The 144,179-nt window shown below is 35.9% G+C and overlaps 1 protein-coding gene across 2 annotated transcripts; it reads left to right on the forward strand.

The window, feature by feature from the left end:
- The first annotated feature begins 30,334 nt into the window (after window positions 1-30,334).
- LOC123873271 (lachesin-like) lies at window positions 30,335-111,662 on the forward strand. Of its 2 annotated transcripts, none has more exons than XM_045918061.1 (9): window positions 30,335-30,561; window positions 64,599-64,716; window positions 98,977-99,080; window positions 101,587-101,772; window positions 102,925-103,117; window positions 107,114-107,242; window positions 109,115-109,234; window positions 109,933-110,103; window positions 110,493-111,660. In XM_045918061.1, exons 2-9 carry the CDS (start codon window positions 64,656-64,658, stop codon window positions 110,741-110,743), a joined length of 1,215 nt encoding a protein of 404 aa, XP_045774017.1. In that variant the 5' UTR covers window positions 30,335-30,561; window positions 64,599-64,655; the 3' UTR covers window positions 110,744-111,660. The 2 variants fall into 2 exon arrangements, with proteins under 2 accessions (XP_045774017.1, XP_045774025.1); XM_045918069.1 differs by having other exon boundaries at window positions 30,537-30,561; window positions 98,974-99,080; window positions 110,493-111,662.
- Window positions 111,663-144,179: the final 32,517 nt, after the last annotated feature.

Genomic DNA, 144,179 nt, shown 5'->3' on the forward strand with positions numbered 1-144,179 from the left:
TAGTGGAAACGATTTAACAATTACGTAATAGGATTATAATGTAGAGTAATTGTTGAACATGTTTGCAATATTGTATTAGACTAGCGACCAACCCGTGGCTTCGGTCTTATGGAAATTCCGAAAAAAATCTGACCGTTTTCCTTATCTAAATTATTATGAAATCTTTTCGCAAAATTTCAGTTTTCTTGATCCAAGAGTTTGGGCTGGGCGTTGATGACTAAGTCAGTGAGTGAGTTAGGACTTTTCTTTCTATAAAAGTATTTAGATTAGGATTAGAAAACATAAGATCTCAGCGCATCCTTTTCTACAGTTTTCGCTGAGACTTTTCTGACTATACTTTTTTATAAGTAGTTTTATAAGAAAAAAAACAACAAATGAAAATCTATTGTCTTATCGCCTTTAGCAATGGCGTCTAGTCAGCAGCTGAACGTCTGAATTTTAATTAATTTGTTTAAAAATTTAATTAGGTAGGTAGTTTAATATTTCCAATGAGGCTTTTGCAGACTAATTGGGCTCCGAACGAAAGCATTTGATATTTGTTTGCCTTTGATCTATAGATTTCGTAGAAAAGCTTGACCTGCTGCTTTAGTTGCTATGGAGTTTAGAGCGAGTAAACGCTTAAACTAAGTTGGCTTGTTTCGCACGGAGAGAGAGCTTAATATATTTAGTACTGTTAAAATTAATTCCATCCTAATTCTTTCAATTTCTAAGAAACCAATAAAGGTCAAAGGATGCTTTACATGTATATAATATTATAATGATGATATTGAACATAAGTTGAAAAGAAATTAATTATCCTCCCAAAAATATTACGTTTAGGAAAACGTTTTGTCGGTCGAAATAAAAGGTTTGTATAAGGATTTAAAAGTCATAATTCTGTTAAAAGTTCTCATTTAAAATTAAGGTCAGACACTGAGTACGAAATCTGAATCCTACGTCTTTATCTCTGTCTCGTTAAGGAGTGTTAAGTTCTTGTCTTTGAGCAATTTACTACAGCCGGTACGGATATTTTTCTTGAACACTCTTTATTATTTCATTTGAAAATGCATTTTTTTGGTTCTAATTAAACTTTACATTATAGTATGAAATAAATCGACTTCGCGACTTCATCCGCGTGAATTACACAAATTTAATATCCCTATTTCACCCCTTTAGGGGTTCTATTTTGAAAACCCCTTTCTTGGCGGATGGCTACGTTATAATAGCTATCTGCATGTCAAACAGCACAATTATTAGGCATCAGATCAGTCAGTCAGTCAGTCACCTTTTCCTTTGATATATTTAAGAAGATGTCGTCTGTCTGTCACGGCTTTACGGCCCATTTGTTTAACCGTTTATGACGAGATTTGGTACAGAAATATCTTGCATACCAGGAAATGATATAGGCTATTTTTTATCCCGGAAAATCAAAAAGTTTCCACGGGATTCCTAGAATCCCTAATCATAACGGGCAAAGTCGCAGGCATCATCTATTTGGTAAAGAGATGGCACTCAAACGGCCTACAACAGCGGACTCAAAGAAGCTGATGACGGTGGTGATAATATAAATGGATTCAAAGTTAGCACCCTCGAAATGCAGTATTTTAATTTTAAGTGGAAAATTCATATCATAAACCAGCCAGTAAACAAAATTATACCGCGACCTTTATACCTATAACGTACTTAATACTTTTAATCTTAAAATACCATCAAATTTATTTTCGTACCAAGCAATATTGTTACACTTTCATCAGCTATGAAAATAAATTAATTTCCCTTATAGCGAGCCTAATTACATTGTTATTTATGGTCGTAATATTTTTTGCTATATGAAACATTTAGTGCCTCCCTTGATGAGTTACCGGTAAAATGCGTTTCTACTCTACTTCAAGAATCAGGAATCTGTTGACTTCTGGATTTTTTTATGGGCGTTTATCAATAGTCACATCTGAACGTAGATGGCGACAACAATTTTTGTCAGCGCTTAGTGGTCAACTTGAATTTTAATTGATCAGTGATCAATTAAAATTTAAGTTGGAAGGAAATCTACACATCAATCTAATGGAATAAACAAAAAGTTTCAAGAACTCAAGAGGGCGGGCAGACTTAAGTCTGATAGGTTCCATTCTAAATAGTTTGACAAAATTAGACTTTACCCTTGCAGAAGCATAAACTTATTTGAAATGCAAGAAAAGAACGGAAAATAAGTCGCATCAATGATAAGTCATGATAGAATAATATCGTAACTAATATTCTTTACTAGCTGATGCCCGCGATTTCGCTCGTGTGGATATAGCTTTTTAAAAATCCCGTGCGAACTCTTTGATTTTCCGCAACAAAAATAGCCTATGTGTTAATCCATGGTATAATCTACCTCTTCTCTAAATTTCAGCTAAATCCGTCCAGAAGTTTTTACGTGAAAAAGCAACAAACATACACACATACATACCTACACACAAAGTTTTGCCTTTATAATATTAGAGTGATAATAATATTACTAATAGATATCACAAATGTCTCCTTGTGCTCATTTGATCTCAAGCACGGTGATCTTGTCTTATATGTTAATATTTGGATTAAAGAAATAATTGTCATACAATATAATACTGGCTTTCCCAACACGAGATGTTAATTTTATAGGTGAGGATCTCATAATAAAATTACTGTCACACGACGGGAGTAATTTACAAAATGACTTTATGTAAGGCTTATGAACCTAAAAGTTATAAGAGCACTTAATCATGTCAAGATTTCAACAGCCTCTTTAATTTTAATACTCCTTGTAAAGTTAATTAAGACGTTAAATTGTCTAACTGAGGACATTATATAAAATAATAATGGCCGGTGAGTCTTATGTTTATTATTTTAATCTTTTCCCCCAAAATTTACGATTTAATCATATTATTATTCATTTATATCTCGATATTATATAATATATTTCACATTATTTAACATTTAATTTGAATACAGGCGTGTTTAGACGAGTAAAAGAAAATTGTCAATGTGAGTGCAGTATTTTCATATTTTGTGTGTCTTCAACTGTTGGATGTCATTGCTGGACGTATAGGGATTTTCACGGTCTTGTGTTGTTTGGCTTCTTATACTTTGCTGCTTCGTTTGTTCACCACTGCTGCTAAGCCATGTTGTAATAGCTCTAACAGTTAGTCTGTAATGAATTATGATTGAATGTGGATAATGCCCGTGATTTCATTAACATGGATAGAAAAAACAAACCCGTGCGAACACATGTCTTCTATAACTTTATTCATCTTCCTTTGTCCTTCATGTCTTTTACTATGTATATCCATGCAAAATACCAGTGAAGTACGAGTCAAAATCGTACACGAAGGATCTCATACCATCGTAGGTACAAGAAATAAAACTTTTTAACTTTTTGTGATGTAACCACAAATTCATTATTTTCGGATATGGGTCAGTCAACGCCAAATATCCTATAGGTATTCCCTTGACCACTCCTGATAGACATGACAAACAGACAGACAGATAGGCAACGAAGTGATCCTATAAGGGTTCCTTTTTCTCTGGAGCTACGGAACTAAAAAGCTAAAAATCACGTTCGTTGCTTCGTTGCTATACTTAATTAAAAGACAAACCAACAAATAAACATAAATTCCAATTTATTATAATATGGGTAGTGATATTACATTAAGTAATTACTATAAGTAAAGCGACCTAAATTAAAACATTTGAAACAAAAATATGTATTACAACTTTCAAAGTAACCACGGATCTAAAAAGTAGGTACCTACACAACCAGTCTACCTACCTATTTTATCAGCTTATCTTGTCAGTCAACGACCTGCTTTAGTGGTTATGAGATAAGTAATTAATACAAAATCGATTAATTATTATTTACTATTAACGCTATTTGCTAGTAATTAACGCATATTTCAAGCGACTTAAGAAGTTAGGATGTTCGCCGCTGATTTTCTTTTTAATAATTTTATTGTTGATGTTTGATCAAGCTTTGAGGCTTTGAATTAATTAATTCGGGGCATTTTTTACCACAAAATATAATTTAAGAAGACGATTATTAAGTTGGTAGAAGTTCGTATGACTACGTATCTCGATGGCTGCTAAATAAATATAGTGATGTTAGGATTATTAATTGTGATATTGCTGGAACTGTTTACAATTATTCACAGCAGAATGTCCACGTTATTACCAACTGTCAAGACCATACAGATGACTGACGGCTCAGAGAAGTGTAAGATCGCAGCCAAATTAAATATTCCACAGCTTTGCTTGCAACACTTAACAACTAACATATAATGTAGTAACATATAATGTAATAATAGTTTTTTGTTCTCTATTATGCTTTGTTGTTACAACAACAAAGCATAATAGAGAACAAAAAACTGGCCAAATGCGAGTCAGACTCGCGTACTGAGGGTCTCGGGTATTTTTCCCATCATTTTGCACGATAAATCAAAAACTATTATACATAAAAATAAATAAAATCTGTTTTAGAATGTACAGGTAAAGCCCTTTCATATGACACCTCTCTTGTTAGAGTTATATTACTTTGAAAATTGAAACGCATTTTAATATTTTTTAGATGACCACAAATTCGCGGTTTTCAGATTTATTCCTGTACTTGTGCTATAAGACCTACCTACCTGCCAAATTTCATGATTCTAAGTCAACGGTAAGTACCCTATAGGTTTTCTTGACAGACACGATGGACGGACTGACGGACCGACGGACGGACGGACGGACGGACGGACGGACAGACAGACAACAAAGTTATCATATAAGGGTTCCGTTTTTTCTTTTGAGGTACGGAACCTTTGACTTTAGATTATGAATTTATAGGTTAGTTTTTTGACCAGCGTGGTGGACTATGGCCAAACGCTTCTCTTACTGAGAGGAGTGCTCAATAGTGAGCAAGGGATAGGTTGTCGAAGATGTTACCTTTATATGATAAATTACCCTTCTTTAACCATCTGAAACTCCAGTGGTATAAGAGCATATTAGCTTCCACGAAGTTGTGAACTTTGCAGGGTGAATCGAGGCGTAACTCGTAAGTCGGGAGGACATCTTATAAAAAGGAAGATACGGTCCGGAACAAACAAACATATTGCACTGTCTTCCTAAGGATAAACTTCATTGTGTAGCAGGTACCTACTTACATTGAACGCTGATGTATTGTGATGTACCGAGATAGTGACAATACATTCTTACATTGGGTATAGGACGGTAGATGACATAGGTAACTCAAAATTTAAAAAAAAACCCCGACACAAAAACCTCTATACGAAAACTAGAAAAGAGCTGATAACTTTCAAACGGCTGAACCGATTTTCTTCGATTATAGCTAAGAACACTCTCGATTAAGCCACCTTTCAAAGAAAAAAACTAAATTAAAATCGGTACATTCGTTTAGGAACTACGATGCCACAGACAGATACACAGATACACACGTCAAACTTATAACACCCCTCTTTTTGGGTCGGGGGTTAAAAACAAGACAAAACATATTGGCGACATAATCATAATCATCATTTGAATGGAATATATCATCTTTCGAGTTAACTTTTACAAGTGCTTTTGAATCCTCAAAATAATTTACCACTGGTTCGGAATGACGTTCTTACCTATATTTTGTAAATAATTAATAAACTGATTTCAAATGTATCATACATCATCATCAGCAGTAGTAGCACTAGCCTGTCGAAGTTCACTGTTGGATAATTCCCTAATTCCTCATCCAGCCACTTCCCGTCAGCCCCTTTATTATCATAGCGCTAGAAGGCGTCCCACACTACGCTTACTAATACGCGGTCTCCACTCTAGAACTTTTCGGCTCCAACAACTATATCGCTCCTATGACAAGCATAGCCTGACCATGCCACTTTATCCTTCTAATGGTTAATCGGTGCCGGCCTTAAAATAACCACCCGATGCCGGCCCGCCGAGACTACGTGTTGATTGAACACGTTTATTTTATCCACGTTTATGCCGTATCAGGTGAGATTGCAGTCAAGGGCTAACTTGTACCTAAATTAAAGGAAAAAAAAGTTTATCCTAAGACGTCTGGAAGAGCAGTTTAGGCTACTTAGAATCTCCTCGAAATCTTGCAGAATTTCTGCTTAAATAATTTAATTTACTATTCGCAATTGATATTCCTTGTATTATAATGCAATACTTACCTAAGTACCCAAATCACTTTAGAGCAAAAACAAATTTTGATAAAACTTAATATTATTTTTAAACAAAATAACATGTCTATTGTTACTTTTATATATTTTGCGGTAAAGCATAACAAATTTCCGGAAAAAGTTCAGTTATTCTAAACTACGTTTACCTACCCACAGTATTTTAGTGTTAAGCGAAACGAAGCGTTAACTTTTTTGTGAAAGCCATTTCAGTAAATGGTATTGTCCGTAGTTCGAAAGGTTTAATAGTAGTTATGTTTGCGCTAGTGGTCAAACAATGTGGAGTGTATACCGACGACAGCAAACATCGGAACAATGACAGAAATAATGGGTAGATAGGTAGTGTTACTTATAGGTATAGGTACCTACCTACCTAATGATTTTAGTGCTTTATTAAAATATATAGTGTTTCCATACTTATGGGTTGCCTGGAAGAGATCACTATAGTGATAAGGTCGCCCTTTGTTTGTAAATCTTTCCTGTCGTCTCTAGTTTTAAGTTTAGTTGATAATTTGTGGGAAGTTTTTTTAAATGTTTTTTTGTAATTTTGTTGAGCTGAATAAACTTTTATTTATTTATTTTATTTATTTATTTTATTCTTTGTCATAGTTTTAAGCAATAAAGTTGTTTAAATAAATAAAAATACTAAAGAATGAATACATAAAACCCAGATTACTTATAATTTTTTTCGAAAATCTTATTAAATTAAATGAATTATTAAAATAAATAGGAATAAAATATATAAATGTGCAATGCGCAATGTGTACAGATAATAAATTATTCTGAACGTGTTTTACACCTAAAAGCCATACTTACTGTAATGTTTTAATATCAAAATGCTTGGTTGTTGCTTGTATTTCCTTCATAGAGTTAAGGATCGCTATGAATTTTTGGATAGATATTGGTAAAGTGTGGAATTTGGCACAGACAAATTTTATCCTAGATAAAAGAGTCCTTCCTGCAGGATAACATAAATCCACTCCGTCTTCGTCTTATTTGTGTACAGACGAAGTTGTAGACAAAAGTTATACTAAATAATGATTTATTAAGAATGCAATCTCATATAAATAAATACTATCTTCTTTACCAATAATAGCTTTTTCTCCGTCCCCTTCGCTTCTGTCAAAGGGAATTGTGTCTGGGTCAATAAAAAATGCAATTATTATGCCAGCGATTGCTAACAGTGCAGTGCGGCTAACTCAACGCGGGACTACCCAGTTAGCAAGTATTAAACTCATAAATATTCATCCTGAACTTTTCCTAATTCCGTGGAATACAATTTATATAGTTAACTAGCTTTTGCCTGCAACTTCGTCCGCATGGGTTTAGGTTTTATTGAAACCCCACGGGAACCATTTCTTTCCCCGGAATAAAAAGATAAAGAATAAAAATTGAAGAAGAATCGGATCTAAGCCCTAAGGTTACACACACACACACAATTCGTGTGCAGATTTGGCTGAAATTTGGAATGGAGATAGACTATACCCTGGAATCAGACATAGGCTAGTTTTTATCCCGGAAAATCAATGAATTCCCACAGGATATTTATCTTATATCTAAGGAAGCGAAGTCGCGGGCATCAGCTAGTTTAAAATAAATATGAGTTTTGAGCTGTGGTTGTGACAACTGGATCGACTTGCACTGCAGCGTCATCTTCGCAAAAATTTTAATTTCGTTTCTTCAAAAGAAAAATGTAGCGATAAAAATTGCAATTATCAAAGCAATCGGTGTATGCAGTGGTCATAGTTCCCGGCAAGCTCGACCCGTGATTGCCCAGTTGCTAGGTATTAAACCCATAAATATTCATTAGGAAGTTTTCCTTATTTCACATACCTACAATTACCGAAGCGGACGTACCTGCTGGTTGGTCTACGGAAGGATTTATTTTACCAGCTTTCATCTTTTCCCTCGTGAACTTACCATTAGATTTTGATAAATGAAGTAAGACTCACTTCGTCTTAGCAATAGCGTGCAATTGTCAGAATAGTACTGATCTCATTATTTAAACCCAATGTACCTAACGAAATAAAAAAGTTAATTGGTTTTAATTTATTGAACGAAGATGGTATTTTTTAGCTTTCAGAAGATACTTGAAAAAAATAAGCGGAATATTTGCGAAATTACTTTAGGATCTCTCTGCATGAGAGCCTTAGGTTAACGCGGTTTAAATCTAGTGTTTTTTTATTCATATTCGCTCGTTTTGGTACACGTGCTTACACGCGTGTTATATTTCGCGCTTCAATATAACGAACGCACGTTCACGCGCTCAATTCGGAGTTTTCGCTAAGACCAATGGATCAGCAATATGGATTCCGATGGCACGAGCTTATACCTAAGTGCATCTAACTCGTATGAGATGCGTATGTGTCAAAAGGCTCGCGTACAAAAATCTAAAACTGCTCCTATACTAAAACGTTACTTCAAATCAGAGGCGTTGCTACTAAATAGCAATAAATTTTAATTATCTTTATATCATTTCTTTGTTAGAATCGGGTTTGTAAATTTTACAACCCCGATTCCAAGAAAGAAATCTTAAAATTAATCATTACAACTCACTTGATGTGAACTTTACTAATCATCTTCGTAACTCTTGAACGAATTCAAGGCCAATAAGTTGCGGTATCAGAGGCTCCGACTTAATTAATTACTTCAACATCTGACTTCAAAGTTTTGCTCAAATACCGAAGCGTTTTAAACAAATTGACTTTGAAATCCTCGATTTCTTGAGTATTTTATGATATTAATGCCAAAGAATATCTATCTTCCCTTTCTAATTCCTAAACTAATATTATTCTTAAAACTATAAACCACTAGATGACGCTCACGACTTCGTTCGCGTGGATTTAGCTTTTTCTATCCCGAGGGAACTCTTTGGTTTTTGGGAAAAAAAAGTTGGCTATGGCTGTCTCCAGGATTCAAGCTATCTCAGTACCAAATAACAACAAAGTCTGTTAAACAGATGGGCCAAGAAAACGTATCAGGCAGTTATGTCTATAGACATCAGGCATACAGACATACAGATGTTTTCCATCTGTACTCATACATAATATACAGACAGACAGATACACTTTTGCATTTACAATATTAAGTGCGAGACACGGTTCTAGGCTCGTATAAAACACTACGAATACAAAAATAATAGATAAATACTACTTTGAACTCTAGAAATAGATCTTATTTTTCTAACAAAATAACTTCCGTTAAAAGAAAATAGTGAGATTATAGGAAGTTGTTCTTAGTTTGGGATTCTTTCCCTAGTTGGTACGTGGCTTCCAAGTGAGATTTGTGCGTCTATTGGAAACTACTTCTTATTAAATGCCTATTAGAAAAAGGTCAACTCAGTGGTTCTGTATATTTGAAAAAAGCTAGCCTAATTATACGATAGTGACAGGTTGACACTAACAGGTTGGAAGTGTAAAATTCAAAAAATTCAAAATTCTAAATGTTTTTATTCAATTAAACTTTTACAAGTGCTTTTGAATCGTCAAAAAAATCTACCACTGGTTCGAAATGCCGTTCCTACCGAGAAGAACCAGCAAGAAACTCGGCGGTTGCTCTTTTCAAGTACATATTCAATTTACAATAAAATGTAGATGTACCTATTCATGCAACTGTCACGAAGTGTCAGCTACTGTACACGTGCATGTATGCATTGCGTGCACGCATTGTAGTGCGTGTATTTATTTCATCATATCATATCTGATACTCTGATAATAAATCTATTGTCATGTAATCCGAACAGATAATCGGCTGTTCTTCAAACATTAGGTAGATATATCTAATTAGAAGATAGTTTCAAGTACCACGATAGTTATAATATGTTTATCGATGTTCCACCCAGATACGATAGGTGGTGAAGAGAATAGATATAACAAGATGAAAATTAAAAAAAAAAGTTCATTATTGGTAACTTAGGTTGAAAGTTAATATTCGCTCAGTCTCATGCATGGTGAAAATAATTTTGATGTTACGAACTGTGTAACTCTGTTGAAAATCTATATTCATAAAGAAAAATATCGATATTGCGCTGTATATGTGTAGGTAATATGCACAGAAAACATAGATGTATTTCTATTGAGTTAAGATATGCCAACAGATAAAGTCAACTCTCTCGGTGCTCTGTACCTAACGCAAATTAATTAACTTGCACTAGATGCGTTCTCGACTGACAGCAAATATTGTGTCATCGGACAATGTAAACGTCCGTTCAGTCGTGAGCCATCCATACCCAATTGTCCGATAGTGAATTGTGGTGTAATTGAAACTTGTCACCGGACGTTTGAGGAACTTTACAACGCGTGAGAATCCCATCAGACTGACAATGCTGACAGCACATAAAAGGTTGATTTAGCCTCAAAAACATTTTATTTTCAACCCCCGACCCAAGAAGAGGGGTGTTATAAGTTTGACGTGTGTATCTGTGTATATGTCTGTGGCATCGTAGCTCCTAAACTAATGAATCGATTTTAATTTAGTTTTTTTGTTTGAAAGATGGCTTGATCGAGACTGTTGTTAGCTATCATCCAAGAAAATCGGTTTAGCCGTTTGAAAGTTATCAGCTCTTTTCTAATCTGTAACCTTCACTTGGCGGGGGTGTTATAAATTTTCAATTTACACTTGTCATCTAAGAGAGCACTATACAGCAGCGGAGATGAGCGAATAGAAGATTCAATTTCTGTCATTAGTGTATCTCTTCATCAATCCGGTTCTTAAAGACCTTAGCTAGCCACCGACTGCATTTGTTAGAAACTGGAAGCCTCACCATCAATAGGTTGAGCTCTGTGTTATACTGTACGTAGTAATTTCTTAACGCCTAACTCACTAAAAAGCGGCCGGCCTGTGGCTCAGTGGATCTTTCTTCAAGATCTTTGCTTCCTTTGAAGATAACCTATATCTTGAGGTACATTCCAGGTGGTTTTTATTAAGTTATTTCATGCCAGTAATACATTTTATTTATTGAAAACTCTGTAGGTATAACTACTTAGTAAATTAAAGATTGCCAATCAAACAAAAAATCAAAACTACCCGTTTTTTACCAAGCTGCATAGAACAGGGTGGAGCAAACTAGTAGAGAGAAGGTAGCTAGTAGTTACAACTCTGAAATTGAGAAATTGCATTTTACAGATAGGTGATGTAATAAATTATCTGGGCCCTATACTCTCCTCCGCTCTGCAGTTATTCAATTAGTAACGAACTGTCCGATGTCCCAATAAACAAAAGTTTTGTATATTTTACCGTATCATATAGAAAACATAATACCATATAGCAAGTTGTAACAGAAAAAATTACATATAAAACCTGTGCCATTATTTTAAAAAAAAATTACTATCCGTCGTCGTTTGTAAGCCTTGCTTCGAGAAGCAATGGATGCAATCACATCCCACATCATCAACCCATTGCTGGCTCACTACTGAGCACGGGTCTCCTCTTAGTAAGAGAGGGATTTGGCTATAGTCCACCACCAAATGCAAATCAGCAGACTATTTATCCAATATATTTAATTTATTCGGTATCAGATCCAAGTGTGTGTGTAGATTTTTATTCAGATAAATGATAGGCGGTAGCGTTTATACCTTATTAAAAAATATAAAAAGAGAAAGCTAAAGTTAGAAGTAAGACAGTACAAAGTTTAGCAAAATTATGCTCTTAGAACGTTAATTTTCATCATGTAGTGTAATTTTCATACGCATATTACTCCCGTGGGTGTTAACGTAATGGACAATTAGATACATTAAAATGTACCTTCTAACTAAAATTATTATATTAATTATTATTTCGTAACTAAAAATATTCTCTAAATTAAATTAGTATTCCCATTAATTTCTTTTAAAATACAATTATTATGAGTCCTACTTTTAATAAATTGTTCATGTCAATTTTATTGAGGGTAGGAATGAGTGATTTTCTAAATGAGGTCCTCCACAGTCAAACATTGTAAACCAGTGATTTGATTTTACAAGAGAACTGGGATGATTCTAACCCAACCTATTCCTTCTGTATGCTACCACTGAAAGTTGAAGGGAGTATACTGTAATTGAAACATGTCAGCGGATGCCATGACGTCGCTAGATGGATATCTTTGTGAGCGCGACCGATAGCAGATAGTATGTCCGTCAGTAGATGTCAGTCAGGGCACAATGCACATATCCATTCTGCCATGAGCCGTCCATACCCGATACTCCGATAGTAGTTCGCATTCAATTTCCGTTAGCGACGCGTTTCACCGGAATTTATTATTGGCCGAAATGAAAATAAATGCCGAAAGCATAAACTTCGTTCAAGTTTAATGCCTGAGTTTGATATTTAAATCCAGTTAAGTTGACAACCCTGTTAAGTCTCTGAATTAATATCATTCGAAAAGATATTGATTATTATTGGCTTGGAGATTTCACATCTGAAATAAAAAAAATGGATGAACTTGGATGAAACCCACTAGGCGTTTCATCCAAGTTTATCAAGTTTTCCATCCAACATACAGAATTTAATAGTACCTATTTTACCTACTATTTACGCTATTTACCTAATAAATTAGTGCTAGCAATGCTAAGCTGGAAGATTTCAATTCCTAACAATTTAATATTACAATATTTTATTCGTGTTGGATTTATTTTGGTAGTCATTCTAAAACAAAAAGTAGTAAGATTTGCAAATCTGTAATTATTTCCAATAAATGCGAGATAATTTGGATGACTCCTACATAATATCAAATGATTTCTACCTTTTACCGAAAGAAAAATATAAGATTTATCTGGATGATTAGTATAGAATTATTGCTTGAAAGTTTATTTTTGTGATAAAGACAGCACTAGTCATAACTCCCAGCGCTATTTATATTCAGGATACGATTCTGTGAGAGGAACAAATTTTTAAAATTGAATCTTGGAATACGAGCAGTCTGTGATACAGACACTACCAAAGCAGGCACTCCTGAATAAGAATGTGGACGAACGCCCTATTTCTAAAATAAGACAGTTTTTTGCAATATGAATGAAATAAATGTTAAATTTTTTAACTAACATTTAAGTTGGAAATTCTACAAAGTGAACTTTAGAAACTTTTTAACATAAAACCAGGCTTAAAGAAATTAAAAAACTTATTTCTCGTGGCCCGTAAAAAGGATTACCTATTTTGAACAATAAAATAAATAAATGAGACAAAATAATTAATACAAGGTGTAAATTAAAAATTTGTAACACCCCCGACAAGTGAAGGTTAGCGAAACTAGAAAAGAGCTGATAACTTTCAAACGGCTGAACCGATTTTCTTGGGTTATAGCTAAGAACACTGTCAATCAAGCCACCTTTCAAACAAAAAAATTTAAATTAAAATCGGTTCATTAGTTTAGGAGCTACGATGCCACAGACAGATTCACAGTTACACAGATACACACGTGAAACTTATAACACCCCTATTTTTGGATCGGGGGTTAAAAACTGAGCGTAAAATAAAAAGCCCAAATTCTTTGTCGTGTATTTAGTTATGAATATTCTCACTAGAGAATATCTTATGTGTTAAATTTAGTTCACAAAGAGTAATTAAAGAGGCCGTTGAAAGCTTGACGTGACGAAGTGTTCTTATAACTTGTACTTAAGTTCATAACCTTACTTGCATGAATATTGACACCCGCTTTTAGAGGGAAATGTGATTAAATTCGTTGACAAAACATTTTTACTAGAATTAAGATAAAAATAAAATAAAATAATTTTGTAAAATGACTAGAGTCCGTTTAAAAGCCTCAATTATAGGTCAAAGGTCAGGAAAATATAAAAGTTCAAACCCCACCGTTTCACTATTATCGTGCTTACTTACTAGGACAAGTTTTACTCTACGATGGAGGCATCTTTAAAAAAATGTTACAAGAGTCCTTACTCGCTAAGATAAACTTATTCTAACTTAAAACCAAGTTCACCAAAAGAATAGGTAGTTTTCGGTATAGAATAATCCTATAAATTATTAAAAAATCCATTGAGATAGGCGAACTCGATTCAAACGCCAATATCACTAACCAGAATCCACTGAGCAAGCAAATCTTTGCATTCAGTGGAAGATATGGAACGTCTAGCCGAGGTTTATTGACGTCAGTTTATATAAGTAGAAGATTTCGAGTTTTTAGGTCACAAAATATTTGAGTTCCTTTGATTTTATATTGGAATCATTTATTGGGTAAGTTATTATGTCTATTTACCTAAACCAAAAACAGACAATTTGAGTTGTTTGGATAGTTGGTGAAGTGAAAGAAAATTAATTGCAAGAAATAATCTATTTTTTTAAGCAAGTAGAAGTGGCAGTGAAAAAAATTTGTGAGTCATAGAACTGATAGCTGCTGGGTCAAAAGCGTCCTGGAGTGGAGATAGCGTACCGGTAAGGCACAGCGTGGGGTGACATTACAACTTAATGGAGCTCAAGAAGGAAGCTGGAAGCGGGTGGATGAGGAAGGCGGAGGACCTAACCTAACCTATGTCGACGTAAGGGTGTAAGCTATGTCTTTGATGAACGGACCTTCCTATGAACATCATTTGATGCATAAGATGACAGCTGATGGTGGTTAAATAATATTTTTCTCCCCATTGAACTATATACCCCGACAGGCTGTACAAACTGCATTAGTGCAACAAGAGTATACTTACCTACTATGGTAGAGATGGGCATTATACTTAGCTTTAGATCATTTTCATTTCATGAATTAACTGAATTGGTTAATTGATTGTGGTGATTTTTCACTTGCTATCTGTAAAATGGTCCATCTCTAGTATATAGAATAATTAATTTAGTCGGAATGCCCTCTTCCTATTCACCTGTTACTGCTGCTTGCCCATGAATGATTAACCGGCAGTATCGTTTATATATTTTTATGGACACCGCGTATTGAAATCAATTAAAACCCAATTTCTCAAAGTAAAATGTTAGAATTTCATACAATATTTTCACTCCATTACACGTAGATACTCGTAGATTGCCTTGGCGAAACGCCTCAAACAGTAACGTGATTTCCCAAATCGGACAGCTCTTCGTGTTGAGTGCTCTTCAAACGTAGAGTCAGTTATAGGCAGGGTTACCATTTTACCTAATATATTAAATTTTACCTCAGAAGGGTGGTAGGGCTTAAATATTTTATTAAATAGAATAGGTAAGAATTGTATTTCTTTTGCTCCCACTTCCAACTAAACGTAAGAATTAAGCTTATTGTTAACTACAAAATTATTAAAATCACATTTAGTAGAACACGTGAAATTACAACCTTTCTTTTCAGAATTTTATTTGTAAGAGTGGCAGGTTTTAAATAAATATGAACCTTACTGCAAAAGAGCGAGAGGCCATTCTCCAACCAGATGATTAGAATTAATAATTGTCTGAGTCAACCCATTGTTGTAAATATAAGTTCTATAGGGTCCATTTCCAACCACATCAAAATGTAAAATATCAGGGACAATTTTACTTATTTACTCGTTGTTATCATGCTAAAAATACGATACCTGGCAATGAAACAACTCCAAAAAGAAATTTCCATAGCAAAAACATTTCAAATGGCATTATGTTGGCATAAATAACTTAGGTACTAGGTACGAAAGAGGTTAGTAAATTGTAAAACATAGGGAAAATGCTCGTAACAAGAATAAAAACACACATTTCCTCAAATAAACCGTGAATAACTGCCAAGCTGAACAACTATAAAAGGAATGCCAAGTGAATGAGTCTTCAAAATGCCTTTTTGTATAAGGCTACGAATTTCATCTTCATTACGTCAAGCGGAAGCCTTTTGCATATTTATTAATATCTTATTCAAGTAAGAAGTCTAATTTAGCACATTTTGTGACGTCAATTGCCGTTACTAAAATTACAAAATTTACCTAAGTAGGTACCTTTCTTATAGTTTATGCATAAACAGTTTTTTTCATTTTTGACTTAAATATTATTTATTTATTTATTCAAAGGTACACACAACAGGTTGTAACTAAAAATGGTCCAAACATAAAAACAAAAGATCCTAATCTAAGTGACAACCCCTAATAGGTGTACACAGCAATGCTATACCTAAATAAAATATACATTACACAAGATACACACAGAATTTTTAAACTTGTAATATTACAAGTCAATATTACAAGTTTAACTTAATTTGAAACTACCCTTTGAGTGAACATATTTGTGTTGTGCACATTAAAAAAAAGAAATCGATCTATTACAATATTTAAAGCAAAACATGATTCTTATCATTGTCGTCGTTTCAACCAATAGATGTCCACTGGTAGGACGTACAGAAATTTTCCCTCTCCACGGTCATGTTAACTTAAAGTGCTGAAATGGAAGGTTCTTATAGAAATCCCAAATGTTGATATTGCATTAAATTATCAATAGACTCATAATTTAATTTTATTCAAAAGAGGTTTCCAATAAACTGGCAAAATGCCTATGATATGACAACCCTCGTAAAAGGCATCTCTACTGCGCACTTAGCTGCCGCCCCTTGAAAGCGTGATACCCACACTTATGTATCGGAGTATGAAATCATAACTATCGAGGAAATACGGTTGGATGGATATTGGGAGCTGTTTATTTTCTCAGCAATAATAATAATAGTTTGTTTTGCTATTGGCAATATTTTATTTAAGTCGCCACAAACGGTACAATGGAATTCTAGTAGCATTGGTTACTCAAACAGCCGCCACCTTTTTCTTAACTTCCAATAAAGAATAAGGTTCTTAGATTATTACTTTTAAAATTTGTTGGCATACTTAGTTTGTGCGATTTTTTTAGATTGCAAAGGAAACCTTCTATATCGAAATATCTAAACATTGAGAACTATTGATAGTGAGTTTAAAAGTAATACTTTATCATCACAAAGATCTGAGTTAATTTTTTGACAAACATGAACAATTTTTAGTTTTATGTTTAACCCCCGACTCAAAAAGAGGGGTGTTATAAGTTTGACGTGTGTATCTGTGTATCTGTGTATCTGTCTGTGGCATCGTAGCGCCTAAAAGAATGAACCGATTTTATTTTAGTTTTTATTTTTATTTGAAAGGTGGCTTGATCGAGAGTGTTCTTAGCTATAATCCAAGAAAATTGGTTCAGCCGTTTAAAAGTTATCAGCTCTTTTCTAGTTTTCTTGTAACTTTGTAACAGACCGTTAGGTTCATAATATTATGTCAATTGACAAATGACTAGCTGTGAAGATGGACGTTGCCTAGATACATAATTATTTATTTGAAAATGATGTTTTGGAAAACTCAAATACTTTGTCGGGGGTGTTATAAATTTTTAATTTACACTTGTGTTTTATAAGCAAATCGCTTCCTGTGTTTTAAAATAGCTTATTTTACGTAGCCTTGCCTATACAGGCATTACTTTACACAGGGAATATTAAGCAGGTACTTTGCGTAGAGTGCACTACCGTAAAGATGTATGATACAGCGTATACTCGTGACATAATGATACAAGTCACTATAACTCTATCGTAACACTCATTTACCACGGAGGGTTAAAATAGAGGCAAGAAAAAGACTTCTGAGAGTATATTTACTGTACCACAACCAAGAGAAAAGCTGATTTATGTTTGGAATAAGAGGAAAAAGGCTACAAAATAAAGTTTTAATAAACCTGTTCAGGGACGAGACGTAGGTACCTACTACTTTAGGGCATTCAGACGGCTCTGCAATTATAATAATTATCATAATCTCAACTAAAATTAGTGCTATGTTCTGGAGATTGCGAATCTAAAGATTTTGCAGACACCGCATAGCTAAATCAAATCTAGAAAGGATTAATAAAATAAAACTACTATGGTTCTGAACCAATAGTATAAAGTTATGTTAGTATTAAGTTATGTGGGAGATAAATAAATAATCAATCACTATTTGCCATCTACGCGAAAGAAATCGCGGGATTGTAAATAATGTCTGTAAGAATTGCTTGCACGCTGTCAATTTAGAAAAATAAACTTCAAATAACTGCAGCAGGATGGCGTTATATTTAATATACATATAGAAATATTAATTAGACTTGGGCGCGTTTGGAACCCTCATAGCTTCTGTTAAGTTAATGTAAACTACATCACTGTTTGACAATCAGAAAGTGTACCCAATTTGAATAAATGACTTTGACTTTGTCACAAAAATATTTACTCACTAGATCATGCCCGCGTATCAGTAGCTGTCCGCTTGGGATTGAGTTTTTTGAAAATCTTGGGGGAACTCTGATTATCTGGGATGAAAAGTGACCTATATCCATGTCTAAAAGCTATAAAAATAAGATATACCAAATAGATAATGCCCACGAATTCATCCTCATAGATTTAAGTTTTTAGAAACTCCATGGGAACTCTGTAATTTTTCGGGGCAAACAGAAGCGTCCGTCCGTCCTCGAGATGCAAACTGTACGAAATTTCAAACAAATAGGCCGTGCAAAGCTTTTGTATGACTAATATTTGTATGGATTTACATACTAACATTAAAAAAGTCTTAGAGCAAATAACACTCTACAATAATATAGAATTTCTCGAAAAGACGCTAAACCACAATAAAGTATTGCGAAAAGTGGCAAGAAAATTCGTGTAAAGGAAGATAGCAAATCGTATGCCGCGGAAGTCCCGCTTGTCTGGAAAGCCCGATTAGATTGAAAGAGCCTTTTTCAGGTGCCCGTATTTCTACGTGTTGTAATATATCAAATTGTTATTCCTAGTACGATTTCACACAAAGCTGATTATTTTTTTCTGAACTAGCTTTTCAAAATTTGGTGAGGAAAAAGTACCTTACCTTAATTCAGTTTAGTAAGTAAAGTACCTAAACTATTTAGTGCAGTTAACATGACTGACAGTCAACGTGCAGTGACTGGACACCTGTTATGTCAAACTGCACTAAAACCAAAACCACACCTAAACGTACTCAAAGTACTTTTTAGGTCGGCTTGTACCTAGTTCTAGTTCTGCCCGTTTGTACCTATAGATGGACCTTTAAGTGTAAGTTTAGTGTAAGTTTTTACAAAAAATTTACACAATGACCAATCACGTGTCTGTAGTAAATATCGACACAGTCAAGATAATGTGGTGGTGCACCAACTATGGAAGAGGTATGGCAGTGGTCAGTTTCTCCGCGGATTTGTGCCTAAACACTTAATTGCTTGGCTACTGCCTTGCCTATCGACAATCAGCTGCAAAGTGCAAACAACTGGGAATCAAACCTTGAAATCAAAATCCTAAATAAAAAGACACTCACACCAAATATGCCATGAAAGCCAATAATTTCTTGTATTATTCAAAAACGTTAACAAGGATATCTTAATTTAAAAATCTCAAATAAAAGAGACGAAACTAAAAGCTTTACTAACTTTATAGATTGAAAAGTTTAAAAAGTAAAATATATATATCTTCTTTTTATAACATAGTAGCTGCTAATTAACACGTTCACTGCGTCAAAAATAACAATGACTTTCAGCTGGTGCGGTGGCAGTCCAAAAAAGCCCCCACTTGACTTTCTTAATGTGCGTGGCAGGTCCTTTCGACCCGACAGCTCTTAGAGGTATTAAAGCTCTATTATCTTAGCCAACCCAGAAAGTATATATATTTTTTTAATAGTTTTGAAATCGTGATGAATCACTTGACTTTACATTGACCTGGTGCCTGGATTCTCTAAACAGAAAATGAGAAATTAGCAATCGAAAATGTCAGGTCGACAAGGCCTGATCCCGCACCCAACTGTAATTTTTATAGTGATGGGATAGTGAAAAAAAATAAAATATCGAGTCATTAATTATATTTAATCTTATAAGCACTAAGCCAAACATAGTAGATAATAAAAACAAAACAAAATTCTTTTTATATTACGTATTTAACGGGTTCTTACCACGATATTATTCGTAACCAAGTTATCATGGTGCTTGTAACAGGACCAAAACCATGAATATCTCTGTGAAAACCCGCTAAATAATAACAGTTACTTAATTGTAAAAATAATTGGAAAGTAACAAAACAAGTACAATAGTTATTTGTTCAACAAGATAGCAAAATTCATTTTTGCTTCGGGTACCTAGATTGAACCCCGAGCGGGCGAAGGATTCTATAATAGAATCACGAGCGTAGCAAGTGATTCTAAGTTAGAATCCTGAGTGTAGCGAGGGGTTCAAAGGCACAAGAAACAAAAAATTTGCTATCGTGTGATACATACAACTTTTCACTTCAATAGCGAAAAAATACAAGATGTAAGGAAAATAATTATTTATTGAAACACTAAGAAATTTTTACATTCTTGTTAGTATATTACGTGTTTATATGATAAAACCAGTTTCTGAGTACGTATTCACACCTTTAGCAAATTTCCAATCGTTAAATAATTCAAAGGCTTTCAAGTATTTTTCACGTAACTTTTCCGGAAGAAAGTTTAATTCAGCGTTAGACACTGATTCCTTTAATAACTGATGGTGTTAAATTATCACTAGAATCACTCATATTATTATTATTTCTAAAATCAGGGTAATCATATTTTTTTTCTTTTGGGGAAAATTTTTTCATCACTTTCACTTTCGTCGTCGATAGTATTTTGACGTTTATAATTTGCTCGGATAATTTTATTTTCCAAAATTGTTTTGCTGGTGGATGGCTTCTTGGTTTGTTCTTGTTTTTGGAATATTTTTCTGTATTTAATTTTAGGCTCTTTATAATCGTCTATATTGGTATCACTATTGCTGATTTCTAGCGATATTTTTTTTCACTATGCGCCATTTTAATAATCTGAACTTGACGAGCGTGGATCCTCCTCCCGTGACTGCACAACACTAGTGGCGGCTCAACGCGTACGCATCTGCACAGTGCGGCAACAGGTCGCTACCGGTCACCCACCGAAACAGGCCCGCCCCCGCACTGAGGTAACTTTTTTAAAGTCCTGTGCGGCGGAGGTCGAAAAGGACCTGCCGCGTAAATAAACTGCCTATATTACTACATTTCTTGTCACAATTCGAAAACTATATTTGTCTCTGTCGTGCTCGTAAAAATGCCCATAAAACGTGTCCCGCACAGGCGAGAAAGACCTGTTTTTTCCGTCCGCACAGTGATTTGGCACAGCACCAGGCCGATTGTGGGTGATCCGCAGTGAACGTGAAAAATAATAAATACGTTTAAAATTTATTTTTCATACAAAATTCACATAGCCAAGGCTGGTGGTCCCAATCAGCGTGAATTCTTGGCCACGATTCACCCTATTCATTATAACATTTTTCTCTTCAATTAAGTGCTTCATTATCGGCCTGTAACTAAGTGGCGCTCTCTATAAAAGGCTAATTTGGCGCTCGTCGGTAATTTCCTTGATGACATTGGTCTCTCTGATGAGCCGGTGATCCCAGTGTCACGACAAATAGCCGGTAATACACTTAGAGGGAGGACGAGGACGCCTAATAGCGCGGGGCGTAACGTGATTCGCTAGTGCTCTATTACCTTAATGCTCCACAAGAGTTCGCCCAACAAAGGAAGGATCTTAATATAATATCGGCGAGAAGCACGTACGTATGTGTAGCGATGTGTAGAGAATTGGAATTTGAATTCGGCAAACCGTTGGGTACTTTGTATATTTATCAAAGCTTTTAAGGTAACCAACGTGAATAGCTATTAAAAAAGTAAACTACCTTTCAGGTGAGATGATAGTGAGAGATTATCTTTAATGTGCCATACACGAGAGTGATGTTTAATAGCTAACGTGATAAATGGAGTATCTAGTAAATAAAGTAGATACTAATCTATACTAGCACATAACTTAAAAGTGTCCTATTACGTTCCATTATAATTTTATTTGTAAAAACATTTTCTTTTTAAAATCATGAAAGATTAGTCTTTATAGAATAGAATATATTTTATTCAAGTAAACTTTTACAAGTGCTTTTGAATCGTCAAAATAATTTACCACTGGTCCGGAATGCCGTTCCTACCGAAAAAAACAAGCAAGAAACTCGGCGGTTGCTCTCTTCAGTTGTTTAATTTACAATAAAATGCCATATAATTGGAAAAAGAGATCGGAACCCCTTATTCGTTATTTTTTGATTTTATTTAATACTACTAATTAATCAAAATATCTATCAAGGATCAAGATTTGATTTTGATTTGAGATCGCAGAACGCAGTAAATAGCCTAGCATTATTCAAATTCAGAACATCATTTCCATATCTTCTGTTCAAGTGCACTCCACAGGGCCGTCAATCAACAGTATAGTATGCCTGATATTGACAGGAACATTGTACTATGAATATAATACTATGTAACAGCTTATGGACTAACATATCTCATGACTTGCCAGCATTTACGAGTACATTCGTGTCAAAATTCCCTCATAGTATTTTTATAATTACTTCTTCCAAACAATCTATTTGTACTTTCGTTTTTTCTTATGATTGTACATCGCGGTGGTCATTTCGGGGATGTTTTAATTTTTTTATCTAACCTAAGGCGCAACATACACCTGCAGTGTGGAATGAAACCAAGGCGAACATTTTTTTTGATGACAACTTTAGCTTCACTTTATTTACTTTTACAAAGGTATAAGCGATCCAATCGAAGACTTCGCTATGCTATAGTTACTAAAGTGGAGTTTAACTTTGTATCAAATGTACTTCTAAATATATAACAAGTGTAAATTAAAAATTTATAACACCTCCGTCAAGTGAAGGTTACAGTAACTAGAAAAGAGCTGATAACTTCCAAACGGCTGAACCGATTTTCTTGGATTATAGCTAAAAACACTCTCAATCAAGCCACCTTTCAAAGAATAAAAAACTGAATTAAAATCGGTTCATTAGTTTAGGAGCTATGATGCCACAGACAGATACACAAATACACACGTCAAACTTATAACACCTCTCTTTTTGAGTCGGGGGTTAAAAAGGAAAAGCTGACGGGCTTACTGATTGACTGATCTGTCAACGCACAGCTCAAACTAGTGGAAGGATCGGGCTGTTTGGCATGCAGATAGCTATTGTGACGTAGACATCCGCTAAGAAAAATTGTTTGCAATCCCTAAGGGGGACGGGGGACCCACGCGAAGTCGCGGGCATAAGATAGTTTTCTAATAAGAATAAAATGCCTTTATGATGAATGAAGCCATAGACACAAGATAGATGCTTATAATAATGAAAGATAAGAATTAGTAATCTCGTCCAAGCGAACAACGAGTATTGTGCTCAGGAACTATTTATGCTGTAATGCGCCAAGCAAATGGGTTAATGAAGAACAAAATGACGTCATCCATCTTAGTTGGATTCCTCTTAACTCCACGCCGTGCCTTCCCGCCCTTTATTCCCTTCATTATTATTTTTTTTTCATTTCGTGTGAGAAAACCACCGTGATTTACTGTATTGTTGGGTCTACTTAACCTCACTGTCATAACTCAAACGCTTTCTTCATTTTATGTTAAGTTTATACATTCATTGTTATAACAAAATTATGCAGCTCAGACTAGAATATTCGTCGAACGCTGACATTTTTCTTGATACAAGTGAAAAATATTATTTTATAAAATAAATTGAAAAAGAAAAACATGAATAACTGAAGAACAGAGAGAATTACTTGAATCCACAGTCTGCTGCACTATACTATCGATGATAAGAGGTTTATGTAAAAATTGTTCGTACAATACTTATTCTTTCATGTCATGTGAATACACTTATGCTTTGTAAGTATGAATGCAAAAGATAGGGTCCGTCTATTATTATTATTGGTTATAAAATCTCATCATAAAATTTAATACGCATAAATTAATAAATATAAATGTAAGATAGAAAAATTCTTTCATTCCAGATATAAAATAATAGCCGATGCCCGCGACTTCGCCCGCGTGGATTTAGCTTTTTCGAAATCCCGTGGGAACTCTTTGATTTTCCGGGATAAAAAGTAGCCTATGTGCTAATCCAGGATATTATCTATCTTCATTCCAAATTTCAGCCAAATCCGTCCAGTAGTTTTTGCGTGAAGGAGTAACAAACATACACACACACACACACACACACACACACACACATACAAACTTTCGCCTTTATAATATTAGTGTGATGTGATAAAACAACAGCACAGTAACAGATATTTAAATTGAACAAAAGCCTAAATAATGGACCGCCAAATTATGTTCAACAATTTATATCTTAATTACAAGACGGGATCCTGAGGCCGGGTTGCAATGTTTAAGAAATCTTATACCTTAAGGGGCTAAAATATTACTATTAATTTGCTACTAAAAATAAAGAAAGTCGACAAAAGTGTTACATATTTCTCTCCTTCATATCCCCTACCCCTTTTCATAAATCTCGTAATGGTAGGAGTTCAAAATAAAAATCAAAATTATTTATTCAAAATAGGTACTATTTTACACCTTTTGCTTGTCCAATTTTTATATTTGAAATATGATATAGTGGTGATAATTAATTACGTAAACTTAAAACAACAGCTACGAGGGTTCCAAACGCGCCCAAGTCTGAGAAGAGCCCACAAAAAACTCAGCCGGGTAAAATTGGAAACACATTATTGTGTGAAAATTTTCCAATCTCTACCTATTACAGCCCGCTGACAGACGGAACGGGTGGACGGACGAACAAACGGACCGGCAGTAGAGTTTTAATAACAGGGTCTCGTTGGCCCCTTTACCAAGTACGGACCCGTTAATACGGACCCCTAAAAAGTGATAATAGACTTCACGCCTCAGACTACTTACTTACATTTTCTTAGCTCCAAGGGCGTATTGTTTGACATAGAGAATATTAAGCAGGCACTTTACCTAGAGTGCACTGCCGTGACGATGTAAAATATTGCTTAGACCTATGTATGATACAGTATAACACCACCGACTGTCAATTATTAAAATCAAAGTGAATTGTCAAAATTAGTACAACATTGGGTATCAATTAGTGGTATTGGTAGCAAAAACTAATTGCAGCCTGCAAATTATTTATTCAAAATGACCCGTTGAGTCCGTAACTGCGTAGTACCTAGTATCGTTAAAAACATTGTAACTATAATAATATTATGAGTTATGACATAATAATATTTAACAATAATAAACCTATTTTTCTTACTTTCGCACTATACTTAATGCGCGGGCGCATTTGGAACCCTTGTAGCTTTAGTTTTAAGTTTACCTAATTAATTATCATCATAACATTTTACAAATTTAACAACTGACCAACAAAATGTACCTACCCAATATGAATGAGTGATTTGACTTTTACTTTATACATAGTTTAATATTGTACAGTCAGCACCGTCCACAGTCGCCTGTACCTACTAGCGGGTACAAGCCTAGCTTTGTTGCTGACTGTACTTCATCTATAGTTGGTAGGTACATTACGGCTTAGATTATAGATGATTTTGTTCCTTTAATTTAGTCTTGAATTAATGAAACTTTTCTATTGGTTTACTCGTTAGTTAGTAGATTGTAATTTTACTAGCGTACCTACTGCGTCCAGTACGTTAAGATGATAATAAAATATTAGTACAATATAAGTTTTTGGTAGCTGCACAGTATCTGTAGACTAGCTGACGCCCGCGACTTCGTCCGCGTGGATTTAGGGTTTTCGAAATCCCGTGGGAACTCTTTGATTTTCCGGGATAAAAAGTAGCCTATGTGCTAATCCAGGATATTATCTATCTCCATTCCGAATTTCAGCCAAATCCGTCCAGTAGTTTTTGCGTGAAGGAGTAACAAACATACACACACACACACACACACACACACACACATACAAACTTTCGGCTTTATAATATTAGTGTGATATAATAAACTTACTCAAATGGTACTATGGATAAGGTATAATCTCATAGAGATTCAAAGATCCTATTAAAAATTCTGACTAAAAAGACCCTAATAGAATCAGTGACCCAAAATATGTGATTGTGATTATTATGACTACTTCTCAGCTTAAATTCTACTGTATATCTTGCTAATTAAAAACCATTAATTTTACATCTAAATAAGAAAGAATCACAATTGAGAGTTAAAAAACAAATATTCCTCTCACGATCCTAACTAAACAGATTTGAAGTCATGCTGTCGCGTCGCTCCGTCCATGCGGATATTCCTACAAAGAACTTCCATTAACCGGCTAAAATGAAATATTTTACCCTTAACACCTTTCATTTGAATGCTAAACCTCACCTTTTAGCCGGTTATTTATTGCTCTCTGCCATAATATCTACATCGGATATTATTTTCGTGGGCATACGATACAAAATAGGCAGACGTTTTTGAAATTTATATATATTTTTATTACTTAAGCTTTTCGGCATAGTTTAACAAGATAAGGTGTTTCATGATCACTTTACCATATTATTATATTGTTAACCACTATACCTTATTCATTCAATTTGTCAAACATGCTAACTTTCTTCCTCTTGATTCATGCAGGATTATCTTGCCTAATCGCTGTTTTGACAGTTTTCCTCGGTTAAATCTAATCTGGGAATTAAAAAATTTGCCTTATTGTTATGAATATCAGGCTAACTAAGTATATAACTAATTTATTGGCTAAAATACCTACCTTGGCTTACGTTGATTTCAAATTAATTCGCGAAAAATTATTACTCCCATAAATCCTTGAATATCATTAAAATACCAACTACCAATACAAATATTTGCAAACAGAAAGGTATAAAGGGCTTACAACTGAGGCTTAGCATTGAAATGAAAGGTGCTAAAGTGAAATATGTCCGTTTTTCCGGTTAATGGAAGTTTTTTTTGGTACGACTGACCGCATGACTTAAAATCATTGTACTTAATGGCTACCAACCGATATCGGTAACTATCTCCTTTGAAAATATTACAATAAGTGTGAATATGAATATTCCCGCATGGATTCGTTGGTTGAAAAATACGGTAATATTTTTACAGCCCAAGGGTGCTAAAAGTCTACAAATTTTTAGTCTTAATAACGTTCAAATAAGTGTTTTGTATTTTGTTTGTGTTACGAGCAAATGAATTGTAAAACATTTTTACTTAGTATTTATAGCTCAATCAAATACTTGGGATCAAGAAAGTCATTTAACGAAACTGATGGGCGAAATTGCGAAAATCTTTCTACCCACCAAAGATTTTTTTTAATAAAGCAGTGCAATAAAAACTGGAAGAAACGGAAACATTCGCGAAGTAATTATTTGATAATAAAGTTAGGGAACAAAAAGTTGATTCATATTAAGTAGGTATTGAAATTTATAGTGGTTTTCAGATTTCACTGCTATATTTTCTGAATCTTCTTGCTATGACGTGTAGATATTATAAATTGTAGCTGTTGAGAAGGCCTATAACGTATGTATTGAACTACTGTGGTTGATTTTGATGACTAGTTGACGTTAGTCATGGAAATAGTCAAAACAATACCAATTATAAAGATTATACCAATATGGGGGATGTGAGCAACCTTAGGTAGTTCTTATTCTAAGAGCCAGACACAACAAGAAAATAATATAAGTCTAGAAAAAGATCCGCAGACTTTGCATCGTTTGGTTTTCTTTAGTATATGGTTCATGAAAATATCATTAGAAGAGTTGATTCTCGTCTGATACGTTAAAACAAACTATAAAATTTTCAAATCGAATGCACTTTAAAATGTCCTCATAACAACTTGTAAAAGTAAAAGGATGAAGTCCGCAAACTTCGATCATGAGAAGCAATATCGAACTCCCAAGTACCGATTCACAATATCTACTTATTATATTCCTTTTTATTCTTGTCTTTGGATCTGAACATTTATTACTGTCTTATTGCTTGTGGAGTGCCGGGGGCGGTGCGGGGGCGGTGCGGGGGCGGTGCGGGGGCAGTGTCAACAAGGGGTTATTATGTTGAGACTGGCGAAAATTGAACGAGAAAAGACTGCGCAATGGTGCCAAAAGCTAACGTTTACTTTGTAAACAAATTTCGCAAATTGTTGTTTAGCGCTATTGATGTTATTATTTTAGTCACAAGTAACTTCATTTATCCGAGTTTATTCCACTTTACTCGAGTTATTGGCACCTTTACAGGTGTTTATGAAAGTTAAACTCCAAGGTCCATGTCTGAAAGTGTAAACTGTAAGGCACCAAGGTGAGCGTACTCGGAATTAAATATTAGTGATGACTGATGAGACATCTGTTAACATATCGTCAACACGAAGTCCATTTGACACAATGTGTCAATTTTAATTTCCGGGACGCTCCGTTGGGCGCTTCGAATTTACTCAAAAAATAACTGTTATTTTGTATGGCATACCTCTTCCAGTGTACTTATTTATGTCCATTTAAGTTTTTTTTTTCATATTTACATACTTACTAGCGCTTGGCTGCAATCAGACCTGCTAGCAAGTAATAATACTGCTTAAGATGGAGCGTGCTTGCCTAGAAGTTGCCTTAGATCATTCTTGACTCGAAGGTACCCATATTAAAAGTGGAAGGGAAAACTGATGCACGAAGGGCGTTCCATATTCTAGCGGTACGGATTAGAAACGTGAGTGATGTGGGCTGACTGGATATTTTTGTGTATCACAAGCGCATGTTACCTTCAGGCGGGTTGAGCTACCACATTTTCACTTTAAGTTTGCCAGAAGTAAAATATTGAAATAATATAGCGCTGTAATAATATGATAAGCAAGCAACAATAAACGGATAGAGATACGACTTATTTGTTGGGTTTAAAAGCGTCGGAGCAAAAAAGTATTTCCGATGTTATGGCATAATGCGTATAAAGGTACATTTGGAGGGGATTTATGAAGCAGGCCTCGGTTGGTTTATGATGACAATGCCGCCGCGCTGAGCGCCGGGAGCGCCACCTCATTTCCTCACCGAAAGTTATAAAAACATATTGAAAATGAGATTCTCGCGGAGAAGGACCTAGCGAATGTTATCTTGTTTGTGATTTGCCTGTTTTTATGCATGCTCGCGGAGAGTAATCGTATTTCAGAGGAAAAAGCTTTGGAACAAAAATTGGTACGCGAATTACGAATCCTTTCATATTTTTCCATTTTCATTCCTTGACTATGAAGTGTCCTTAGTAATTCGATGACTTTTGAGTTAATATATAAAAAATATTTATAGCATTATAGCAATCGGGGTATGAGGCGGGGGGACGCCCCGCACACCTGCACGTCACCCGCGCTCACAGCAGCGGGTAGCCATCTCAACCTGTCGCGCACTATAAGTTAGTGTTAGTACTTGAAACGAGGAGACGAGCTTTAATTAACATACTTACCCACTTAGGCCGCAATTACACTTGTAAGTTTTACTCACGCAAGTAACTTACGTAATTAATTGACAACAATTGATTTACTAAGGTAAATGATCTACAAGTGTTTTACGTTAGTAAAATCCTAAGTTTATTTAGGTAATCTACTTACGCGATTAAAACTTACAGGTGTATCCGCGGCCTTAACTTAATTATAATTCACACTAAAAGTAATAATATTTAAATTAAACTTCAATTCACGTAAAATTGTGCACGGTTTTATGCAATCAGCACCCTGTCAGAAAATTGCTTTAAAACTTAATATTGGTAAAATTAATGAAAAGGGCTTCACAATTATTGAAAACAATTTAAAAAAAAAGCAAAACTTCCTAATAAGTATTGAAAGAGTCACGAACCCTTATGTGTGGCCTAAACCCTTCTATTTCTGAGAGGAGACCCATGCTCAGTAGTAGGCCGGCGATGAGTTGAGATGGCGATGGTTATGATTGAAGAAATTTAACTATTTTAGACATGAATGAGATAACAGCTTAAAAAAAATATGTAGATGATGAATGCTACATTTATTTGGTTTGTAGAAATTAAAATACATTTTTTTTCCATTCCATTAGCCTGCATGCGTCCATTTTTGGGCATAGGCCTTCACAAGAATGCCCTGCCAACCACGGTCCTCCGTCTTCCTCATCCAACCGCTTTCCGCCATCTTCTTCAGGTCATCGGGCTATGCACCGCCGTGTTCGTGGTAACTTTTCGTAATTAAAGTTGATCTTATGCTTATAATAAAACATAAAACAATGTGAGTACTTTACAAACACATTTTAGCTACTTTAAAATACACTTGCGTAATTCATATAGGGCGAGAGCTGTTGCAGCCAGTTGTAAAGCATCCGGAAAACAAAGGTCCCGTAACGCGAGCGTCACTCGTGAGAGCTCACAAGTTGCTGTTATCTGTTGAGGGCCCTGTGTACAGGGAAAGATTGTCTTGTCAAGAGCTCAGTGCGACGCGCCCCGCGGATCCGGGCGGACGCTACGACGTAGCACATCACCCGTACCTCGTAGCACTCGTAGCACGCGTAGCGGTCGCGAAAAGTTTTGAGGCTACATGCTTTTCACCTATGAGATGAATAATTACGATATTTGAATCCTGATTAGGTTCGATAAAGTTTTAACTGACAAGATAATTAAGTGCATGCATTGGAAATGCTTATTATGTGGACTTTTTGAGTGAAAAATTTGTAAGTAGTTTTTTTAAAGTTTATTTGTATATCAACTTTCTATTATTTTAAGTTTCTATAATTTGTTTATTATTTTCTTTCTGTCGTATTTAATTAAGTATAATTAATATAAATTTTATATACACCCTGATAATTTGGTAAGGTTTATGAGTATGAAATTACAATGCTTATCCAGATAGTCTGTTTAATATACATAAATAAATTTTTTTTCCATAATATACTCGTAGTAACAAAATTTCAAAAATAGTGACCTAGTATTTGATATGCTTGTACTCTCAATATGTATTCTCAAAACATTATCCTATTCGGCCATTTTATTTCTATCCATAATGATCATTTGGTAAGTCTTGGCCATAGTTTTTCATTTTTTTAGGATTTTGAAAACAGTAAACGATAGTGGATGAAATAAAATGAAAAAAAGTATTTCATTAATTTATTTTCCTACTTTTGCTTTCTTTTTACTTGAGTTCTGCATAAAGTAACCGCACTTAGCCAACAAGGCCTAAGCCCTTCTCAATACTTCTCATTCTTCTCGAGCCGTTCTCGATAGTGAGCCAGCAATGGTTTGAGATAAATGTCATTCTTAGGATAGTAAGATTGTTGCGGTGAACTCCCAGGATCTTCCTTCATACAACTCGACTAAGAAGACAACTTCAATCACCATATTGAACGTTCTCTCTGAAACACGGTAGAACCGTAAAGAATAAATTCACAAACCTCCAAAGTCACAAATCCTACTGATTAACGTTGCTTACCCAGCGCAATTCATTTGTAATATTATATTATGTTATTTATTGCAACTTGGTCTCAGTCCTAAAACAACATGCCCTGTTTCAGTAGTTTTTTGAGTATTGAGTTAGATTTTGGCTCGCGTAAAGCCCATTTCCCTTTTTTTTTCAAACAAAATAAATACGTATCGTCGCACGGACACAATCCGAACTACAAAGAAAATTACTCCAATGACAGCTTCGCCGGGACATCCCAATTTTCTTTTGGGATGCTTTGTTTTCAGCTAATACCTACGTCTTTTGTCTATATAACTTTATGTTACCAGTTCGTCGAAGATAAAAGGAAAATAATTAGTCTTAATGGCGAGGAAGTTCTTTGTGCTTTTGGAGACGGCTTAGTAGATCAATAGTGGTGTTTTTAAGAGGTTTTGATTTTGCCGCCCATTCTCCTTATTTATTACTAAGCTCATTGCCCAGGGGCATTCCGAACCAGTAGTAGATTCACTAGATTATTATCAATAGCATTTTTGTTCAATTTTCTATTTCTATTATTTAATTCAAATAAATTTTTATTAATGTTATACCTACTTAGATGCAATACATAAAACCTTTATGTTATGTTACGAAAAAAAAATACACGTGTACATTACATAAGCATAATTTTTTTAATTACCAAAAAGATTATAAATTAAATTAAAACGAAGTTAAGTTGATATGTAAAATACGTTGAGCTTAATATAAACCTGATTAGTTTATCAAGATTTTTTGCTTTCTAAAAGTCTAAATAAAAAACACTTCTATGATTAAACCTGCGTTAAGATTGATACATGATCACTATGATAACTAATAATAATAATAAACATTTTTTTCGGAATATTTCATCCATATGTAACTAAGCATATAAATATCACTTGCTTTTACGGTTTTAGGAAACATCGTCAGGAAACCTGTATGCCTGAGAGTTCTTCATTATGTTCTCAAAGGTGCGTGAAGTCTGCCAACCCGCAATGGGCCAGCTTGGTGGTCTTTTTTTTAAATAAAAATAACAAGCAAACGAGCAAGCGGGTCACCTGATGTTAAGTGATTACCAACACTCATGAACATTGCAGTACTAGAGAAACCGCCAATGTGTTGCCAGCCTTTCAGGAATTTGCCCCTTGAATTTGGTCTATGGCCAAACCCTTCTTATTCTGAGAGGAGACCCGAGTTCAGTTATAGTGAACCGGGGTGGGATTGCTGATGATTGATGCCATGATAATTACTTTTTAATTTTTTAATTTTAAGCTAAAAAAAAAACAATAAAATATTACAATACCTACTCAGATACATAGATACAGTTGAAGTGGTTTTCACATCAATGGTTGAAACAATTAAACGTTTGCTAACGGTTCGTAAATTTTTTATACGAAAGTAAACATTTTATAACCCTCTAACGGACCTTTGAAAGTAAAATCAACATGAAATCAATATGCGCGTAAAAATATGCGAATTCCTGTTGGTTTTAACTGAACCTAGATTGAATAATTCAATTGGGATGAAATTGAAAATCAGTTGAGAATTTCGGACGGTATCGATTTCCATTGAGCTCTACTTTGAATTTAATGGAAATTACAATGGAATGGAATTTTAATTAAATAATAATATTATATTTAGCACTAGGTGTTTCCTACTACTTACAACGATTTAGGTATTTTTTAAAACCCATAGAAACTTATCAATTCCCGGAATAAGAAGCTATACCCTTCTCCAGGTAGCTTTGTGAATTTCATGCAAATCGGTCGAGTTTATATTCGTTGTATAACAGAAAATGAAATATACTTTTGGAAAAGGATATTTACCTAGTGGATGCATTATATAATATGCTCTTTAGTATAAATAAAAATATAAGCTCTATCTGTAAACAAGAGTTGGGCGATACAGGCAACATCATCACTTTCCATCAGATGTGATTATAGGTAAGAACACTCTCGATCAAGCCCCCTTTCAAACAAAAAAAAACTAAATTAAATCGGTTCATTAGATTAGGAGCTTGGATGCCACACACAGATACAACAGATACACACTCAAACTTATAACACCCCTCTTTTTGGGTCGAGGGTTAAAATCCGAATACGTTTCGCCACTAACTTCACAATAGTGACTGAAACTTTTAAGAGACAGCAATCTGTCGACGACGACAAATAAAAAAAAATCCTAGTAAAAGAAAAATAAGAACATCTTCTTTAAAATTTGTTCGAGAGAAACTCTTTAATTCTTATAACTTCACTCATTTCCTTTCATCCGGGATTAGTTACTTGTAATAAGATTTGACTTCGCAGCTCTGCTATCAAAGTTTCTGCAGAACGAAAACTCGTTAAGTAATTACTTGCTATTGGACTGTGAATATTTTTAGCACAGATTCAAAGATTTTCTGCTGAAAATCTAATGTGGTGCTTTTTTCGAGTTACTTAGGTACTTTTATGATTACAATAAATAAATCAATATGATAAGCATAATTTTTTTAATTTCAAATATTATGAGATTTAATTTTCTTACTTTTTGTGTTGCGTTTAAAAGATAAACGGGCAACACTCAGAGAATCGATTCCATTCGAGATTCGATTCGAACAGTCGATATCTGAGTCGCTGATCAAAATGTTATTTAATAATACATAGATATATAATTACTATTTACCTAATATGCCGGATATGGCGTTCCATACAAAAAGACGTTAGTTAGTTTTTGTGCTGATTAGGAATTAAAATTGACATCTTGTTGTGCTGGCAGATCTCTTATCACTTACATTTAGTTTTGAGTACGCTTACATAATCAAGTTGCTTCAAAAAGTCATGAATAGCATATCTAACATTGTAACAGAATGATTATAAAATATCTATGTAACAATTCCATTTATACGGTGTCAAAAAAATCTAAAATGTTATTAGGTACGGAAAATTGTCTGAAGTGTTATTGTTAAGTCGTACAAAATTAAAGCATCTTAGTATATTTTATACTATAAAGTTGATTAACAACAGCGTAGATGTCTTAACATCTTAGTCCCGTCACACCTAATCCTTCAACGTTTCCTCGATCTCATATACTAAGTGCACCCCCATTCCGCAGAGCAATCTAGTCATTAATGGCATCGCTGTTGTCTCAACTTATTATCGTTTAATTTATGACCACACATTCTCGCTCAAGGCCCCATAATGCTCTGTGGGGAAGCCCCAGTAATAAATAAATCCGCCAAAACTTCAAATGATGAACATCGCTGACTCATTACACCCGCGGCGCCCGCCATGTGCAGTCGTTAATTTCCCTCGTCACACAACATTAAAATGTTTATTGTTTCTATTAACTGGTTAACAAGTTATTTATTACTGGGTGTAAAATACGTTTATCTGCCTATCGCAGCTTATCAATGAATCCGGCACATTGTTATGCGCCTGGAAAGTTAATAGATTGATATTTTAGTGTAATACATAAATAAGTATGACTGTCGGTATGCTAAACTCAGAATTGACTGTAGAATCTTTCATCCGATAATAACCTCCATATTCATCAAGTACAGAAATAGCTGTTTTGTGTTTGAATGCCGATACACTAAAAGCTTTCACAGTTAAATCTCCTTAAATTAATTTTTAAATTAATTTTAGAGTTTCAGTGATTACGCAAATTTTTGCACAATAGAATGGGAATTTTAAATTCAAGCAGATGTCCCGCAGGGTCCCGCATTAAATGGAGACATGTTTGACATATTTCTATTCACTTTAACGTCCTTTGTTTTCAAATAAAAATGGACTCTAACCGCATAGTTTTAGGTTTTCTTTCAAAAACTATCGTAGTTCTATCTAAAATCACCTAGTCACGGAAAAACAAACCGTAAGGTCGGGCACCTAACATCTATTACCTGTCTGACATGACGAATCCATGCAGATAGAAACGTGAAAATAAAAGCTGAAGTAGTTTCTGCTGTATAGGGATTAAGGTTCACTTTGTTTTGTGCGGATAAGTAGAAGATTACCTAGACATGCAGACGACGATAAGCGCTGAGTCGTTATAGAGGTTGTCGTAGACCCTCAAAATATAAACATCATCCAGATGTTGCAGATAAGCGAAGAGAGCTTTTTGCCCTAATGGCAGATTACTTTAGTCGAATATGCTCCTATCTGTCCCCTGCGATCCTATAGACTACAGACTATAATAGATATAGAGTATTGAAAAGCCATTCCAGTTCACATTTCAATGATGATTACGTTATCAATGTATGTATTAAAATAAAAAACTTCATTGTCTCGAAATATTCACTGGTAGCTGATAGGCTTTAATTACTTTCATGTTGGTTTTATATGGTGCATGATCGAGTATTTACAAAACATGCTGCGAAAAATTTTAATTGCATGGTTATGCCTTTATTAATTTATCAATTTGATTTTTTTTATGAAAAATTGGTAAAATGTTTTGTTAATAACCTATGTAAAATATGTCGTAGCAAAGGCAAAACATCCACATTAAACATTTTTCTAATTTCAATAATATAGTCGATACTAATAATATTATAAATGCGAAAATACATATAAATGGGAAAGTATTGTTACCTTTTCATGCCTCATCCGTTTAGTCGATTTTAACATTTGCATCCAAGAAACATAATATATATATATGTAGCACAATTTCGAAAAAATAAACTCTTTTCTTTCTTTTAAAAGATTATTTTTGAAAGAAGTGCCAGAAAATCAAAAAGTTTCCACGAAATTTTTAGAAACCTAAATCCACACCGAAGAAATGGTATTAAGGTTATAAGTAGTTATGTTATGGTTATGGTATAGGTATGCGGGCATATTGCATTTTGTACAGAGTTTAGCTTGTGTGATAGGTACTTCTAATGTACTACTTTTATCCCGTACTTTTATCCCGTAAAAGTAAAAAATAAATAATATAATTATTATCATAACTTTTATTTCGAATTGCATAAAACATCTTTCAACAGAGTATGATTTGGGTAATTTTAAACCTTATCGGCAGGCCTTTAAGATTTCAGTCCGTCCATTTGCCATTGGGCTCCTGAGATTTGTTTATAAACACCCTGAATATCTAAACAACAGCGCCATAATAGCGAACAAGATAATGCTAATAGGTCTCGTCAAAGAGTACGCCGAGTCGCGCGAGTTTGCCTGCTAATTAGGTTTGGCCTAATGAATACAGGGCGGAGTTCATCCGTAGTTGTCTGGATAATTAACAGCTGAGATAGGAAATATTAATATTTATAAGCGCCGAGGTCGGGGAAATTTTCGTTATACGTTTTAACAAGCCCGAAATGGCGATGAATTTTACACGTTGATCATAAATAAGCAATTGAATTGTATTTTAATTGTTATTTTCTGTTTGAATTTGCGGTGTTTACTTGTTGGTCCGAAGTTCAAGTTTATTTATGGAAATTGTACGCGTAGGGAAGTTCAGTTTTTTTTTATTATATTAAGTGATGCCCCGACTTCATCCGCGTGGGTTTTAGAAAACTTCGCAAGAACGCTGTTTTTCCGAGCCTGTTCGTGGGATGCAAGTTACCTCTGTATAAAATAGCTAATACCCATAATTCATCCAGCTTTATTAAAAACCTTGTGGGAACTTTTTGATTTTCCGGGACAAAAATTAGGATATTATCACCAGTTAGGTATACTTATGGGTCTGGTTATCTCTGTAAGTACGTTTCGTCAAAAAATGATGGGTGGGAAAAGCTAACAGGCAGATAGATAGATAGACAGACATTTATAGTATGGAGTAAGTACGGATTTTGGGCCAATTTTGGTGCATTATTATATTTGCTTCTTTTTTTAACTTGACAGAATTGTACCTATCTTCATGATCCAGTTCATGATCACGCTGTAATTTATGGATGTGACAGCATAAGGTGGATCACGCCACAATCATTTGGTGTATTTTTCTTAATAATCTATATCTTACTAGCTGATACCTGCGACTTCGTTCGCGTGGATGTAGGTTTTTTAAAATTCCCGTGGGAACTCTTTGATTTTCCGGGATAAAAAGTAGCCTATGTGCTAATCCAGGGTATAATCTATCTCCATTCTAAATTTCAGCCCAATCCGTCCAGTAGTTTTTGCGTGAAGGAGTAACAAACACACATACACACACACACACACACACACACACACACACACACAAACTTTCTCCTTTATAATATTAGTGTGAAGTGTGATAGTGTGATCTTTTATCTGCGGAGATATTAAATATTTAATGTTTTTTCAATTTTTTTTTATCAAACAATCGAAACAGAACAATGTTTGTTAAAGCAATAATAAAACGTGAAATAAGGCAACATAAATTTTATAAACAAAATCGCCCCTCAGAGAAACGAAATGTAAAACGGGTTCAAAATGTTCCACGGAAAAGATCCGGACAACAAAATCCGCAATTGTGACATCCCCAGAAGGTTGTCTCATAGCGTCTGTCTAAGCGCTATCACATTATTATAATGAAATTTTGTTGAACAATTTAAATTCAACGGGAGAATTTATTTGTTGTTTTTTACTTTCAATCATTTTTTGAATAGGATTGTGTATTAAAGTTATTATTTGGATATAATTTGGATATGTTGTCAATTTTTATGCATAAAATTTATAATATATGATGAAAGAGTTTTAAGCATGCTATATAATTTGTTTGGTTTTGAGAGACAAAATAAATAGTAGGTATTGGTTTGTCTGATATAGACTAAATTTTTATTACATTCAGTTGGACTCGAATTTTTAAAATCTAATAACAATATTCAGCCCTACAGAAATGCATTATACCTACCTATGTATTGATTACTTCTATCCAAGTCAAGTAACGCCTTTTTTAAGGGTTCCGTAGTAAACCACGGAAGCCTCATTGTTTCTTTTAGTCGATCTATGAATCACAACTGATGTGGGACACAAAAAACAATAGACTTTTCAACTAGCCTAGTATTGTAAGTCGCGTAATTTTCTAACGACATCTGGTGGATATACGTGTAAAATTGCGAAATGGGATGAGATTGTTTGTTCGCAAACAGCCAGTGTCCGCTTATTAGACGAGCTCCAAGTAATAAAAACATCTTATTATACCGAGCCCGACCCCTCAGGAAAACAGAAATTTAAATTCACACATAAAAACGATTTGAATCTTGTTGAAACAATAAAAATACGGTTTAACAACGCAAAGCTTAGGCATAATAAGATCGTCACTGATAATGGTGATCTTTATATGGAACAAACACCCCTATTAAAACTCCCCTTGATCGTGATATCGAGAATTGAGATATTAGTGTTTTAGACATTATATCTATTATGTATTGTAATAATATTATATTTCTTGCTTTTTAGCAGCGCTACTTTTTAAGACAATGACTTTTAACCAAAACATACAGTTCACATGGAAATAACAGCTTAATTTGCTATAATGCGCTAAACCAGACAAATCTGTATGGTGCAACATGCGGCATGCGATATGCAACGCCCGCCCTCCCACTGCTGAACATGCAGGAAAAGTCAACACTGATGACTGATGAGTCAGTTGAGTTGAGACTTTTCTTTTTCTATAGTAATATTACAAAGAGGTATTTGTAAGTTTGTTTGTAAGTAGCAAGTAATCTCTGGAACTGCTGAACCGATTTCAAAAATTCTTTCACCAGTAGTAAGCTACATTGTTCCTGTGTCATAGGCTAAATTTTATTTTCAAAAAAAAATAGATGTCTATGAAAATTGTAATAAGTTACCCGCGAGAAGCCGGGGCGGGTTGCTAGTATATAATAAAAATAAATGTATGTGTTCGTTCTTTGCTTTAGCATTCACGCATTGTTCATTCGATAGAGTTAAAAACTTTGTAAGTACAGTTGTTGTCAACACTTTCAAAGCTTTTGAAACTCTCCAACGCACTATACAAAAATAACATTTTAGCGGAAAACAATAAAAATTCTGTGCGTTCAAATTACCTAAAAAACTGGTGGCACTCTGTTATTTCCGTGTCCATCTTGTCATGCAATTTTAAACAGAATTGCATTTAGATTGCCAACTGCCTGTTACTATTTCCAGCATATACGTATCCCCTTTTAAGCTGTGTACTTTTTGGTACAATTTAATTGGAGCTTTATATGTAAATTGGTTAAAAATTGGAAAATGTTTTAAAATTTTCATTTTGATTTCTAGTAGGTACGCAAATTCATTTATTACTATGAAGCCAAAAATAAAAGTATAAATGGTAGCTTATTTAAAGCGGGGTTTACAAAAAGATAGTTGCCATAGGTAAGTTTTAGTAAAATGATATAATTATAATGCGCAGAAAAAAATAGTGCGTGTAACATTTACGCGCGGTTGAAGTAAAACTAAACGCATCCCGGATTCCATTTATGAAAATGAGTCAACAAAAGGGTTTTAGCATAACTAAAAAAATAAAACTTTTGTTCTACAACCACTTAGTAAATTAAAATATCTCATTTAAAAACAGCTGTTCTGTTTGGCGGCATTTCCGACGGATATGTCAAACGATACTCTCGTCCAAAAAAGATCTTAATAATTAATCTCAAGTCACATCTAAAGACGTTTTTATTCAAAAAGTATAGTAAAAATGGGGTAAGTAAATATAATATCACACAGGGTAAGTAGACCGCGATGGCACGGATGCCTTGAAGGCTAGTGGGGCAGTAAATACGTGCTGTCACTAAACCAACCAACCAACACGACAATCGGCATGACTTGCGTCTTTATTTTTCCGAGCAACATAAGAATTTCTGAGGACGATGTTGAGTCTTAGTTGTATAGGCTATCAGCTTTAAATGAATGTCTTCTTTGCAAAACAAAGCTCTACTTATGGTAGGTACAGCTCTAGGGTAGGTAGGCCTTGGCTTAGTCAAGCTTTATACATGGGATGAGGTGCTGAAGGCATTTTCTTTTTTCTTCTTCCTTCTTAATTTTTAATCTTATAAAATCACGTAAAACGCCACATGAATATAGTCGCTGTTTAATTTAAATTAGATTTTGGGCTATAAATTAATGAATGAATTAGAAATAAATTAATTAGAGAGTACCCACGGGATTTTCAAAAACCTCAATCGACGTGAACGAAGTCGCGCACTTTCACACCATAATGACTGAACAAAATTGACTGAAAGAAATGGAGATAACTTATAGATACCCTGAATTAATACACAAACTAGGTACTTTTTAGATTTTTAAAAACCTTGGTAGGTCTATCCTTGCGGACGAAGCCGTTGTGTGTGTGTGTGTATGTGTGTGTGTATGTTTGTTACTCCTTCACGCAAAAACTACTGAACGGATTTGGCTGAAATTTGGAATGGAGATAGATAATATCCTGGATTAGCACATAGGCTACTTTTTATCCCGGAAAATCAAAGAGTTCCCACGGGATTTCAAAAAACCTAAATCCACGCGGGCGAAGTTGCGGGCATCGGCCAGTTTAACATAAAGATCCGCGCCAATAGAGCAATAGATGATAAAATGCAAATCTCCCCGCCAAATGCTCCCGAGTGCTTGACAGTAAAGATCCGACGAATTACCGAGCACGTATAATTAAATGCGACATTAACATTGAGCTCGGCGTATTATAACTGCATTATCCGCTTAATATTCATGAGTGAGTAACTTGTCTCAAGTGAAACTGGTGACGAATTCTGGGACTTATCTTCAGCGACGAGCTCCTCCATGAATATGTAGCCACATGAGAATGTAGACTGAGATAAGCTATCTCTCTGTGCTTGTTCGAAATTGAAATTTCATGCTTTGTATAGTAATGCATTTTCTCTTTAGCTTTTGATGATAATTGATTTTTAACCCCCGACCCAAAAAGAGGGGTATTATAATTTTGACGTGTGTATCTGTGTATCTGTCTGTGGCTTGGTAGCTCCGAAATTAATGAACCGATTTTAATTTAGTTTTTTTTTTGTTTGAAAGGTGGCTTGATTGAGAGTGTTCTTAGCTGAATCCTAGAAAATCGGTTCAGCAGTTTGAAAGTTATCAGCTCTTTTCTAGTTACTGTAACCTTCACTTGTCGGGGGTGTTATAAATTTTTAATTTACACTTGTTATTATATAACTAGCGAATAGCGATACAGTAAAAAGCAGTGACAGCCTATGGTGGTTGAGACTTTCGAGGGGTTTAAATATCACTTGCTTTAACGGTGAAAGAATGCATCGTGAGGAACCTGCATTTCTAAGCGTTCTCCATAATATTTTCAAAGATATATTATGAAGCCCGCCAATTCGCAGTTGGCCAGCGCGCTGTAAAATATGGCCAAGCCCTTCTCATTCTGAGAGAAGACCCGTACTCAGTAGTGAGCCGGTAATGAGTCAATCATAATGATGATAACCAGCAGTTGCCCGCGTCTTTGTTCTCGTTGCAAATGTATTGCTTTTTCACCCATCAAATCTCACAACATACTAGAGCAAATTGTAGAGAAGGCTAATCAAAAATAGTCATGGCATCTTAAGAGTTATTTTTATTGGAGGTAATACAATAAGAATACCGGAGTTCAATACCAACACTATCTCCTCCGGTCATACTCCACAGGGGTTTCCGTTTCAGACTACACTGAACAGTAAAATGTTGATAATTCCGGGCCATTGTTAGGCCAACATTTCTAACAGCACAATGTCAAAATGGACAGAAATCTGTACACAAAAGCAATGCGTCAATACCAAAACACTGTAATTAAATTTATCGATCCGTAAATATAACTCGACCTTTGAACTATTTAAGTGCTTTATTGTAACTGGGTATTAGGTTTTAACACAGTCAAATTAATAGTTCAAAGTGTAACAAATTATTTGTTTATTTGATGATGCTAACGACTTCATCCGCGTGGATTTTGATTTTTAAAATCTCTCTTTGATTTTCCGAGTTAAAAAAAATCTGATGAATTGAGAACCTTCTCCTTTTTTGAAGTCGGTTAAAAAATAAGCCTATATCCACCTAAGGGATACAAGCTATCTCTATACCTACCACGTTAAAATCGGCTTAGCGAATGGGCCGCGAAAAGGTCGCTGATAGGCAAACAAACTTTTGCATTTACACTATTAAGGCGTACCTATGAATAACAATATAATATAACTATATTTACTCCATAACTCCATTGTCTTAAAGCTGGCAAAGATATCGGGATTAACCCCGTCCTAAGGTCCTGTGCTATCAGCTAAATAAAAATCAATATCACAATCGCTTGCGAGTTCCTTTACAATCCATTTGGTCTAAGAACGTATAGTGCTTTCGCCAAAGGATCTCCGGGTTTCTTATTTCAAGAACCTTTAGGGCCATACTTGAGAATCTGAGCGGTGCCTTTAGGGCCCCTCTTCCGCCCCTCACAGAATGCCCGAGATAAGAGAGACGTTTTGGCGCCATTCATGTTTATAGCAGGGCAAATGGCCCTAGAATACGGCGCACTTATTATAAACAAGTACCCACACTCAGACAATACATTTAAAAGGGCTTACTTACACATAGATTGAAAAACACCATTCGTATTCACATGGATGCATGAGTTTAAACTTCGCATGTAATATGAAAACTTGTGCTATAAAAACTTTGCTTCTTTGATATTGCAAGCTTCTCACTCTGCTGGAAACTTCAAAGCATTAAAACTAATGTTTACTTGTAGAACTAATTAACTTAATTCTCAATAAAATAAAATAAAAATCTTTTTCTGAGTTTCCAAAATCCTTCAAAACACCCGTATTCACTAATTCACTCGAGGTAACCTTCTAGGTAGCAATAGATCGTATGACATCGAATGAGCAATAAGCCAAATATCGGTTTTATTAAAATATACCTACCTTCATTAGACAAAATAATATTTTTGTATCATTTTTTGACAATTCAAATAATTAATTTTTAAAAATAACTTTACAAAAGTATGCGTTTTTTATATTCTCTATCTCTATTATAAAATTATATTTTTATTTCATTAAAGTTTTACTGGGAATTTGAATATTGGTAAAAATACGGGTATCTAAACTTTGTTAGGTTAATTTGATTCAGTAGCCTAAAATTAAATATCGATGAAACCTGATCACATCAGCTACAGCTCTTTTACGCGGTCAAAATATTATTCTAAATGAAATTTAGCGATATTTGTGTTAGTTAATTAAAAATAAACTTTAAACTAAGCATCTGATCTGAACCTGAGCGTTTCAGTTATTTATCAGACTGACTGGAGCTACAGGACAGACCTACTGGAATTTTAGAATTTTCACAAATACATATAAAGATTTTAGTGAAGTTACTAATGATATCACTGGACCGTTGACCTGCAAAAGGTGGCAGGGAGCGGGTGGATGAGGAAGGCAGAAGACCGTGTTTAGTGGCACGCTCCAGCCGTGGACGCATACAGGCTGATGGAATGGAAGAAATGGAAAATTAATGAAATTCATAACTATACTTCCTAACAATAATATTTGATAAAGTATACCTAGTTAGGTTCTATTGAGACTAAATCTACTAAATGATTAGTCCTTCCCAAGTTCTAAGACATTTTTTTTTTTTTTTTTTTTTTTTTTTTTTTTTATACACAGGAAATGCCTAACGCATACCCTTCCGTCAGGGGAAACGGAGGGGTTATGTGGGGCTTGCACCCACTAAAACCTGTGTTTGTTCCTCAACGGACTGGCGGTTGCGCGGGTATCACTAATGTAGTATTCACCGCACTCCCGCCAGGACTTGACCCGCCGCCAAGCGGACGGGTCCCTTCGCTAGGCTGGCTGCTACCAGCTCCGTCTCAGAAGCGCACCCGGAACACGGCGCGCTACCTCCTGACCTGGATTATGTATCGGCTGACGAACGCCCCTTACGCCCGTCAACCGCAGGTCGGCAACTCATGGAGGCCGGAGGTCATCATTCGCCCTTCGGCGCCCGCTGCGTCTCCTGCGAGAGGGATCCACAATCAAAATTTCCCTCTCACGTTCCGCCGCCTCTTTTGCAGACATCACCTCCTCGCAAAAGGAGGCAGCGGCACTCCACGCTGTTTCACTCCGAACCATCGCTTGCACGATGTTTGGGAGCGAGAGACCACCAACACCAACTGCCGCATCGAGTGTACGGCGCTGTTCTGCCCAAGCTTGGCACTCCTCCAGGGTGTGCTGCGCCGTGTCCTCAAGGCGGTCCTCACAGTGGTGGCAATCGGGCGATTGCTCCCGACCTATGCGATGCAGATACCTACCGAAACAACCATGTCCGGTAAGTATCTGCGTCAGCCGGAAGGTTAGGACGCCATGTTGGCGCCCCAGCCAATCCTCCATGACAGGCCTTACCGCCGCTATCGTGGCATGCCCTGCGCTGGGATTATCCAACCGCTCCCTCCATTCCACTAATAAGACCCCTCGGAGCTGGGAGCGATGCCGCGCATATTCTTGGGGCATCGGTAACTCACCCCGCCCGCGCACCTCCTTATTCCACTGGTACAAGGAGGCGAGAGATTTTGCCTCAAGATCCCAGGGTGGACATCCGGCAAGGAGGCTCGCCGCCTCGAAGGAGATCGTGCGGTACCCCCTTATTACCCTGACGGCCATCGATCTTTGCGGTCTCCGCAATATTGCGACGTTGCGGTCCGTCAGAGCTTCCGCCCACACAGGAGCCCCATAAAGGGCCATTGAACGCACGATCCCAGTGTAGAGCTTCCGACAGGAGGCGTCTGGACCACCGAGATTGGGCAGCAACCGAGCAAGCGCTCCCGCAGCTCCCATCAATTTGGGTAGAAGGTGCCTGAAATGTGGCCCAAAATTCCACCGGCCGTCGAGGATGAGTCCCAGATACTTCATTGTTGACTCGACGTCGATGCGAACGCCACCCACGATGATGTGGGATCCCGAAGGTGGCGCGCGTCGAGGGCCATGAAAGAACATCGCCTCCGACTTGTTAAGCGCCACCTCGAGACCCAGGCGCCGGATCCTCCCTACGACCTGTGCAACCCCAGCGGTTGCCAACAATGTCGCCTGCCGGTGTGTCTCGCCACACGCCGTAACCAGCGTGTCGTCAGCGTAGCAAGTGACACCGACGCCGGGCAGGAGTGCCCCGCGCAGCACCCAGTCGTAACCAATGTTCCACAGGAGTGGTCCCAAGACAGACCCCTGCGGAACACCGCACAAGCACTCTCGCCGACCCCAGCCATTCCGACCCGGGTACATGACCGCCCTATCCGCCAGATAAGCCCCAACCACAAGACGGAGGTTGTTTGGTACGCGATGGTAAACAAGCGCCTCCCTGATACAGCTCCAGGGTAAGGTGTTGAAGGCGTTCGCGATGTCGAGAGAAACCGCCAACACCACCTCGCCCCGGAAAACTGCTTCCTCCGCCAAGGTTCTCACGCGCATGATTGCGTCCACTGTGGAGCGCCCCCGGCGAAAACCAAACTGATTGTCCGCCAGGTCCGGCCCCACACTCGCCAAGTGCTGGACGAGGCGATCCGCTACAATTCTCTCGAAGAGTTTTGCCATCTCGTTCAACAGCACAATGGGCCGATATGCAGACGGAGTATCTGCCGGGCGCCCCTTTTTCTTCAGCAAGACCAGCTTTCCGACCTTCCAACTAAGTGGAAACTGGCCCCGCTCCAAGCACGCGCTAAAGAGACTTAACAATCGAGGCTCAAGAGCCTTTGAGGCCAGGACCAGGGCACGGCCAGGTATGCCATCGAGTCCTGGGGCGGTGTTTTTGGCCTGAAGTCTCCGCAACACTGCTCTCAATTCTTCCGGGGTCACTTCGTGCACGTCATCGTCGTTGCCCGCGTCAGGCAATGCAAAAGGCGGAGCCATCGGTGGCGGGTTGTGTTCCTCTCTAGATGGAAACAGGGAGCAGACCACGTCCTCCAGGAGCTGCGGATCAAGACTCTGGGTCAGCGGAGGCGCCGAAGGGCGAAGTTTGCCTCTTACCATGAGGTAAGGGCGCCCCCATGGATCAGTGTCCAGAGTCTCCAGCATCTCCTCACGGGCCTTGATTTTGGCTGATTTAATAGCTGCCTGAAGGGCCCGTTTTGCCATTTTATATGCTTCATATAGCTCCGCCTCTATAGCCGGCCCAAGCTGAGTTTGGCGACGCCTCCTGCGGTGCCTTTGGTACCGGCGCCTTGCTTCAACGCATGCGGCACGCAAGTTCGCGATATCTTGCGACCACCAGTATACCTGACGTCTGGCAGGAATGTGCTTGATACGCGGCATCGCCGCATCGCAAATCTGTGACAGCGCCTCTCGGAACCACTCTGCCTCCTCGTCAACACTGACTGGCCTAACTGGTGCAGAGACCCATGCCTGTACGATAGAGGCTTCCAGGAGTACCTCTTTATTTAGGCGTTTCAATGCCCAACGCGGGCCGCCCCCTCCCGAGGCGGTGCGTACATGAACGTCCAAAGCCGAAGGGGAGATATCGAATCGAATGTATCTATGGTCCGATAGTGTCTCCACCTCCTCCATGACACGCCAACCCTGCACACGACTTGCTACAGCAGGGCTAGCAAACGAAATATCCACTATAGACCCGCCCCGCTGTCTCACGCACGTGTGAGCAGAACCTCGGTTCAGGAGAAGCAGGCCTTGCTCAACAGCCCACTCCTCTAGTACTCTTCCCCGCGCATTTGTCGTTGAGGAGCCCCAAGCCGCAGATTTGGCATTGAAGTCTCCAAGAACAAGCACAGGACTAGGACGGCTTCGACCAACGACGACGCCCAAATTCCCAAGTAAGTCCTCAAAGTTGGCGAGAGTGCTGTTGGGTGAAAAGTATACTCCTGCGACCACAAATCCACCTATCTTCGCCACTACGAAGCCCCGATCCCGAACGACACTTTCAAAGGACGGAGATTCAATGGTAGTCCGCAAAATCAAGGCCACTGTGCCCGACAAATCCTCCACCCAGTCATCCCTCTGAGGGACAAAATACGGTTCAGCGACCGCCGCGATATTGATTGACCACTGCGCCATGCTCTGGAGGAGCAAGTCCTGAGCTCTGGCACAGTGGTTGATATTCGCTTGGAGGAGGCGGAGATGTGGGCCCATTATTAAGTTTCCATACTCTCTCCCTCCTGAGCCCGGGATTGTGAAGGGTTAACCCCAGGTTTGTCTTTGCCTTTCTGTTTGGGCGCGGTACAGGTTTTTGTGCCTACCCGGTGATTCGCCGGCTTGTCTGCCGCCGCACACAACATGCAATGCGGCGTGGCCTCGCATGACCCTGCCTTGTGCCCTGGCTTGCCACAGCGGTAACAAAGGTTACTGCGGTCTATCTCCGAGGAACATTGGGCCCCGACATGCCCCTCCACGAGACATCGGTAGCACCTCATGGTCCTGGGCTGCAAGATCTTGACCTGTGCCAACACCCAGCCCACTAGGAGTCGGCCACCCTCAGCGAGTTTCTTGGCTGCCGCTACTGGACAGCTGACGACTGCTGTTCCCAGTCCATTGAAGCCCGACGAAATTGGACTTGACTTCACTTGGGCCGGAGAACAGTCTCCTACCCTGGCGATGGTAGCCTCCAACTCCTCAGTGCTTACTGAGTCATCTAGGCCCAAAATGCGTAATTCGGCGTTTTTGGTGGGCCTAGACACCTTGACTCCCATAGGCTCCAAAGACGCCTTCAACTTTTCAGCGAGAGCGTCGGCCTGTGGACCGCTGCTGGCACCCGCAACTTCCAGCATGCGGGCACCAGTCACAGTGGTTTTACACCGGACACCCGCAATGCCAAGCTCACCGAGTTCGATCTCTGCCTTCGCCTTAGCAAGGACCGTAGCGTACGTGAGGCCCTTCTCCTTGACGTCGGGCCGCAGCGTTAACACGACAGCCGCAGACCTAGGGGTGCGGAGCCGTGCCTGCTGCTTGGCGGTTTTTTGGGCCGCCTGTTTTGCCGCCTTGTTGGCCTTTGTTTTGGCCTTTTTGGCCTCCTTTTTGGCTCCCGCGGTCTGCCATTGACCACCGTTAGGCGGTGTGTTTGAGTGACTCTGATGTTCTGCATCAGAGGGGGCACTGCATCCTCCATGGGAGGTGGAGGGCTGCTCTGCATCAGGTGCTGGCGTGGCAGCAGAGGCCTTCCCCTTGCCTTTTCCCTTCCCTGAAGTGGCAGTCTCGGGTGTCTTCTGACTAGGCTGGCTGGAGGACTTCTGCGCCGCCTTCCGACTTTGTGTAGCCGACTTACTCGGCTTTGCAGCCATTTCCGCAAAAGAAGACGTCGCATTCCCTGCTACTCCTCTGTCCGCGGCCAATGGTGGGCGCAAAACCCGGCCCTCAATCACTGAGAAGCGAGCAGACAGGCTCGATACTTCTTTTAGGAGCAGGCGAAACTGCTCCGATTGGTACTCCTCTTGTGCGGGCTTAGAAGAACCCTCCTTCTCCCTCTTCCCCTGACGGATCTTTTGTAGGTCTGCCCGTAACTTCTCCTGTTCGAACCGAAGCTCCGCCATTTCCTTTGTAAGCTTAGCATTCTCAGCCTGCAGACGTTTGACTTCATCCGTTGAGGTACGCCTCAGCAGTACCTCCGCGGCTTCCTCAATCGCTGCTGCCGCATTTTGAAGGGCTTTCTGGTTCGTGCCTTTAAGGCCCTTGGAGGCTTTTGCCACTGTTTTGATAGTATTGACGGCCGAATGGACCCTGCTATTCAGTTCCATTCCCGTCAAGCCCTCGACTTCCATGCCGTCCGAAGCCGCAGAAGAGGTTTCCGACAGTTGACGTGCCCGCCCACAAAAGATTTCTGCCGTCAGTTCGGCAACCTCCTTGTTTTCGGTGGCTTCTATTTCTGCCTGCTCTGCGGCACGCTTAGCAGCCTCTAAACTCCTCTTAGCCTGTGCCAGACCTACATATTTGCCACTTGTAGGTGGCCTGCCTCGACCGCGTTTGGCAGGGCCTTCTTTGGGTGCCACCGCCACCTCTTCTCCGCTAAGCGGCCTTTTTCTTGCAGTGCTCATTGTGCTTTCCGCACCTACGCTCATAAAGCTCGCCGCCGAGTCTGAGTCAGACCCAGATATGTCCACCTCCTTCGTCTCCACTTCGTTCATCTTAGGTTTGTTTGTGTTTTTATCCATAATAAATCCCACGAGTACGACGGAATTACAACTTAACAGGGGCAGAGCCGTCATTGCCCAAGAAGGTGTAAATTTGTAACCCAACCAGAGGGTCCACGAAAACTCTGGCTGGGGGTGCGCTAAAAACTGATCCCCCTCTGAGGATAGAAGCATAATCCATCAGCCATTCATCCCCTCGCCGCGCACCAAACTTGAGATTTGGATAATTTTTTATAGAGGTTTATTCCTCGCAGTCCGGGCGGTCAAGCCAAAACCCTCGGTCCCAGTATGAGGTCGTGAGACATGACCATGACGCTCCTACGGGATTACGATTTGTGGCGAGGGCCGCACAGGACTAGTTCCCACACAGCCTTCTCAGAAGCAGGGTAAGTGCACACTGAACTCGCCTCTCCCTCCACGAGGATGTCTCCCTCAAATCCACCCTCACGTCTCGTCCACTGTGCCCTCTGCTAGTCAGAAGGACACGTGGAGAGACTTCCCCCCCTGCCAGGTCATTAGCCATAGCTAACAATATCCCCAAACAGAAAATTGTTAGCCATGTTACCGGGGCGCACCGGCCCAAATACTGCTCCTCCCCTCGGACGTATCCAAAAGGGACCAGCAGCACTCAGGCACACTGGGAGGTTACCTGGCTGGCACCCCAAGTTCTAAGACATTAGGACAAGTTTAAGAATTTACTAACGAGTCAAGTTAATACATTTCGAGCGATAAAATTTTGCCTAAATTATAATAATAAATAACGAGTAATTTCATTTAAAACAAGAACCATTTTTTAACTAAAAAATACTATTACACTTTATTTAAATAGCCATATATTTCATCTTTGAATTTGATGATGGTGGTAAAAATATTATTATTGTTGAGTATGTCCAACTAACATATTAACACTTTGTATTGAAATCATTACAATGAACAAGCAAAATTGTGTTATCTAATACCTCCCTTAATATGAACTCAACTATTATTTTAATGTATTTATTAACAGGGCTCTCTTCGTCACTGACTCCATACAATCGTAGTTCCAATTTCATTTGAATATTAAGCAACCAAAGTCCATGAAATTTTGCAGATATATTCTCGAAACTAATATCTGTGCCTGTGGTGTTTTAGATTTTTCTAAAAATATGTATGTAGTTTTAAAATTACAGGGGCTCAAAGATTTGTATGTGAATCTTAAAGACCGCGTAACTTCAAAACCGAATATTTTAACAGAAATCTGGAAAACCACAGGCATAGATATTAGTTTCTAAAATATGTCTGCAAAATTTCATGGACTTTGGTTTCTTAATATTCAAATGAAATTGGAACTACGTTTGTATGGAGCGAGTGACGGAGAGAACCCTCTAAAGAGCCATAGGGACAAAATACAAAACGTATTAAGTATACCTAAAAGTATATAAAATCATTTGTTATTTAGTTCTCGCTATCAAAATACTGAATCAAATTGGAATCTTATTTGGCTACAAATATTACATATATAATTTGGCTATATTACAAAAAATCAGCTATCAAATATTATATTAATTTCCTATACATCCACTGTCGACATTGTTCATCATAAAAAATAGTTGTCCATGGATCTCCTCCTTTCCGAAATCAACACACTTGAAAGCCCAATATTCCTTTTGACTTTGCGGTCAGCTTCCATGTAGAGGCGTAAACTAAACATGCTTTTGTACTTTGGTGTTACCAAACAAGCTGTGCTGAAAATGTCCCGAACAAAAACGGGCACAGTCACCGAACGATGCCTCGGTTTAGCCGGCCGGTTGCTGTACTCAGGGGACTTTCTAAAACAAACTTTTTGTTTTATCAAACTGGCAATACTCATTTTTTGTTTAATTCCGCGAAAACTCCAGAGATTTATGACCGGCCACTTTGCATTAATTTCGCATTTATTACGATCAAAGCCGTGACGTTTTTCGAATTAAGTGCGAATCGCCGATAAATTTTTAAATGTTTGTTGTTGGAGGCATGTTAATCCTACCATCGAGATTATAATTATTAATTATTTATCCGGGTAATAATGAAGGTACATTACATTTAGTATAAACGGGGTTCTAAATAAAATGTCAGTTCATATTTTAGTGATTTCTAAAAAATTGTTTATGAAATTAAAATAAGGCTTCAAAAGTATTCAGTTGATTGAAAAAATCATGCACATTTTAAAAATATACTTACCTATTTGTATTAAATATCACGCAATATAAAAATAAAAGTGACGAATACGTTTATAAATTTCTGTTTTGGAAGCTGTTAAAAATAGCCGTACAATTTAAGAACAAAGTTATTGTCAACTTAATTAAGTTTACGTACTAAATTGATATAAATTACGTTCATCGTTATGTTGGTTTTAGTATGTACAGAGAATATAATGCTATGACTTCATTAGTCGCTTATTCGCTTACCCATTGTGTACACAGCGTTTTGTCGTCAACAATTAATCTCCATTAACGTACGCGGTGTGCGGTTTACTTAGTCCAACGCTGGATGACTTCGAACACAGGGTAAACTATTTCAACACTAAGCTTGGAAACATGAAAGTTCCCAAGCACATTCTATCTATCTAATATTTAATTTAAAAGCTGTAGTTATCGTGTCTCACGAAATCCATTCCGTAAAAGTTGCAGTTGAAATTCATATTATCATTTTGTTAATATTACTTGCGTAAGTACCTATTGTAGTAAATTAATGATATAGTTAGACATTATAATGTCTAATTATTATCAAATGAAACCGCAGCACTAAACATTGCTCTCATATATGACTTTGTCCGCGTGGATTTAGGTGTTTAAAATTCTCGTGGGAACTGTGTGATTTTCCAAGTTAAAATGTAACCTATTGCCACACTTCGGGTATATCCAAGCAAAAAATTCCGTTGTTCCATGGCAGCGTGATAGATGGACAAAACAAACCAATAAAGAAACATTATTTATTATACAACACTATCCAATCAGTCCAGTCAGTCAGTTTAGTCAGTGATTTTTTCCAATCAGTCTATATTAAGTCTGGGTAATCTCTATTAGGTATTAATTCTGCAGCGACTGCTTAATACAATTACATACAGTTTCTCATTCCGGTTGGTCGTCTTATCGCGGAAACATCGAACAGTCTATATTGTACCAGTTACTGTTGGAATCGACTGCGTTCTCAGCTAATGACTCTTTGATAACAACTTTGCCTTACTTCGCTTTACAGTATATTCCCTTCTTAATATTACTAAAATCGATACTTACTAATAGTACTTATCTGTGGAAGTCTGTTTGCCTGTTGTGTGGTTGTGCCTTGTGGCGTGCTGTGGTTCCGGCATGCCTCTAACGGTGGGTCTGCCGAGGCGGGTATCCGCTGGCGGATTAACGAGGTGTTCACGGTCCCTTGTGCTCCGTCATCAGCGGTGGGATGGAACTTCGTGAGGTTTTTAGTCGGTAGGAGTCCGACGTAACCACTGTGCTCCCCCGTGGTCGGTGGTGTTCATGACGGATTTTCCTCACGAAAACAAAAAAAAAGGGAAGGATGGTTTGCATCCCAGAGATGGACTTGGGATACTATTCGTCAATCAAGCAGTTTCCACGGGATCTACGAAAACGTAAATTCACGCGGATAAAGTTGTGGACATCATCTCCTAACTAATAAATTAATTGTACATCCAATGAAACAACTATGTTTTCTGGAATCTTTACATAGCGTTTTTTTTTCAGATCTCAGGCGGTTCAATTATCAAACGAAATCATTTTTTTGAATAGCCAATTTAATACAACTTAAAAGAAAATAAGACTTGACTAAATAAACTTTTTTATTAATAAAAGCATACTCAGGACAACTTAATGTAAATAAAGTACATTTAGATTCCGTTTATTTAAACGGGACAGTCAAAGTCGTTTTTAAAAAGTTTCAAATCGTGTAGCGAGGGTTTCATCCCATTTAATGTCTAATCCACTTTAGCATCCCTCACGAGCAAACTCATTTCATTACAGCCCTTATAAACGCTGCACCCAATAAAACCTCAGGGTGTCGTTATAGAACGTTGTTGCAAACCCAACATTCGAAATCCATTGAGTTAAATAGTTCATAGAGGAGAAAATTTTATCAAGCGTTAAATAGATGCGCCCACTCAATGATTCGATGTGTATCCAGGGTTTTAATCTATCTCCATTCCAAACAGTAGTTTTTTTCACACACATACAAACTTTCGCCTTTATAATAAACTAGCTGATGCCAGCGACTTCATCCGCGTGGACTTACGTTTTTCAAAATCCCGCGGGAACTTTTTCATTTTCTGAGATAAAAAGTAGCTTATGTGTTAATCCGGGGTATAATCTATCTCCATACCAAACTTCAGCCAAATCCGTCCAGTAGTTTTTGCCTAATTAAGTAACAAACATCCAAACATCCAAAAACTTTCATATTTATAATATTATCAGGGTTAGGATTAGGATATAGTGCGAGTCAAAATAGGTCAAGCTTTTTATAGGCAAAATTTACTGACTGGCTGCGTGACATTGGCTTGCTTGTGCCTTAGTAAGGTGCCAAAATTTTGCGAAGGACTTCACTGGCTCTAGCAATTTGAAACTCTTTGCTCAAAATCACTTTTCAGCGTCGACAACTAGGACAACTGGGAATCATTTATCTAAAAGCCGCTCCCTTCCGCTATCAAAACTAAATCAAGTAGGGTGAGTCGAGCCACGCAGTACTCTGTCTAAGATCTATAAAACGTACATTGACTATGCTCAAACTTAAGGCGAAGTTTAACCGAGACAGCTTTATATAATGACACAAAAGCTTATCTCGTCTGATTAATTGTTTTAAGTCCTACAGACCTTAGTCAAAAAATATATGAGTTTTTTGGGTGAGAAACACGATTACTATTCTCGATCACAAAGTAAACAAATAGAAAAAAGAAACTTGAGAATATCAAAAACATGAGCCAAAAATAATTTTGAAAAGAAACACAATTTTTTTATCTCACTACAGCGAGGAAAAGATGCAAAAAAAAAATACAAAAAATTGCCACCATACCAATTTAAAAAGAAAATTAGAACAAAAATTATAGGTATTTAATTTGTTAGTCGTGTTTGAATGTAATAAGAAATATTACATTCAAACTAAATCCAATAATTTTGATTCAATTTCTTAAGAATAAAAATAAAAATAAAAGTAAAGTTCGCCAGTGTCACCTTCAAATTTCGAAAACCTGTTCCACGCTAGAGGGCAAAATTAATGAACTTTGCCTCACAGGTTTCGAACGGCAAAGAGAGTTTTTCCGAGCAAGTGAGATGAAAAATTTATTTGCTGTTACTGCCTTTTTTGTTTCAATGAACGTTGAAATGTTTGGATGGTTTGCTCGAATTCCACATAAAAACATGTGCTGTTTTGAAGAAACTGAAAATGTAAAATTGAAAATGAAATTCCAAATTTTTCGTTACTGAGATGAGATGAAACTACACCTTCTTATCTCAGTAACGAATCTTCATCACATCTTTACCACAATAATATGGGAATAGTGTGAAGAAACTAACTATAAATTAAAACATAATCCTTCTTGGTTCACCTAATATAATTTTTTGATTCGTGATCATCAACAAAAGTACGTATTTGTGTGTATCTAAGTAACATTTGAGAGCATAATTACATAAGTATAATAAAAATAAATAAATAAGGGGTCTAGTGGTTAGGACGCCTGCCTTTTTTCGGGAGGTCGGGGGTTCGATGCCGGGCACGCACCTCTCTTTTCGGAGTTACGAGTATGTGCATTTTAAGCAATCAAATATCACTCTTACGGAATATCACTCTTGGACCTCTTTTTTGACGTCGTCGGTTAAAAGGGCTCTCCTTCCGCTATCAAAAGCAAATCAAGTAGGGCGAGGAGCATAAATTCGACCGCCCTTGCAGTTAGAAAAAGGGCATTTAACCACCAACCACGACACGATTTGCGATCACGTCACGCAAAAGATTTTGCGTGTCGTGATGTAGTTTGCTTCTAGCGATTTCATAATATGTTAATAACAAAAGATTTATGGTTAAGTTATAAAAAAAATCAGAATAAAATACTACCGACGAGATAGTGGACAAAAAGTCGTTCGCAAAACTGTGTTGTATTGAGTGGTATCGTTGTCTACACTACAATATCTATACTAGTGTTTTGTAAAGAGGTAAATTTTAATTTTGGATATAGGACGTAATCATCTATAGTATTCATCTGATTTCAATTTTTTTTTCACTTATACATAGATAACTACATTATACCTGAGTTCTATAAATTATATCATGTGAACATTTTCTGTATATATACTCTGTAATTGCATGAGTGAAGTATGGCACTTGGAGCCTTTTTCACATTTTATCGTATCGTGCAGTGCTCTGTAAACAAACGCCCTAAATGTAAGGGAAGTTTGATTCACTTGTGTGACATCGCACGTAGCCGCGTGCCGCCCGTCAGCCCTACTAACGACGTCTTCATATTGAGCTTATCTCTATTCCACTATTTAATATTATCATATTCATAATGTCATAGTCAGCACGATAGACCGACAATATAAAGCGGCTGGCGGGAAGTGGCTGGATGAGGAAGGTAGAGGACCGGGTGTGGTGGCGCTCTTTAGGGAAGGCCTATGTCCAATAGTGGAAGTCTACAGGCTGATGATGATGAGATTCATAATGTTATATATTCATAATATTATATATGTTTTTTAAGGTTTATTTATTGGTGTTTAACCAGATTAATATTTTCACCTTGTTTAAAACGAGTAGAACAGTGTAAACGATAGACTTCGCGACACACACACAACCACAAAGCTCTATTAAAATGTAATAGGTACCTATAATAAAATAAAACCGGCCAATTGCGAGTCAGACTCGCGCACCGAGGGTTCCGTATTCGGTTATTTTTCCGACATTTTGCACGATAAATCAAAAACTATCACGCATAAAAATTAATAAAAATCTGTTTTAGAATATACAGGGATATAAAGCCCTTTCATATGATACCCCCTTTGTATAGTTATCTTATTTTGAAAATTTAAACACATTTTAATTTCTTATGACGTATTAAAAAAACTACTTACTAGATCTCGTTCAAACCAATTTTCGTTGGAATTTTGCACGGTTATGTACATCATATATATTTTTTTAGTTTTATCATTCTCTTATTTTAGAAGTTACAGGGGGGGGGGGTCACATTTTACCACTTTGGACCTCGTGTCTCTCGCGCAAACTATTCAGTTTAGAAAAAAATGATATTAGAAACCTCAATATCATTTTTGAAGACCTATCCATAGATACCCCCACACGTATGGGTTTGATGAAAAAAAATATTTTGAGTTTCAGTTCTGAGTATGGGGACCCCCAAAATTTATTGTTTTTTTTTTCTATTTTTGTGTAAAAATCTTAATGCAGTTCACAGAATACATCTACTTACCAAGTTTCAACAGAATAGTTCTTATAGTTTCGGAGAAAAGTGGCTGTGACATACGGACGGCCAGACAGACAGACAGACATGACGAATCTATAAGGGTTCCGTTTTTGCCATTCGGCTACGGAACCCTAATAAGACCGTTATTGAATTGTTTCATTCAAGAGTCTTCACGATATTGTTCACTTCTATTTACGTATAGGCATTTTCGATGAAATTAACTCATTCCAAAGACAATAACTATATTATCTGAACGAAGAAATTTGAAGTTTTTTTCAAATAAGTACCAACATTGATGTTGTCAATATATATAAATATTAACAATATTATCATAGATATTGTTCTATTCATAAATTATACACAATTTCTCTTGCAAAGCAGGTATTTGCACTACTTTTATTAATAAAAAGCTGGCAGTCAGAAAATGATGTGGAAATGCAACTTTATTTATTGCATGCCATTCCATTGTTGTTTTACTGTTATCACAAATTACAATGATTGCTTTAAAACAAATTGCAAATTACCCTTTTTAATGTGTGCATGTTATATCATGTTTATTAACTGATACAATTTTAAAAATATATTCATCGTCAGACTGATAAGCAACTCTCCCAGTGTCGATTAATTAAGCGATTAATTGCCGATTCACTTTGTGAGTGGTTTGATCGTGAATGGATTTCGCTTGTAACTTCAGTCTGAACTTTGCAGCTTATAAATTTCCTATTAGGAATGACTCAACAATATTGGTTTTATCATACCTATATGTTTTATTGCAAAGCAGTTAAAGAAAATTTAAAAACCTCTTTAACGTGAAGATGTTTGTTGATTTTCTAGTCTGAAATCCAATAACTTTAAATTCAAACTAATATTATAAATACAAAAATGTCCTTCTGTCTGTCTGCTACCTTTTCACGGTCCATCCGTTCAAACAATTTTGACTACATTTGGCATAGACAGCTTGCGTCACTATTTCGTACGAGATGGTATGCATCCCGGAGTAATTTATATAGGCTACTTTTCTTCGAAAATCAAGTTTTCACGGGATTTTTAAAAAACCTAAATCCACGCGGACGAAGGCAGGCAGTCATCAAATAATAATCAAACTGAAAAATAGTAAAAGTATAGTAAAAGTTAGTATATTAATAGTATATTTGAATAGGAAACGGCGATACGCGCAGCGTAATAACAGTTTCGGTTCGAAATATCGCCTCAAGAAGGTGCAGGTTCATCTCAAGATAAGCGAGGAGCAGAGCTAGCATCTGGTCTGGTAATTAAGCACATCTGCCTACGTTCAATTTTGAAACCCGCCGGATGAGAGTTGGCCCGTACGCCGTCGGGTCCATTTGGGAGCCTGCGAGGGTAGAGCAAATTGCTAAACTTTCAATTAAAGAGTTGTTATTCAAACCGCTCCCGGTTCCTCGACGGAATTATGTTTTATTTCGGAGCCGAGAACTCTGATGGATTCTTGTTTCCCATTCTACTTAGCACCAGTTTAATTCTCAAAGAGAACAGTCGCGGATAATTTATTTTCATAATTCTCTAGTTTGTTGGATCCAGTTTTAATTAATCCAGTTTTGTGAACTTATCTTTTAAAGATAGTATATATGGTTATAAATGTTAATAGGTATAAGTTTTTCAAACAATAATAATAAAATTGTGTTACGTTATTTAGATGCATAGTAAAAGAATAGTGTACCTATTACTTAGGTAACAAATTTTCTCAAGAACGCTTTGTATAAAATACTCATAGAACGAGTAAAACTTCTGTCTTCTTATAGTAGCTGTGCTGGCATCTGGAACACAAGTCAAATTATGAAAATATTTTTTCTTTGTTCAAAGGAGGACAAAGAAATACTTTTTTGACGTTGTCGGTATGAGAGAACACTTCCTGTAAATTTTGCAACAGTTTTTTATTTCAGGTCACGTAGTTTTTGAGATCTGACACTGTTATTTATACATATGGAGACACATGTATACAGTGCCCTGCTTTAGAATTTTCAGTCTTTGTTCGTCAATATAAAGACAGTCAGAAAATCAATACTTACTAATATTATAAAATGCAAAAATGTGTCTATTTGTCTATTTTCTAGATCTTCACAGCCCATCTGCTCGACCATTTTAGATGAAATTTGGTACAGAGATAGCTTGCATCCCAGTCATTCACAGGGTGTTTCATCGCCGCGTTCATTCGTTTCCCCTTTTGCTATTTAGGTCCCCATCCCAAACATCCGTTTAAAAGCTTCACTCCAAAAATGCTCATAAAAACTTTCAATATTTAAATAGTTCAGAAGAGTTCCCGTAATGAAAGCCCACCGGTGCCAACAAAATACGAGCATGTAAAAGTCTGCATTCATGGCAGGTGTGAAGCTATATTTGTGTTGCCGGTCATGTTCAAGTCACACTTAGATCACACGAGCGACACAAATTACACAGAAAAACATAAAGGTATCCACACATCGACAGGACACTAAAAGACAAAGCGACACTTTTTTATTTATAGACAAGCGCTTGGCTACAATCAGACCTGCAGGTATGTAATGATGCAGCCTAAGATGCCTTTTCACTCTTAACTTAAAGGTACCCATATTAAAAGTGGAGGTGCAAGGACGTTCCATATTCTGGCATGGCTAGCTACGACTGCACGTCTTGTTCCAATCAATAGTTTTTATTGACATTGTATTCATTCTGATTTACTCACTATTATCACGAGTGGTCTCAAGAGCTACTTTTTTCAGCTACTCTTTTAAGTCAGTTAAGGAAAAATAGATAAATACTTCCGCTATTAATTATTGTCATGGCTTAAAAAATATACCTAATCAGAGGACAAGACAAAAAGTTTTGAAAGTAAAGTCTATAGTTTGATCTTACTCTTAACAGCCGCAGCGACTGAATATGAGAATGCAAATAGCGACGAGATATTTCAGCTCACTGCGATATGTGAAATGTGAACGTGTTTGCTTACAACGACGGCACTTACGCCGTAGATACATCCGTGCTTTTCTTTGCGCTGCGTTCGTCGTTGTGTTCGCCGACTAAACTGATTTCATGGGCGAACTCGGTTTACGTGAAACCATTATTTCGACATTTCGTGCGCATGAAAAGCTGACCGACTGCTCTATCAACGCACAAGTCAAACTATGGGACAAGTCGAACTTTAATTTAGCGTACAGATAGCTATTACAACGTAGACATCCGCTAAGAAAGGATTTTTGAAAATTCAACCGCTAAGGGGGTAAACTAACTAATTGGCGTTCTCATACTACTTAATATTTTTATTTAGCAGTGAATTCGGTTTTTTCCAAGTTCCAATTATTGCGACGTCTCTTTTATTTCAAAAAATGCCTAATGTGAAATTGTTTTTTTTTTTAACTGAATTTGTGAAAATAAACACCTGTTTTTCACATCTTAATTAACCTTTGTGTCGTTTCTTTTATTGAAAAATACCTTTAAAATAATTTTAAGAATAACCATAACAAAAAAACATATTTTATAGAAATATTTTATAAAACATACTTTGCGGAAGTCCATGATATACGATGAGCCATTATATAAAAAAACATGAATAAATGCAGTGTTTCACATTGGTTGAAAGCACAACCAGATAGTCTATTTGCGATATTCATGTCCGAGTTCGCAGCAGCAGTAACTAAATACGAAAATGTAAATAATAGCGAAGGGTTATTTACGACGCTTACACATCTATCGCATAGTCATACATGCTCCAGGGAAGAGCTCTGTTTAAACTCTTGAAATTATTAGTAACGTTATGCAAATACTAGATGACTATATTCGTGCAACGAATTAGTTAAATCTCGGATGTGACAAAACATATAAACTCGACTCCATCCATCCATCCATCCAGCTATCCATCCATCAGCCTGTATAGGTCTACTGCTAGACATACCCACTACACACGGTGTTTCGCCTTCCTCATCCAACCACTCCCTGGCACCTTCTTGAGGTCGTCGATCCAGGGGGCTAGAGGTCGTGCCACACTGCGCTTACAAGTACCTACCACTCCAGAAAGCGTATGACCCACCAGCCATCGATACTGCGACAGACATGCCCTGCCCACTTCAGCTTGCGGATTCTCAATATAATCTTGCATCAACATTTGTACATTTGGTGCGTATTATCGTATAACTGACCTTAGTGTGGTGGTGACGGGGATAATTTTTGTTCAGTGGGTGATCACACGGATGTTCATACGTTTGGTATAACAGCGACCACGCCCGCCAGCCTTCGCTAGCGCTCCTGCAAGTTTATCTACATGAACAAACATGTGGATCTGAATCGTATTTGAGACCTAAGCTTGCATTTGAGACCCTGGGCCCATTGTCATCAGACACGAGTTTCGTTTGTTGTGTCCCAGAAATTGATCTAAGCATCAGGTGACCCAAGAACTGTAGCTTTTAATCTAATTCTTCGCGATTTAGCAATTCAGCGAGGCACAAGGCACTAGTTTTAAGCACAAAGCCTATTAAGGGTCTCTTGCACGGTAAATGATTACAAATCATAGGTATACTTTTTTGTAAAAATATTTTTTGTCGTTATTATTATAGTTGTGTGTAATCATTTTGTTCTGTTTTATGTAATCTAAATCCATAAGTAACCAATATTATTTTTACTTTTATTTTATTAACTGAAGCTAGATAGGAAATAGATTAATAAAAACAGAAGAAAATTATACTTAGCTATAATTTACAAGTTTCCACACGTAGAAATATATAAAATATTATGTAATTTACAAATAGTAGTTTACAAAGTTTTTCACCACTTTTTAGATTGAGAATCTCAAAACTTAAATAAAATCTCCACTGAGCCTAAAATTCTAAATGTTTACAATAAGTATAAGAATCCCGCATTCGCTTAAAATGAAAACGGATGCGATGCGAGCTGCATTCCACGAATATTGAATAACAATAATAATATCGATACTGCTTTGGCATAATGTTTATTTACAAGTTATTAACATACGATTACAACAGTATTCCATTTTGAAATAAAATTACAAGAATAACATTATTATTTAATTTTTCAAACAACAATCAAAGTTGACTCGCACCGACTTAGGTTTGAGAACCTATACTTTAGGCTGAAATTGGATGTGATAAACATATTAAGTAAAAAATAATTAGCTTTCGATATCGCAGTATAAAAATGTAATGATATATCATTCTTACTCTGTGCTAATATTATAATAGCGAAAGAGTGTCTTTCAGTCTGCCAACTAGCTTTATACGGCCCATCCCTTTAATCAAATGATGAAAAAAAAAATTTAAAGTGAACACTGTCAAGTAAAGATTTTTATGTAATCCTGTGAATATTACCATTGTCGGAATTAGAATGCCATAAGCCCACTCTGTCGTATTAGTTTATAAATTGCGAATAACCAAATCAGTTTTGAATTTCGCGGACAGACACGTCTCATAGTGCGTGGGCTGTGGAGAGCTGGCAGACAGACACACTTTCCCATTTATAATTTACTCGTAGTATAAAGTTATGGATTTAAAAGTATTCTCAGCAAGCTCGCAATCTATTCTCTCAGCAAGCATAACACTAACTATAGCAGAACTCGAAATTCGTTGAAAGCATAAACGGATAGTTTGCGGCGACATTCGTGTCCGAGTGAATAGTTGCAGCGAATGGATACGAGATTGTAAACAGGGACGAAGATTTTAGCGTGCAGTCATGCGAGGAATGTGAGGCGAGCCTGTTTGCTCGTGACGTTTGCCACTGAAACTTGTACGCTCTGGTGCACCATACTTACAAAACTACAGCATTTGGCCACGGCTTCAGCCGAGTGTTTCGACCGCGACTCAGATTATTTCGTGCCTTACATGAGGCTGTATCTCGATGATTTAGAGGATATCAATAAAAAATGAAGCAAACTTATTATTATAGTAGATTTATCCTAATAGTATTATAAATGTGGAATGTAGATGTTTGGATGTTTGTTACTCAATCACGCAAAAGCTACTGGACGGATTTGGCTTAAATTTGGAATGGAGATAGATTATATCTTGGATTAACGCATATACTACTTTTTATCCCGGAAAATCAAAGATTTCCCGCGGGACTTTAAAAAACGTAAATCCACGCGGACGAAGTCGCGGGCATCAGCTAGTTTTATAATAAGCGTAACAAGCAAAATAGGATACACGACCTAATAGCACAAAAAATATATAAGCAACATTGTAATTTCAAGTATACCTACTTGTTACAACATACATGTTAAGAAGCATTTGACTAAAATTCTCTTGAGTATTTTAGACACGAGAACATGAATCCGGAGCACGGTTATTTTTATGTCTCGTTTGTTTTATGACAAAGTGGAACAGTAGGTGAGCAGCATTAATTTACGCAGGACAATTTTTGTGGCCACCGGGCAACTAAGTTGCCACGGTAGGCTACTTCATTTATTTACTTTGTACTAACATAATTATATGGAATTATTGTTATTAACACTTTGTATAAGTATGGTCTGAACATACATACATGGTACATTATTTATTTATGTTTTAAGTTATTTTAAAATTGTTCAAATGGCGACTCCGTAGTGAAAACTCAGTATCAAAAGACCCCTTCAGTAGTTTGAAGGATGATTTTAAACGAGTTACGCCGCTCGCGCTGGACACAAGCAGCATAAGACCTTACTACCATGTGAAGAGATCTTTGCGACAGATTTACATCCAGCAGTGAGAAGTGTGGATTGGCAGGTTTCACACGCCTTTGAAAACATTTATGAAAGACTAGCCGATGCCCGCGACTTCGCCCGCGTGTACTTAGGTTTTTCAAAATCTCGTGGGAACTCTTCGATTTTCCGGGATAAAAAGTAGCCTATGTGCTAATCCAGGAAATTATCTATCTCTATTCCAAATTTCAGCCAAATCTGTCTAGTAGTTTCTGCGTGAAGGACTAACAAATATACACGCACACACACACACACACACACACACATACACACAAACACACAAACTTTCGCCTTAATAATATTAGTGTGATTCGCAGATGTGCAGGTTTCCTTACGATGTTTTCCTTCACCATTAAAGAATGTGATGTTTTAATTGCTTGAAACGCATAAAATTATTATGTAACCTATGACAAAACAATATTTTTATCTAAAAATCATAATAATCCTTACTGCTCCAGATTTCCCTACGTGTAAAACACTAACTAATGCAGAACTTTGCATCCGTTGGAAGTGTAAACCATATAGTTTTGTGCGACATTCGTGTCCGAGTGAACAGTTGCGGGCTGAATACGTGCATGTAAATAGGGAAGGTTTCAACTCACGTCTCGCAGTCATGTGAGAAATGCGATCATGTGTGCCCGCGACGTTTGCACATCCATCGCGTAACGCACGCTGCGTGGAAGTGAAGTCGAATACTAATGTTGATACAAACAGATTTTACGCGAGAGCTCGATGCATTGCGTAAATTATACCTTACAAATTCGATACTCAGTTTTGGTCTTGACTCATTTGAAATTCTATTAAGATTATGAAAAATTTTTAATCATTACGAGTTTTCTAAGAACTATCGTTTAGGAAAACAATGACCGTCATACTATCATAAGTCAATGCCGTTTTAACCACTAGCATGGCTACGGAACCCTACCTCATGTATATTCTGACACGCACTTGACTAGTTTAAAATTTTTATTTAGTCAAAACTCATAGCTGTAGCTGTACCATATCCGGACAGTATAACAGGCGAGCTTCAAGTGATATCACATTTTTTTACTTTCGACGTAACAGAGACTGTTTTATTGTTAGGTATTTTTATGTATATTATTATTTAAAAACTAGCTAGCAACGAGCAAGTTAAATTATTTTAATAATTATATACTTACCTATACTTATGTAGATCTGGTCTGTTTGTTTGTTACAGAAGTGCGTGTGCGGAGTAGTTGCGGCTCGATGCGCGCCCGGCGCCGCACGCGGGAGCATGCTCGTGCACCTATTGGTACTTAGCACCGCATTCGCGGCAGCCACCAGCGGCAAACACGGTATGTTTAAGCAATGAACAGGTCTAGCAGAAAATTGCGAGCGCAGTATTCCGCACTAATAATCGTAAAGAAATGGTACAAGAGCATCATATTATCTACGCGGAGGAGAAACCATCCGCACTTTTATTCCGCGCGTCTGTGACACACTTGCTGCGCTTGATGCACAGATTTGTTGCAGTTGGAGAGAAATTGCACACGCGGATATCCGCGTGACAAATAACTGCTAGATTTGACTCTTGTCCTTATTAGTCTCAATTTAAGCTGCTAATACATTCATAAATATTATAAATGCGAAAGCGTGTCTGTCTGTCTAGTAGCTACTCACAGCTGAACTGTTTGACAGATTTAAATATTTGGGACAGAGACAGTTTGCATCCCAGGGAAGGATATAGGTCATTTTTTATCACGAAAATTAAACTGTTCCCACGGGATTATGAAAAAATCTAAATCCGGTTTAGGGGCTAAGAAGATGGGCCCTGAAAAGGACTTTGGCTAATATTAATATGGTTTTTTTTTGTAAATAATATATCAAAAATTTCGCGCTCGCTTCGCTCGCGCTTTTATTGTGTATTATTTGATACCCGGAACTTAATCCACATGGTAAGTTTTTGAAAATCCCCCTAGGAACTCTTTGTCTTTCCGGGATAAAAAACATGAGAAAAGTAGAGAGAGGTGCTTTGAAACATAAAATTTTGTTATGGCTGAGCTCGTTTATATTTCTCTTTTTTATCTGTATTAAACAAAAAAGTTGCGCTCGCTACATATCTTTCAATTTTATTAAATACTAGTTGACCGGCCCCAGCTTCGCACAGGGAGCCTATCTATTCCATAGACAAAATATGGGTGGTATTATGGAACAGGTAGACTCCCCGTGCGAAGCCCGCCCGCCCAAACTACTATAGGCCAAATATAGGCTACTTTTTATCCAGGAATATCAAAGAGTTCCCACCAGATTTAAACAAAAAAAGAAACTTACTCTGATTTAGTCACGGGCATAATCTATTTTAATAATAAATAATAAAGAGTCTCCCATCCTTGCCTTTAAATGCAAAAAACTTTATTAAAATAATTGTATTTGTCAGTGATTGCTTTTCAGTTGGTTGTTATTAATTAAAATAATTACAGATTAATTACATCATAAAGGTTGCAAAAGTAAATGAATAAGATAATTATAACTCGTAATGCTGGATTTAATTTGGATTAAAATTACAATCAAAGTAAAAGATATTTTCGCACTTTGGTGTCCACTGTCAGCGAATTGTCACTATAACTAATTACTACAAACTAACTACTGCATGATAAATAATAATAACGAATAAATTTTGCCTTTAAATACAAAAAACATTATTAAAATAATTGTATTTGTCATGTGATTGTTATTAATTAAAATAATTACAGATTAACTTCATCATAAAGGTTGCAAAAGTAAATGAATAACATAATTATTACTCATCATGCTGGATTTAATTTGGATTAAAATTACAGTCAAAGTGCATTTAGACATTTCCGCACTTTGGTGTCCAGTGTCAGCGAACAATGGTTGTCACTACAATACAATTATGTAATTGGCCCGCAAATACCTATAATTTCAATGCGCTAATGATGTTGTTGGCCGAACACTAGATACTACAATGGTTTGCCAATAAGGGACCGTGCACAAAGTATGGTTTGCGGAAACTCAATTTGGTCGGTCTATAACAATTTATACTCGTGGGTGCTGAATGAAGTTTAAATCGTATCAAATCCAAAATTATACATGCAAAAGTGTGTTTGTCTGTCTGTCTGCCTGCTGGCTTTTCACGGCTCACCCGTTAATCGATTTCAATATTTGGTACAGAGATATCTTAACATCCCGGGGATGGATATTGGTCAATATAGTATTTATTCAACTATCCAACTCAGACCTCATCATAGCATGGTTGTCGCTAGGTACAAGCCTGATCTGTAATTCAAAAAAAAACCCGTGGGAATTCTTTGATTTCCTGAAACGAAATGTAGCCTGTGACTTCGGATTATCTATGCGAATAATTTAAATGCGAAAGTGTGTCCGTCTGTCTCTTTGCTGGATTTTCACAGCCCAACAATTTAACTGATTTTGATTTTTGGTACAGAGTTGGCTTACATCCCGGGGACGGACATAGGCTACTTTTATCCTGAAAATTCAAAGAGTGGCCACGGAATCGTAAAAACCTTTTAAAAAACCTAAATCTACGTGGATGAAGTCGCGGTCATCATCTAGTTAACTATAAATATATGTACATGTCAAAAATCATGTCTATCTGCTACTTCGTTGCACTGTGTTTGAAAGACAAACCAACAACACACGTTCTCATTTATAATATTATTAGTAGGATATTGCACACCATTATCAAACTAAAGCTGAAAATCCTAGCACGGAAGAATGCATAAAATAGTAAGAAAATGTGTGGAGTTTTATTCCGAATACCATCGCAGCATACGTTGGAAATTTCATTCACATTGGGTACAATATATTTTACACGGATACGTAGATTCTGTTATACAGGCGTCAAATCCCGCAAAAGCCAGGGCAAAATTGATAAGATATGAACCATTGGTCGGAGGGAATCCGACAGAGCCTTATGAGCATAATATAGATCTGCGTTTGTACTACCCCTTTGATATACCCAATTTACAGTATAAACCTTTTTTTGGGAGGCACTTTTATGTTTTTAATTACTCTAGATCACTGGTATGACCTAGTTGTGACGTTGTAAAGCTGTATGGCCCGGAAAATGCCAGAGCTAGTATTCAAACTTGGTTTCTGTAAATCCAATTCTTTTATTTTGTTACTTTTTACAATACACTTATTTTATCTCAAACTCCGCTAAGACTCCGCTATAAAAACTTAATACGATAAATTAATATACTATTATCCGAGTACTTAGTGTTTATCTATAATATTATAATTCAGTAAAGAATTATAAATTATGTGACACCACACACAAGCGTAATAATTTGTCTTCACTTTTTAAAATACAAATATGAGCTTTGCCTATCTGGAGTTTTATAATATCTTTGGTTAGATAAATAATATTTTTAAATCATTAAAATGACTTCATGAATACAAAAATCAACTTTCATTTTACAGTCAATTAAATGTTTATTAGCACCTTCACTATTAATTAGTGGAGCCATGGGTAGAAGGATGGTAGGAGCCATCAAATTCGTAATTCGTGTGGACATAAAATTTTCATTAAAAATATTCGAGTATTTTAGCTTTCATTCATTTATGAAAACTTAAAATGTCAACGTCCGTCGCGTCCGTCTAGTTTTTGATACAGGACGGACGTGTATACCAAATACTATGACCTGAAAATTAAATTTATCATTGAAATATTCATTAAAATATGTTTAAATTAGTAACAGGAACCACAGCCACACAGTTTTATAATCATGCCTGTAACTTTAATATTTTGATGAAAACATTTCCCAGTGAATTTAGTCACAAAGGAACAGATTTTCTTATAATTTTCCTCTCGACTTAACTGGTCTGGTATATACACAGACTGTATTTTGCTTTAATTAAATTGCGGTTCCAAAGACAGCGTCAGTTTCCCTTGAGACAACCTCACCCTTTGCCTGTCGTCAATGTGGTAAGATTGTATAAACTCAATATTCTAAAATCGAATATTAAATAAATCATAACGTGTTTAAAAACGTGTGTAATCAAAACGTGTTTTTTGCACGAGTGGAGGGAAACCTTTTTGCTCAAACTTGCACGTACCTTTAAGTACCAATAGCCACTTACCTCCTCTGAATCCATCCAAATTCAATGCATCAATCTGTATGCCCCCTTTGATAAACATTAGCCTTTTTGAGACCGCAACACCACAGTGGTCCTTCTCCACCTACTACGGTCCAATACACACATCAGTCTAGTGGTCTAGACCCTGGAGGTCATCTTATACGCCGTTAAGAAGTGTACATCTTAGAACTCCAGCTTCGAACTTCTTTTACATACTATATTTTCATCCAGTCCAAACTGTTCTTGCCTATCTACCTCTTACGTTTCCACAGCCTAATCGATCTTGACAAAGCGCAGAGATAGCTCGCATCCCTGAGTCGCGGATGGGAACGTAAACTACTTTTTACACTTTTTACCGGAGAATCTATACTAATAAATAAAATTGGAGTGTCTGTCTGTAATTTCGAAATAACTACCGCATATTAAGGTCATATGGTTATTTGAACGATACTATAACTGAATCACACGTTTTTAAAATTTTTGTCTGTCTGTCTGTCTGTCTGTCTGTTTGAAAAGGCTAATCTTCGGAACGGCTGAACCGATTTTGACGGGACTTTCACAGACAAGTAGAGGATTGACCAGGGAGAAACTTGGCTACTTTTTTAATCGACTTTCAAAAAGGGAGTTGTGTTTTCTACCTATGTACACCGAAATCTCCGAGATTTCTGAACCGATTTGCTTCATTTCTTTTGTAATCGATAGAGGAACTTTGCGACATTGTTTCATAAAAAATTTGGATTCCAACTCCTCAATCCTGATGCTGCAGGGGATCTGACCAATCCACGCGGGCGAAGCTGCGGGCATCAGCTAGTTAATAATATATTAGTTCCACGGGTAAACAAAGATATTTACTAACACGTTTCAAGAATAATACTGAGTATAGAATCAAATATTAAGTATTTATTCACATTTTAAAAAGCTTAGGCGAGCTCGAAGTTTTCACTTAAAGCTTAACAAAAGCATTTATTTCTCGCCTGTAATAAAGTTAGAAGTTTTAGCCCGAAATATCTTCAGCGCACAGCCTCTGTTGTTTACAAATAATAATATTAGTCTCGGCAAGTTAAAAAATTTTCGCGTTAAATTTGCATAAACCCTGCGGAGCCCTGTTCACTTTGGATACTTTTGTTTTATTTTTTTAGCTCATCCTTCAAGCGGTCCCTCACTCACAGCATTAAAAATTTCTCAGTTCCTTCGTTCGTAAAATTAATTTGATAGGTAACTCAAGTTTTGTTTACAGGCTAATTTAATTGTTATTTTGCTTATTCATTACAGTTTTACTTGTAAGAGGGCGAAAATTAAAATTTTATGATTTTATTATTTCATATTAGGTATTAAAGCAAAAGCGCAAACGCGTATTTTTATGTCATAATATCCAAAATGATTCTGATTTTGATTTATCATCAATGGTTATTTTCCCCTACATTTCTTCCAGGTAAATCGAAGCTTTATTCTTATCATTTGACCGTGTTGACCTGAAGTAAGTAGCAGGAATCTAATTCTCTCGGGTTGAGTAATCGCTACGAGTAGACAGTTCGCCCCTCTAGCGTGACATTTACATCAGTCACCCAATATCAATCTTTGAAAAATCCTGACACGAATAAGGAGGCAACCTAAAAAATAAACTAAATAAACTATGCCAATATATGTAAGCACAAAGAAAAAAGGCAAATATGTACGAGGGAACTTCCTATACAAAAAAAACACCGACCGTTGCCTTTGTGAACTTACAACTGAATCCCTCGAGGTTTATGTCTCTTTGGATCAGGCGGCTTACCGGAGGATGCGAGAAAACTCCTTCTTCTCATAAATATTTACTTTATGAAATAACGCGCCCCGAGCTCGGCTCAGTCTTACATACCGGCTGACAGCAGGTGATAACTACTAAACGGCAAAAAACAGTTATTTACTCACATATTTCTTTTTAGAAAATACTTAATATGTAATCTCTTAAGACTTCGGAAGGTTTTGCTTTCGAAGATGTCAGTGAAATATATTTTTGACACTCGAAAGACTGATGAATAGGAAGGTTCTAAAATAAAGGAAGTGGGTATCTCTCTCATTTTACCCGTTGTAAGTTATCTAACATGCATTTCACACTGTATTCACCATGTCTACACTGACTCAAACCAGTAATTCTAGTCATGTTTGAGTATAAAGTTACATCCAATTAGCAAGAATCGATGACGTTAACGCAGCGTGCACTACAGAATTTGACAGCTTCTGATGGGTCGAGTTTCAATTTAATCGATAGTAATTTCTCTGGCTCTACTCACATAAAATAAACCGTACATAACTAGTGTTTTAGATAACAGGTGTATTGTATAATTTATGGGAAGTAGGTATATGAATACCTGATAGGTTTTTCTGAAATAAAAAAATGCATTTTGTTTGACCTCCTATGAAGACATTCTGCTAAAAAATTAAGTAATTGAATTTAATCAAATCTATAAATAATATAATAAAACCGTAATGGGTGAATTTTGTAATCAAAATAGTATGTCAGCTGCACCATAAAATATCGTATCAAAGAAGCATTGCCGTCCATTGTGTCACAGATGTATCGGTATGCAGTAATGATACGTGTCCGATGCAGCGCGGCGCGGACTGATATGAACTGGCCATTCTGCAAAACCAACGCGATGCATTGCTCATGCATCTAGTATGCAAGCCTTTAAACACATAATATTTTTTCTTGGAACAATTTTAATATGTGGTGGGGTTTTCAGAAGGGTATGGAACCCTTCTAAAAACAAATCGAAGAGTTCCCCGTGGGATTTTTAAAAACCTTAATCCATGCGGATAGATCCTTATGTTGCGGAATAGCTGATGTTAATAAAGAGCCTGTACCACTTTTTTGACAGGTTGAAAATAAGGAACTTATTGCAAAAAACAATATCCGCTTAAAAGATTTCGAAGAAAACAAAACTTTCGTCACCTTGAATGATGATTGTATAAGGAAAACCGCGACGAGTCTCTAATTTGGCAAATTGTTTGGGAAGTTGTAAAAGTCGGGACTTATTAGAATAAAATTTTATCACAATATTTGGTTGGACACTTTTTTTACTTTTTTATTATTTTGAATGCTGGACAGGTAAATAGGCGTTCAACTTTTAGCACCTAACTGGTAAAATATAACCAGTGTACATACAAAAATAAAGAGAGACGTAGCCGATGGATGAATAAGGCACGCTTTTGTGTATTGGCATTGTCTAGCCGTGGCCGGTTTAGACTGGATTAGATGTTTAAATAAAATAATAAAATAGAAAATAACTGACGATTTTAATGAACAAGATCTACCGTTATGGCTAAATTATGAATATCAGCTTTCGCATAAAATAGATATTCTAAACAAGTCTAGAATTATTTATCAAAATACAAAGCTTTGAGCATAAAGTTTCGTCTAATAAGAACAACGATTAAATTATTATAATAATATCATAATAGACCGTAATAATTTGCGACTTTGACTAGCAAAGGAGCAAAAATATGACCACGACTGGAGACTTGAGCCCTCCGTCTCAATTTAATGGAAGATCCGGAGCCATTTACATTTATTACCGCTTCACCGCAGAATGTCTTGTTTAATCTTAGTGAAAATAAAATTTACGATCAGTCTGTCAAGCTGCGAACAATTACTGTTCAAATGTATGTCATCATCTTCTAACCCTTTTGTGGCTGTTGGAGGAGTTTTATTGCCTCGGTTATTGGTCAAACTTTGAAAAGTAATTTTCCGAGTTATAATTATTCATTGTACCCTGTTTTTATTGCCAATTTGTCTGCAGATATGAATCTTGAATAGTTAATGTAAATTGGGAATCCTTAAGATGGAAAACACTATAACCTATAAAATGAATTATAAGTACTACTTTATTAAATTATTTTTAAGGAACAAAATACGCCTGTAAAAAAGCAATAAATAGAAATGTAGTGCAGAGATAGCTTGCATCCCGGGGATGGACATATGCTACTTTTTGTCCCGGAACATTATATAGGCTACGGATCTAGGCTAGTTTTTATCCCGGGTAGTCAATGACTTTCAAGTCATTGCGGGTAGTCGAAGAGTTCTTTGGAATTTTATAAAACCTAAATCCTTGCGTACGAAGTTGCGAGAATCATTTAGTCACACTAATATTATAAAGGCGAAAGTTTGTATGTGTGTGTGTGCGTGTGTGTGTGTGTGTGTGTGTGTGTGTGTGTATGTTTGTTACTCCTTCACGCAAAAACTACTAAACGGATTGGGCTGAAATTTAGAATGGAGATAGATTATAGTCTGGATTAGCACATAGGCTACTTTTTATCCCGGAAAATCAAAGAGTTTCCACGGGATTTTTAAAAAACTACATCCACGCGAACGAAGTCGCGGGCATCAGCTAGTTACTAAATAAATCAGCAACAAGAATTGAGATTTGGCTGCAATGCATACAATACATATTTTTCAATATACTACTCGTACGTATGATAATAGTTCGTTTGTTTTAATTCCAAAAGCTGTGTGCAATCAAAACTATCTCTGGACAAAGCCACGTCGGAATACGAAATACGTGTTAATTTTGTATGCAAGTGGTATCTTTTGCGAACAGAGTTCTGATTATTCGTTACATATTTTAGACGTAGAATTAGTGCTGAAGCACTTTATACTACCAAGAAATTAAGCTTATGGTCAGATAAAATAAAACAATATTTGCTAATTAAGAGGAGTTTATTAGTAGCACGCTCAAAACAAACGTAGGTTCTCATTTGAATACCATCAAACTCATTGAAATTTTGTAGACATGTTTTAAAAATAAGTATTATGTGTCTGTGGATGTGAAACGGTTGGGCCATAAAAAGCTAACGGACAGACTGACATACTCTCCCATTTATAGTATTAATATGTATATGAATAGCAAATAGAGGAGACATAGCTTTGCTTCTGTACGAGTTGTACTACTCACTACGGATTTTTTATAAAACCTACTTGAGATCTGGACCTAATCTGAATTTGAAACGACTCTCTTACTATCGACGCTAGTATCGCCATCATTTTGCTAAATCATTCTCAAACGTGTCAACAAAATATGTCGCTTTTGAAAAATTGAACGTACCTTTAAGTACCTGCCTTAAATGGATTATGATATTGTTATCACTCTCCGTTTTCGGAAGCTTCATTTCGTATTATAAATTCATACTAATTTATACTAATACTAGCCGATGCCTGCGACTTCGCCCGCGCGGATTTAGGTTTTTCGAAATCCCGTGGGAACTCTTTGATTTTCCGGGATAAAAAGTAGCCTATGTGCTAATCCAGGATATTATCTATCTCCATTCCAAATTTCAGCCAAATCCGTCTAGTAGTTTTTGCATGAAGGAGTAACAAACACACACACACACACACACACACACACACACACATACAAACTTTCGCCTTTATAATATTAGTGTGATTATAAATGCGAAAGTGTGCCTATCTTTTCTCTTTGCTAATTTTTCACGACCCAACCGTGCAGCCGATTTTGACATTTGGTGCAGAGATAGCTTGCACAACTTGCTTGATTCCTTGAATTCGAGGCCATCAACTTGTAATAATTAATATATTTCATTTTGATAGGGAAATACATAAAACAAACATAGCCTTATTAAATACCAGAAGGTTTTGAAAATTATGTCAATATTTAAAGATCTCAAAACTTTTTACTTTATAATGATTCAATCAAGCAAAATCGGAATTAAAGCTCTACATTTTAAATAAAACATTAAGAGTCGACTTTAAATAACAGGTTTTTTTATGTGAGGTAACCTAAGGCTCTTGTCTCACCGCCGACGACAAATTAACTATTTTTTCCGCCAAGAAACGTGAAAACGATGTATGATTCCATGTCAATAAAGTACATTATACAAATAGTTGATCGCTTACTGTGCACACTGCCGGCGAGAACTCTTCACTAATTTGTCACAGCGACAAGAACTATCAAAGAAAAAGCTCTGTCATTGGATATAGCATATTAGATTCTAAGATTTAAATCTAGCATCTAAGATTGTATATTATCAATTTTTGGTGGTTACAAGTGTAAATTAAAAATTTTCAACACCCCCGACAAATCATTTTCAAATAAATAATTATGTATATCTAGGCAACGTCCATCTTGACAGCTTGACATTTGTCAATTGACACTTGAATATTATGAACCTAAGGGTTATCTAACCTTCTTTTCTACAAGAAAACTAGAAAAGAGCTGATAACTTTTAAACGGTTCAGCCGATTTTCTTGGATTATAGCTAAGAACACTCTCGATCAAGCTACCTTTCAAACAAAAAAAAGTAAATTAAAATCGGTTCATTCGTTTAGGCGCTACGATGCCACAGACAGATACACAGATACACAGATACACAGACACACAGACACACAGATACACAGATACACACGTCAAACTTATAACACCCCTCTTTTTGGGTCGGGGGTTAAAAACACTCGCGCAGTTTGCACAGGGATGACTTGGCCGTGTATCCGAGCGACTGGCGCGAATAATCACCGACGCACTTGCACACTAAGCTCATAACCTAGCGACGAAACTATCCCAACTACACAAGCGAGCTCTCGTAGCTTGCCAACTCGTTTCTAGTTTTTAGCTAACTCATTTCTCGCTTAGCATCGGCGGTCGGACAAGTACTTAAAAAGGCCGATTCAAATCTAAAGGGAAAAACGGAGATAAATAAAACGGGGCAGAAGGTAATAATCTTTATGAGGTACAAATCGCTCGTTATGTAAATCGAATCTCTTGCAAATTTAAATTGCTTTCATAAGCCAATTTGCTTTGAATAAAAACAATAGATTACTCTTTCGGCCCAAGCCATTAAAATATAGACGAACTGTTTCCGCTTACAAAACTTTTATGAAACTAAAAATAAAAATTCCTTATTATATCGGTCCATTGTTATATACATAAAAAGATTAATTTTGAGCTTTTTACACGACTGCCCAAAAGGAGTGTAATTTTTTCAGTGTGTGGGTATACCCTTAAATGAGTTCCTTTATTCCACAATATTCCTAAATCTCTGAACAGATTTGGACGTACAGTGGCAGTACCACAATTATTTGAAAAAAAAAATTATATGGTAAAGGTATGGCACCATTCTGAAATGTGAAAAAGACTTTTTAGTTGGTTTTTTTTTTTGGCCGGGCAGTCGTGTTTTAATTTTTTTTATTACGACTTATTTCTAGGTTCTGAAAGTTAAAAAACTCAAAACTAGTCTCGGCTATGCAAATTAAGTCTAACGGAAGGTAGCTAGTCGGTACTTACTGATTAGAGTCCTCTTTCAATATACCTACTGTAGGCAAGGGCTCTGTTCAAATAACCCTTTTATTAGATAGGTTTCAAATCATTAAATTAGTGATCTGAGAATATCGCACACAGAGCGGATTTCATTGTTCCAACAATTTCAGCATTGAACAGCATTAAATCTATTCCGAACAATTCCTGGTTGCTGACTGTGCACACAAATTGACATCGCGATTTTCCATCGTTTTGACGATAATAATGCATTGTTTGGTAAAAAAATTACAGCGGGTAAAGTTGTTCTATGAATATTTTGGAAATGTAATCCATATGACGATTTCTGTGTGTTGAAATAAATATCTTTTGTATTGTAACATATCACATTTATCTATGAAATAGTAGGCTAGCTCACCCAGCATAGCTGAGGTAGTTAATAAGTAAGTAATATTATAATATGAAGATAATACGATGATAAAAAAATTACAATCATAAATGTAATTACAGCAACAACAACTTTACTGCCCTGAGACTGGTTTCATGGGCCAACTCGTAAATATATAACTGTTTAGTGTTTATATAACGGAATGGACTACTTGAAATATTGTTACAGCAAGAATCTCCAGAGATAGGGACAGTTTAACGCCTGGATAATAAAACCATGTACAATGCGGACTGGCTTTCAAGTGACAGTAATAAAAAGGAACAAAACGGGGTCACAGTTGAGCGCCACAATGACGTTCTAGACACGGTGTCAAGCGCAGAAAATTATGTCCATTCAGCAGCGAGCGGGGGATTAAGCGAAACGAGCCATCTTCAGGCTTGACTTACGACCCCCGGGTAACGACAGACAAGTTTAAGCGTCCCACTCAAAACATAATGCATGCTCGTTAATTGAATTGAAAGTACAAGTATACTATAGTGCGTACCTACATTTTGAGATCTCACTCGGCAATTTTGCTCTATGTGTCAACTGTCATGTCAAAAAAACAGTTCATCCTTAAATTCGACTAAAATCGTACTTCGACATGACAGTGACAAAATGGCGATTGAGATCTCAAAATGTTTGCATTATAACTCTATACACACACACACTCACACACGCACACACTCACACAAATTATGGACAGTTTTTTTTTGAGCGTCGTATCTTATTGAAAGTCAAAAACATACGGTCAAATAATAATTATATTATACCTACCCATATTAATTTTGTAGTACCAAATTAAATTCAAATAGCTTCATATCCATTTGCGATAAAGTATCAAAATGTGATAATACGCATTATGTACACCAACGTATACAAGCCGCACAAATACAATATTTTCCCAATTATTCATTGAAAGTAGCGGTTAGTTCACGCGGTGGTATTGGGAAATCATGATATTACCGATGACCTCATTACGAATATTTTATAGGTCACCTAAAGAAAACAGTAAATAAATTAATAAAATTTTGGACCGCTGTTGTTCGTAGTATTCCTATTTCATCACAATTTTCATAATATTTTTAATTATAAATCATTCTGCATTTAAAAAATACTGTTCTGTAAAACGCAAGGCATTTGTAATACAAGTGTGAATTAAAAATTTATAATACCCCCGACAAGTGAAGGTTACAGTAACTAGAAAAGAGCTGATAACTTTCAAACGGCTGAACCGATTTTCTTGAATCATAGTTAAGAAAAGAACACTCTCGATCACGCCACCTTTCAAACAAAAAAAAACTAAATTAAAATCGGTTCATTAGTTTAGGAGCTATGATGCCACAGACAGATACACAAATACACACGTTAAACTTATAACACCCCTTTTTTTGGGTCGGGGGTTAACAAGGTATGAGTTCAAAAGGTAAAGTTTATCAATGCCTGCAAAGGGTATCAAACAATGCCCCATTTATTTTTAACAAGAACCTCGTGTCGACAAATGATGTAGATAATGCCAAAGTTTTCAAAAAAGGTTTGAGCCGCATTAAGAGTTAAAACGAACATTCCGAAAAAGAGATTCGAATAGCAGAGACAGAAGTAAGAAGGGGCCGGATAATGTCCTCTGGCACTAATTAAAACTTTGGAAAGAGCGAGAAAAAGGGGTTGAGAAATATGGCGTTCGACGGATAGTAATGGCGCTGCGGCCTCGCTTAATTTCCTCAGTTTTTCTTTCGGCGGATACGAATTAGAATATTAAAAGCGTCGCAACCATTAGAGGAAGAATTTTTCATTCTTTATTCATCTGTGGTGGCCACGGATGCGGCGGCCTTTTGGTGGCTCACCGCGCGAGTGAAGAATCGCTTTTATTTGCTTCCCATTCTATTCATAATAATTAGCTGAGGTACGTGAATTTATCCGAGAGGAGTTTATTTTTCCTGTGGGTAAACTCTGCAAATTGTGATTCTCCCCAAGTCATCAGCATTCAGTCTAGCTGATAAGTAGTACCTACTTAGTCCGCATTAAAATATCAGTCACATAAAGAAAACAGCTTTTAATACTTTAATATCAAAGATTACCTTTACAAAGCAACACAATGGTCACTTGATGCAATTGATAACGCACAAAGGCCAGTTCTGGGTATGAAGTCTCGTTCGTTCATTGACTTCCACGAGACCTTGCTCCATCTTGTTACTCTGAAATCTAAAAAAAACTTTATCAGACAATAAGTGCTTAGTATTGAGGATCAATTAACCCAATTATGAAACAAACGGAACACGAAAATCTATGAAAAATATTTTTAGATTACTTACTTAAAAACAACACTAACTAACGATTTTAACAACAGACGAAAGAACATCTATTGTCTTCAATATTTCAATCTTGAGGTAGCCCGCCTTGTTTTTTGAGGATCAAAAAGGAAGTAGCGTATTAATTAATCCCCTCATCAATCATTGCCACTTTCGCCCTTAATGCCGGCGTCATTCACATTGTTACAAGTCAACAGAATCTGGCGAAAAATAAAAGTTACTGTTGTTTCTCCTTTTATTAATCGTGGGATATTGCCTTTGTTCCGAATATTGCGTACGTATATTATTACTACTTCATATAAATAGCTACATACTTATACTGACCTACTGAAGAAAATTCAGCATTGTGTAATATTCGTAGGTAGAAAGTCACAATAAGAAGTCGTACTCACTCATTTCTGAGCACGAGTCTCCTCATAGGTGATAGCCTTGTGGTTAAGATGTCTGACTTCTATATTTGATGGGCCACGTCGGGGATTCGATCCCAGGACACGCGTCTCTAACTTTTTGAAGCTATTTGCGTTTAGAGAATTAAATGTCAATTGCTTTAACCGTGAAGAAAAACAACGTGAGCATGCCTAAGAGTTCTCCATAATGCTCTCAAAGGTATATAAAGTCTGCCAATCCACACTTGGCTAGCGTGGTGAACTATGGCTAAACCCTTTTTCTTTTAATAAAATTAGCCATGCTCATCATGACTAATACTACCTTTTCCCCTCCAATTAAGCGAAAGCTTCTTTTTCTGAGCGGAACCATACTTAGATACTAAGAAGTATCTTTTGAAAAAGAAGAAATTTTCGCCAAAAGAAAACAAAAAGCAGGTTAAAATAGATTACATCAGTTCTCGACATAATACGGAGGACCTGTAAATTGATCCCCGGAGTTATTGGATAATGTAGTCAGTCGCTGATCACGGAAAAGTATTTCAAAATCCAACAACGAGCAACTTAATCCAGTTAGGGAGTAATTGAGGAAAATCGATAGAATCTCAGTAAAAGTTTATTTGGTACTCTCCAGACGGACAACGGGATGAGAGGGAAACGTTTTGCTATTTGAAGGCAATCTTTTGACATCCGGTCGAGGCACCATCCAGGCAATTAACTACGGGAAGCTCACTAATGGCGTATACAGACGTAAACGTAATTTTCAAGTCTTAAGCGACCCGAAACCCATAAGGCAGGTCCATTACTTTTAATGGATCATTACGATAAATTAATTATTAAGTTTCGGAACTTTAATGTTCGAAGAAACAAATGATAGGAAATGTTCAACATGTCCTTAATAATTGATATTAAGTAGTTTTGTTTTCCGTGTGCTCCAATATCCATACTTCATTCATAACACGAACTATTTCTATTGTGTGTAATTTACGGAAAAAATACATTTGTAAATACATTAAAATTCGAAATGAAATCCTAAAAATAGGTTTAAATAAGAGTATAATAAATACTCATTATGTTAATACGCAAATATTATGATAATCCGAAAATTCAATCTTTCCGGCAAACCCAACTAAGAAAGTCTTACAAAATATTTGCTTTAAAAACAAAACAAATTTCAAAAACTTACTAGGAGTCTTAATAAATAATTAATTCCTTAATTTTACAATTTTTCAAAAGGTTATCATGTTAAGCTGTGCTATTTTGATAATTTATTATTATTGCCGATTCCGTAGTTAACTTTGCCAAATACAATAGTAAAGTATAAAAATATGATCTAAGCACGTAACTAGTTAAATCAACAAGTTTGATAAATGTACCCAGCCAAGTAGCTGCTAAGTGGAGCTCATTGAAACTTCGTACAAATGGACCGCACAAATTACTTTGCGGATTGTTTTATGTTGCCGAACCCTTTTCCATGCCTTTTCCTGTAGGCTCCCTGACACGCATTTCATCAATTGTTATCGTATGGCAACACTCACCGTCACAGCGGTTTTTACAGATATGAACATTTTAGCAAAAAAATTGACTATTTCTCCAGTCAGAATTTTAATTTTTGGTCTGTACCGTTCTTTGAAAATGAACTCAAGCTTCAATAGAAATAGAAATTTTTATTTGCGTAATGTGTGTTACAAAAGATGATCTTAATAGAGTACTCGGATAAAGTTAAAAAAACTGATCAACTGCAAGTCGGACTCGCTCAAGAAAGGTTCCGCACCATCGACCAAGATGTACCTAACACTCTATGTAGAACACTGCAAGGAAATGACGGACTGCGTCATCTATATGTGATTAATTTTTTTTTGTGATAAATTCATGGTTTTCAGATTTTTTCCTTTACTTGTGCTATAAGACTTACCTATCTGCCAAATTTCATGATGTTAGGTCCACGGGTGTACCCTATAGGTTTTCATGACAGACACGACAGACAGATAACGAAGTGATCCTATTTTGAGGCATGGAACCCTGAAAATACTGACAATATAATACGAAACCTAGACAAAAAGCTGCAAATTAAAGATAAATGATTATGATTAGTTAATTAATCAGTCTAAAAATGAATTATGGTTAATTTAAACTTAACCATTCCATACGATTTTAAGTATAGGCTAACTTTCAGAATTTAGCCAGTAATTTATAGTATGAAAAATAAACAGTGACTGATGGTTCAACTGGAGCGGTTAGTCTCGGGTAATGGAAGGTCTCAACTCTCAACACGCTAAAACTTTTTCAAGAAAAAACTCGAATTTATTCAAGCACACAATTTATTATTAAGTATAAATGAATGAATATTCTTTTATTGTACACCAAAACACCAAAATACAAAATTAATACAGAAAAAGCACAAAACAAAACAAAAACATTGGCATACGACTGAAAAACAAAAAGTTTTCCGCGAATCAAATCATCGTGACAGCCGTTGCTTTCACTGCTATGTTTATTGAAACATAATTTGAGGTTCAATTCCTTCGAGCTCCCAAACATAGGAAAGTCCCATAAGTTTATTCAAACCAAAACAAGGTATGCCCGTGTGAAATCTCATTTACGGAAATCCGCAGAAAAGTTGGGGCGGCAGTTGGAAACATTAGGCATAAATAGATACGCGTAAGATCACACTAGGGAAATTTTATTTCGAAACATTTTGTCTTGGCGCCTTTTTGAAAACTCGAGCCGACTGCAATGAAACCGACGACGACAAAAGGAAATTTTTTTTAGTTGTCATCGCGTTGGTTTTGTTTATGTTTCTATTTCTATTAATATGCCTTTTCCTGCAACTCAAACGTAATCAGTGTGATAATGCTTTTTCACATTTTTTGCATTGATAAATCGTTGGAAAAGCCGAAAAAATATTCATGCACTGGTTGCGTTTAGGCTGGTGGTGCTTACCTACGTCTTTATATTTCTTTCTGTAAAAATGATGTATTGCAATTTATTGTCGAGCAACATGTCGCTGGTGTGAAGTGTGAACCTATGAACAACACGTGGAGATGTGAATGATCTACGAAAAACGAATTCATTCGTATATTTTCAATTTCCCTTATCTCTTTGGCGAAGTTAACTATATTCAATCCAAAAACCACATAATTAGTGGATATTAAAGAAAGAAAACATAACATATAGGTCTTGATGCGTATGAAATATTAACCGTTTTATTATCTTAAGTCCTACATTACGGCTGTTCTCTCTCCTTAAGAGGGTTCTCTCCGTCACTCGCTCCATACAAACGTAGTTCGTCTCTCATTGGAATACTAACCAATCATACTCAATGGAATTTTGTAGAAACGTTCCGGGAACTAATATCTATGCCTGTGGTTTTCCAGATTTCCGTTAAAATATTCGGTTTCAAAGTTACGCTATCTTAAAAATTCACATACAAATCTTTGGGCCCCTGTAATTTTAAAACTGCATTTTTTTTCTGCAAAATTTCATGGACTTCGGTTGTTTAATATTCAAATGAAATTGGGACTACGATTGTATAGAGTAAGTGACGGAGAGAGCCCTGTTAAAGACTGGCTCAACTCGCCTCATGAATAAAAAATTATATAAAGTATATTACGTTAAATAAATTATTATTATTGCACTATTTTAGGCTGTTAAAGACTGGCTCAACTCGCCTCATGAATAAAAAATTATATAAAGTATATTACGTTAAGTAAATTATTATTATTGCACTATTTTAGGTAAGTATTTTGTTTTATTTCAACTGAGATTCATTCTTTTTGCTACCCGAAGTAATATGATAACCAGAAATAGACATTTACGTCTTCTGCTTGTTTTTTATTAATTTAATGTTTTCATTTCCCGGCGACGCTGAATTTTAAGACGTACAATTTTCATTAGCCTGTATTTGAATTATACCTCATAAAAATAACGGTCATTGTCATTATATCCCACATTAATTTTCACCTTAATTTCTATTCTTTTTAATTTGAGAAAAACGCAAAACGCCTCGAATATTTATTATTTTTACTTACCTTTAAAATGCCTATTTACTCTTGTTTTAAAGATACCCGGATTGTAAATGATACTTATTCATTATCCTCATTACAACCCACTATCGGCCCACTACTGAAAACGAGTGTCTTCTCAGAGAGAGAAGGTTTTAATATATATTCGAGTTGGCACATTTCACAAACCTTTGAAGACATAACGGAAAATTCTTAAGCATACTGGTGTTCCTTCACCGTTTAAGCAAGTGTTATTTAATTGCTTAGCACGCACATAGCTCCAAAAATTTAGAGGTGCGTACCCTGGGATCTAACCCGAAACTCTCAAAATAGATAGCCAAATACTTTAACCACCAGCCTATCACCGTTTAAGTCCATAGTGATAAAATTAAAATGCATGAAACCAGTCCGTAGTGCAACCAGTCCCTGACTAGTACGAGCCTCAACAGGACCCAGTTTTAATGCACTACTTAGTACTTAAACTAAATTACATTATGAGGCGAAGTGCGATTCTTCGTCACGCGATGTCTAACAGCGCAATAAAGTTAGCAGAAAGAAAACTTTGCACGGCGACAGTGGACGGCCCCTTTGCGTATTATTAACGTCGCCAGGATACTCAGGCCGTGCTTTATTCCTCTTTCCACTTTCGCAAGAGCGAAAATAGGTAGAGTTTTAATTTGAATTATTTTTTTATTACTTTTCTAATGTAATGAAATGAAATTATGATGTTTATTTGCTTGGCAGGAATAAGAATAACTTACTTCAATTTCAGTATCTAATAAATAAATAAAATAATGTTCTTCATAAAACTAAGATTGATCACTGAAAGAATCTAGGGTAATATAGACACGTGTAACGATTTTAGGTTTATTCCGTGGTTTCACGTCGTTAAATAAATAATAATATTTAGTAAAACAAGAAAATTTTTATATCGTGGTTAAACATTCCACTATTAATACGTACGATGAAATAATCGATATTTCGTTTGGATCGTGGTGAAGCCAGGACTGCGGGTTAGCTGAGATGTAAAATTGGAGCTGTTGCGGGTGATATTTGGCTACCCCATTTGTTGCTTTTTTCGTAACCTCTAACTGTAACTGATAAAAATACTGAAAATTTTCGCAATTTTTCTCTATGAAATACTACTATATTACAGTAAAAATATGTCTAAAATGAACGCAATTTTATTGTTTAGGACTTGGCTAAGCCACATTTGTTAAAAGTATACTGATTCATTCACAATCATTGAAAATGTTAGAATGTACGAGAGAGAATGAAACTTAGGTAACCACAGCACCTCAAGCCCTAATTCGCACGAGCGTTAAAAGAGCGTTGCGTTAAAACCCGGCGTTGCGCTGACAATATAAAGTGCACGTTAAAAAAGCGTTGATGTGAACAGATACTTGGGAATGCATTTGTTCTATTTGAACGCTTTTTTAACGGACGTTAGAAAAGCTCTTGTGCGAATGAGGCCTTAGGGGCTTTTTTTTCAAACAGCTTTGTGACTTGAGTGTTATCGGCCGTGTTGTGAAATCTGTCTGTGCTAAAGTCGTCACGTTCAGCCGCTGATGAGCCGCGGACGTGACATCACTCACTTGTACGTGAGCCTCGCTTTATTTCAAAATTCGCGCCTAAACTTTAATGCACGAGTAAAAGCACTCCCCTTAAAACTCCTTATCTAATGTTTGGTCTGGTGCCGCACTTTATTATATTGAAGGTGTAGTACTCGAATATATTTTATGAATAAATTAATCTTTCCAAATACCTTGTAGATACTTTTTATGTACAAATTAACGTACGACTTCCGTTTTATGGCTTTTCATTGTGCCAAAATCAGTCTATTTCTCATTAACAACATTATATTGTTTGTCTATTTGTCTTTTTATTACAAACAACAGCCGAAAAACTTTTTTTTACCCTAGCATATCGGGTTTAGAACTCATTGAGTAGATATAGATATACCTATATTCTTTTAATCTTAATAATAACGAAATAGGTGGGCCGTCAAAGTTTTAGACCATTTTTGTGACTGGGGCGGGGGCTATCACAAAAATATAATACTAGTCAGGAAAATGAAATTTCGGTATATTAGGTAGGTAGCATAAACAACAAATACTGAAAACAACAACCATTTTTTGGTTTTTCTCGGTTTATTACGATGTTCTAGCTCGGAAAAGAAATATTTCATACACCCAAAATATGATATTCATAATTATATGTATGGAACCCTAAAAGAGCGAGGCCCGACTCGCACTTGACCGGTCTTTTTAAATGCCGCTGCATATTATAATGCAGGGCTATAACATGAAATAGTTTTCTTAAGTATCTCATTTAACCTGTCTTCATTTAGGTGTAGTAGGTAATAGGTACGAGTAGGTATAATTATGAAAACGAGAAAAATGGGAAAAGTTTGCGCTCAGTTCATAGAGCTTTGGACTAAATTTTTAATAAAGGCCAAAATGTTGGCTCTTTCCTCGTTCAAGTGGGAACAGGAAAAAATGCCTTTAATGATCCTCGGGGTAGTTATTAATAGGGCAAATTAATCTCCCCCTAAAAGAAATATTTCTTTTACTCGGGGTATTAGGGCCTTGTATTTTAAGCCTCCAATTAATTTGAGGATTGATTCAGCTTATAGTGTCAATCACATTCCACGTCTCCGAAAGTCTTTATTTTGATTATAATTTACTAGCTTTTACCGGTGGCTCTACCCGCATAATGCCATGTTTTAAGAGACTCAATAGCCAAGGGAAACCTAAATATACATAGCTAAAAGAAAATCAGTATGACAACAACGGTTTTTTGCGTCTTTTTCATCAACAAAGCGTTTCAAAAGCAGCAAGGAGGAATTTTTGCTCAGGTTGTGCTTGGGTTTAAATAAATATATTAATTTTTATAGTTTCAAAAGGAAAATGAACCGTTATAGGATCACTTTGTTGTTTGTGTGTCTGTCTGTCATTTATCATTAAAAAATAAGTAATAAACACAAATTTTCCAAGCTCTGTTTACAATATACACTTACTTACAATAAAGAGATAAAGAAGATACCCACCTAATAGCTATCTTAAAAATAAAGTATAAATATAAAGCTTTTCAAGATAAAAATAATTCTGGTCTTTCCCCATAGTTACAGCCTTGATCGGATTACAAAGGAACGTAATGGCACCCTCACGATGAGTTAAAGGACTGAAATGAAGACTGGGAAATTGACCTTTTTCCTACGATAGGACCGATGTTCTCTTTAATATAAATAAGCAGCTACGAAGAGTTGGGTTTCGATAAACGAAAACTCGTGAAGAATATTATATTTTCTCGGTATTATAGGTTTTTTTTGTTACCCTGTATGTATACTGTATATACTGTAACAAAAGTACGTATATCTCTTTAGGAAGCTCATCTTACCTAGAGTAATAGATTCAACTCATGGATCTAAAAAATCCATAGTACAACTTAATAATGTTATTACAAATACGAAAAGATTTACTAAGCAGATAGACCCTGATACTCTATTCAAGACTCAAATTCTCTAAAATGTTACTCATATCTAACTGAAATTTTTGCGGACAAATATATTTAGTTCTTCTATAAAAAGCTGTTATTTTGACACCATAAAAAATACAGTTACGAGTAAGTTGCAATTTGAATGTAATTTATTGAGCCTGTGGATCATTAGTGTAAAATATTATTAAACTAACAAAATTATACTATTTCATGTTTGATTCAATTTGTTTAAAATACTTTTAATCACCAAATTATCTAAAGTGTTTTAATTTGGCTTGATAATTTAGAAATCAGCTCTTGTAAGTACGAACCAATAATATCGCAATAATTAGAGTATGACGGAGTAACAGGCGCTTCAAATTAATAGTTTCAAAATCAGAAAAAAATAGGATAAAAAATGCCGTCCGGACTATTTATCAACAGTGTACAAAATCACAAAAGTATATAGCACCTGTAGAACCTGTAATTATAACTGAACAACTTTGAACTAATTTCTATCAGTTTGGGACGTCATAAAGGTTAATAGGTACAGTAGGTTCACTACTCCCGACCAACTTCTACGTCATCTCGAAGCGACATAGACACTACCCCATAGCTGAAACTTAATATACCTAGTGAACAGAATATTTCAACAATATTCAGAATTTGGGCAGTTAAGGGAACGCAAGCTTATTTAGCGGCAACAAAACCTATCGTCAAAATGTCATTGATATAAAAAAGATATCGAATTAGCCATAAATTGTAGGACCGTCATAAATATGGGCATGAGCATAACCAATATATTGTATCTTTACTTTCAGATTTATGCCTACAATATTATATTTTTATATAACATGCTGACATCCTATGTAACATCGAAGTTAGTGTCTACAATATTCGATAAATAAAAAGAAATATTTATAATAAGCAGGTAAGTATAAGGTTTATGCGTACCTACTCACAGGTATCTAATATTGGTCTAAGAAAAGTAATCACACTATCACACTAATATTATAAAGGCGAAAGTTTGTGTGCATGTGTGTATGTGTGAGTGTGTGTGGGTGTGTGTGTGTGTGTATGTTTGTTACTTCTTCACGCAAAAACCACTGGACGGATTTGGCAGAAATTTGAAATAGAGATAGATATATCCTGGATTAGCACATAGGCTACTTTTTATTCCGGAAAATCGAATAGTTCCCACGGGATTTTGAAAAACCTAAATCCACGCGGGCGAAGTCGCGGGCATCGGCTAGTTATTATAAGAAAATATCAGCGCTTATTTTATAACTGAGAATAGGCTATTACGTAGGTTATAGTTTGTCAAATAAAACAGGTAAGTACGTACTTAAATAAGATATTAAACACAGGTCGTGGTTTTTAATATTTTATTATCATTCAAATTTAATTTCCATCCTTTTACTATTAAGCCTACGTACTTATTATCTGAGTACTGTACCTACCTGTTTAAATTTCATGATTCAATGGTCATTATAATATTACGCGGCTATTACGGTCATAACAATGTCGAAATCAATCATGGTAGCGCCAATACAAACAGACAGTATTCAGTATCGGAAAAAGCGGAACACAAGCTGTGCAACAACCGCATTAATAATTTATCAGGCATGACGTCTGTTTGCTAATAAAGCGCAAATTTGCGATGGAAATATTAATAAAAGCAGCTTGCACCGGAACTCGACTCGGAACGCCGGCCACCCGATGACAAATGACCAGTTGCAACTTTCATTTAGTTTCCATTTAAATTAAACAAGCAAATCAGCATACATTGTTCGATTGAATAAGGCAACTTCTTTTTCTTTCGCTTTAATTAAAGGCTTGAACAGACAACGTGACGCCAGCTGCGCCAACCGGCACATAAACGCGCGCGTGTCTTCTGTATAATTTTCTTATACATACAAACAACTAAATTGAGCACTCGTCACACTGCAGCACATCACTGCACGAGCGAAGCTGTTAGTCGCACTGCGCAGCTTTTTTTTCGCTTATTAGCTCATTTTAGTACGCCCGACTTATGCGCTTATATGCTCATCTAGAAACGTGAAAGACGCCGATCTACATTGCTGCTTCGACTTACTGGTTCGAGCAAAGATACCGAAATGAGCGTGTGCACATGCATTCGGTTTATTGAAACGTGAAATGCAGCGCGCCTGTAAACACGTATGCGAAAACGCGCAGAAAAAATAATTGTCTGGTTTCACCCCTTTTGATCCTTTATACACTCAATTCCTTAACCTCCCTTTTGTTCATATTGGAAGATAAGAAAAAAATCATAATTAATTGATTAAGTATATCATCACCATCCACTTCCTCGTTTTGGTGTGACTCGTTGGGAACCCACAATAAATTACGATAAATCTTCCCAACAAGTCACACCCCGAGTAACAGTGTGACTCGTTGGGAGAAAAATTCCCAACGAGTCACACTGTTACTCGTTTTGGTGTGACTCGTTGGGAACCCATCTAAAAATGTTGCAACGAGTAACAGTGTGACTCGTTGGGAATTTTTTTCAAAACGTGTCACACTGTTACTCGTTTTGGTGTGACTCGTTGGGAACCCATCTTCTTTATGTTATAACTTCTAAAACCTGCGTTAGGCAGGATGCTGACGCTTTCAGATTTTTAGGTGCTACGCTGAAGTACCGATTCAGTTCCTATGGATAGGATTCTGTATCGCGCCGCTCGCGCTCTGCTGTCACGCATTTTTTTGTGTCAATGCCTTTAATTATTTAGAATCAAAATTAAGTATTTCATGCAGTTTGTATCGAGCTACGAGCGGTTTAGAAAACAGCACATCCACATATAAATATTTCTAGATAAAATAATAATCAATATAAGAATCATTACATCTTGTGTCTGCTATGAGTTATGACACTCGTGAAATAATGTAGTAACCGGCTTTAGTCGTAAACTCAAACTCAAATTATTATTTATTCAAATTGGCTACCTACTATATAATTGTACACATTTTAATTGTCAATTATTGTAGAGTTTGTAAGATAATTATGTAATAGTGATAATTAATTACGTAAACTTAATACTAAAGTTACGAGTATGTTTAGTAGTAGGTAGTGGTTATTACTGCGATCAATGCTAAAATCAGGATGAGAAGCAAGAATGTTGGACTATCCAGAGAGATAATAATAATAAATTGGGCTGACGAAGTGAAGCAAGCATTCATATTATAAGAAATACTAAACTCTGACGTATTTTACTAAAGTCGAGACTTTTTATTGAATTAAAAAACATCGTACGAAAAAAGGCACTGGCAAAGATGATTCAGCATTTCAAGGGCTGCCCATCCCTAATTGAATACCTACTTCTTTATTTCCATCATCATAAAATCCCTTCTGAATCAGATTGTTGGCCTAAATAAATATAACCTTCCGCTTTCCTTTGGATTAGGTCGTCTAATAATATGAGGATTAGTCTCATATCGTATGACTTTTATTCAATCTATAGGTATATGCGGAGTATAATAGGTCAAGCTACTGCAGGGTTGGGATAAAATCGATTTCTACCTACTTTTTTAATTTATCACGCAGCCGCTTAAATGTATGGATTGATATTGAAAGTTCAATAAATATATTGCAAAAATAAAAGAAATGAATTGTTTAAACCTACGTTTAAACATATTGAAATTAAGTTGTGAGTGACAAGTGCTTTTGTGGCGACCGACCACTGTAGGTTGGTTAGACCGCGTTTTGGTCGTCGTGCAACTGTTTGTTGTGTGACGACGGTAAATCGCGGCGGGCAAATTCCAAGAATGCCACCTGCATATTGCAGCTGCGAGCGCACCTGCTAAACACACCTGCGCGCAGCCGGTAAGAACCGGTATTTACTGGCTTTTGCGTAAACAAGTACGGTGGACGGGGAAAGACTATAAAAAGGCTTTCCCCAGATTCCCAGTGTTCAGTGCGTTTCATCAGTCTACTTTGACACTCGTTGCGTCCCCTTCGTGGACGACTCGCGATAATGAATAGAACGCATTCTGTTCCATGTAAATAATTAGTTAGCATTGTAAATACAACTTTAGTGTAAATTTTCTTATTGTGTATTATATAATGTGGGTAACAATAAACCAGTGTACATAACTTTGGGTGTATCATTTAACACCAGCGGAGTCATATATATATACCCCACACTTTAACCTGTAATTTTGCAAAAGAAAGCGATGTCGCCCATGCGATTGTCAACTTTTAACGAAGTAGTGTGGCTTCTAAGTATTAGTTAATAGAAATCTGATTAAGTTAAAAGTTATATGACAAGAAATAAAATATGAAATTAATTAAGTACATAAAAAGTTGAAAAAAACGCGCCGAATTGAGTACCTGTTCTTTTAAAAGTCAGTTTACAACTCTTTAAAATATAGAATAACGTTTTATTACAAGTTCACTAACTATAGTGATCTTGCCCCGAACTAACCGTATGCGTAGAAGTAAGAAAATACAATACTGCATCAATTCAATTTCATCGGGTGGGGTTTTCTTTTCTCTTCTTAACCATTGAACGATTGTGGCCCTAAAAGTACTATTATAGTAAGTAAAAATATAAAAATTTAAAATTTCATGAGTTTTGCTTCATAATACCGCCATCCTGATTTATCACTCGCGTGATGGCCGACATCGCAAGGCGCTGTAACCGGGAGATATATGGCCTCTTTGAAGCGCAGAAAGATGGGTAATTTCATTGAATTTATGAACGTATCACCGCTGAAATTGCGATGTTGAAAATTTGGACCCAAAATTGTGATAAACATTGTGTCCAATGTTGTAAAGTGAAAGTAAATTATTTCTGCCCTAAATAAAGTTGAGCGTGATAAAGTATGATACTAAAAGTTTTTTTTCGGTAGATTATGTATTGCAAATACGTTATTATGTTAGAGCTACTATCGACAAACAGCCTAAGGGCCGATTTCCGATCCGAGAGTAAATTTTGATATTTTGGCAGGTTTTTAATACAAAAAACTGTCATTACGCCCAATTCCTTGATTTAACGTTACTCGACGCTGGCAAAATCAGCACTAAGTAAAATAAGTCCGACAACGTTTACTTGTTGCATTCGCAATGCAAAATTAACATGAGAGATGTGTTGTACTTATTATAATCATTAAACCTGGTCTGCAGAATTAGATATTTATTAATTACTAGCTGTGCCCACGACTTCGTTCGCGTGGAATAGTGACTTTTCGCGCTTTATATAGCCACGGAGGCGAGGCGCCGTGATTCTTTAAATTGACATAACTTTTTTATTTGTGAACCGATTGACATGAAATAAACACTAAATCCTAAGTGAAGCTTACTACAATATATTAGTGAAAACCGTATCTAAATCGAATAAGCCGTTTCTGAGATTAGCGTGCACAAACACACAGACAAACAGACAAACAGACAAAAAAAAAAATAATTACAATTTCGGGTTCGGCATCGATATAATAACAACCCCTGCTACTTTTTTTTTATATATTTCCATTGTACAGACACCACTTTTCTACAATTTTATTATATGTATAGACAAAATCGGTTAAATTATCTAAAAGACCATTTAATTGTCTTTTAGATAATCGCGGGCATACGTACATACCTATACCTACGTACTAATAAACGGGTCGAATATATTATAACCTACATACTTTTTATAGTAAAATTAAAAATTATTAAAATAGTAATTTTCTTAACAAGAGTAGACTTACAAAACATCATCACAAAATAAGCTCCCTTTAATTTTTAAATGATTTTCTTTAACTTTAAAATTTTTAGACGACACAGTAATTAAATCGAGTAACAAAAGTGCAAAACTGTGTCAAGTCCTAACGTTACAAAGAGCGGTTCAAACTCTTGTTTTATAAAATTAAAACTCGTTTAACTTGCGCTAATCGGTTTGAAAATTCATAAAAAGCGAATCGCTAGTATCTAGATTTTGTAGATATATGTGCTCCGATCAATAAAAAGAACTAATAGTTTAAGTTCTAAGATTACCTTCTTACAATCATTGGCTACATCATACATACTTCATCATCGCGGCACTGCGCTTTATAATGTCTCTTTATGTTAATTCCACTGTTGCAAACAGGCGTTTGCTAGTATAACAATAGTAATAAGTAGGTTTTTCGTTTAAACACACTACGAGTAAATGTTCAAGTAAAACAAAACTGCAACATTTCAAAGATATCTCACATGTATCACGGGAACGTGTACCGCTGCAAGGCATTGCGCAGAACGATTCTTAATGTTGCAAAACAGCGTTTTTGGACATTAAGCTGCAAGATGTTGCTCGCCGTTTGTTACTGTGAGAAATTCTTGCAATTTTTTACAGTGAATTTTTATCATCGCTGAATACTCTCATCAACTCAAAAATTTATACAGAACATAAGGACTTCTTAATGATGACGTCATTTGTAGGTTTTGTACACAGATGTACTATCTAGCTATGCTCGTGACTTCATCCTTGTGGATTTTGGTTTTTAAAAATCTCGTGAGACTCATTATAAAGTAGCCTATGTAAGGTTATTTTTAAAAATTGATTTGAGTTGTCAAAAATAATATAAAATTATTAATTTACCTAATGCAGGTAGTTTGATAAAATCGATATTTGCCTCATTCGATGTCATACAATCTGTTGCTAGGAGGCCAACAAGATTGAACTTGCATAAATACGGGTGTTTCGAAGGTTTTAGTTCAGTCTCCTTCCGAGATTCGGAGCGATATCGCATATTTTCGGTATTTGGATTGTGAACTGAATAATTAGATGTTGTGATAGCAATCACGCTCTAATTAAATTATTTATTTTGGCATTAGTTTGTTTAGATTAAAACTCTCGGATAACCTTACACATTAAACTTGTGTTTTTTTGTGTTGGTTTTGGAGAGGACATTCCAATAATTCGATAAAAATATTTAAATAATACCTGCTTTTCTGAGTGACGCCAATACCTATGTCAATCTCTAAATGTTTAACTATAAAATATTGATGTAAAAAGTTACGTCGATCCATTGCCCTGAAACACAAACCAACAAAACAAAGACACTTTCATAATAATTTCGCTCCGTTATTATTTTACTTATTTTCATCGTCATGATGTATGCCTAAATGAGTAAGCCTTATATACTTGTGCATCGGTTTAATTATTGAAAACCGTATTGAAATTTGCAAAGAAATTTAGAGGTTATGAGTGTATAGGAAGGTGTATAGGCAAACACGAATTGCGACTATGTTTTACATAATTTAGAGAAAACAAAACGAAGGAAGTTGTAAAAAATTTTAAATATCTACCTAATTAGTAACGGGTTAAAAATGGGTGATAAAATCTCGAGACACCAGCTGAAAAATTTCACTACGAAGACACCAAGCTCGACCTAAATAGAAATAAGATATTTTGTAAACATTTTACTGCGCCCCAGCCTGTGACGATATTGTGGGAGCTGTTGTTGCAAAACGACACTTTTTACTGCCTTCGACGAGGCCATTCAGCGATGTTATGTCCTCTCCATAGATGCCGTTATACAGCATATTGAGATACCAAATGCCCAGAAAATAGCGTACCTGCAGAAAATTTTTCAAAATTTATAGCTTCCGCATCCGTAGCCTCGATACGCCTAGAAACGGTCATCATTACTTATAACGACCGAACAGGAATTTAAAAAATAGGTTTAACTGCTACGTTTCAAGGAAAAGAGGCATCTTACAGAACTAATATTATTAAGTACCATTAGTATGCAGCTAGCATGATATTTTGAAACCAATATAACCATCTATATCCCAACATGATATAAACGAAAGTGTATTGTTTGTAGGTTTGTTGGCTTGTACTTCAATCATAATCAACGAATTGATGTGATTTCTTGTATGGATAAGTTTATTACGTAGTTAAAGACCTGCAAAGTGACAGCTATTTTTTATAGCCGAGAAATTGAGTTTCATCGGGATTTTTGAAAACCTAAACCCACGTGGGTGAAGTTGCAAGCATAAGCTAGTCCAAAAATAATTTTCTGTTGGGAACGTAATTTAAAACTTTAAAATACTAATAACATGCAATGTTATTTAAGAAAATAAAACCAGTGATATACACTTCTTATATTGTAATACTAGTTGCAATACTCGTGTGTTGCATAACTACGTTAGTTGCAACTACAGTTACACAACTCGTCAAGTTGCACAACTCCGCAACTCGAAGTGTTAAGTTGATATTATTCCACTGTAGCCTTTAGTACAACTGAAACAGACAGTATCTATTGTGACGAGCTCGCAACTTTACGCTGACACGCCAGATAAGCTGAAGCAGGAACCACAAACTTGCAACTACTTTCCTATTTCATTTGCCTTGAGATGTTGAATACCAACGTCTGTTCAAGTTTAATTAAGCATGTTCAACTTTTAATAATTGCATATTCTTTGGTTCGAGTTTATTGTAAACTAACTCACCTACCCAGGTTAGGCTCAGGTAGAATTTTTGAAAATCTTTTCTTAGTGCGTGGTTTACGTTGTAGAAAATACCTACAAGAATTAAGTTTCTAATCCCAATTATTTAGCTATACGTTGATAGTAATGGCAACCATTATTTTCGAATTCTAAGTTAAAAATACATACTGTTTTTGTAAATGGAATTCTATTTAGATTTTTGATTAGTTTATATTGTAAGGGCCGAGGCACATATAGCGGAGCGCAGCGCAGAGCATTTTTCACAGTCAAAATATTATCGATGCATGTCGCACGGATGCACAATTGATTTTAGATATAATTATCGAAATAATATTTAAAATCAATTGTGCATCCGTGCGGATACTCGCGCATCCGCGCGCAGTCCCGCGCGTGCTCGCGCATTCTCTAGTACAAATTCGCGTAATGTGTCCCGCGATTAGAAAACTTCGCGGGCATGCTCTGCGCTGCGCTCCGCCATATTATGTGCTCCGGCCCTAAGGGTATTAAAAATAGCTGAATCCAATTTATATTAATTTTCTTCGCTTATAATATTCCATCTTATCAAAATGATCCTGATTAGTGATTAATTATTATAATTAATCTCTAATCAGGATCCTCTTGATAAGCTTATGGTTCCTAAGAATCTCTTCATTTCTGATCTGGCCACGTAGAGACAATGCTATTAAGTTTCCTTACATAGTTTAAAGAGCAAGCAAAGCTGTCAGGGTCAAATGCAAGAAGCCTAAAACTTTGTGGTGACATCGCAGAAGCTCAAGTAGTTACGAATACCTACTAAACTTGTAACTGCCTAGTTTCAATAGTTCTCACTGCAGACTATTCTAGTTTAACAAAACTGGTTTAAAGTAATTGCTTACTTACTTGTAATGCTTAATGATAATTATTTTTTACGAAAATATTTATCTTTTAACAGGAGCAGGAGGTAGGCTTTTCATATTGGTAAAACACTAAACTATTCCCATTACCACTAAACCATGTTCACTTTTAGATAAGTACCTTCACATTTCAGTTTAATACATATATAATCATACAAACAATAAAAAAAAGAGAATACCTTAGTTATAATAGTATTTTATTTAGACTTATTAAAAATGCTGAACAAATCAATTTATTAAATTATAATTATTATCTTAGAAAATAAAATAAAGGACAAAAAAATAAGCGCAGTTTCATCTTATTGCAATTAATACGTTATAGTAACTTTCTGTATATTATCTCCAAATTATTTCAGAACTCTGTTCGAAATTGGAAACAAAATTTTTATTCGGATACTTTCGAATTTCGAATCGATAGATTATAAATTACGATTCAGATTTAATTAATTTAAAACACTATCCATTTACAACCTCAAAACTAGTAGTTTAACAAACTGAGTTACATAACTCGCCAATTCCAAGTTCCAAGTTGACAATTGACATTGTTCAACGGTCTTAGCTAATGCAACTGAAACTGGCAGTGTCAACTGTGAGACGCTTGTAACTTGGCGACGGCAGCAACTCAGATCAAGTGCGAACTGCAAACTTCGTACTCCTTTCCTGTTTCATTAGGTCATACATTTGCACCAGCAAAGTCACGAGATATCTTATTGTACGTCTTTCTCTCTATACCTGCATTATTTTCTTTATTTATTAACACTTCCAACGGTATTTTGAGATAATAATGCGGTGAGCTACACTATGCATTCATTATGTTTTAACATGTAATCCGACTGCAAACTAGCACTGTCAACTGTGAGACGCTTGTAACTTGGCGATGGCAGCAACTCAGATCAAATGCGAACCGCAAACTTCGTACTCCTTTCCTGTATCATCCTACTTCCTACTAATATTATAAAGGCGAAAGTTTGTATGTATGTGTGTGTGTGTGTGTGTTTGTTACTCCTTCACGCAAAAACTACAGGACGGATTTGGCTGAAATTTGGAATGGAGGTAGATATTATCCTGGATTAGCACATAGGCTACTTTTTATCCCGGAAAATCAAAGAGTTCCCGCAGGATTTTGGAAAACCTAAATACACGCGGACGAAGTCGCGGGCGTTAGCTAGTTACTTCATACATTTGCAGTAGCAAAGTCACGCAGATCATATATCTCCTCATTTCTCTCTCTCTCCTCAATGTTTCCTGTTTTCGGGTGTTGACACTTCCATTTAATGTGATTTGATTGTGATTGTTCCATGTAATTTGATTTCTTGAGATAAGTATGCTCCAGATCCTTTCACAAATTATAAAATACTAGCTTTCTTCAGCGAGTTCGTTCGTCAGAGCTGGCTAAAATTCAACCGTTAGGTACTCTTTTCAGGCCAAAATAATGTTCTCGTTATGTATCCAAAATTAAATACATTAATTTTGTTGTATATCAAAATAGAAATAATATTCTTATTCGAAATTATTTTCAGGTTAACCACACGAGTCAAAGAGCATAAATCTTGCTAACTAATCTTTAAGTTTAATGTACTACGTGACATTAGAGTCGTAATTTTGTGCTCAGTCGGTAGGTACTCTAAAAGCTATTAACAAAGAATTGAATTTAACTTTAATGTATTTCAAATTATGATGTCTGTTTTATTTAACTAGCTAATGCCAGCGACTTCGTCCGTGTGGATTTAAATTGTAAAAATCCCATGGAACTTTTAAATTTTATGGGATAAAAAGCCTGTGTCACTCTCAAGTCATGCCATCCATTGCTCCGTCGCGGCGCAGTTGTCATACAAACCAACCAACAAAGAACACACACTTTCGTATAACTATAACGCTAAACTATAAAAATATATGAGTAGGGATTTTTCTGTTAGTGAGTACCTACCTACTAAAGAAACATAATTATTATGAAGTTACTTTATTGTTTATAGAAAGCAAGTTATGTTGGTATAATATGATATCTAATGCACTTTTATACCACTATTCAAATCTATAAGGTGAAATTGTTTTAACCTCGTCTTTCGTCATGAATCACTCACTGTCTCTTCATAAATCTTAACGCGCTGAAAGTTTGCAACTTAGAATGACTTTGTTGTAAAGCGATCTTGGTAACTTCAAAATGCAACTAATAATAACACATGGATTTTTAATATAATACAAAAAGAGTCGTGATAGCCTAGTAGTTAAGACGTCCGCCTCCTATTCGGGAAGCCTAGGGTTCGCACACACCTTTAGCTTTTCAAAGCTGCGTGCTTTAACGATGAAGGCAAATATCGTGAGGAAACGTCCATGCCTGACAGTTCCCATAATGTTCTCAAAGCTGTGGTAGCTATGTTAGCAGTCCGCACTTAACTGAAATGGCAATGAGCCGGCCCACTTAGTAAATTTCGAAAAACCAATGAACGTTGGGGTCCCAAGGTGCCAGAATGGCAACCTTACACCGGAAAGCGCAGCGTTGGAAGCCTACTAAGTAGACATACAACATCAAACGAGCCGTAGGGAGCAAGATTGTGGCGTGTGAAGACCCCTACAATAGACCTTTGTCCAGCAGTGGACCTCTATCGGTGGATGATGATGATGATACTTGTAAATACTAACCCCTGTATATTCCATGATTAACATCAAATAAACGCACATCTTCATTATAATAAATGCCCTACAATTATTATTATAAATTTTATATAACAACATATCAAAACGTAAGTAGGTATAGGTATGGCAATTCAAATTGAAAATTATGGTAACTAGTTGATTCATTTAAAATTCAATTCTAATTAATTTTTGGGTGATTGACATCAAATTGAAAATTAATTAAAATATCCAAAATAACACATGGTTCGAACACAATGCATGATTTCACGATTATTTATTCCGCTAAACGATTGAATTGGATTCGGATCAAGTTTTATTGTATTACCACAATCGACACCGATAATCGAAAACAAATCTATCCCGCTTCCATTTGGAAGGAAACTTTTTGCTTACTATACCTAGACTTTAACCTATTCTCCATGATGAGAATTTTTGTAACTTCTGTAATTTATTTTCAATGATTAAAATCACAAGTTCTAAATTCTATACTAAGGGCCTGATAAATTTGGCATTTTAACAGATTCCCAGTACGAAAACTGTATATACCGAATAATTTGTTATTGTACTGTTGTTGTTGTACTGTTATAAACCGAAAAATTTGTTACTATAAAGTTTACCTGGAGGTTCTGAAACAGGCTCTTAAAATTATTATGGTATATTATAATAGGATTCGTTGTTGACAGGAGGTGTGGAGGTACCAGAATTCGGAGAGCCACTGACCAATCTAACAGTTCCCATCGGTCGTGATGCAACCTTCAAGTGTATAGTCGTCAATTTAGGCGTTTACCGAGTGAGTATAAATCTAGTATTAAGTATTACCTACAATTTACAAGCTAAGGTGCAGCTTATACCTACATAAGTGTGAGTAACTGAGGAATTCTATAAAAAGTTTCAGTGTAACGATGCCAAAGGGTTACGGTCAAGTCAAAGCCGCTACGGGCATAATATATCAGTCTTTTAGTTTTTTTCTCAATTCGCAGATTGCTCCACAAAATTCTGTCGTTCAAAACTGACAACCTCGCTATTTAGCTTTGGTTTCTGTGATGGTTTCTTACAGTTGAATACAAATTTGTGTGACAACGCTTTTCCACAACTTTTGTAACGGTGCTAACCTCGCGAGAAAGATCATAATAATAAAATGTCTGATGTGATGGAACTGCCAATTTATTTATGGTATTCTCAAGTAAAGCAAACTAAACCAGGCAATCTGCTAGAGTATATTATTATGTAGCACGTAGCGTTTGATTCTTATTTTTAACCAACTGACTGACTGTTGGTGGTAACTGTAACTCAAGATGGATAGCCTCATCATAAGCTTGCAACCTGTTTAAGTGTGGAGTAGATATCAAGGGATGCTTAAATTACCACTTCCAAGTGAGGTAAGCATATTAATCTTGCATCAATTGACAGGTCATTGGTGTTTACCTAAAGCTGCTGCTATCTCACTGTAAACATTAATTGCATACTAATTTACGAGGTGGCTGTCGAGTTATTGTCGCACTAATCATCTGTGTTGACTTATGTGATGAAACATAACACCAGATATTGTTTTGCAATCGATCCAATCAATCTTAAACATCGGTATTGAGCTACGCTTGGAGTTTCCGCATGTGATGAAATCAGAAATCAGGAGATCCATAGAGTAACCGTAGAACCAGAGGAATCGATAGCTCGATGGGTTGCGAAGCTAAAGTGTGAATGGGCAAAGCTCATAATTATTCGAAAAACTGATAGATATTGGGGTCCCAAACTGCTAGAAAGGTAACCTCGCACTGGAAAGCGTAGCGTGGGATTTGTTCGCTGCCCTAAACTGTGACCCTATGCTCATGTTGAACCACTGGCAAAGGTTCTTGAGCCAGAATATTCGCCTATGTTTTCCTTTCATGTTACCATATAATATTATGATGAAGTCGTAGCTGGTCATATTTTGAATTGCGCAGATATGCGAGCTTTCTCCTTTGCACTAACACACACTAACTCATTCCATTCTCATTCATCGTCTTTTTACCTTTGAAAAATAAAAAAGCTCTTATTTCTGGTATAATATCAATTATTCGTTGGTTATTTTTAAATAACTGTACACTCCGACTCTGAGCGTAAAGCCGTATCTTACAATAAATTCAATTAACAAAAACCACGCTGCCATTCAGTTGTTCCTTTTGCAGAAAGTAAAGCGAAAAAGCTTTTCGTTGTATATTTTATTAATGCGGCTATTTAAAATAACAGTGGTGCTATAAATATTATGATCCTAGAGTATCAACGGACTGTAATGGACAATTCTAGCACCCGCATATTTATATGAGCCGCATCCCGACACAAAAACATGTAATTTTTTTATATCATACTACTTACGCTTCTATGAAATGACGAGTCAATCTGCAAAATATAGACGACACCTATGGTAGACTTTCTAAAACCCCATTATTTCTAAAATCTTGTGATTTTTATCGCCATTCACATCTTTTTGGTGTCTTGTACCACAAAACCTTACGATAGCAGTTTATAATTATTTTTGGAGTATGTATTAAAAATATGAATAGAGCTAGCTAAGAATATTGTTAAGAAATTGCAAGATTTATCGTCCTCCCTCTGAGATGGGTTATAAATCACCGCATTGTTCAGGTGGGTTTGGTCAAAGCAGACACAAAAGCGATACTTGCGATCCACGAACATGACGTGTTCACGTTAAACTATCCGCTGTCGTCTATATTTTAGTTTTGGCAAAGCTTTACTGGTACTTATTCATACTTAAAGTACTGTAAAAAGCAATATACTATAATCATAATATATTTACCGAATTTGAATCGGATTGGTTCCAAAGATTTAAATCTATGTCTTTGGTTAGTTTACATTAAAATATTATAACTTACAAACAGTAAGTACTTAAATATTTGATTTTAAAATCATTTGAATAGAATTACTTTTAACTATGATTACTATTAATTAATTTTAATATCATAGATTTAAAAAATAGATAAAATATTATTTATTATCAAGAAGGATGAACCATCTATACCCAATTGTATCAAAATAATTCCAATTCGATGTTTGCGATAGATGAAACGATTTTATACAGGTATAAGAGTATGTTTAGTCGTGTAGTGCTAGCGGTTTGTAATAATTAGTACTATTCCATGCGTGAAACTTGTTTACGAGTTTCTGCTCCCGACAGCTCTCTCAAACGACACAATGATCTTAAAACTTGTATTCAGGATAATGAATAACAATTTCGTGGAGTTCACAAATTTTTCTATAGTCTGAAATAGAAATCTGTAACAAAACACTGGGTTGTTTAGGTGGGCTGGGTGAAGGCAGATACAAAAGCCATACAAGCGATCCACGAGCACGTGATCACCCACAACCACAGGGTGTCAGTCTCGCACGCTGATCACTCCACGTGGTACCTACACATAAAGAACGTACAGGAGGAGGACCGAGGACAGTATATGTGCCAAATTAACACAGACCCAATGAAAAGCCAAGTAAGTATATACCAACCTCATGTTATTTGTTATTCAAACTCTTTTAGTCACTGTTTTCGTGTCTGGATTTGCATGTGAGTGAAAAGTGGACATAAGATAGAAACGCGTTAAATTGGAAGGGGTATGGCACTTTCATGGACCCATAAGCATAAGCCTGATCGATTTATACGCGGCATCGTGCCGGAATGAATCGCTCGGTATAGCTTTGGCAGAGCGAAAAATTGACGTTGAAATGGCAGTAAAATACAATGAACATTGCACCAACTAATTTGTTTTATTGCTGCTGCACGTTGTTTAACATGCAAAATTCGTCTATACAACTAAATATCACTGAAATTTTTTTGTGAAAAATTACGGCAATGTACCAATAATAAAGTTACAATTCACAGGCAGTGTAAAGCAAATTGCCCCTTCTGCCTATTTAACATTCGACGCTCCGCTTCAATATATCGCTGAAAAGGTTTCAATTAATTTAAAATGTGATTATTGAGCTGAAAGGCTGTACGAAATAATTCATTTTCTGAAAGCCCGACCGTAAATCAATCTGCCCCGGACACTATTTATCCAAGACTCATTATTCAATCTCAAAATGTGTACCCACCAACTATTTTGCGGTTTCTTTAGACATACTAATTATAAAATACTTCGTATAAGAAATCTGAAGTATTGATTTCAAGCAAAAGGTTTTGATGCGCATTACAATTATTTTTATAAAAATTATGATCACACTGTAAAGAATCGACTTAAGGAAGAATAATATCAATTTAAACAAATGATCCGTTAATAAATTTATAGGGCAATTGCCCTAAAATAAGCATTCATTACACCGTCGAAGATTATGTCAATGACAAAATAGCGTGGATTCGACTTGCAGCTCGCTTCATCAATTTGCAGGACTGCAATTACTTTTATAGATAGCATCATAATTATTATTGTACATGTAATTATTGAAAAGAGCAACCGCGGAGTGTTTTGCTGGTTCTTCTTGCTAGGAAAAACATTCCGAACCACTGGTAGATACATCTGATGATTCAAAGTACTTTTAAAAATTTCTATTCTATTTTAGAATATAATTAACCAACACCAAAGGAGTAAATCTTTTGAATAAAGTATTTTATATTTACATACTCATAATCATTATTTTTTGAACAGATGGGGTATCTGGAGGTAGTAATACCACCAGACTTCATAACCGAAGAAACGTCAGGAGACACAATGGTACCTGAAGGTGGCACGGCCCGAGTATCGTGTAGAGCTCGCGGCATCCCTCCCCCACGAGTAATGTGGAAACGGGAAGATGGACAGGAAATAGTTGTAAGAGACAGCACTGGAGCGAAGACAAAAGGTAAGAGATTTAAGGTGAGAGAGATAAACCAAGCGCTGAGGGCGCGGGTCTGGACCAAAGAACGAACCAAAGAAGGACCCGTCTGTACCTTATTAGTGACTTCAAGGTACAGAAGAGTCGCTTCACAAAGGCGTCTAAATAAATAGCGATTCTTTCTAGAATTTGTATTAGCCTACAAAACCTCTCTTTCTATCACGTAACTACTTATTAATTATACGAACGAGTAACTCTTTCAGAAGAGATTATGAGTGCGAGTGCCTTCGAAGGTGCATGTCGCCGTAGGTATGTTTCTGGGGTTATGTGACCAAGTAATCCCGGTTAGTCTGGGACAGTCTGGACCGCGATGTAGACAAAATAGATGCGATGCAGCCGCAGATGCCGGTATAATTCGTTACAAAAACTGTCCCGCTGTGCTGTGCTGGTAGCCTCGTACCTACCGCAATTCCCACGCGCATTTTCGTCATAGATATAACATAAAAGCTTCAGAAATTCAAGTACGGAGTTCTGAAATGAAAATCATATCACAAGTATTATATTTGCTGCCAATCTAATTATTGTTGGAGTATAATTTTTTTGAATGTTATTAGAGAGCATTCTGTGGGATAACGGTTCATAAATTACGAATATAAACCTTGCGGTATGGCAACCGCCATAGAGATTAGATCTAGCTACTATATACTATTAGATAACTATCTACTGTGTTCGTTAGTAGATATTATATAATACTGCACTATTTAATAACATTTTTTATAATTTATGATAGTAAAATATCATTATGAAAATAGCCAGTTTTTTTCCAAATGAAAACTCCAGAGAATTTCCTTGAAACTTGATTGTTCCGTTATACTGCAGAGTAATTGCACCGTTACAAACTTTCATTTAAAAAAAAAAAACAAAACTGTGTTCACATTTGTATGGAAATTGAAGTACTAATACGGATTGTTGGGTTTTATCGTACAGAATATTTTTCTTTTAACCAATATAATTATTAGCGTATGAATTTTTCTTTTTCTATTTGTACCTACCTAAAAGAATTACACTTGAAACAAATAAAATGAAATCCTGCAAATGCGTTAGGTATCTTTTACTATCGAAAATAAGTAAGTTTACAAAACGAAACCAACTACCTAGGAGGGTAATAGGTAGTTCAAATTCATGGCAGCTGCGCCTCGCAAAAAACTTGGAACTGTCAATAAAGGTTTAGAATCAACAGACGCTGAATAAAAATCTGGAATTGCTGACGAAGAAAATATTTATTAAATGCTAATAACTAGTCTAAATATAAATTTTTCCTCTCCTAAAAATAAAACCCAATAAGTAAAAAGCAAAACTCCGCAACATTACAAGCAAGAAATTCGAAAAAGAAAATGTTTTCATGTAGACAACGCCCAACGGCTACTTGCACTTTTTAATAAATCATCCAGAAGCTTTATAATTAGAAAACTGCAGCGCTGGGTGACCTCAAATTACAGCGAGCTCAGCGTTCGTGGGAAAAATATTTCATTTGTCTTAGTATATCTGAATAGCGCAAGGACGGCATTGTTTTTCTGTGCATGTACAATACCGTGCGGTCTGTGTGACCGCATTATTTTGAGGCGCGACAATGCGACGACTGCCCCGGATGAACTTCGCGTCCAGTATTGTTCAAAGTTTGTCGTAATTAGTAGAGTTCCAGCGTGAATAGACACCTAGTTCATTGTAGGAATGTTAAAACGCTTTATGGCGCTCGGTGGATTCTTTGGAATTGAGCCTACTTTTGGTTCACTTTCTTTTATAAAAAGTTCTTTTTGCCGATCGTTTAATATTTAAAAGTTAATGAACAGTACTTCAGTTTCCTGTTGGAAAGTTTCTTTTTATTTCGTTGCCATAATTACGAGTAAGTAGCTATACGCTACCTATGCAATGTTTATCTCAGGCGACTCTTCCAAGCTTCGCGGCAGGTAAAAAAATATTTACTAAAAGTGAATATTTGATTCCACAAATACACGGATAAGCACGAATTGAAAACTTTATATTTGCTTTATAATATTTAGTGAAGAAATAGTGAGATAGGTAAAATTTTATTTACTTGCTATTTACCCATTTATACCTACATGATATTATTATGTAAATAAAAACCAAATAATAGAAATAAAATAATATCTGTTATACATATTATATAACCATTTCTTTTAATAAATCTTACTGAGCTGTTTTAATTGAAAAAAATGTAGCGTATACTAACCTCAAATAACAGCAAACCCAGTGGCCGGGAACAAAATTATTGCATTTGTCTTAGTTTATTTGAATAGCACGAGGAAAGCATTGTTTTTCTGAATAATATGTATAATAACACGTACATCCGCGTGACCGCATTTTACACGCCACAATACAACTACTCGGGATGAATTTCGCGACTATTGTTTTCAGCTTGTCTTAATTAGTTGAATTCTCTTGCTCGCACTGTAAGAATATAATATAAACATTGCTAACTTATAAGATTAGTTGGACTTCTTCAGAAACAGTATTAACTTTTTACTATTCATGAATGAAGAGCTTTACCTACTTAAAAATTCAAACACTAGATCCTTCTTTAGGTGTTTCACCAACTTATAAAAAAATCTAAACAGCAGAGGATGGCATTGATCATATTATACTATTCCAAAATAGCGTGAATTTTCATACTATTCTTGCGATCGTCTGTTATCAAATAATAATAAAAAAAAAAAAATGTTTTTTGAAATTTTCCTACTTGTACTAAAATTGTATTCCGTTTTGATCACGTGCCTGTAGTCCTGTCTAAGAAAGGAGCTCAAGCCTCAGCCCTCCAATTTTTTAAGAATAACCTATTCATCGTTATCGTAATCGGTAGCAAATTCTGCCCCGTGATTGGCTGTGAAAAAATGTAAACAGCGAATCAACCAATCAAACGGCAGAATTTGCTATACGTTTACGCAGTATACGTTTCTCTTACACAATCGCGAATAAGTTTCATTTATCCCTAGTTGTTCCTTGATTTCTGAAGATCGTGGGCCTGGTGTGCAACCTCGTGCGGATTAATTGCTACCATCAGCTTCATAACGCGAATAAGTTTCATAAGGCCAATCAATTATTACAAAACTAGGTGAAAATTATTCATACCCCTAAAAATATTATGAGTTGTATATAGGAATAAAAATGTTAAATGCCCACAGACCACTTATTCGCGCTCCAATTAAACGACAACACGCTCTACGTCCACAACTTTGGAGTGGGCCAAATTCCGTTCGTCCCTTTTTCAAGTTTTTAGTTAAAACCTAGCGGCGGTATTCATAATGACCACAAAACCTCTGAAATTTTATCATCTCGCAATGAAATTTATTCGAGCGCGTATTTTAGTACGTAATTACTGTACAGAAAAAGCGTAATTTAAGATTCGGTGCGTAAATAATGCCTACGCGTTAATAATAAAGATTAACAGAATTATGTTCAGTGTTCACTCTAGGTTTTGTTAATAAAATAAATTAGGATGAATTGAGTCCCGCGACTAGTATAATGCGATTTTAAATTTTAATTTAGTTGTTTTTTTAATGAGACGCATTTGTACCAAAGTTGTTAAGTAGAGTAGTCACAAAGTCTACTTTTTATGTGTACCTATATTATGTGATATACCAATATATCATATAACAATAAATTTTGTGTAACTTAAGTCCTTAATATAGATTCCATTATCATTAATGGTGCCCGCGTATTCCTCTCCACGTGGATTTAGATACATATTTTTAAAATTCCAGGACATAAATTCCCCAGGATGTAAGCTATTTTGTATCTTTCTTCAAAATCTGTTAAAGGCATGGACCGTGACTAGGTAATAAACAAACGGTTACACTTTTGAAATAATGTCAGTATGGATATTATGCATTACAATTAATAAGACCCAATAAATGAACCCATTCGACCCTTATAATATTTATGTTACGCGATTCATTCTGGGTAAGTATATACCTAATAAGCTATAACTTATGATATGGTTTACAGTGCTAACATACCAGGGTGAAGTACTAAAGCTGACGAAGATATCGCGTTCCGAGATGGGGACGTACTTATGTATCGCCAGTAATGGCGTGCCACCCACAGTTAGCAAGAGGATCCACATAAGTGTACACTGTAAGTTGATATTTTTATATAACTGCTGTCCAAACTAAAAGTGTAATGTCAATATAAGTTAGACGTGCTCGCGCTGTAACGAAAAAAAATATCGATTTCATCGGGAAATAAGTAGGTAGGTTATTACAATGAGCTGATGTTTGTACTTATGTAAGTTCCAACCGTAGGCGAGGGTTTATCATGGTTACGAGTTTGATATGACCTTAACGCCTTTGTATCACACGACATTTTTCAAAACATTTGTAAATAAATTGTATGAAAAATATCTTGTATACTTCAACTACTTAGTACACATTGAAGTAAATAACCCGGTGCAAATTTATAAATGCCACGGTTTTGTAGGAACATTTTTTATATCTGGCTTTATGATTCTAAATTCTAGCCCTTTAACTTTGAGCCTGTAACTATGCACATGCATCATGCGAAAGGCAAAGAGATTACGTAAGATTTGATTTAATTTGATTTTTTTTTATACCATGAAAAAGACTCCAATACCTTTATGATCAGCCTAACTTATCAAGCAATCTTTGCTTTTTTTGTAAATTAATAAACATTTCTAACCTTATAAAATATGATCACAGTTTTAAAAAAAAAAAAAATATTTATTTTTTATTTCTATCATAATATCTTCGTTGAATGTGCAACAAAACTTTTATACCACATAGGTGCTAAACGAGCGTGAATAAGTGAGCGAACGTAATTAACTAAAGCTATAGAGGAAACACTCGGTTATTTTAAATCTCACTGTGAAAGCAAGCTCGCTATTTATTCGCTACCTACGAACGCTGTTTAGTTAATTATGTACGACAAAGTCTTGTGTACCTATAATATACGTATTTCAGTCCAAAATATTAGATAAGAGTAGGTAAAAAAAAATCTTAATAAGTTACAACCCTGGCAACGGTCGCCATTTTTGTAGCACGCGCGTAGCCGCAGATATGTCAAAAGATGCGTAAACGCAGATATCTACGACTATTTAGCCTGTGTTGCTACACGTAGTTGTCACACACACAAGTGTACAAATTTGTCTACTTTATAAAGTACAATTGTATGAGCTTTGTCTATGTGGAGTTTAATAATGTGACTAGTATATAATAATAAATAAATAACAAAATCATTAGGTTTACATGGACTTATATTATGTAAAAATGGGTAATTCATTTTATTGAGAGTTGCCTTCACAACACTCGTATTCAAAATAGCACTAGGTACATTTCTCTGAAAAAAGTACTACTACTAAGTAAACGTTAGGAAACAAATCGTAGCACTTTTTTCTGGATTCCATCAACGTAGATTCTGAAGACCGCACTAATTAACAAAAGACGCAATCCAGCGTAAACGGAAGGGGGAAAGCTGTCTCAGAAGATAATAGCTCAATTATTTTTCCGTCTTTGCGACCATTGTAGTCGTTAATCGCAAAATATTGTTCTATTTACTTATAAGAATATAGTTCAGAGATTGTAAACTTTGGAGTTCTTACTTCTTAGTTGCTGAACACCACTTTGATAAACAAAAGGCGTAATCGAGGATGCATAAAGAAGAAGTTGAATAGACGTTCAACAGCTGTTCTTGTCACTATAATATGCATAGGTAGAGTTTCAACAGTTCTTATCAATATATGCATACTATGATGACGTCAGATTTTAAGAACGTTAGTGTATTGTATGTGTGGGTGCGTGTGTGTGTGTATGTCCGTGTGTGTTTTTGTGCATTAGTATGCGCGCGCTTTTGTGTGTGTGTGTGCGTGAGAGAGAGAGATGTAGTAATGAAATCCTAATGTAGTAATGAAAATAACAAGTAACTAACTATACCCATATACCTAGTAGATATAAAACATATATCGCAGATTTCTAATATTATTTACCATTTCAGTTCATCCAGTGATCCAGGTGCCTAACCAGCTAGTGGGAGCTCCGCTAGGCACCGATGTTACGCTGGAGTGCTACGTGGAATCATCGCCTAAGTCTATCAACTACTGGGTTAAAGACCCCGGTAAATATATTTTTATTTGAGTAGTTAAATTGTAGTGCTCGTACATTGGAGTTCTTTTTTATAATATTTTAATTTTTTTATAGCGCCAAACTCAGAATGAATACAACGAATTTTGTTTAAGTATACTATTCTCAAATAGCATACTACCTACTTATATAAATCTATGTACGTTAAAAAAAGAAACTGATTGGCTGACATACCAAAGTACAGTTCAAAGTGCTGGGTCTTGAAATGGGATGGGTTGTTTTGTAGGTACTCGTAATATGTAAGTATTTCTATGACTAGACCCCCAGCTAAAAAGAGACGAGTTTTTGGAAATTTCACCTATGCTGAGCAAAGCCGGGGTGAATCAGCTTGTTAATTAAAGACCACACCAACAACGCTGAAGTGTATCAACTAGAAATTATTAAATCGGAAATTAATCTTGAAAAATTCAACAAACGTACCTACCACTCAGATTTTAAAATACAGCAAGAATTCTCCAACAAGTATTTAAAAATTCATATTTAAACGCTAATAGGATTATGATGAACTTGGGTAAAGCATCAAGTTAAAAAAGAAACAAATTATAAAGCGGATATAAAACTCTAGGTGTCTGCCCGAAGTTTTTACATTTTTCATAAAACTTGGCGGAGGAAAGATGAAATTCTAATATTGGATTTGAAAGCAAATGCTCATAGTAATAAATGTTGGCACAGGTGAGCTAATAATACCATCTGAGCACCACGAGATGGCTGTAAGACAAAAATCCATGTTCGAAGCGGAAATGTCTATGACCATCAAGAACATACGGCGTGAAGACCTCGGAAGCTACATATGCGTGGCCAAAAATTCCCTAGGAGACGTGGAGAGCAAAATCAGATTATATGGTATGATATTTCCTAATCTTACTCATTTAATTTATAGTAGTAACCTTACGCCTTACTACCGAGCAACTATACCACTTCAACTGAAAGCAAGTGGTCTGAACAGCACACACAGTTTTAATCAACTGTAAGTTGCCTTATGTAGCTGTACCCAGTCAAACATTTATACACTTACCTAGTCGTATTTCTGTAGGGACTTTGGCTGGCCGCACATTGGCTACTATCACCTGAGATTTTGTGTGTTTGTATTTGTGTGCCCGAACACGAATAGGTCAGTTACATTTGGAACAGTCAAGCAGCTCATACGATAGAACCGAATGTGCGCTCAGCATTAAAGTGATACGCAAAAGTAGGAAATCGTCGTGTTATAATTGAAAATCCCTCTTTCACAGAAATACCAGGTAACGATAGACACATCTATCAATATACAGACGAGAGGACGACCTCAGACGATGAGTATGGAACAGAAGTCTATGACGACTTCGACGATCAAGAGCCAGAGAAAAGCAATCGCGTACCAGATCGAGCTAACAAATGGTACTCAAATGACGGAAAAGTTGTCTATACCACAAATAATGCATCGATTATTACCGCGACAATGATTATTTTAGCCGTTCTTAGTTTATTAGACACCATATCTTAAAGAATTATGAATAGTGGCGTTCCTTGACGTATTTGTTTATTTAAGCGATTAAATGTTTGATTTTTTACATTTTTTTATACTTAAAGTTACTTATTGTCTTAAATTCACCTTATATATTTTAATTGTGAATTAATTGTGGTATTTTGGCTTATTCTGTTGCATTTATATCATCTCTTTAATTAACTAAAATGGCAAGAGTAAAATTTATTGCTATTCCTTTCATAATACTCCCTTTGGAAAAGGATGTCACTAGTCTGCACTATGTCACATACTAGTCACTACAATGTAATATGATGTAAGATTAACATCATACATGATGTAAATACATCAACCACAATTAAATACATTTAACCAAAATGTTTTTCAAAAACCATTATCATTGCCATCGAAGTAGTGGGCCTGACCATTAATTTTAGTCAGTGTACCAAAATTATGGGTTGTGACGTCACATGACCGGGTGGCGTCGTATATCAAGCTCATAAAATCTTTATACACCCCAAAAGGAATAAATAATAAAGTATGATAGGGCATAAATAGAAGACTACAAATATGCATTTAAGTAGTTTCTCATAAATCAATAACCACCCACGAGCCCAAAGATAGGACATTGCATATTAAAATAACAGCTGTTTTTGTAGTAAAAAAGAAAAAGAAGTCCAAGAGATGTAAATACGCAGATACAGTCTGTAGCTACTCCAGCGACATCATCATCATGATCAACCTATCATGGCCCACTACTGAACACGGGTCTCCTCTCAAAATGAGAAGAACTTAGGGCATAGTCTACCGCACTGGCCAAGTGCTGATTGACAGCGTTCGTACATACTCCTTTGAAAGCACTATAAAGAACTCTCAGGCATCTCCTCAAGATGTTTTCCTTCACTGTTAAAGCAAGTTATATGAACATATTATTATTTATTACATATATACAATATACATATATTATTATATTAAATGCACAAAACTCCGAATGTTAAACACACCATTATAGATGCAAGTAATAAACATGCGAAGTAATAGTAACCCAAAACTCACAAAAGTTGATTATGTATTTTGGAGAATCTAAGTTCATATTTGTGACCTTTTTTTACACCCTTTCATAAAACCAAATAAATAATTTTTATCGACGCTGGGTTTTTTTCTATGGAATTTCGGCATTTTCTTTCTTTTTATGGCCCATTCTTTTACGTTTTTTATTAAAAATTACTGCCAATAATGAGGCTGGCATGATTAGGTATATAAACCGAAACACTGTATTTAGTTAAGTTTACAATATTTTGTAAATAATATAGAGCTGTTGTTGTAAAAATAGTATAAATCGTAATCATCAAAAATAAAAGCATCAAGAAGCTCCTCAATGATGCATAATATTGTTTTAATTATTTAATTTCAGGTAAAATAATGTTTTATTAATTGTTTATATCCACAGTATAAATTAACCGTTATTTTCAATAGTAGTAGGTAATATCACCAAAATATTATATAAACTATCCCATTAATGACTATTTGGAAAGCATAATATGAAAATATTGTTATTGTAAGCTACGTTTTGATTCATAATAATTGGTATCATATTTTTACTAAATACCTATTGGTTGATTTGCTACGAAAATAGGAAAAGAAAAACTAGAAAAAGGCACCGAGATTATTCAAAACATTCCGACGTTGACAACCCTATTAGCACCAAAATACTACATCAAATCTATTAGAGTCGAATATATCAAGCTGTCAAGCTTCAAGCAGAAAAGAATAACAAATTAGGGCGACCTTTAGAAGATACGATTTGATAAATAATAACCATGAATCTGATGTATTTCTTTTCTGTGAAATGACTGATTGATTATACTTAATTTTGTAAAACGTCGGATGGTTTTGCTGTCAGTTATTTCATTGCCTGCTAGTTATCCGTTAGTCTTAGTGCAGCAAAACATAATAACATCTAACTCTTAGGTAAACCGCACTTTGGATGCGAAATTGTATCGTACGTATGCTTTCGAATTTCGTGAGTGGTCGTGGGTTTCACATGAGACATATTCTTACGAAAATGTATCCAAAGTGCGGTCAGCCTAATGGATGGGTTACTCGAACAAAATATAGTTTAATACCCAATGTTTACTGTCAAATTTTTCTAAGTTGTACCTATACACCTACGATTTGTCGCATCGTACTCGTATATTGATAACAGAGAAAGATAATGTCGAATAAATAGGGCTGCAAAAAATCTGTCTAGATGTCTGATTTGATATACATGCAGAAAATTCTGTCTAACTGTTGAACTGCTATTCTAAGCTACGATATTTTAAATAAACACATTACTTTTTGGCCGTTTGGCTAACTAGTGTTTTGGACTGGCCTGTTTAGCTCTAAAAATATGGTGAATCATTTTGATATCTAATTATAATAATAATGTATGAATATAATGTTAATTACTATATTAAATGTTATAAATAGGTACCTAGCAAAATTATATCTTTCTTTTTTTTAGGGTTCCGTATTTTGTTCAAGCCTCAAACAGCGCGTAACGTGATAATAATTAGAAATAACTTGTATATAGTGTTTATTAATATAAGATGGAAGAATATAATCGAATTAATTTTGCATGTACTTAATAACATTTCATAGTTAAGTGTAAAAGGAATAGTAATTGTTTATATCAAAGTTACAATACTGACTACTACTTTATAATAATAATAATATTATGTTTACGTTTAAGAAGCTGTATATATTGCTAATAGAAAATATGCTATGGTGTATGTTTATATGAATTATAGATACCTACCATCAAAAATAAAATTTTGATTAAAAAGTCACAGATAATATTAATGTTAATTTATTATTACTTCAAGCTTTCTACCTAGACTCAATGTATTTCAAATAAATTATTTGAACAGAAATGGTTTTTTTTATCAATAGTGAATAATAAAAAATTTGCCTCGAGCCTAATAAGTTATTTCATATTTAATTAAATTCTTGATCTCTTAATTTTTACTTTAAATTATTATCTTAGATTTTTCCTGCATTATTTACCAGCTATGCGAAAGTTGTACTGTAATTTTTATTAATGATAATAATAGACCTAATTAAATTGTAAGATTTATATTGGAAAGTATATATAGTGACAATTCTATATATTGTAAATAAAGGGCAGTATTATTATTTTACTATGTCGTCGTCTCTTTTACATATACATTTTCTGAATTTTCACTTATCTATTTTTACTATCAAAATAATGTTAATTTATGGATTTTGTAGTTTTCAAGTGCAACTTTAAAGATATTTAAGTACATGGGTATTTTTTTTTAAACACTAAATCAAAAGATCTCGATAAACAATATGTTTGAATATGGTTAATTAAACAAGTAACGACCCTAGAACATGAAAAAACATTAAATGCTAAAAATATATCTCACAATAATTGAAGTTGCATGCGAAAAATTTATGAAAAACAAATAAATATTGTATCTAGTCAGTAAAATTTCTTCTGTACAATGTACGTTAATATCCTAATCGTTGAAAAATAAAACCAAAAGAGCATATTATAATATTTAATACTTGTTTTTTTTTTTATAAATAGCCATCTACAATATTAGGATCCAACCATTTACCAACCATCAAAATTATTCCTGTACTTAGGACCTAAGAAAGAAGTAATGCGATTTACCAAATACATAATAATATTAATTATTATTATAATATATCTATGAAAAGTGCTTCATTGTACAGTGATCGCTAACCAAGTATTCCAATCTGTGGAAGTACAGTGGAAGTCGGATTCCTACCAAGTTCCATCCCACCGCTAACGATAGAGCACAGGCACAGGGGACCGGCAAACCGCGTTACTCCGTCAGCGGATGTCCGCCACAGCAGACCCAGCACTGGAACACTACCTGCCTCCAAACACTGTTAGAGACATGCTGGAACCAGAGCACGCCAACCAACCCGAGGACCACACTGTAAACGACAGACAGCCCCATGCCCAACATACACAAGTCCTCTCGAGGGCTAAGGTCTGCAGGGAGGGCAATAGATCATAGGAGCTTGCGATATAGTGGATGCTCGTTCGGTCTGTCTTGTAACGGTGCTTCTGAACTTCCTTGAAGATTTCTGACATAGTATCATTAAGTTACAATACGTAGCGCGAGAGCACATTGCAATATATCATAATCATTACCCATTGCCGGCTCACTACGGAGCACGGGCTTCAGATCCTTTTTGAGAGGAATTAAAAAGGATTGGCCGTCTACCATCACGCTGGTCAAGTGCAGATTGAAAGACTTCACACACCTTTGAGAATATTGTGGAGAACTCTCAGGCATTTAGATTTCGTCATTTTTTCCTTTACCGTTAAAGCAAATAGATATCTTGTATACTGTTATTGTGTTATTGTGTTACTGTGTTACCCTGCTTAACAGGGCTCTCTCCGTCACTCGTTTCATACAATCGTAGTTCCAATTTCATTTGAATATTAAGCAACCACAGTCCATGAAATTTTGCAGACATATTCTAGAAACTAATGCTAACTACATGACGTGCATTAATGCTAATAAATCCATACTTCTATCATACTAAAATTAAAAAGAAGTAAAGTTTGTTTTGTTTCTAGGAAGTAATCTCTGGAACTACTAAACCAATTTTGAAAATTCTTTCACCATTTGATATCTGCATTATTCCTGAGTGACTTACGCTATATTTTATTTTTAAAATTAGATCCCTACGAAAATCGTATTAAACTACCCGTGCGGGCGAGTCACTAGTATTGAAATAAATTAATTCGTACAAACGAATATATACCTATTTAAATACTAATAATAGTCTACGCCAAAGAAATAATAAAATAAAATTACTTAGCTATAATTGGTTGATAGCAAAAGTCTATACAGTATTCAAGTAGTCAAGTACTTAAAATACCTACTAAGGTGCCCACAATCTACCCTATAAAGGTGCCCACGCACTCGAACTGCACTGCAGCGGAACTGCGCGTCGCGTCAGCGCCCCGCACGATATTCTCTCCAGCCGCGACGCGCGTACGTCACTGCCGCACCTTAATGCAACAACGCCTCTTCAACGCCTATAAAAAAAAATAAGTACCTAGGTAATAACCTAAAATTTAATGAAGAGAGGCACGTATAATAATAATTATGATTTAAGTACCAATTAATAGCAATTACCTTTGACGTTATAAGGGATTAATTAGTCCAATTTACGGATGCTCCGAAATGCATCGATATCATTATTATAGTCACTCGATTCCACGATTTCAGAATAAATTAATTAGTTTATGTTAAATGTTGGGACAATCCATATTAATTTAAGAGCTTTATATCGAAGAGTTAATATAATATTCAATGACTTGTATAAACATACTTGTATAAATTATACGATAATATTGAATCAACGACATTTTGCAGTGGTTTCAACTGAGAGATGTCACATTACAGGGTAATACATAACATCAAACTTCAAATAAAGGTCCAAATTCAGTTAACAATTGCAAATACATATTAGAATTTTTAAGGAAATGCACAATTATCATTATTCCTTCAATTTGTAAAGGTTTGCGGAGGCACGGTGGTAGAGTCAAGAGTGGTGGATTTTCAGTCAGATCCATATTAGTCCATAATACACATCAGTCCATTATAAACGCAGAAAAATCATTTGAAATTCGAACGTGACGAATTATGGTAGATTGAACTATGACTAATGACTATGGTCTATGGATGGCGTACATAACTTTTTTCACTATGCATTACTTAAAAGCAACTTGACAGCAAAAAAAAAACTATAAAAAATAGCTTTTTCATTAGTTTATCAAGTCTTAATCGAAATTCGCTTATTCATGGGCTAAGTGATTGGACGGAAAATTAGCTGATCGAAAGACGTCAATCACTTTCACCTAAGCCAAATTCAATATTCGAGATTGGAGATAATTGTCTGATTATATTATTCTTTAATAACTTCTATTTAGAACGGAAACTCATTTTAGAGTTATTTTGTAAATCTATACTAATAAATAAAATTGAAGTGACTGTCTGTTTGAACGGGCTAATCTTCGGAATGGCTGAACCTATTTTGATGGGTCTTTCCAATGATCTTACAATATCTCTAACATCATTGGGTCTTTCACAGATAAGTAGAGGATTTAGCAAGGAGTAACATATGCTACTTTTTTAACCGACTTTAAAAATGAAGGAGTTGTGTTTTTCTGCCTGTGCATTGATATCTCCGAGATTTCTGAACCGATTAGCGTAATTTTTTTTTTAATCGATAGAGGAACTTTGCGACATTGTTCGACAAAAAAATTTGGATTCCAACTCCTCAATCCTGATGCTGCAGGGGATCTGACCAATCCACGTGGGTAAAGCTGCGGGCATCATTTAGTCTAACAATACAATAAAGCGATAACTCAAACAACAAAGCCCGTATACGACGAAAAAAGTATGGAATGTAACAACATAATCTAAACGAATGTGAAAGAGAAGAGTTATCAGTGCCATTATTTTTCTCAACGAGGATCTTACACTAACGGCCTTAATTTGAGCAATCTAAACATGGCGCGGGTGATTGATGCGCCTTGTCGTCTCAGACTGCGTAACAAGTGTTTTTACGTGACTGTAATCAGAGACGGATTCGGCTACTTAGAAAATTGAATTCGGTGTGAATTCAAATTGAGGGGAATTGGAATGAGGGCACTTCACTGAAGAGAGTCTGCTCCGAGTGTATTAAGGGGAGCTATTGACAATGCTTATCACAGATGTCTGCGATTTTGTAAATGATTACTCGTTTTACGTTATAAGCATTTTTATTAATAAATCTCGTTTTATATTATGTGAAGGCTGCATATTAACTGTATTTTATCACTTAGGTACTTACTAAGATTTTTTCCTTAATTTTCATTCGAAGTTTTTCGATTCCATTCGATGACTGTTTAAAACCAAGTAAGCACAGGCTAATTTTTCAGCTAAAATTACAAATCATAAATATAAATCACAGCAATAGACAAACATACAACGAAAAGTAATAGACTAACTAGATGCTGCATGTTTATTAATGAGTATAAAAATCAACTGCGATTTTTTTCATACCTAGGATGAAAAAATCCCGCGAATTTTGAACACAACGCAATTTCGACAGTCCAGAGAGGATTTTCCGTATTTGGAAAGAGCAATGATAGAGGAATGACAGAGGAATGAAAATAAAATAGGTCTTTGGCTCAAATTAGGCTCGAGTATCGGGCACGCCAGCGGTATCATCCATGGTTGCAATAGTGTCAACTATGGTGTAATTATTCATTAAAGACTACCTACTTCATTAAGGATTACCTGCAATTAATTACCTGTAGAAATAATTCAATTAGGTAGAAATATTTCGAGGAGGCCGAGGGAGCCAACTGAAGAATTCACCTTAACAAGTCCTAACATAGCCCTCACTATAGCTCTCTAGCTGTATGTTAGGAGTTTCCCTAGGGGATACGATCCGAAATGAGGAGATCTGCAGGAGAACCAAGGTAACTAACATAGCCCAAACCATAACGATGGACCGATGTTATAAAGAGGCTGGTGGGAAGTGACTGGATGAGGAAGGCTGAGGATTGGGTGTGGTGGCGCTCTTTGGGAAGGCCTATGTCCAACAGTGGACATTCACAGGCTGATCATGCTGATGACCTATAGAAAAGTAAAATTGGAGCCTCACTGTAAGGTAAAGCAGGAATACAAATGACCAAAATAGAGATCACCGCTAAAAGTCATCTATCCAGTTAGTAGATCGGACTGGTGTTGCTTTACTTCCACGTTAATATATTTTAATCTAGACCACCCAAACATAGTCTTCCCAGGCCACCTGTGAATTATATAGCAACCAACATATTTCAACAGTTTATGAAATGCAAATTCAACTGAAACTGGCTGGTACAAACAAAACTATGTACATTAAGGGTCCCCGCTCTATCAAACAGTCATTAACTCGAAGTATAACAAACATAGAGGTAATTATTATGTACCTATATTTATAAAGAGACCCGCTGTTTGCTAATAATTCAAGTACGTACTCTACGCAGTTATGCGAAATTGTAGTCGACTTTATTATTTAACCAATTAATAGTTAAATTAGAATTACAAAATAGTTTTCACCATACCTACTTGTAAATATGTTTGTTTCAAAACTAGATCACCTGTGTGCTTAGTATGAGATATCCCATCTTACCGATGCCAACGTTGATAGGACTCGAGCATTAAAACTTAATAATGTAATAATAGAATGAACCTTAAGTCCTTGACTCTAAGTCAAAAACCAAATACCAATGATTTTAATTTCCTAAAGTTTCCGCTTTTAGCGCTGGTTGTAGACGTGTGACGAACTTGAGCTTAGAAATTAGTCAGTCAAGGTCCATTTTACTTTAACGCTGAAATGTTTTGACGATCGAATTCTATTAACGTTTCATCATCATCATCATCATCATCATCATCAGCCTGTGGACGTCCACTGCTGGACATAGGCCTTCCCTAAAGAGCGCCACCACACACATTAACGTTTGTGAGATATAAAATCTTACACTAACCCTACAAAGCTACGCTACGCTAAAGACGATGTTGCTACTTTTTATAAACATTTACAGCTCCAGAATAACAGTCAATGCATTTCCGGTTTTGATTAATTTGTTTGGTCACCCCTTGAATAAAGCCATTGTAAACATATAATAATAATAACAATTAATGTATGTTATTTTTGTCATATGTTAGCAAATACAAATGAATACAACATATACCACACATTTGAATCGATCTTTCATTCGAACAAAGAGGTGGAATAAAATAAAGTTAACAACTTTTTCGCTCTGCGAAAAGTCGTCATGTCGTAGAGGTTCTACGCCCTGTTGAATGGCTTCTTCAATGGATAAATTAGGATATCTTACCCTATTACTTACTGCTTTCGCAAATTTATCAAGTGCAATTTCACTATTAAAGGAAGGACATTATATTTTTGGAGTGAGACGAATAGACACCTTTTCTTTTGTCTCATTTTTTGTTAAAAAACTATACAATCTTTTCATATCACACAAATTACAGATTTCACACGAATATTCTGATGTTCAAATATTAGTGCCAAAAATATTGACATTATAGTATTGACATGCTACGTTCGTCGTTCATACTACATGGCGTATAAAATAGGTGCTCGATGAAGAGTAAGACAGAACATACAAACTGCACGAAAGTAGAAGAGATAGAGCTCTACGAATGCGAACCGTGTCTTGGCTTCACTTTTGACACCTATGTACCATATCTGATTCTTTTCACATTCATAGATAATAATATCATTGGCTACAACCATAAATTTGGAACGAAACTCGTTATTTGTGATTACTTGTTAAGTTCACAGCCAATAGGTATCGTGAAACTTTAAATCGAATTGCTACGAAGAAAACTATCTCGGAGACAACCAATGAAACACCTGCGCTCCGTGCTGTGAAATGAACATCACCTTACGTAATTATCTTGATACCAGACTAAAGGTGCATTTCCACTGAAGCGGAGTGGAGTGGAGACGTATTCAATAGACCTATCTGGTTATTATCAGATGTCGTGATAGTTTTATCACGTCGTCGTCATCACACTTCATCACGAAAAATCAAAAAGTTCCCACAGGATTTTTAAAAAACCTAAATCCACGTGGACGAAGTTGCGTGCAATCGCCAGTTTATAATATTAGTAGATAAGATAGTAAGACAGAAGTTTGGATTTTAAGATGTACGTAAGAGCTTTTCACGTAAAACCTACATTTAATTTTCCGTTTTTGTGAGGTTCATTTATTATCACTTTATGCATAATATTGTGTTCAATTATTTTACCACGTCGGGCGTATGTTTCCAATACACGTCGCCAACAAAAATAAAAGGCATACCTGCCTTTTGTGAGAATTTCCCAAGAGTGCATTATTCCCAAGCATGAAATGCTCCTTTATTTCTGTTTCACTATTTGATTGCCTTTTTAACCCCCGACCCAAAAAGAGGGGTGTTATAAGTTTGACGTGTGTATCTGTGTATCTGTGTATCTGTGTATCTGTGTATCTGTGTATCTGTCTGTGGCCTCGTAGCGCCTAAACGAATGAACCGATTTTAATTTAGTTTTTTTTGTTTGAAAGGTGGCTTGATCGAGAGTGTTCTTAGCTATAATCCAAAAAAATTGGTTCAGCCGTTTGGAAGTTATCAGCTCTTTTCTGGTTTCCTTATTACTTTTATCCCAGGACCACCAGAGGTTACGTATTTTCTGACACAGGAAATATGTACGATTGAGTAGTGTTAGTAAGTACTAAGAAAGCATGCCTAGCCTACGTGCTAGCTTGCTTAGATGGCCAATTTTCAGGTATCTGATAATCAAGGTACATAAAAACATTACTTACCTCACGTAAATTCTCCAAACTGATTTTTACGTATATTTTAGGCAATATCCTTAAAAATATGTCGCCAATACTCCCAGACACTTCCCGCGTCGGCCGTATTGCTTTGCAGACGCTTTAAAGCTCCCAAAATAAGTAATTACTTAACTGCACGTAAATTCTGATGCTCCATTTTTATATATGTCCACCAGACAACTATTTTAAAACCTTTTACAAGAAGACAGACCGATCCAGAGGGCCAATCATCCCCTAAATTCAATTTTAATGCCTCTGTGGGTTTGAGCGCGAGGGCATCATTATCTACGCGCATGAGACTGAGTAAGACATGTATTAGGATATATTGACTTCTCTCTCACTCTTTTATAGTTTACTTTTGTCAATTAATTATTAATATTAAAAAAAAATCAGCTAAAAATTAAAAAAATTGGAGAATTTACGTGAGGTAAGTAATGTTTTTATGTACCTTGATTACCTGGTACCTGAAAATTGGCCGTCTAAGCAAGCTAGCAGGTCTGTCAGGCATGCGTTCTTAGTACATACTAACACTACTCAATCATCCACATTTCGTTCGTCAGAAAATACGTGACGGCTGGTGGCCCTGGGATCTTTTACTATTGTAACAGAGGTTCATAATATTATGTTAATTGGCAAATGTCAAGTTGTCAAGATGGACGTTGCCTAGATACATAATTATTTATTTGAAAATAATGTTTTGGTAAACTCCGATACTTTGGATCGTAGGCGCGGAGTTTCTAATTTATAAAATATTATAATCACAGTTAAACGAGAAAACATCAATTCAATTATAATATCCAACAGTCAACCAAAGGCCACGAACACATCGATGCCACGAACAATCAACCCAAACCCAAACCATAGTCAAACTATTTTTAGGGTTCAGTAGGTATCTGTAGAAAAAAAAAAGATGTTGTAGCCTCGACTGCAGTTGTAGTCGCGTAGGTGTGCATAGCACCATTAAATATCGTAGGAGGCGATGACCCTCCGCGCGGCTGAGGTTTCCGCATCGTAGTCGCTTTGTCGCGCAGGTTTGGATGATGCATTAGGCGCACCTTCTTTTTATTTTATCTGCTTGAACTATGCTTATTTACTTTGACAAAATACGTTTAAAATTCATCATCATCAGGATCAACCCATCGCCGGCTCACTACTGAGCACAAGTCTCCTCTCAGAATGAGAAGCTACCACACTGGCCAAGCACGTATTGGCACACCTCACGCACCTTTGAGGGAGCATTATGGCCAACTCTCAAGCATGCAGGTTTCCTGACGGTGTTTTCCTTCACCACTTCGTTGTCTGTCTGACAAAACTAATAAATTGGGTACTTTCCGTTTACGTAGAATCATGAAAGGCAGGTAGCAATATCTTATAGCCCAAGCACTCTACTCCTGTGGCCCAAGTAAAGAGAAAAATCCGACAACTGAATTGTCATTACATAAAAAAAAACTTGTACGGAACTCTTCATGTGTGAGGCAGACTCGCACTTGACCGGTTTTTGAAAGTTATGTCAAATAAAAATTTGACATGCAATAACAAACAAAATGAAATACAAGCCACTTTATTCCTTATTTCATCGGGTGAAAGTCGATTTCAATTTAATCGTAGGTATATCTTGAAAAGCGAACTATTATACGACTACGTAAAATGGGTACATTTTTAAAGCAACGACATGTTAGAAACAGATATTTCGTTTTGGTCGTGTTAAACTATGTGAGTCATTCAGATAATTCTTGATTTAGTGATGTTCGGTCAAAAATATTTCATGGAACGTATAATCTGTGGTATAATTAACATAACATTGATGTTACTTTTGAAGAGATATTAGCTGCCTGATTGGATTTTTATTGGGTTTTAGAATGGCACAAATAAACGGTAATTTTTGAATAAAAGTTTAAAAAGCGTGAAATAAAAATTAAATTAAAAATTTAAAAAACCCCCGACACATAAACCTCTAAAAAGTAAAAAAATAATAGGTAAGTATGTATGGGCCCTTTAAGAATAGTATAAATAGTAAAGTTTTTATCCAAGCGTTCGTTGCGTCGGGGGACCGCTAAAGACTATTCTTTCTACAACAGATGACTTTCATAGTTTATGATAGGTAGCGGTCCCCTGGCGCAACGAGCGCTTGGATAAAAACTTTACTATTTATACTATTCTTAAAGGGCCCATACATACTTACCTATTATTTTTTTACTTTTTAGAGGTTTATGTGTCGGGGGTTTTTTAAATTTTTAATTTAATTTTTATTAAAGTACAGTCATGTTTCATTATTTTCAATTCAATTTCATTACTCTTTTACTTCTACCTCATTTGCAACAAAATATTACAAGATTTTTCATCTTAGAGATTAAGTAATATTTCTAGTAGCGTCTAAGAGCTCTAAACACCCAGACCCAGGAGTAGAAGTAAAATTTGAATACTCCGATTGTATAAAGTGAAACTTTACACAGAATACCGCTACGGTATACAGGGTGTTACCAGAACGCTAGCAAAAACAAAGCCGGTTGATAATACTGATGATTATTCATAAGATAACAAAAAAAAGCAAAAAAATCCTGTATTATTTAAAAGTTCACAATATATCTATTGTAAATAAAACATCTGACTGACGCTAGAGGTCAACGAACGTTGCGTAAGTAGGCTACTCGGAGTCAATGCCGCGTCATAGCTGGGGCATTGACTCGAATTTTACACGCTATATATTGCCGGTTTGAAAAATACTCAATCACTGAAACTAAAAAATAAGGCAATTTATTTATTACTAGCTGACGCCCGCGACTTCATCCGCGTGGATTTAGGTTTTTTGAAATCCCGTGAGAACTTTTTGATTTTCCGGCATAAAAAGTAGCCTATATGTGCTAATCCAGAATATTGTCTATCTCCATTCTGAATTTCAGCCAAATCCGGTCAGTGGCTTTTGTGTGAATGAGTAACAAACATACACACACACGCACATACACACAAACTTTCGCCTTTATATTAGTGTGAAGTTAATTGGCATTGGATTGTGTTTAGATAGTATAATAATAACGCTAAGTTTTGCTAGCGTTCGGGTTACGCCCTGTATGGTGGTGGATGTATGGTCACGCAAACATCTGATGCGTAGGGCCATCTACATGATCCTTTTCAAATAATATTACATAATATTTATAAAACAAAGCCGCAAATAAATAAAAAGAAAAAATACAGATACAAAATATCACCCATATTTTGTATCTTCAACTTTTGTATCAACAACTTCGCAGTAGATTTCAATATCTTCAGATTCCAATTATTTACTTACATAATACCTCCACAAGGTCCTACCTGAGGTGATAAATCTAATTACATAGTCCAACATACACGAAGTGCCGAAGTGCCGTACAAATATTATTAAGATTTTTTACTTTCATTTTTACAATATTTCCAATGTTACCGATTTCTCACAAATTTTCTTCTGCCAATTTTATCATTAGATATCTATTAATTTAGAAAACTTGAAGACGTGTTTTTATACTCGTACTAGCCGATGCCCGCGACTTCGCCCGCGTGGATTTAGGTTTTTTGAAATCCCGTGGGAACTCTTTGATTTTCCGCGATAAAAAGTAGCCTATGTGCTAATCCAGGATATTATCTATCTCCAGTCCAAACAGCCAAATCCGCCAAGTAGTTTTTGCGTGAAGGAGTAACAAACATACACACACACACACACACATACACACAAACTTTCGCCTTTATAATATTTGTGTGATTTATTTCATTCATATTAGGTATATAAATAAAGAACCACCACCCACCTGTGCAAAATTAAAAAGAGTTAGGTAGTTGCTTCATGAAAGAGTCTGTTTATATTCAATACATTGACTACAACTTCCTAAATATCCGGGCTAAGACCCGAGAAATTTTTCAGAACTTTGAAACAAAACACTGCAAAGTTTACAAACGCCACTGCAAGTTTCCACTGAAGCAATGGAAGATAAAACTAACGTAAATGTTGATACAGGAAACTCGCATCTCCACGATGAATTGGTAATGTTTGACTCAGTTTCACTAAATCCGCTGCTATAGTATTAAATTATAGAATGAACAGTTATAATATGAGTTGAAAGCAATCCTTTTTAACCCCCGACCCAAAAAGAGGGGCGTTATAAGTTTGACGTGTGTATCTGTGTATCTGTGTGTCTGTGTATCTGTGTATCTGTGTATCTGTGTATCGGTGTATCTGTCTGTGGCATCGTAGCGCCTAAACGAATGAACCGATTTTAATTTAGTTTTTTTTTGTTTCAAAGGTGGCTTGATCGAGAGTGTTCTTAGCTATAATCTAAAAAAATTGGTTCAGCCGTTTAAGAGTTATCAGCTCTTTTCTAGTTTTCTTGTAGAAAAGAAGGTTAGATAACCGTTAGATTCATAATATACGTATTATGTCAATTGACAAATGTCAAGCTGTCAAGATGGACGTTGCCTAAATACATAATTATTTATTTGAAAATGATGTTTTGGAAAACTCAGATACTTTGGATCGTCGGGGGTGTTATAAATTTTTAATTTACACTTGTTGACTATAAGTAGTTTGAATACTACTGTCGTAAGTTAACGACAGATATAGGTAAGACTATGCCGGTAATAGATAATGGTTTCTGGTTAAGTGCAAGTCAAACTCAGCCCAGAGGATTCCATACTTTAGATAGAAATAGAAAAAAATAAACCTGCAAATAGTTATTTGGTTAAATTAAGTAGTTTTTTAGGCAGTGTATTACTTTGTCGCCCCGTGAGGGCTTCTTATTTATATTTTGAAAAGTTAACTTTACTAAAAATGTTTTACTACTGGGGAAATATTGTTTTAAGGATCCGTACCACTGAATATTGTTTTAAGGATCTCAGTTTTCTAAATCGTGGAAATTTTCTAGAGATTCCTGTAGGCTACAGCAATAACTTAAAATAAATCCAAGTCCGTTATATATTGTAACTCCAAATGTTGAGAACCAAATATACGCGAATAAAGCAATTATTATGCAGCACGTTTCCAGCTCCACGAAAAGTTATTTTCCAGCTTATTTCCCATTCCGAGCTTGCCTTAATACCTCCTTCAAATATATAACTTAAAGTTGTTACAGATTTATGAATCGGCATATTACACTCTTACGAACGAACAAGTGCACTTTAACTTAAACATTCTTGAATTTAAGAAAATTTTAAAAGCTTTATCGAAGATTAATCGCCTCAGCAGGACACACTCTTATGATACGCTACGCACGTGATTCCAGTAAAGAACTCTTTGCCTTTAACAAATTAAACGTAAGGAGTTCCTTATAGCCATGGGAAATATAAATGGTTGCGGGCAAGGTGTTTTCTTTTATGTATGTAAGCTACAACACATAAGATAAACAAGCTATAAATTTAAAAAAAAACAAGACTGACTTGCTATATTGAATTTTATTCAAAAAAATTATAGCTAGTGTCACTCGAGATGATGGAAAGATTAGATATAACGATACCACATACATCAAAATTAGTTAGTTAGTTAGAAGTTTTTGTGGAGTAAAGAAGGTCTTAGTTAGTTAGAAGTTTTTGTGGAGTAAAGAAGGTCAGATACATGAACCATGAAAACATTATACCTACTTAGGTACCATTTAGGTACCTACTCCAACAGGTCAGTTTTGTAAAAAATCTTGATTCACTCACTGACTGATCACCTAGCCCAAAACCCTTAGATCTAGAAAGCTGAAGCTATGGATTCGATTGTAATTATGGATTTTTTTCGGAATCCCCACGGGATAGGGAATAAAGAGAACTTATATTTCACCAAGCGAAGCCGCGAGCGGTCGGTAGTAATGAACAAAGACACGGCTTATGTGCACCCCATTAGCTCCGCGCGTTTAGTAACACAAAAGCTCCTCATTGTAATGCAGAAAGGATTGCCATCGAGTCAGACTTAATTAGCCGCTCACGTCTATTGTGCCTATCAGTAATCGCTTGATTCGCTGCTCTATGAATAAAAGCTCCATTATCACTCAACCTTGAATTAATGTTAAAGAGAGCAAGCAAAAGTTGAACTCTAACTTACCTACTAAGTACTAATTCAAAGCTATCGCTGTATTTGTAACCGATCGGTTAAACCATGAAAAGATAACATGACAGTTTAGATAGCAATAAATATTAGTATAGATCAATAAATCTCACGAGCGATTACAGATGACGTAGGAGAAAAAAATATACGACATTTTTGGTGTACTTACCTGCAATAGCATCAGTGACTTTTATATCAATAACAAGTGTAAATTAAAAATTTATAACACCACCGACTAGTGAAGGTTACAGTAACTTGAAAAGAGCTGATAACTTTCAAGCGGCTGAACCGATTTTCTTGTATTATAGCTAAGAACACTCTCGATCAAGCCACCTTTCAAACAAAAAAAAACTAAATTAAAATCGGTTCATTAGTTTAGGAGCTACGATGCTACAGACAGATACACAGATACACACGTCAAACTTATAACACCCCTCTTTTTGGGTCGGGGGTTAAAAATAAAATAAAATACCACATTTACATCGAAACTGTGTTCAAACAAAAAACGTGTTGTATCGAAATTTAATAAAAGCCCGCACGGCTTGTTAACTACAAACTGGTGAAATAATCAAATCAGCTACTGCGCAAACCAACGACCATGGTTGTTACGGCTACATATTTCTGATATCCAATTTAATAGATATTTCAAAATAAAAAACGTTCAGCTTTCATTATTTAGTTGCAGTTTTAAGCCAATAAAGTTTACATACTTTTACTTATTTTATGATATTAGTGGATAGATTTACTAAGCTACCTGAAATTAAGTAGGTAACAACAAGTGTAAATTAAAAATTTATAACATCCCCGACAAGTGAAGTGATTATAGCTAAGAACACTCTCGATCTAGCCACCTTTCAAACAAAAAAAAAATTAAAATCAATTCATTAGTTTAGGAGCTACGATGCCACAGACAGATATACAGATACATAGATACACACGTCAAACTTATAACACCTCTCTTTTTGAGTCGGGGGTTAAAAATAGCACTGTCTTCTTTGATACCGGGGCAAAGTTCCGCCACTCTCACAAACACACACAAAATATCATAATCCATATTTAATATCATCAATGCGAAAGAGTATCAGCAGATAGATAGACATTTCATTTCGCATTGACTGTGAAAAGCTAGTTAGCAAAATACAAAAATAGCTGGCATCCCAGGAAAGGATATATGCTATTTTTAGTCCCGAAAAATCAAAGAGGATGGGGTTTTTATAACCTAATTACATGGAATAAGTTGCGACCATCATCTACTTGGTATAGAGATAGCTTGCATCCTGGGGTCGCACGTAGACCACATATTATTTTTATCCCGAAAAATCAAAAAGTTCGAGAAAGAGAGAGAGATTTGTAAAAACTTAAATCCACGCGGATGAAGTCTCGGGAATCATCTAGTTAGCAATCTATTATCGAAAACAACGAAAACCTATTCTGAATTTTGTAGCAACTACGTGCTCAAATTCACTACCTACATACTCGCAATCTTAGTAGAAGGTTAATTATTACAAACTTTAACCTTGTAATCTAACGGATACGATAGTATTATATTGCCGTAGTTAAGCGAAGTTGTAAGATTCAATTTACCAACCAACTTAGATTTTCTGCTGTTTCCCCTGTTCGAACACGAACAGAACCGTAGTAGGTTTACTAAGAATATACCTATAATTTTAGCGAAGGTTCAATTTACTAATAGTAACCGTATTTATCAAAGTTCTCTGAACTGTCTGATCTTTAATTTCAATCATCTTTAATCAAAAATGTGCATTTTAACAATTAAATATCACTTGCGTTGAGAAAAACCTCGTGAGAAAACCTGCACGCCTGAGAAATCTCCATAATGTTTTCAAAAGTGTGTGAAGTCTGCCAATCTGCACTGGGCCAGCGTAGCAGACTACGGCCTAAGCCCTTCTCATTCTGAGAGGATCATGGTGAATCAAAATTGAACAATCTCAAATTTTTACAAGGCTTATTATTATGGCTCTTGTAATTATAAATACTCAAGGAATAAGTAGGTATTTAAAAAGAAGAGTTTTCATGGTCATGTTACGAAAGAAGAAATAAATCATCATCAATCACAAACAAACAACTTAACGTGGCCAACGAGACATCTGCTGCATCTCTGTATAATCAGTGCGCCAACACTTTTCGTAGCCTTTTCCTCGACAAAGCTTTGCAAAAACCCTAAGATAGATGTGTCTTACTAATTGAGCGGTGATAACCTAGTAGTTAAGACGTCCGCTTTCAATTCAAGGGGTTGAGGGTTCGATTCCAGACACGCACTTTTGAAGCTATGTGTGTTATAAGCCATTAAACACTTGCTTTAACGGTAAAAGAAAACATCGCGAGGAGTTTTCCATGATGTACCTACTGATAGATGTGTGAAGTTTAAGTACCAACCCGCACCTGGACAGCGTGGTGGATTTTAGTATACTCACTACTAGGCCAAAACCCTCCTCAATCTCAAGGAGACTTGTGCTCAGTAGTGGGCCGACAATGGCTTGATGAATGATACCTAATGATGACCTTAGGATTTTATAAAAACTACTGTCATTTGTGGTTTTATCAACTAACTATCACAATAGAAGTATGTTTATTTATTCTATCTAAAATTATTTTCACCTTCGCTGCTCAGGCTCAAAATTGTAGCAACGCAAAAGTAAGATGATAAATAAGAGGACAAGTCAAATCACGGCACTTTTTCAGGTAACATACGTGAATATCTTGTGAAATCTCATAGGATGAGATATCTACAAAGATTTGTCTTACGCGTAGATATTCGAAAATATTTGGAGTAGACATTTCTATTATTATGGTTAAAATGTAATCTTTATTTAAAACCTTTTCTAGTATACGTATTAAGGATACTTGAAATTTTATCTTTCTGTTGTAATAAACGCAGTTCCACGGGGAATCTTAAGCAGCGAATCATCTGCGACTCATCCGCATGGACTACACAAAATTTAAACCTCTACTTTACCCCCTTAGGGGTTGAATTTTAAAAAATCTTTTCAGCCCGATCCGTCCAGTGATTTGAGCTGTGCGTTGGTAGATTAGTCAGTCAGTCAGTCAGCTTTGCCGTTAATAATATTTAGGTAAGTACTTAACTTACATACAAACAAAAAGTACAATAGTACCTATTTTGAATAAATGATTTTGATTGTTTTTTCATACTTTAATGACACCAAAAAAGATACAATCATTCATAGGTTACATCTTAACTACTCATATATAATCAAAACAGCGACAAATTCATCGTTTGTCTAAATATGGAGACGCAAAACACAAGTACATCATTAATAATGCACGCCGCCTTTTAGCCGAGGGCTGCGAGGTGCTAATCCTGTTCGTTCTCGCGAAGAATAATGATTACCTCTCTCAAGCGATAATCTAAACCTGGCGTGGGTACCCGGAGTGTGAGAGCTTAACGTAACTCTTGAAGTGTTTGTGTTTTCAGTGTAATGAACCTGATGCTAAATTTCCTAGCTGAATCTTCCTAAGAGCTAGCGCAGACCGAACTCGCTGAGTGACGGGGACTGAAGCGAAGCGTAGCGAGTGGCGAGTGGTGGTGAGTAGAGTTGCAGCACGGCGAGTAGTGGCGAGTGGTGATGAGTGGCGACGAGTAGACGCACAAGCGTGCCGAGTGACGGCCGTTGTGAGGCATCGGATTCATTCTCAATATACCAAAGCTTCGTAAATATATTGAATATGTGGTGCGTATTTTGCGTCCTACAAAGAATATTAGTACGGAAATATTCAGATGATAAGCTCTTACTTTGAAGATAGTTCACCACATCTTCATTATCATGACTATCAACCGACATGACGAGCTGGACATTGATATCTTATGGGGTTTTCCACATGTCACGGTCTTGCACTGCCCAGATCCAGTGGCTCCTTGCGACTCATCAGGTCATTAACATTACCAACTCAGCTTTACGACCCGTTGAGCTATGTAGGCTCCTCTGGTTCTCCTACGGATCTCCTCATTTCGGATTTGATACGAGGAAGTTCGTAGTTGACCACATTCGTAGTTGTTCTTAGCTATAATCCAAGAAAATTGGCTCACCTGTTTGAAAGCTATCAGCTCTTTTCTAGTTACTAACCTTCACTTGTCAGGGGTGTTATAAATTTTTAATTTACAATCGTACTTCATCTTACTAACTTAAAATAATGATATATACTTAAATTAATATAGACGTTAGTTAGTAACTAACTAAAAGTTCCGTCAAATTGAGTTCGCATTCGCAATGGTTTTGTTGGCTAAAATTTTTAAACGTGCTGTAGTCTGAAACTGTTGGATTAAAAAGTTGTTTATGCTTTTTACATCCAGTTTAAATTTAAACAGGGTCACCTTCACGCCTTAAATCAAGAATTTTTGGCTTCAAATTCTAGGTATAAATTAATGTTTGGAATAGCAATATACTTAATATACTTAACTAATATTTGCTTCTATTCTATTGCCGCAGAATTTAAAGTGAAAAGCAGGCTTGGAATATTAATTCTAATACAATTTAGTCTAAATGAGTTGGTTTCATCTAACTAATAAATATTTAGAAACTGTTAGTCCAAATACTCCGGAAAGTCAAGGAAAATCATTAGATATAACAATTATTATTGGAGATAGCATTACAAAATAAGTCATAATAACCCTAAAAAGCCTTCTTGTCAGTCTGTCTATTCCGTGCTAAATTACTAAACTTTGTTTTAATTTTGAAAGGGGTAACGTTAAATAATAATGGAGAAATGGGGGTCGGTAAGTGACGTCATAATCAATTCAATATGATAATTTAACATGGTCTTGAAATGCGGAGAAATCTGGTAGTTGTAAGATAAATAACTAGAACTTCGAATTCGTTATGGTGTATCTATTCAAAATAGTACACCATATTTATTTTTTGTGTATTTACTTGTATTATTTCTACTTATATTTTTATTTATTTTAAATGATTTAACATAGTTGAGCATGACAGAAAAACCAATGTATCTACAACTAAATTAGTACAAGTTAAATCGCTGGTAAACCTTTAAATAAAAATAAAAATAAATAAAAATAAAATTATATTGTGCCTGACTTAATTATTATTTAAGTTTTTATGTCTTTATAACTCATACACTCTTGTGTGTGAGTTATAAAGAAGTGTGAGTGCTATGTTTCTTTTTCTTTTTGCTTCATTCTCTCTAACTACTAACTTCTAAATCACCATGTCCCCAATAACAAAAGTTCACTTGAAGAGAATACCTCTATTTAGGTATAAATATCGCCTATGTACATTCTATTTTTTATGTGCAATAAAGAATTTAAAATAAAACAAAATTGATAGTTTTTGTTGTGCGGTAGCGGGATCGGCCGCGGCAAATCCGCAAAGATAATTGAAATGAAATTATAGTTCCATCCGAGTGAACACGGTTGTGGTCTTATATCAATTACGTCAGCGTGTATGATTATTTTTATTGCATAAATAAAACAACAAAACACAAAATAGCTGATCCACTAAGTTCCAAACCGGTTTTCGATAATTAATTTTAGTGAAGGGGCTATATAATTGTGTACTTATACAGTCCATAGACCGTACTAATATTATTACAAATTCGAAAAGTCTATCTTTCATGGCCCATTCAACTGATTTCGACGAATTTGGTAAAGAGATAGCCTTGCGTCTTGGAGATGGGCATGTCTTCTCGTAGGTTACTCTTTATCCCGGAAAATTATTTATCCTTAAAGTGAGCAATGCTAACTGTAAAGAGTTTGGGTACATAGTGTGTACCGAGTACATAGGTACCTAAACTTTGCTAAGGGATATTTATATTATTATTACCAGAATTAATTAATAATAATTTATTATGGTTAGGTAGTGTGTCGACGACATGGCAGGTAGTCGTGGATTGCGCTATCGAAGAGGCATAAACCAATAGTGGATGGAAATATGTTAATAATGATATGCACAAAAGATCACGTTGAATAGGACTAGGCTAAACTCGCATGATTTTTCGCGTAATGCAGGTATCCAAGCCTTATTGAATAAATATACATAATTCGACGTTGACACTCTTCAAAGAGCTTTGTGGTCGTCGGTGGAGTTTAATTGTGTTACGTAAATATTTTTAATAAAAAATATTTGTACGACCAAAAGGGTAAAAATAATAATTTTCAGGTTGACCTTTTTGCCCAACGAATATTCATCCTTTTTTTAGGAAAATTGGTTAACCAAAGTTAACTTAATGGAGTAGTAGGCAACTATATCTATTTTAATTCAAAACTATTTCTGTCTATTGCTTTGTCACCAATTTTAATGAGACTTTTTAGCATAGAGAAAGCTTGCATTCTTGAGACGGGCCGCTACTTTTTACCGTGAAAAACTTTCATATACTTAATTTTAAAACATAAGCAGATTTCATGTAAATAAATGAAGACGCGGCTATTATTTTTTATTTCCATTTTTTCAAAGTGGTCGAAAGTAGGTTTTTTTTGTAATACACTTATTATAATTTTCTATTACTAAATTATATTAGTTATAAGTTTATTGAAATATACTTTAGCGCTTTATACACCTACAAAACTAATAATATACTAAACTTTAGGACTATCCTTTGCACAGGGAGCATTATAAAAGGGGCAACAATAGGTAGGTACCCTACATTTAGACCTGTGAATTAAGATTAGACATTACTTAACACAGAATTACAATTATTAGATACTAGAGGATGCCCGCGACTTCGTCCGCGTGGATTTAAGTTTTTAAAGATCCCGTGAGAACTGTTTGATTTTCCAGGATAAAAAGTGACCTATGTCAATAACAGGGACGCAAGCTACCTCGGTGCCAAATTTCATACAAATCGGTTAAGCGGATAGGTCTTTAGGAATCCCGTGGGAACTCTTTGATTTTCCGGGATAAAGAGTAGCCTACGTCCGTCCCCGGGATATAAGCTAACCCTGTACCTTTCATCAGAATTGGTTAAACAGTTGGGCCGTGAAAAAATAGCAGACAGACAGACACGCTTTCGCATTTATAATATTAGTATGGATATATATCTTACCTGTACCTATCCACCTTTAAGTAAGTACGAGTAATGAGTAGTGACGTGCAGTGTGTAAATTCGTCGGACTGACTTTAACTAATCCCGTCCGTTCTGCGCTAACAATTTGCTAATTTATGTTTGCTTGCCGGATACAACTCGCATTCCGAGGAGTAGTGCTAGATTCGATGGATTTACCGACGTATCAGTTGGTTTGGAAGCTAAGTAGTTTAGTTTGATCTTACGGTTAGCGCATATTAACTATCAAATAGCAGCAATTAGTATTTCGTTAAAAAAACTGGTTCAGTGTGTACCAGAACAAACTAGTTGCTAAAGAACGTCGGCAGCCATTATTTCTGAAACATTTTTTTTTTTTTTTGCAAAAATACCTAAAATACCTTGAGTACTCGTGGGGCTAAACAAAAGTATTTTTGGACCTTAAAAAAATTCTTCAGCTCGTATATCTTAAAAATGGCTGTGACAGATAGACAAGTGAATAGACTTATGGACGGCTGAACGAAACTATAAGCATTGCTTATTTTCCTCTGAAGGCTACTAAGGAGCCCCATAAAAAAGTTCATCTGTCGGATTGTCGAAAAAGTTAGACGAGTATATAATAATTAATACAATAATATTCATGTTACAAAATGAGGATTCAACAATTTATCAAGTAGAGAAAGTATGTAGGATTCCAAAATTATTCAACATAATTAAATATACTTACAGTAAATACACCCACAAAGCTCCTTAAAGGGTATCAACAGAAAATTATGTATATTTATTCAATAAGTTCTTGGAAAAATATTCACTTGGGTTAGGTGCGTGAAAATACTGCCACTTTGCCCTTTTCGCTTATTCCGCCACCCCATATTTTTCTCTGTATATTTATATTATTTTACTTGGATTCGTGTTTTTCTTTTATTTCACCAATATTAGTACTTTGCTCTTCGTAAATTTAAAATTCGTATTTTTCCTAAAACAAACTTAAGTTGGATCAGCAGTGCAAACAGGCAAGCATTTACCTATTCTGTTGCATAAATTCGTTCTCACATCAGCCATCACTAAACGGCTCAACTAGCCGAATATGTAAACAGTGGCGTGCAGCTCATAGAGATATGCAAACCTCTGTGAGCTCCATGACTGCTTACCTCAGCTGTTGAACTAGCTCGTTTCTTTTCATCGTGATATGCTATAAAATAGTACTTGCCTAACTAATGCCTACTCTGGCTTCAAATACTACACGCCACTGTATGTGAAGTACCAGCAATCGTCGCATCTGCAAAGTCCACACAACGCTGCAGCGAGCGTAGCTGCGTCTACGCGTGGCTACGTGTTAGACACGACAGATTACCTCTGGCTTCAAACACTGTACGCCACTGGACCAGTACCACCAATCCGCAACCGCAAAGTCCACACTTTGCGGCAGTGGAGTCGCGTCTATACCTACACGGCTACGTGTCAAATAATGACCTTATCTTCTAGATGCCATGTGTGTGCCGCAAGCGGTACGCCTTTAGTTTTACGCTATAGGCATAAAGCGTTTTGCTACCGCGCACTGCGTTGGTGTAATATACTCGTAACGCGCATTTATAGATTTCATTAACCATTAATGAGTTGACACGCACCAACTATTATACACGTGGAGCAATATTATAACTGGGCCTATTCATTAGACATTGGCTTAAACAGATTATAATTATTATTTGATATCATGAAACGTTTGCATTGAAACTGATATTTCGAGTTCAAATATACGAGATTTCAGTAATCCTCAATGGATTATTAAAAATATAAGGCCAGTGCAGACTTAACATAGTGAGTGACGAGGAGTGAAGTCCACCGCAGCGAGTGGCGGAGAGTGTCTACGCCGCGCCGCCCAGCGAGTGGCGCCGAACAGCTACTAATGCGCAAAATAGCTCATTTTCACTATCAAAATTTCAAACCTATGTCAAAGTAAGAAAGCTGAGTTTAATTTGATAAAACAACCAAGCGCTTCGGCACCACATCACCTACTCCGTCGGTATGCCTGGCGCGTAAGCAAATTTTTATCCAGGAAAATCAGAGTTCCCACCGGATTATGACAAACCTAAATCCACGTGAACGAAGTCGCGGGCATCATCTAGTATTATCATATAAATTATAAAAGAGTTCTCATTTAACCGCCCTAAAATATGACATCAGAACGTTCTCATATCCACCTTCTACTCCACCAACAGAGATGGTCAATGAAACCATAGGTTTGTTTGTTTTACATAGGTACATATTTGGCATATAAACTACACGTTTCTGCACAACTCAATCGGTCAATTATTGAAAGTATCCGAAAAATCTGTTACCAATTTCGACGAAACGACAGCATAATAATATGGTACAAACAAATTAAAAAGCTTTTAAAAAGGAAACACATTTGATATTATTTTCGTAACTTAATTTTTGCTCTGTCATTTGGAAAGCGAAAATTAATTTGAAATTTCATAAATGGAGCACGGGTCTTAAAATAAAACTTCCTTGTACAAGAACAGGTTTGTGTCGGACAGATAGCAGGGTCGGCAACAACGACAAGTGACAAGTGCAGTTTGTGGTATGAAATTGTTTTATAATTATTGTATGTAGTATACCTCATTATAGCTGTAACTATCTGTCAGAACTTAAGTTAAATTAATCCTAGAAAATCATTACTACCATCCACTGAGTAAAGTATACCTAAAGAGTCAAGTATTTTAGGGTTTCGTAGGTACTTCAAAAGAAAAAACGGAACCCCGTCCGTCTGTCGTGTCTGTCAAGAAAATTACCTGTTGACCTGGAATCATGTTTGGCAGATAGGTAGGTCTTATAGCACAAGTAAAGGGAAAATCCGAAAACCGCGAATTTGTGGTTAGGTAAATGTCATCACAAAGAAAAAAAAATGTGTTCATGAACAAATAATAAATAGGTAAATAATTAGTACTTTCAATTTTCAAAGTAAGATAACTAGACCTAGTGAGATATATTATGAAGGGCTTTACCTGTACATTCTAAAACAATTTTAATTTTTTATCCATATTAGTTTTTCATTCATCGTGCAAAAAGTCGGACAAAATACCTAAGTACGGAACCCTCGGTGCGCGAGCCTGATTTGCACTTGGCCGGTTTTTTTTTTAGTGTGAGATTGGCTTTCGCTTGACGAAAATCATTCCTGAGAAACAGAGAAATTATATGAGGTTTAGGTTGGAGCGCGCTTGCCTAAAAAAGTGTTTTTACTTCTATTTAGTGGACATTCTCAAAAATGGTTAACCTCATTGTAATAAACATTAATCAATACAATATAATTAAAAAACTACAGGAAAGGGGTCAAGACCCTCAATAATGAGGAATACGACGCAGAAAGAAACGAAGGAAATAAATGTTAAGTATGTGTGTACCTACGGAAAACTTACCTCCAGGTAGGTATATAGGTAGGATCTATTCCCAGTGAGCAAGTCGCATCTGACATGCAAACACACATTAGCAAACTGTTAGCGTAGATAGAAGCGATTAGTTCAAATTAGCCCTAACGAGCTTTCACATCGCACGTTTAGATTAATTTTATCAATAGAACGTTTAAATGAGCTGTTAGCACAGAGCGCCAGAAACCAGGGCACTTTTATCACTTTCTTTATACATGTTTTACTGGCACATTTTTATACAAAACTAGCTGAAAAGCGCGACTTCGCCTGGATTTAGACTTTTGAGATTCCCGTGGGAATTCTTTGATTTCCTGCGACAGTAATTATTCTATGAACGTCTCCAAAATGAAATCTAATAGTTTATGCCAGTTATTTATTTATTTATGGCAGTGAACCCCTATTTTACCCCCTTAGGGGTTCAAAAATCCTTTCTTAGCGGACGTCTACGTCATAATAGCTACCTATCTATCTACAGCCAAATTTCAGCCCGATCCGTCCAGTAGTTTGAGTTATGTGTTGATAGATCAGTCAGTCCTTCTTTTATGTATTTATCTGTGCCGAACGTCAAGATCGATTCAGTGCTTTAACTATGAAACGGGAAAAAAATAGACAGAAAGACACATTATCGCATTCATAATATAAATATTGGTATGGATACCGATAAAATTGAAAGGTTTTAAAACTTGAGATTTGGTGTTAGTTTTCTATACAACGTAGACCCCTCACAAAAAAAAAAATTTTAGTAATTTCTCCCGAGCAAAGCCGGGTGGATCAGCTAGTTAGCTGCTGTTTAAATAACGTGCTCAGTTATACTTAAATGCTATTTCCAAAGCTTAAAAATATCGCAACATCATTAATTATTATTATTATTGTTGAACCAATATCATCATTGTTATATTAATAACATACACAATATATATTTACATATATTTTATCGTTTCACTTTTAGATGCGATTTTAAATGGCATTATTAATATAAGGTTGATTATGGCATGGGATAATAGAGAGAGAACCAGCGCGTGCCAGACCTTTATTATTTTATAAAAGCTGAAAATTTCTCTGCGTATTGTCTCCAACACAGTGAGGAATCAGAGACTATGAACTTTGGGTCATGGCGGCTTTGGGAGATAACAGGTAATAAAGCTGTAAAAAAAATCTTACGTCAAAGTATAGTCTGATTTTGTTATATTTTCTTCGAAATAGTATTATAGTAATATAGTAAATCACGTCATACATTGCCAGACACTTAGTATCAAGGCAGACACCCTTAAATTTGATGTAACATTTTTTGCACCTATCAAACTTTCAGCTTTTATAAAATAACGAAGGTCTGGCACGCGCTCGCTCTTAGTCCATCAGAACAACTAAACAGTTATAAAATTGTAATAAGCATTTTCAGGAAACGACAAAATTTAATAAGAACCAATTTTACCCAAATTACGTATTCATACCATTTGAGCAGAATACAAGTACCTTATGAGGAAAAGTTGGTAAAGTCGAACGAAATTTTTAATGAGCCACGCTTTTCATAAAAAAGTTATAATTAATATAAGTACCTATTAAATAATTACCTACTCTTATTTCCTTACAATTTATAAGTTGCCAACAAATTATATGAAATAAATTGTTAAAATAAAATATTTATTTACTTAATTGGTAATTAATTAAGTTATTTGCCACTTGTTAATTCGATGCTGAGTTTTGGATTTCTGTTTTTATTTCATTACACTATTTATTATTTGCTCACTTTGTAGTGAGCAATGACGCAGTCTAAGAGCTCGTTCACACAGGCTGCGTAAGCGTTTCGTAAGCATAGACGTAGCGCGTACCATTGCGTTGTAATGTATGGAGCTGTATGAAACATGGCATACCGCTTGCGTGGCGTGAACGTTCACGTTGACGTAATGCGTGCATTTACGTCTACGGGTTAACGCACGTCACTATGCACGTGTCACGTGAACGTGCTCTACATACGCAATTGGTGTGAATCGACCATACTTTCGGCGATTCGCACCAATTGCGTATACCATATACGAGTGCGAGTGACCATACCATATACGGAAGCGGGCGAGCTTGGAAGGATTATGGCAGTTTTATTACACCCATCCCCCTTTACCAATTCCTACGTGGCATCGTACCGCAACGCTAAATCACTTTGGGGCACAGCTGTGCCGGTAGGGTGATAACTAGCCACAACCGAAGCCAACCACCAGACCAGACCAAAGATAATTTAAAAAAAAATAACAATTACCAAACTGGCTCTACCTGAAACGAACCCAGAATCTCCCACTTATAAAACCACAGCGCTCTTCAATAAGTATGCCAGGGAAGTTGAAAATCTATTGTATTTATCTGTGCCTTTTAAAACTAATTTAATATTATAATATAGGTTTTGTGTATAGACAAGTGCTGAGGAAGTACCTTTTCCTAGAGACACTGTTTATTGGTAAAACTTGAACTATAAAATAAATGTTCTTTCACTAAGTAATATTGGGAGATCGGAGTCATTTCAGCAGGCTGATACCATTAGAATAAATTTAGCTTATCTCTATTACTACTACGAACAAAACTAAAACTATCAAATTTAACTAAAAACGTATGTACCTGCTGTATGTATCTACTCGTACTTATAATTTTGCAGTGCAGTAAAATACATCATTAAACTTTTGCTTGGTTTGTGTCAGAATTATAACCATATTAACTAACCAAAATTTTGTCTAGTTTTCGTACAATTTATCCAACTGAATTATTGTTATCATCAAGCTAAATTAATCTGGCAACAGTAGGCTGGATGAATTCAGTATTACCTACTGCAGTGGTTGAAGAATAAAATTATCCGCCCGTTTGCCTGATAGGTTATGGATTTAACACTAAACGATGCTTGCGACTTCGTTTTTGAAAATCCCGTGGGAACTCTTTGATTTTTTAAGATACAAAGTAGTCCACATCTGTCACCAGGATGTGAGCTATATCTGTACCGACTAAATGATGGCTGCAACTTCGTCTAGGTTTTTTAAAATCCCGTGAGAACTCTTTGATTTTATGGGATTAAAAGTGGCCTATGTCCTTTCTTGGGATGCAAGCTATCTGTATACCAAATTTTGTTTAAATCGGTTAGATGGACCCGTAGAAGCTAGCATACAAACAGATACACTTTCGCATTCATAATATTAGTATGGAAGTATGAATTAATATGGATGAGTTAAATTCATTACAGTTAATTTGACGTTAGAGGGTTATGTCGTAATTATCACGGGCCTAGCATTAAATGTGGGTATTTAACCATTATGAAAGTCACTAGGGACAGCTTAAATCAAGTGTGAGTTTTAATTAAATTTGAATGGGAATATTATAACAGGCACATTTAACATTATAGTGCTCAAGAAACATTACGTTCAAGTGTATGGTGAATTTATTTGGTGTTAATGCAATTAAATTGATGGTATCTTTACATTTATTTTTTTATCCAATAGGTTTTTGTGCTTGGCAACAATCATGCCCTATAGTATGCAATTGTGAGATCTAGGTTGGAAAGCGCTTGACTAGAAAATGCCCTAAATTGACCTTTGTATCGAAATCGCGCAAGTTATACGTGGCAGGAAACAGGGTTCACGGTAAAACATTTTGCAGCTATAATACGCTGAACGCGAAAACGATAGTTATACCTACCCTAATATCAAATTATTACGTTTAGTTCCAGTTTTTTACAACATCTTCTGAAACATCCAGTACATATTTTGTCTTATTGTATTTGTAGACATTCTATCACTACTGAAAATGGAGATTCTAATACGGATAAATTAATCATTAATTAGTGACAATGACCGGTATTACGGTAATAAATAAGGTATATGTGATATAGGTATAAATGATACCTGTGACTTCGTCCATTGGGTTATAAAAATCCCATGGAAACTTTTTGAGATTTTGGAATCTAGTATTAAATTTCATTAAAATTAATTTAACGGATGGGTCATGCAAAGCAAGCAGATAGACAGACTCGTAATATTAGTTTGGATAAAGCTATATGCATCTGTCTGATGAGCCTTCATATAAGTAAAAGGAACAATTAATCAATTTACAGAACAAACAAATAATACAACAAGTTCGGCGCAATGTGGTGAATATTGCAGTTGGCTGTAACACAAATATACAGTGAGGGAAGCCGGCGCAATTTATAGCAACAACAAAAGCTACTAAATTTAAACTAACTCAAATTTCTACTACTACGGAAGTTTTGTTGAATTAGTGTTTCTATTCTGTAGAGGGCCGAACAAAAAGTTACTTTTCTTGTTGTCGCTCTTCTGATAGAGTGGTCACAAGGTCAATGAAAATCCAAAGAAAACTGAAAGCACTCTAAGATGAAAAAACGGATTTTGAAGTAAGTAATAGTACTACTACGCCCATACGCATACTATACTGAGAAATCATATAACATTTGGCAACTTTTTGCAGTTGAATAGGCTACTTTTAATCCCTTACAAAATGAATGAAGTTGAAATTAAATGTTCGTTATTATGTAAGTGAAATATTGAAAGCTATGTGAATTTAGGTGCGAGCCTTTTTATGAAAACAACGATAAACGTGCATGCCGCAGCTCTCGCCACACACATGTGTCCCCGCGGAGTATTCGCGAGAATGAACGGAAAAAGTAAACAAGTAAAATAAAGTGAAAACATTGTCGTTCTCATGTGTATTACCTATATTGCCTTGTGTCAGATTATTTCAGTTGACGGCGATGTTTCGATGAACTACAACTACAAGCCTCAATCCCCTCCCAGCATCGTAAGGATTGTATCTCCTACTTGATGTGACGATATTTACCACATTTGCCTATATTCCCTCCTATTAAAAGCACTATATTATAGAAATATATACTATATTATGTAAATGATAAAAAAGCGTGGAATTCACTCGCTTCAGCAATACGTGGAACTGAAATTACTTATAGATTTTGTCATAATATTGTAAACTGAATATTTGAAAAGACCAACCGCCGAGTTTCTTGCTGGTTCTTCCCGTTAGAAAGAGTATTCCGAACCATTGCCTAGTAGATTCACTTGACAATTCAAAAGCACTTGTACTTAAAAGTTTTTGTTTACCTAATTGAAAAATATCTATTTCTGGTTGAAAATCAAGTGCTTCATTACCTGGCCTTCAACGCTTGGCCATCGAGTTGGCCAAACCCAATCTTATAGGATTGACGAAGATCTTCTTCTTCTTTGTCGTAACACTCTTGGCAGAGCGGTCGTGGTCATCATGAAGTGACGTTTTGGGGGGCAGATGTTACACGCCTCACGAGCATTCGCCACTTCTCCCTGCTGGTCGACATTCTGGTACACTCGTGCACGGCACCGTCCACAGCGGATTTGACGAAGATACGTAGATATAGTATAATAATAAGTAAGTAGCGATGGGTAACATTCCTAATTTTAAATCATTTTCATTTGATAATATTAATATCTTACTTCACACTGATTTCGAAGACGATTTTTCTCAGAAAGCGATCTTTTAAATTTTCGCACTTACAATGATAAGTTAAAATTTTCTTTTGGTGAAACGAAGGAAACAAATTGTTTGCTAAGTTAATTGAATTAGAGGTTTTTACGTATCTAACACCCAGCGATGCGTGCTCTCGTTTGCCCGCTCTTTAACTCGGGTTGAAGCTGTGGGTTGAAGAAAGTGCGCGCGCAAAATTCAAACAATAAAGTAACATTGAAATATGTAATAATAATTTTTAAATTTTTATATTTCTACTAAAGTAGCAAGTGTTTCATATGAAAATGTTTTTCATGTGATTTTGTGCATGCTATCTGTGAGATGGTCTATCTCTAGTAGTAAAACAATACTTGTTTAAGCTGAATATAATATGAGGGCCTACGCGGGAATGGTATCACACCTTGGGAGACCCTTATCAAACGCAATCGGCTTACGTCGGGATTAACCGGACAAATGGAATGTGTAATTATCTGTTCCTAACTAATCGCGTTTTGCAAACACGTATGATGTTACCGCGAAGCTTTTCTTTTGGTTGGTAGTTGGTAGGTTTGGTTCTTTGCAAAAAAAGCTTAGGTAGTTATTATTGAACAAAAATAAAAATGCTTGCTAAGTGCGATTTACAAAAAGAATATATACTTAAGTTTAAAATAACTATCATTATTATATAGACTCAGTTTTAATCACTGTGTAGGTAAAGTACTCGTAAAAGTGGAAATGAAAGTAGGTACCTATTATTGGCGTCACTCAGAAAAGCAGGTATTATTTAAATATTTTTATCGAATTATTGGAATGTCCTCTCCGAAACCAACACAAAATAAACACAAGTTTAATGTGCAAGGTTATCCGAGAGTTTTAATCTAAACAAACTAATGCCAAAATAAATAAATTAATTAGAGCGTGATTGCTATCACAACATCTAATTATCCAGTTCACAACCCAAATACCGAAAATATGCGATATCGCTCCGAATCTCGGAAGGAGACTGAACTACAACCTTCGAAACACCCGTATTTATGCAAGTTCAATCTTGTTGGCCTCCTAG

Source organism: Maniola jurtina, chromosome 2 (genome assembly GCF_905333055.1).
Source record: "Maniola jurtina chromosome 2, ilManJurt1.1, whole genome shotgun sequence".
Lineage (NCBI taxonomy): Eukaryota > Metazoa > Arthropoda > Insecta > Lepidoptera > Nymphalidae > Maniola > Maniola jurtina.

Excerpts from the sequence above, each read along its gene's own strand:
- LOC123873271 (XM_045918069.1), top strand. The coding sequence starts at position 64,656 with ATGCTCGTGCACCTATTGGTACTTAGCACCGCATTCGCGGCAGCCACC. Across the intron at positions 107,243-109,114 it reads GATCCACATAAGTGTACACT|TTCATCCAGTGATCCAGGTG; the intron begins GTAAGTTGATAT and ends TTACCATTTCAG. Across the intron at positions 109,235-109,932 it reads CTACTGGGTTAAAGACCCCG|GTGAGCTAATAATACCATCT; the intron begins GTAAATATATTT and ends ATGTTGGCACAG.